A 144,179-nucleotide genomic window follows, 5' to 3' on the forward strand; every position below is an offset into this window, starting at 1 on the left:
AATAGCCCTTCTAAGGTTGAGATCATGGCAAATTTTTACAATATAGACAGTAAAGGAGATACCATTTTTTCTATTTATTATAAAAACAATATTGCCAGATAAACAGGAAATTAAATTTACCCATAATCCCACCACCCTACCCTCTTTACTGGTTACTCTTCATCTTTATCCACAAACATAATTTTTACATAGTTGTAACCTGTATATCCATACAATTTAGGGTAAATTACTATTTAAATCCTAATATACAGGATTATATGTGGACTTCTCTTTAAGGAAACTATAGAGTGTAAAACCTACAATATGTAATATGTACCATAATCCTCAAATTCCTAGGAATTTCAACCTTCCACACCAAATACAACTTCCTTTCTTTCCTTCTCCACTTGAGTAAATGAACTTAGATGAGGCTCTCGTTAGCCTGAGTTCACTATCTCTAAAATAGTACATGTAAAACATTTTTACCTTATTGGATGTTTAGCACTCTCTTTATGTAATCAGTGTGAAATCTTAAAATTATGAATTGATGTAGTTTCTATAATCTGTATAAAAGTTAAAAATTATTACCAAATACCCTTTCTACAAATTAATACTTTTTCCTGTACACAATTTTGTTTTTACATTTTCTGGTATAAACATCCCCATATTAATTTAACCAATTATCTCATTGTTCTTAATTATTTCACTCTAGTTGAGTTTATTTTATAAGGAAGTTAGTTAATACAAACGACAGACTTCTCCAAAGGGAATCTGCATCTAAATACACTACAGATACCAAAGGAGAAGAGCAGGTTCTGAGTTTACAGAAATACCAGTCTGGCTCCACTGTACATTGACTGTGTGATTGAACTTGGGCCAAGCACTTTGTCTCCGTGAAATTGAAGCTAGTCTACTATAAAATGAAGATCATACTTGCATTCTGTCTCTTCGTGGATATTATGGCAAAAAAAATGAGAATATATATAAACATTTGGAAATCCTCATACTGGAGGTACTGGATTTTTAAAATAAAAGTTTCATTTGTTATTAATACTCTTTAGGACAAATGTCACTTATTACTAACCTGTACTACTAAAACATCTCTATCATTCCAGTTAAAAATTATAAATGAGTTCACCTATCCAATATGTTCTAAGAACAGGTATGCTAAACCAGTTTCATTTAGTGACACACTGACATCTAGTGGATATTTATGGTGTGCTTTGGGATACCGTATTTCCAAAAATCCTACCACAGTTCTGATGGGGGTAGAGAGAAGCAAAAGCACCTTTTGGTTTTTATGCAAAGCATTAAGAAAGAGATATAAAAGGATTAAGTAAAGAAGGGTACACTTCTAGCACCATCAGGAAAAGGGTGGCTTCCGTATTTCCTTTCTGTCCTTCCACAGCTTACAAGAAATAAACGCTAAGTGGCCTCAGGAGGAAGTCAATTTAACACCTGCATATTTTATTTAACATGATTATTTAAATTAGGTAAGATTAACAAATATTCACTGGAAGATTGTCACAATCATATCTGCAACAGTACAAATTAAATTGAAAACTGTGTCTCTCCTCCCCCTTTAGTGAATCTGGGAAAAACGTGGGAGTCCAGATGGTTTATTTTATCTACACCAGCCTACTTCCTTGTTTTCTATCGGGCTTCAACCACTGGATGGAACTTCTTTACACCACTGTTTAATAGCTTCATTATTCCAGTGAACAGGAAAGGCTGAAGAGAAGGAACTCTGGAAGTTGGAATAAAGAATTTTTTTTATACTGCTGTGTGCTTAAGCCTCTGGTTCTGGAAGACCTTTCCACCACACCTCTTCTGGAAAAAAAAAAAAAAAAAAAAGAAAAGAAAAGAAAGAAAAGTGAAAACATCTTACTGTTGGTCTGGAGGAAACATGGAACTAAAAGAAATCCTCAAGGACTAGAAAATGTGTGCTTTTTCTCTTGAGAAGAATGTGCATGACTCTGTTCCCGCCACACTCAGACGCTTCTAAATTCTTTAACTCCTTCACTCTTTCAATTATGTCTGGGAATCAGAAGAATCATCTAGAAATGATTAGACCAGATCAGTTCTCAAGTGTAAAGTCCTAGAAGAATCTTAAGGCAGCCACATTGCTTAATTATAACCAAACATCCTTAAATAAATGTGTATCCATTGTTGATGTTAAATTTTAAAAAAGAAGTATACTCACTTATGTCCTTCTCGGCAATAAATAAACTTCAATCTTCAGAGCCCAGAGACAAAAACAAACAAACAAAAACAACAAAAAAAAGATGCAACATAACCTATTAGCACAAGCAAAAACAATGTTCTAATAGTGAAGCTTCATGCTGCACTCAAATGTATAATTATCCATACAATTTAAAATTGTATTATATTTTATGCTTAAAAAAGGTCTTTCCAGATACTTTACACTGCCCATTGTTTTACCACTAAGTAAATTTTCCTCTCAGTACATTTCTGCAGTGTTGTTCGTCATTTTTAGTTCAATTGCATAATTGAGAAAATTCTGGCCCAGAGAATTAAAAAGAAAAAAAAAATTCCTAGCTATAGAGCAAGATAGCAAATAAAGGAGATTTGAAAGCTTAGCTATTCTATTATAGGCTGGTGGTTAAATTAATTAAACTATTTTAGCTCTAGAATTCAATACCTTCCTTAAAGACTCAGAAGTCAGAATTGAAATATCAATTATTACTGGAGTGTTTTACTCACAAAGAAACTACTGTGACCCCTAATTACTCTTAAGTAATTCTAAAATTAAAAGTTGTGATCTCCATATTTCTTTCTTTCAAGAGAAACTGTCAAAATATGTTAGGCTCCAATCCTTGGTAACTAGTTTTCATGTGTGTGTAATATATATTTTATTGGATGATGTATTCTAAATGATACGGAGATGGTGATTTTAAAGATTCCCAGGCAGGACCCTAACTTTGGAACTAAGGCTACTGTCCCTACTGTGCTGAATAAGCAGATTCCTGTGATTTTTCAAAGAAGTCACCAGTTGTTTTGGGGGAGTGTGTGTTTGTGTTCTCCTAAATCAGTCTTCTAGTTCCATTCTCCCAGTATATGCTGCTATGTTGTAGACAGGAAATGAATTTTCTGAACATGCTCCAAGTTGTAGATGCGAAGAAAGAGATGGCTACTAAAAGATCAGTCCAAGGGCATGTTATATGAAATGAATCTAGAGATGTGCTCAGAGTACCTGTGCACAATATATTTAATCTCAGGAAAAGAATTTACAGTAAAATTACAGAATCAATAAAAATTTTTCCACCACTAGAATCCATCACCCTTTGTGATCTTGGTTTCCCTGGAAATGTTAAGAAAATAGAGAGAAGTCTGACTTACAGAATTGGAGGAAACTTTATTGATCTCTTTATCCTTCCAGCATTATGAGAGCAGGCAATACAATATTTTAACCCAAGCTCAAAGGAGTAAACCTTTTCCAAACTTTAAGCTGGATGTTTTCCCCATGTAACAGCACCCTCTCCTAAATCAACCATCCTCCTCCTCTACGACCATGATAACCCACAACTCAGAGTGCAGGATGGGGATGCTTTTGCTGCTTCTCTTCAAACTCCCCACTGGAGTGTTCTTATCTTCTTGTGGGCTTTTGGCATCTTGTGATATTTAACACCTAGTGTTTCCCAAATGATAATCACAGAGTTACATAAATCCTGCTTTAAAAATCCATGAAGAGAAAAAACACATTTCTAGCTAATAATGACTAAGAAGGCTCTAACAAGCTGCAAGTCAAAGGAATACAAAACAATTTCCAATTTTAGTTCACAAAATATAGGACTTTAGAGATACTATTCTCTAAGTAAAGACTTTAGAGATACTATTCATTGTAATCTTCTAGCCAGACCTTAAATAAGACAATGCTGTATTAGCAAGGTGTCTGAGGAGAGGTATTAACCAGGGGCATAAAACGAAATACGAAATGTGACAAACATGAGATTTAAAAGCATTCACTCCTTTAAACTTACTTCAGAAGTTTGAAAAGCCTCCCTTTTGGCTTAACTAACATTAGCCTAATAGTTAACTTTGAACCTGGAAAGTTTTGGGCCCATGTTTAAATGCGGCCAAATACAGTAGACCCTTGAACAATGCAGGAGTTACGGGGACTGATCCCCACACAGTTGAAAATCCACATATAACTTTCGACTCTCCAAAAACCAACTTACTAGTAGCCTACTGTTCACTAGAACCTTACAGGATAACATAAACAGTCCATTAATACATAAATAGACTAGTATCTACATATATTTTATGGATTCATGACATATCTTTTTATTTTTTTCACTATTTCTAGGCTATGCAGTTTGAGTTTTTTCAAATTGTTGCAAATCTACAAAAAATGTTGATACATGCATTGAAAGTATCTACGTGTAAGTAGACCCGTGCAGTCAAACTTGCGTTATTCAAGGGTCAACTGTCCTTAATCTTACTAGAAACGTATCACTATAATGAAAATAAATATAAGTGGCACCATATTCCAAACTGATACACAGTACTTATCCAGGGCTTAGGTACTTGCCTGTAATTTCATGAAGATGCTTGCACATAGTTAATATGTGAGCTAAAACACTTCCATATACAGCAAAAAAAAAAAAAAAAAAAAGCACAAAGTTGCCCACTCATCACTGAATTATTTTGGACTGAACAGAAGGCTCAATTTCTGCACTGCCAAATGCTCTCAGGCACCGAAGCAATGCACCATCTGTCTTGAAGCACCAAGTATATCAATTCACATTTAAAATACTGGTGTGCCTAGCAAAGTATCTTAAGCAATCCATTTTCTGATGCTTGAATGAAACTTAACATGGCTAGCAACAAGGTTACATGCATCAATACTTTCCACTGCTAGTAGTAAAATAAATTATAAAAATGTCAGAGCATTGAAGAGTTGTAGTTCTACAAGCAGAAAGCCTTGAAGAAGAGTCAGTGGATAAAAGAAGTCACTCTCAATGAGTCACTATGGCTGTATCTCTGAAAAAATATTTTTAAGTGACAGAATTGCTGCCATTGACAAGAGTGACTCTGGTATTTCACTACAAAACCAGTGTGGCTGCTGTTGAAATAGATTCCGCTTCATCATGGGAGCACACTAACGTAATGACAGAAAGGTAGGCTTCTAAGGAGTCTGGACTTCATTCAGTAAACAATGGGCAACCACTGAAGTCTTACCAGTCTAGTGTCCTGACAAAGAGCTTACCCCAGGAAGATTAAATGTGACAGTGGTGTGCACGGTACTGGAATGGATGGGAGTCATTTGTATGTACAAGGGTAGCTTTTTACAAAAGTTTCCTGCAGATAAGGGATAACGGAGAGCCTGAACAGACAGTAGGACTGGAAAGAACAGTATCAAGACATGATGTCCTGAAATAAGAAAAGAAGAAAACAACTATCAGCCTGTCTATATGTGAAATATTGTAGAATACTGTTATCATTAATTTAACTTATGAAAAAAGACTCATATCCTATTTCTTTTTCAGATAAAAAGTGCAGTTGGGTTTAAATGTCTAATAACCACAGCAAAGGTACTGTTCTGAAAGAACCCAATCAGAAAAAAGAAATTTTAACTTTTAAGTATTTAACTCTTTTGACTCTCTAACCAAAATTAAACAGCTGAGCTAATTAAAATTTGGGTCTCGGGAGGCTGAGGCAGGAGGATTGCTTGAGTCCAGGAGTTTGAGGTTGCTGTGAGCTAGGCTGACACCACGCACACTAGCCTGGGCAACAGAGTGAGATTCTGTCTCAAAAAAAAAAAAAAAAAATTCGGGTCCCTTTGTCTCAGATGTTTTCAAGGAAAACAAGCAAAGAAAATGCCCCACTTCCTACTTATGGACCTTAGGAAGAAGTCAGGACAGCAGCAGGGAAAGGTAAATACTATAGAAGGTATGAGCCTTGGTCATAAGCTGGAACTGCCCCATCGGTTTTCTGGAAATGAAACCTGGTCTCCAAATTCCTTACCTCCTGAGTAAGGTACAGCCCAAAGGGAGAGAAGGCCTAGAACTCAAGTCTTACCACGGGACCCGGGTGGAAGACAGGGTAATAGAGATTGGTGTTACCATGTCCTTCTCTAACACATCAACAAAAGAGAACTGGAGCAAAGAATACACAATTTTCTAGAATGATTTCTTCCAGCAAACTCAGAGAAGTCATTTCCCACATCATCCACTGAGGTGTTTTCAAAGCTCTCTGTACTTACCTTTCACATCTCTCTTCCTAACCAGACTACGATGAGCTTTTTGGGAAACACAGCAAAAACATCTTTTGCTTCCGGCATTTAAAGCAGTATTAACTTTCAACAAATACCCTAAGTTTTCTAGTCAAATTTGGTGTCAAGGTAGATTCTTCAATGACTTAAGGAAAATCACTTGAAGGAAAGAAAATGTTAAAGCCCTTAAGATTCAAAGCAACGAACAATTGCTAACCAGAGTTGATGTAAAAGAAGAGCCGCTCCAGTATAGGTGAGAATTTTAATTGCTTGTTCATTATTAACATGTAACTAAGAAAGCAAAGGCTCATCCAGATAGACAACTCATTCATTTACACACTCAACAAGACTACTCTGCTGGATACAAAGGGGTCACTCAGACATGTGAATTGCCCCCAACCCTCACCACCACCACTCTCCCTTTCAGCCAATGACATCTGTTCCACGGAGAAACTGAAGCAACTGGAGAGCTTCCCACTACCCTACCCTCCAGTCTAGACCTATGCCCTTGTTGTTCTCTGCAAGTTCCTAGCACAGGCCAAACACTTCACTTGTGCTAGGTCCTATCCCTTCCTGCCTACTGAGGGGAATTCAAGAATGTGGTGAACAATAATGCTTTAAGTGCTGGATGCTGTGTTTCCCAAAAAGCTTCCACTCTAGTCAGGAAGAGAGACAGGTGTCCAAAGTAGTGCAGAGAGCTTTGGAAGCACTGTGACTAGATAGTGTAGAAGAGGAATTTTTCATGGACACTGCCCCTCTTCTCTATATCAGCCATTTCCCCCCTCTATCAACACACGAACATGCTGTAACTTTTCTCGTCTTAAAAAAACCTCCAGCTATTCCCCATTTCTCTAGTTTACTACCAATATAAAATTGTCAGGAGTCTCCAATTTCTCTCTTCCTTGTTACTTTCTCCAATCAAGCTTCAACCTTATTACTCCAACAAAACTGTGCTTGTAAAAGTCACCAATGACTACCACCCTCGAGTTGCTAAATAAAATGAACATCTCAGTCCTTGACTTATCAGTAGTAGCATCTGACAGTTGTGCATTCCCACCTCCTTGAAACGTTTCACTTCCTTTTCAGTTCTCACACTCTCCTGGTTTTCTTTACTTCTTTACTGTTCCTTCCTGGGTTCTCACCTCAGCTTCTTAACGTTGGCACTGCCTAGCCTGCTTTCTTCTCCAGCAGCACTCATTCCCTTGGTGAGCTCAAGGTCTTACAGCTACAAATACCATCTACACACTCCCGAGTCCCAAACGTACACCCCTGGCCCAGAAGTAACTCCTGAATTCCAGATGTGTACGTCCACTGTCCTGACACCTCCATTTGGATGTTTCATAGGCATTTTAAATTTAAACTGTCAAAAACTCTTAATCTTTCCAATTCCGCTCCTCCCCCAAGTTTCACACGTTGAGCAATGGCAACTACAGCCTCCTAATTTGCTCAGGCCCTAAACTTTTAACTCCTTCTCCAAACCACATACTTAATCCATCCACAAATCTTGTTAGCTCTGCCTTCAACCAGAACATGATCTTTTCTTATGACCTGCACTACCACCACCCAGGTTGAAGTCACCAGTATGTCTTTCCTGAATTAGTCTCCTAACTGATCTCCCGGCTCCTAATCCCAACTCAGGTCTTTTCCCTAGCAGTATCAGAGATTCTAATAAAACACAAATCATATCCTGTCACTCTTTGGCTAAAAAACTCTCCAACGGTGTTCCATCTTATTTAGAATACTAGCCAAACTCTTCCAATGGGCTGTAAGATGGTCAGGACCTTGCGTGATCTGTACACCTCGTCTTCCTGACCTGGCCTCCTACGCTCCTCTCAGTCGCTCACCCTGCTCCAGCACTCCCAGGCTCTTGCTGTTTTTTGAATACACTGGGCAAGCTCTGGCCATGGTCTTTCTCACTTGCTATCCCCTCTGCCTGGAACACTCACCCCCTTTCATCCCTCACCATCTTCGGCTCTTGATTCAGCTTTTTGGTGAGGTCTTCCCTGTCTACCTTTTTTATACTGCAGCGTAACCTCCCCTTTCTTTCTCCCTCCCAGCACACACTATTTCTCTTCTCTATTTTAGTTTTCTCCTTAACACTTGCCATGTAACACATATACATACAAACATAAATATATATATATATGTATATATATATATATTTGTCTGTCTCCCTGGATATGAAAGTAAACTCTATAATGGCAGAGATTTTCATGTGCTTTATTCACTGCTAATCCTAAACACCTAAACAATATTCCAGAGTATATGACTAATAACTCACTGACTAAAATGAATTCTCTTCCTTATTTCTAGAGGCTCACGATTAAGGGAGAAGATATACAAACAAAATGTTACATATAAAAAAAAAACTACAGAAGAAAAAATGTGGTCTCACATGCATATAAAATGATCTATACCATTTGGGAGTTGTGTAGCCATGGTGAGAGTTTAGCAGAGGGCTCAACGGCTCCTTAAAAAACTGATAAAGGAATCAGATAAGGGTATGCCAGTGATATCCTTTTTGTGTTCCTCATAAATTACTCTTCTTCACTTTATAGATGAAAACTTGAAATGCTCATGTTAAGAGTGAGGTAAGTATCCCAAGGTCAATCACTAGAGAATTGTTAACTTTCCTTACACACTCGGGCCCCTAATTGTGGGGATTTCTCTTGGTGCCCAACACCTCTCAAGAACTCATTTCTCCACAGGTTTTAGCTTTCTCCCCTCTTAGACTGAAGTGGCCTTGGGAGCAGGCAACATACCCGAGTTTGCTCAACTGACTTAAAAATATTCATGTTATGAGTGAGATAAATGACAAGTTGCTGAAATTATATTTCTGAAATTAGGGAGCTTTTACCCAGTCACCTTTCAATTATATCTACTGGCAAAGAAATAACATGGGGCAATACAGAAAAAATATAACTTTGATTTTTTTATCTTACTCCACTTCCCTGTCTCACAGAACCCAGAAGTGAAAAAAAATGAAGAGACTTGGCTAATATTTCAATAAACAACTTTCACTCAGAGACAGCCCCCTCCATATTACCAGTGTAATAGTTTCCTTTCCTTAGAATATTTTTCTTAAAAGAATTTTTTTCAAAGGCCATCACTTTTCATTTTTTCTATTAGATTTCCTTAAAAGAATACTGTAAGCAGACACATGTGTTTCTTTGTGTCACTTTTCTTTTTACCAATAAAAGAGGGTAAGAGAAATATATCAATTAAGATTGTCATGATAATGAAAAATTATGTAAATTCTGTAGGACAACAAGCATTCTGGTATATTTAAGGACTTTTGTAAGATTAACTCAATCCCCATTTTAAACAAGTAGTCATTAAAAGATTATATGGGCCGGGCGCGGTGGCTCACGCCTGTAATCCTAGCTCTGGGAGGCCGAGGCGGGTGGATCGCTCGAGGTCAGGAGTTCGAGACCAGCCTGAGCAAGAGTGAGACCCCGTCTCTACTAAAAATAGAAAGAAATTATCTGGCCAACTAAAAATATATATACAAAAAAAATTAGCCGGGCATGGTGGCTCATGCCTGTAGTCCCAGCTACTCGGGAGGCTGAGGCAGTAGGATCGCTTAAGCCCAGGAGTCTGAGGTTGCTGTGAGCTAGGCTGATGCCACGGCACTCACTCTAGCCCGGGCAACAAAGTGAGACTCTGTCTCAAAAAAAAAAAAAAATAAAAAAAAAAAAAGATTATATGAGTAACTCATCACTACTTCCCACATTTCAATTTAACAGAAATATATGCAGCACCTGCCCATATACAAAGCACTGAATGAATCAGCCTGATGGGGAACTAAAGATGTGACTGATATACTTCGGATGGTCTCTGAATACCTTATTGAGAAGACTTACACCCATGATGTAACAGTTATTCATTCAGCAAACACATAGCATGTTAGGTACTGGGCTAGATACAGAGATACAGAGATAAGAAGTATAGATATTATCCTCCAAAAGCACATTATCCAGAAATATATGGTGTTAAACTGAATATAATAAAATGCCAACATGCACGCTAGAAGACATGGAGTACTAAGAGCAGTTTGAAAGAGAATATTTTAAAAGCATCAAATAATATTAAGCGTATTTAATATTATAGACATTGGGCAAAACTTATCCAATATTACATATTTTCATTGCTAAATCAGCAAGGACATATGTTTAATTTCTTATTAAATGAAAATGGATACACATTAGTAAAGATGTGTTCTCTCCTGCTATGAAGAGGGGAAAAATTATCTGGACCGAAAAATGAAGACTATTTAAGGATGTTAAAACTTGTTCATCTCTGTGTGTATCATGTTGCCTGAAACAACCTTCCAATTAGCAAGCACTTAAAATTTGTAAAATAAACTCATGACAATCAGCTAAGGAGTTATACAGCATAACTACCTTCCATGTCCCCTTCCCCTCTCTCCACCAAAAGAAAGAAAGAAAGAAAAGGAAAAAGGATGCTTGGTTTAGGGCAAACATTGCTGAAAAAGGCACCTGGTTTGTTGCTGGCATTCAGAAATTATGTGTATGCTGGATTTCCTTTTATTATTTCTCATGTTTGTGCACACGCATCTCAGAGAGACAGAAAGACTGACAACACTAATACATACATGAGAGCAGTACAATGGAAAGGTTTCATCAAAGCAGTTGGGCTTGAGATAAACTTTTAGGGACTGGAGAATATGGGGAAAAAACTGCTTTTAGTGACCTATGTTAGGCAGACTTGCATGATAGGCTTTAGCCTCGTCAGATTTCAACACGGTAATCTACAGATCTGGAAGATTTAAAATGAATTTAGATTTCTCTAAATTCACATCACTGATAATACTTTGATTTGTCAAAAAATTCCTTTTGCTATGCCATAGTTCTGTTTATTTCAGAACATACCCAGGACTAGGCTCCAGAGCTCTGCTGCCTGATCATATTAATGATTCTCTCATGTTTAATTAAATTAATGACACAGACTGTTAAAGGATGTTTACACTGTACTTGTGCCTGAATCTGGGTAATCTATTGCTTAGAATTTCTTTTCTTTTTAAAACTTAGGTTCTCAATATTTGGTCTTACTAAGATACTGGATATTGTCATTTAAAAATCACCTTGGGCTTCCTGTCTCATGAAATAATGGAATCACAAGAAGTTGAAAGCACAGCAGGTGGCAAATTGAAACAAGATACTCCCTTCAGAGAAGTGCTTATGAGTTTAACGGAGCAGGGAGAAAAAGAGGAAAGTGAGGCTAGGTGTGCACATGCCTTAGACAGGATACGTGTAAGTTTACACATGCATATGCCTTACAGGATCACTCTTCATTTCTAATTTAACGAGGTTTATTCTGTCTGACAATGACCCAGGTTTTAACACCACCCACTACTGTTGGCCATGCAGTTATATTCCCGGCAATTTTATAACCTTTGAAAGGACTATCAGTCCACAGAGTAGAAACATCCCATTAAACATTAGAGAGCTACACAGCTAAATCATTAAAGAACTTTGTGAAAAAGATTGACAAACTTGTTAGAAAAAATTTATGTTTCATTTCAAATAATATGCATCTACTAAAATATAATTATAAATTAATTTTCATGACTTGGGTATTTCTTGAAAAAACTGAGATATGAAACAAATGAATTTATTTATTTAATTTACCTAAAATAAGGAACACTAACTGAAATATAAGTAGGTAATGTTATTATAGAATCATTATCTCAGCCTCTTAAAACAATTTATAATAGTTTGAGAAAGATAATGGATGTTTCAGACCATGCCATAATTCTGTCCATTGATATTCTGACAATATAAATGTAGAATAACATGTAAAATGTACTACACTAACATTGGCTATAACTGAAGGTTGTAATGCCACTGGATTGAAACTGACTTAAATTTTATCATACAGTCATTCTTGTATTGTTATAAGAATACACTTGGACAGGTTAGTGGGCTGACTCCAAGTTCTTTAAGTATACATCAGAAAACAGCACCTCAAGGTTCTTATTAGAAAGTACAGCATATACATGAGTCAAATTGCAAATGTCAACTGAATATTATCCTGGTGATTAGTTAAAATTTCCTTGCTTACCAACAAAAAAGGGCAATGTCTAGATAACTAAAACATCTTGTTTTGAAAAATAATCATTTAACACTTGATATATTTATCAATATAAATTTTCTGATGTGGTTATGAAATATATGGTTAAATAAATAAAAAATACCATTTATCTCATTTTCCAAAATAAAAAAAGGGAAATTGAAGTTAAAATTAGTATTCCTAAGCCGGGTGCAGTGGCTCACGCCTGTAATCCTAACACTCTGGGAGGCCAAGGCGGGTGGATTGCTCGAGGTCAGGAGTTCGAGACCAGCCTGAGCAAGAGCGAGACCCCATCTCTACTAAAAATAGAAAGAAATTATCTGGCCAACTAAAATATGTATATATAGAAAAAATTAGCCGGGCATGGTGGCACATGCCTGTAGTCCCAGCTACTCGGGGGGCTGAGGCAGTAGGATCTTTAAGCCCAGGAGTTTGAGGTTGCTGTGAGCTAGGCTGATGCCACGGCACTCACTCTAGCCCGGGCCACAAAGCGAAACTCTGTCTCAAAAAAAAAAAAAAAAATTAGTATTCCTATGACACATGTTTAGGGGAGACTATAAATAAACCTACCTCATATTCATTGGAAACAATAGTCTTATTTTGTAAGGTTCCATTTGAGACTAAAATAGAATATTAAAATAAGGATTTACTAAAATGCAAAACTGTAATAATTTTCAAAAGCTACAGAAATCTATGAATATCCACTTGTATAGGGAACAGTTATAACTTGTATATGTGTATATATGTGTGTGTGTATTCAATACTAACTTGTTATAAACAAAACTCTTTACCTAGTGGATTTGGGGGTGGGGTAGTAGAGTGTGTGTGTGTGCTATACCTCCACGTCGTATTGGCTGTATAATCTGAAGGGAGCTATTTAACCTGTCTATGCACAGTTTCAACTGTCAACTGAAGATCATCAGTGTCTACTCTCCTAAAGCTCTTTAAGGGTCTTAAATGAGATAAGGCACATCAGTGACTGAACAGGGCCTGGCATGTAGTGGCCCTCATTTCATAGGCAGATCTTTTTATTACAACAGCAAGCTACTATTAGTCCATTTGAAAGTGTAGCCTGTTCCCTGAAAGAGAAAGCAGAACAAGAACAACAAAAATTTACAATTACAGTGTTTGTGTGCTAATAGAGAACAAGTAAAACAATCAGGTTCAACTCTTCTGTTTCATATATAAATAAATCTCAAAGAAGTTGTCTTATTCAAGGCCACAAATTACCTGTATGGCCTTAGAGAAGAGCCTTTGGAATGCCTTGGAAGAGCCACAAATATTTTACGTAACAAATTCCTCCTACTTTGCCCCAGGCCAGTATGGGACACAGTCAACAAGCAAGCAAAATAGGTTGGTGGTAGTAATTAGGCTCATAGTAACTGAAGGAAGTCCAATCATAGCATCCCCAAACATCCCAATATCCAGTCTGATGAAAGTTTTACCAGCACCAAAAGTTTATTACTCTAGGATATAGAATGCACAATCTTAGAATTAGAAGAAAAATGACTTTCTATAGCTCACCCACAGTTCATAAAAATCCTTACAGCTTACATAAAAGGTAAGAGACTCATCACATTGACTTGAACTTCATTACACATTATTAGTTACGTTTTCATAGACATAAGCCTGAACTCTTCAAAATAGTTTTATATGGTGGTCCTTTGTAATAAGGATTGGGGTGCAGGGGAGTTTAAGTTAAAAACAGATACGTAAGTGTAATTATATTTTTATTCTGATTTAAGACTACTATGGACAAATACTCAAGTAGGAGCTATTGTCACTATTCTTAGTGACAATATATGCAACTATACATGTTTTACTTTATTATCTTGCAGAAATGTATTTTTATGCTAATAATTCCAGTCTAAATTTTAGGATGATATTCCATTTCCATATTTAGGACTGGAGAAGACACTTGCCCCATATACCAAAACCTTGGCTACATGACCAGGGATAATTATGCTAGTGATAGGAAAAAAATAGCACAATTGTACTGTTTACCAAATCTGAACATTGCAAAGTAATTCTAACCCCCATAAGAAATCTAATAATAATTACAACTAGAAAGAAGGAATTTAACCTACAAAAACCTTATAATTTGGCATTTTTTCAATTGACAAATAATGTCACATCTGCACACTAATAATATACAGTTCTATTCTACCTTCAGGGCAGACAAGAGTTTCTGTGCTCAACTCTGCCACTGGCTATATCAACTGGCCAAGTGTCAAAGTAAGAATGGTAAAGCACACCATGAAAATTCAAGAGCAGGATTAGAAGTAAAAAATACACCATAGATTAGCTACCAGATCAATGTTATTATTTGATAATATTGCCCAATGCCAGACAAGAAATCATCAATTTGGAAATAAAACTGATGGTTCCATAAGACATTATCAGACTCCTGAGAGAGCCAAAATTTTATATTTTTCTTGGCTCAAATATCATATTATCAAAGTAAAGCTTTATGTGTTTTTCAGACCAATGGTTTAAAATCCAATTTTGCATATTTAAGCTCATTGTATTCTGTTATTTCAAGACTTAAAGGAAAAAACTCTACACATTAAATAAGATTTTAAATGTTTTCAATTTAATGATTGGTTTATTTGTACTAGTCCTTAGTAGTCAATCTTCATATCCACATTTTTATTTCATCAACAATCATCTCAGACACACCTTCTAACAAGACTGACTTAAAATAGTACGACAGGAAACTATGCCTTCAGGAGCATGTTTATTGTGTTTGAGATGATACATCAGGTGCTCTCTGAGCTACAAAGGGTAAAAGGAAATCCTCTCATTACAAACTGACAAAGGTAAAAGGTAAAACATTTTTCACAACAGCATGAACCACATACTCAGAAATAGATCTGGGCTTAATACAAATGACATAATTCCTAGTCATCTACGGCTACTTTTATAACTTCATACAGATAATGAATTAGGCTAAAATGCACTATAATATTTGGTAGACTTCAGGACCAGTATCCTTAGTACATCACAAAATACATTTTGATATCCCAAAGAAGCAAGACTTGCAAGTAGGCATTTTAAACATAACTAATCTACAGCTACAAAGTTCTACTCTTGATAGCATTTACCTTTTTGGGGAGTCTCCCAGTCTCCAAAGGATAAAAGCAGAGAGTAGAATCAGTATAACATATACACAGAAGTCCGTATTGTAAAGGCTATAAAGATTTGCAGCACAGTGAGAAGATGCCTTCTGCTCCTTCACACTGCATACAAATTATGTGAATTATGTTGCGTATCTCTTGGTCCACTGTCTGGCTATCCTGTCATGTTCTGCTCTGTTGGTCAAATACTGAGTGGCTATGCTTCCAACCAGAGGATCCGCTAGAAAAGTGGAAAGAACATTAAAGATATTATGTGGTGTCTTACAGGGACAGCTCTAATATTCTATTAAATTGAAACATTTATTTTTCAGCAGCATCTTGAGATTTTTAAAAGAAAAATGTTTAAAGTAACATGATTATCTATATACTTTAATATTCAAAACAGGAAAGCCCCTTTCACTAAGAAAATGAATGAGTTAATAGATCTGATTTTAATAAAAGATGTAAGTCTTTAATATATAAAAACTATTTTGTTGTCTTGGCATTTTATTTAACAATGGAAGTATATTAGCTAGTTACATTTCTGCTTTCTTATGGATATTAAAAAATGGTGATTTTAAAATAAAACTCTAATCGTACAATACAATGGCATTCATAATCACTATTCTTATCTCCACTTGAAAACTTATTTGCCATTTCACTTTAAATAGAATTCCCAACTAGAAACTGAATCTGAGATGTAAACTTTTATTTCAAATTTATTTTTCAAAAAGATGAAATATGTATACATGGTACAATATTTGAATTGTACAAAACAACAGCCAGTAAAAAAGTAACTCTTTTCCTTCCTATCTCCAACTATGCAGAAGTTTCTCTCCCTGGCAAACAATTGTTAACCATTTACAGCATTTCATTCCAGAGATATTATATGCATTGATAAGCACTGAGAATATTATTGCTATGTATATATATTTTTCCAGTACCTTGCTTTTTTACTTAATATATCTTAAAGACCTTTCTCCATGAGTTAATATAGAGTTGTCTCATTCTACTAGTTATATCCTCTATTAATGAGCATTCAGGTTGTTTCCAATCTTTTGCTTTAATAAATGATACAATGAATATCTACCTCTATCTATATGTAGATATATATATGTATATAAAATATATATCAGTTGCAAACATATAACTGCAGAGCCTAAGATAACAGTAATAGCCTTTAGTGTCTTAGCAATTTTTTTTAAAAAGTCAACTTCAAAAGTGACCACATAGTAAGTCAACATATGTGAAACTCTAGGTCTAAACATCACTTTATCAAGTCAGTTACCCATGGTTGAAATTCACATGTGGCAGTTAGTCCTTTTTTTTTAAGTTAAGAATTATACACTAATGACTATCTCTGAGTTTATATAATCATAATCTAGTCCAACTCTCTCTTGCAATTAATCTAAAAAGGAAGAGAGAACAAGAAAGCCCTTCATTACTAAGTGATTGCCTTAAAGTACATACCAATATGGAAGCAGCAAGAAAAGGAGGCCCTAGTGTCAGAGACATTGCTTTACTCTTGTCAGAAGTGGTTTGTACAGCTATACAGTGTAAAAAGTAGAGATTCCATCAATGATTGTGATAAAATAATTATAGAGTGGGATGCCATTAACAAACTAAATGAAGGTACTTGAGAAATTTCTGGCCTGGTCTATCTGAAATGTCCTTGGTAATCTCACAAAATGTTTTATGCTCATCTTTCTGCCAAAAGCATTTACTTCTCAATCCACATTTAATCTAACTGAAAAAATGTATTGGTTTTTGTAGCCTTACTGTATGTGTTAATAAAGACTTGCTTCTGTCTCTAGTTTAGGACTAGGGGAAAAAATATTGAAGATTTGCTTACCAGGGTTGCAGTCTGTCAAAAGGGAACAAATAGACAGCAAAACCTTTGAAATAGTCAAAGCGGGACTCCAGTTGTCTTTAAGGATGTCCAGACAGATGACTCCCTGACTGTTGATGTTGCAGTGATAGATTCTCGTGCGGAAAGTAACCTAAGCACAGTCATATTAAAAACAAACAAACAAAAAAAGAATGTTTTATTACCAACTGAAACACTCATCAGAAAAAATAAAGGGTGACACATCATAGGTGATACTAAATAGCAAACTACACTTAAATGGAGCTGATCTTAAATTAGGTTCAATAACAAAATTAAATGGTTTTATTTGATTCAGTTTAAAGAAATTTTTCTGTTTTTTACCAGGTATAGAAAGAAACAAACTGAGTAGTTGATAAGTTGAATCTAAATAAATGATACGGTATTTCTAAGTATGTATTTGGGTACATATGTGTACACACACACATACACACAGAAAGTTAGGGAGAACAGAAATGTTTTAGTGTTAACGGTAGGAAGAGCGGATGAATTTTTTAAAAAATAAACATTATATTAGCTTCTTTTTTTTTTTTTTTTTTTTTTTTGAGACAGAGTCTCACTCTGTTGCCCGGGCTAGAGAGTGCCATGGCGTCAGCCTAGCTCACAGCAACCTCAAACTCCTGGGCTTAAGCGATCCTACTGCCTCAGCCTCCCGAGTAGCTGGGACTACAGGCATGCGCCACCATGCCCGGCTAATTTTTTGTATATATATTTTTAGTTGGCCAGATAATTTATTTCTATTTTTAGTAGAGACGGGGTCTCACTCTTGTTCAGGCTGGTCTCGAACTCCTGACCTCGAGCGATCCACCCGCCTCGGCCTCCCAGAGTGCTAGGATTACAGGAGTGAGCCACCACGCCCGGCCTATATAAGCTTCTTAGTAGAAAAGACTAGTATCAACTCAGCTAATTTCTTGCCACGTGAGAAAATACTGGACAAGGACTGAGAGGGAGATTGATAAAACCATCTGTACTATCTGCCTTTCTATTTCTTAGCCTATCATTTTCACAGCTGGTTCACTGTCTTGTTGGACTAAAATATTAAAATAAGCAAGGTCTTTAGCTATTAGATAAAGAGATGTGTGAGAAAAAAAAGATAAATCATAGAAACAAATGCTGGCAAGTTTCAAAACAGCCACAAACACTAATTGGGTGGTTAATTCACAATTGGTGTTGCAGAGAAAAAAAGACAATTCTTGATCTCTTGGAAGTAGCAGTATACTGTGAGCTCCAGAGTGGAATCTGGGAAGAAAATATTAAAAGCTCTCAAAAGTGTCTTTCTAAAAAGAACGCATGATTAAGAGAGGGAGGGATGGAGGGAAGAAGGACATTAGTTTGGGAGGAGGAGAGTACAACCCTTTAGAACTCCTCTATATGGTTAGCTGAATTGAGATGGGCTAAAAGTGTAAAATACGTAGCAGATTTCAAAGACTCAAAATTCTCAAAAAGGGAATGCAAAATATCTCATTAATCATACTCTTATATTGATTACACGCTGAGATAATATTTTGGATATATTAAGTTAAATAAAATATATTATTAAAATTAATTTTTTCTACTTTTTTAAACATTAGAAAATTTAAAATTATACATGTCAATTGCATTTTATTTCTATTAGTCCTGCTCTAGAATATAAGAATATATATTTAGATCATTGACAGATGACTACTCAATAGATATGCAATTTACAAATATAATATTTTCAGCTATCAATAACCAGTAAAAGAATAGGATCCAAGAACAGTAGAAGAAATGAAATTTTTATCATTCTTCAAGAAGTTCAACACTTTTTCTGAATTTCAAAAAGATTCAGCACCGTGAAGAAATAAATTATTCCTAACAAGATTGACACCAGAAATCTTATTTTTTCTAATCCTACAATAGACCTTAATGATGTTTAATACTGTATAAGATATTTTAGCAAGAGGAATGAACCAACAAAAATCAAAATATTGCAATTTCAGCAAAAAATAAACATGTTTAATTTACAAATAATCATATTTATCAATAATCAAAATTATTGACAAATCATATACAGAACTATAGTTTAAAATCCTTATGTTAGTCAATTTCCATTTTCCATTAAAAGGTGCTAAGAAAAATGTAAGAGTCTTTTTCTTCAATTAATTTCCCCCCACATACAAAAATAAATTGTACAACATAAATCTTGCTCTTTTCCTAATTTTGTTAACATGTTAAAACCAATTTCCAATGTGAAAAAAACAAGCATGTAGAAAATAAGTCTCACCATTTATATAGTCACTAGGTATTTTGCTAAGGTTTTACTTTTTTTCTATAATATAGAAAATTTAACCAGCACATTGAAGTTAGTGATACACTGGCATTTAATATGTGTCATTCTTAATGTGAATGCAATTTATGGTGTTATCTATGTGAGGATTTTGCGCCTTTGACTGCTTTAGCAAGACTCTATAGACATGGGAGCATTAAAAAAGATAGCAATTTCAAGATCTTAAATTCTAATGGGACCACAAAGTCAAGCACTCTAAACACCAATTGACAGTCAATACCTCCAGGCCATAAGGGACTTTGGTATCTGTGATTTGAGGTAAACACCACTAGGGTGGAACTTGTTAGATAATGTTTTCCTGAGAAATAATCCTATCCTTTTTCCCCATAAAATAAAACCTTTATTTTTATGCATACACACACATACATACACAATGCGCAGGCTACATAAATTTTAAATAGCATAGAGAACTATGTTAAAGAAAAAAATTTTATCATAGTTAAGGGCTACAGACTTGATAACACACTTTTCCTTGGTATGTCAACATCTCTGTAATCAATTCTGCTCATGCTTAATTCTGGTGATTTTTACTGTTGGCTTGACCATTTTAGAAGGAGAAAGAGAAGTCAGGAGAGGAAGCTATTCAAGTAATTGTTATATTTAAGCTTTGCAAAATAACTGGCATTCATAACATGGCACAACTCACCCCCTCTTGTTTGTTATCTATCTAATTCATACTTCCAGTGAACTCAGAGACAACAAAAAGGCAGAAGTCACTTGGCTACCCTCAGTTTCTATTATTACATCATACCCACAGAGGGTACAAAGTGAGTTTACTAGATATTATTAGTTTCTCCCTTCTTTGATACGGTTTTCCAGGTTTTGCTTAACTATGAAGGTATCTGGCACAAAATTCATGTTATTAAACCCTTATTTCTGAAAGCTGTCAAACAGGTACCCTCTTTCTGTTGATTACAAAGTTATCTGCGAAAGACAGGAGTCAATTACTTTCGGTTTTACAATTCTTGGTTACGTAAGAGTATCAATATCAATCCATGAAAAACAATGAAATAAAAATGATTACAACAATATACATTTAAGTTACAAAATAACTGATTTTGGAAAGGGATAAATATTTAAGAATACACTTCCAGGTTCTTACCTTTGGTGGCTTAAATGGATAATCTGATGAAAATGTGATATCCAGAAAAAACACACCACCTTCATATACAGAACCTGGTGGGCCAAGTATAGTTGATCTCCATTCATATATGTTATCTCCTTTAGGCCCAGCACTATTTAAAAGAAATTAAAAATCAATATGTACATTTGTAAGCAATGCATGTTAACATCTTTTTAAAACCAAGGAAGTGTTAAAAGGTAAATTAGCAACCTAGAACAATAAGAAATGAGATAAGCATAAAAGAAATAAGTATTCATGAGTATGTATATAAACCCACCTGGAAATATTTTAAATTTACAGAAAAAAGTACAAGAAAAGCAAGAAAAGTACAAACACCTGTGTAACTTAACCCACAATCTCCTTCTGTTAAGCATTTTGTCCCATTTGTTCCTCCCTCTTTCTCTCCCCCAAATACCCTCCCTATCCCTTGTGTGTGGATGTTTTTTTCTGAGTCATTTGAGAGTGAGTTGCATACATCATAACATTTTCCCCATGAATACTTACGTGTTCATTTCCTAAAAATAATCTCCTATAAACCACATTACAGTTAAAATTTCAGTAAATTTATCAATATAATACTTTAACCTATAATTTGCATTTTAATGTCAACTGACTCAGTAACACCATTTAAAAAATTTAATTATTCTCCAGATGCAGGATCCAGTCTTAGGATCGATCATGTATTGTCCCATGTCTTTAGGCTACTTTAACATGGGTTTTTTCAGCCTTTCTTCAACTTTCATAGCATTAACATTTTTGCAGAATATAGTCTTTAAAAAAAATAGAATGCTCACTTTGAGCTTGTCTGATATTTCCATATGATTAAATTCAAGCAATGTATTCTGAGGATATCACATGCAGAGGCACATGATATCCACCTGTACCTCATTGGTGATGTTAAACTTCATCATCCAGACAAGGTGCTGTTCAGTTTTCCTACTGCTTAATTACTACCTTTTCCCTACAACCAATAAGCAATCTTTAGGAAGACACTTTAAGACCATGCAAATATCCTGCTCCTCATCAAAATTTCTCCCCTAGTTTCAACATCTATTTGCTAATGCTATGGTTTGGTTTGTCCCTGCCAAAACTCAGGTTGAAATTTGATCCCCAATGTGACATTGGTGGGAGTTTTCTGAGTCATGGTGGTGGATCCCTCGTGAATAGATTAATGCCCTCCCTCAGGGGTGAGTGTGTTCTCACTCTCCAGAGAATGGATTAGAAGAGAATGGGTTGCTAAAAGAGTATAGCTTCCTCTATGTGATCTCTTCCCACACAACGGCTCCTTTTCCACTTTCCACTGTTAGTTGAAGCAGCTTGAGATCCTCACCAGATGCAAATGCCCAATCTTGAACTTTCCAGCCAATCAGAATCATGAACCAAATAAATCACTTTTCTTTATAAACTACCCAGTCTCAGGTATTCTGTGACAACAATTAAATCACCATTTTCCAACTCCAGTACTGCCTCCATACTTAACAGTTGCCTCTTGAGTCCTCTTTTCTCTTGTTTTTATGTATGCATATTACATATTACTGGCATGGTATCATGGTTTCCTTTTCTCCCCCGCATGTTTTATAATTCATTATTGGCTTTAATTATTTTGATGCTCAGACTACCCCAGATTTGGCCACTGGGAACCCTTTCAAAATGGCTCCTACATCCTCGTGACATATTGCCATCATTTTTTTAAGCACTTCCTTCCTTTCTGGCATAACAAGATGTCCCAGGCTCCAAGCCTTGGAATCAGCCATTTTTCCTAAGGAGGCTTGTTTCCTTTTAGTGGGAATGTTGTTAAAAAAACAAGATCTGAGTGCGAGGTGCTACTAAGTCCCAGTTATATTTTGGTGCAGTGTGCTCAACACCATTTCTTAATTTATAAAATACAAATATGAAAGACAGTTCAAATAAAATCTAAACTCATAAGGCTACTTTAACATGCCTTAAAGTTTCTTCAAATACACATTACTGCCAGTTGGTGCAAGAGCTGGGATTCCCACACCAAATTCTCAGTTCTTAAATATGCTTTCTTCCCACTTATCATGCTATTTGCCACAGGATAAAGGACACATTTAACTATTATAGCAAGATATTAAATTTAATTTTTCTTGTCTTAGAGTAGAATGAGGAGAGATATAGCTACGGTAGTATGATATACCTAGCCTAAGGCATATGAGAGCTAAAATCCAGCCCTATGTTAGCTGCCTTTGTCCAAAGTAAGGAGCCCCTTTTCATTCTCACAAAGGTACCATCTCCTATCATGACATAGGGTGAGGTGGGAGAGGGGTAGGGAGGAGTTCGGGATAGGAACAGCTTCAGGATTGAGTGCACTCTAATTCCAACAAAACACTTTGCAGGCCAGCAGCTGACATGCCATTGAGGCTTCACAGCTGAGTGGAAAATGGGTGATAAATGCTGACAATCACTAGACACACCATTTCACTAGTTGCTCTCTCTCCCCTACAAGGGCAGCGCTCCAGCAATTCCCCATTTTGTCTTGGATCGTCCTTTTCCCTCTCTGGCAAGTCATGCCAACAAGAATCCAACAATGCCATTTTTCCAATCTTTATTTAAAAACACACCTCTACCCCTCTACCTTCCATCTCAATTATCTCTCCTGTAAAGCAAAACTCCCCGAAAGGATTACCTATAATTGCTGTTTCCAATTTGTCTCCTCTTGCTTTTATTTGAACCCTTCCCCCAAAGGCTTTTCTTTTTCATCACTCCCTTTAAACACCTCTTATCCAAGGTCACCAATGGCCTTATTAACAGACCCAATGATCACTTCTCACTCCTCATCTTATTTAATTGGTCTAGCAACATTTGACACAGTTGATGACTTCCTCTTTGATACACTTTCTTTGTTCTGTTCCTAGAAAAAAATACTTTATTAGTTTTCCCCCTAAATTTCTGGGCCCCTCTTTCTTAATTTCTATTGCTATTCTTTATCTCCCCAACCTCTAAATATTGCCAGTCATCCAGACCTAAGACCTTAGCTCTATAGTCTTTTCTACCTCCATATATTCTTTTGGCTATCTCATGCAATTTTATGGCTTCCAATAGCACCAATGTGCTCTTAACTCCCAAATTTGTATCTCCAGTCTATTATTTTTTGCTCTGCAAAAGACAACATCAAGAGAAGCCACAGCCTAGGAGAAAACGTTTGCAAAAGGTACATTTGACGAAGGACTATTATCCAAGACACACAACTCTTAAAACTCAACTATAAAAAAATGAACAATCTGATTAAAAAATGGGCAAAATAAAAAACACCTCACCAAAGAGGACAAATGGCAAGTAAGCACATGAAAAAATGTTCAACCTCATGTCATTGAAGAATTGCAAATTAAAACAATGACACACCTATCAGAACGTCCAAAATCCAAAACACTAACACCACCAGATGCTGGCCGAGACGTGGAGCAACAGAAATGTCATCCATTGCTGGTGGGAACGCTAAATGGTACAGGGAATGCAAAATGTCCAGACTCATTTTTTTTTAGATGGAGATGTCCACTTTGAAAGACAGTTTGGCAGTTTCACACAAAACTAAACATATCTCTACCATATGGTCCAGTAATCCCTGGTATTTACCCAAAGGAACTGAAAACTTATGTCCACACAAAAACCTACACACAGGTGTGTATAGGAGCTGGATTCATAACTGCCAAAACTTGGAAGCAACCAAGATGTCCTTCAGTAGGTGAATGGATAAATAAACTGGGTACATCCAGACAATGGAATATTATTCAGTGCTAAAAAGAAATGAACTACAAGCCATGAAATGACATGGAGGAAACTTCAATGCATATTACTAAGTGAAAGAAGCCAATATGAAAAGGCTATATACTACTGTTATGATTCCGCTTATATGACATTCTAAAAGAAGCACAAAGAAGCACAACTATGGAAACAATAAAAAGATAAGTGGTTGCCAACGGTGAGAGAAGAAGGGATGAAAAGGTAGAGTACGGAGGATCTTTAAGGCAATGAAACTATTTTGTATGGTCTAATGTGGTACATATATGTCATTATATATTTTTCAAAACCCGTAAAATGTACACCACCAAGAGTGAACCCTGATGTAAATTAGGGACTTTGAGTGATAAAGATGTGTCAATGTAGGTTCATTAATTTTAACAACTGTGGTGTGGGATGATGATAGTGGGGATGGTTGTTAAGGCCAGGGGGTATATGGGAACTCTCTGTACTTGCTGCTAAATTTTGCTACGATCCTAAAACTGCCTTGAAAAATAAATCTTATTAATAAAAACAAAATACAAATAAAGTTCAGAACAAGGATATGTTTGTGTATTAAAACAAGAAGTCATCAATGTTTCTCTAAGTGTTAGTTTACAAAAAGAATTTCTAACTTACAAATGGATGTGTTCCAAAAATTTGTTATAAAACACCACATTTTGATGACAGTAAATAAGGTAGTCTAATGCTGGTCCACAAAAGTTTATTTAAATCATTTCCTCCATTATGTTAAATGAAGTATTATATATTTGAAGTAAAAAAATGCTGAAAAGCAATGTTATATTTTACGTGTCATGATACCTGGCTAAATGCTTAAAAAATACATACGCCAAAGGTGCCCCTGGACTTATCAGTCTGGCCCCCCAAGTTCATGTACTTGGCAGGTATTGACTCTGGTCTCTAATCTTTTCCTACTCTTTCAAATACACCCTTGTAACCAATGAGAAAACAGGGGTAAAAACAGGGAAAGAATGAGAGGCAAAGAAAAAGATTATTCCTGGAGACTTAAGGGGCTGATGTGATTGAAAAATGAAAGACACAGGGAATGGGATTATAAAAGTGATAGATAGTTGTGCTGTGCACAGGGAGGCAAACAAACAGCTCAACCAGCCACAGACAGGAGAGAGGTAAGGACAAAAAGAGAAGCAAGGTAGGAAAGTGACCAGCAAGCATCTCTCAGCAGGCATGAAAATGGAGAAAGGCATTCTCCTGGGACAACAGACGCAGAAGCAGCAGAGCAAAGAAAATAAAGAGAGGAATCTACCCTGGCCCTAACAGTGGGCAGTCTCTTCAGTAACAGTGAAGAGGACCGGGCCATATGATTTGAAACAGAAATCTGGGAGGTAAACAAGAAACGGTAATTTCTGTGTCAGTAGCAGACAGAAAAAAAAAAAAAAAAAAACCCTGGCCAAGGTTGTTGCTGTTAAAATAATGCATGAAAATCAGCTGTTCTCACTGATGACTTTTAACACTGGAGCCATTTCCAGATATTTTTAAAATTCAAAATTTCTGAAAAGCAATTAGTATATATCCTGAGTTAACGAAGATATTTAAAAGTCACATAGACTCAGAAGTGTTTTAATTAATTCTTGACATCACCAAGATCCTAACAATCAGTTATGTTAAAAACCAAATTTCTACAAGTTATTTCAATTTGAGAATTAGTTGCCTTAATGATTATTTTATAGTTTAAGCATTACATTCATTTTTTATAGGATATGACTGTGTCAGCTACCTTTCTTTTCTTCAACCTTAACAGCTAGATAAGATTCAGATTAATAAAATTGCTAATAAAATGAGAGGCATTTAAGCACTATGATTCAGTCAAAATGAAGTAAAATTATACAATTTTTACATTGTGCCAAACTATACGGAAATGCTTCAGTAATTAAGAAATACATCTAGTGTCTGCAGACTCTATACAAAGTCATTTTCTTGTGAAAATTTTTTTTCAAGAGATGAGGTCTTGCTCTGTCACCCAGACTAGAGTGCAGTGGCAAAACTGTAGCTCACTGCAGCTTAGAACTCCTGGGTTCAAGTGATTCTCTAGCCTCAGCCTCCCAAGTAGCTGGGACTACAGGCACGGGCCACCACATTGCTCCCTGTATTACCCAGGCAGGTCTCCAACTCCTGGCTGTTCTCCCACCTCAATCTCTTGAGTCACTGGGATTATAGGAGTGAACCCACCATGCCCAGCTCCTGGAAAATGTATTTTTAACTTGAAAACAGAAATATAAAAATTTTAGATAAAATGCCATTGCCTTAAAAAAGGAGCACTCTAGAAAACACAAATGATAATGTTTATCTCACCTATTCACTAGAAATACATATTTAAAAAGAAGTTTCTACATATAAAAGGTTACTCCATTAGGTTGTATTAAGTATTATAATAGTCATGAGAATTTCCACATATCTTTTATTGCAAAAATAATGCTTCAGAATTGGTACATTTCATTTAAAAATACATAATATTAGAATTTAAAACCAATCACTCTAACTGTTCCCAACATCAATGGATATGGCTTTTCCCACAAAGAGGCTATCAAGTTAGCATCTTGACATAAGTACTGGGGGGAAGGAATTAGAGAGAGGAGCACTTAAATTAGACCAATGTTTAGGAAAGACTGGAATGAGTTAGTTAATAAGTAATTGAGAAAGTTCATTATAAAAACTTTTAGGTCAGTAATGTACATTTTGGGGATTAAGGTGGGACTCAATAAATAGGTTCTCCTGAGTTCTAAGCACAATATTAAAAATACAAAGATAGTCAACCTAGCATTGTTTATAATAGTGAAAAACCGCATAAATGTCCACCATAAGGAAATAAATAAGCAATTAAAATGAATCACCTAGATACTTTTAGTAAGAGATAGATCTCAAAAATAATGCTGAATGAAAAAGTTAAGTTGAAGGATTAAGTATGCAACTGGATACTATTTATGCAAGTTTTTAAAACAAAACAATTATCCCACATATTGTTTATGAATATATACATGCAAAGTCAAAGAAAACATACAGAAATCATGTTCAAAAAATATAGGATAATCACTGCCTCTGGGGAGCAAGGAAGAGGAATGAGACTGGAAAGGAAGTACAAAGACATTTCAATTTCATATAGTTTTATTTCCTTTAAAAATGTGTTCAAGTTAAAATTATTTAAGGATTATTGGATTACTACTCAAGTCCTATTTACTTCTGTACTTTACATTTAAAAAAAAAAAAAGGTCAAAGTTTCAGAATACACCAGAGCTCTGTTTTACTATTAAGATGAATAAATAAAGGAACATTTTATGGTGTACCTGCTCTATGCCAGGGGCTTTATATCTCATCTAACTTGATCCTTAGTAATCTGTGAAGCATATTTATTACAATTTCATAGGTGAGAAAATGCAGGGTCAGAAAGAGTATGTGACTTGCCTATGGTTATACATAGTTAAGATTCTCTTCTAAAATGTCATTGCAAATTTTAAAACAATAAATCCATATAAATATTTTAAATTACCCAGCTCCTGCTGAAAATAAAATGTTAAAAGATTGAGAAATAAAGATATCTGATAATATATTAAAGGTGATTCTGTAATAGCCTCTATTACTACATACTTCAAAAAAATTACATACTAATGCTTACAATTTGGATTATTAACGTTTTTGTTCTATATCTGTTTTGCATATTTAAGTGTCTAATATAGTAGCTGCTCTACAACTTTAGAGGTTATATTTCTAAAGAGTATCTTGTTGAACAAAACAGCAAGTGAAAAAATGAGCTGTAGAGTCTTTTATGTTTATCACCTAAGATGTGGGGATGGGAGGAAAAACATGCAAAATGATATTAAATTCAAGTTTTGAAAAGAGTACACAAGAAAATCCATAAGGTATCACCTTCAAATGAATATGATTCACTTGCATTAAAAATCTATGCTGGTATGTAACTCTTTCTGAAACACCTTCAGTAAGTGTTTACGAAATAATGATCACAGTACTGTCCTATAAAGAAGTGGATTCTTTTCATTAGATTTGTGTTAAGCAGATTCTAACTCTTTTAAAAAAGTTTTTGAACCATCCCATACCAGCTTAACATCTTTTAAATAAATTACTGAAAAATGCTTGTCTAACCTCCTGGCCCTTCTGTAAATTACTGTGATGCTTAAAAGTATGGTTTTTGAGACCTAGCCTACTTTTCATATATTGAGAGTGTGGCACATAGATTTCTTCTTTCTGCCCAGCCCTGACAACCTTACCACATGGTCTACAAAGAAAGAAGCAATATTTATTTTCATGGTCTTTTGTTTAAAGGGATTAGATTGAACACACTCCTAAAACGGCTGTGTGTGGGAAGTATGTACACATAAATAAATTTACAATCTGCAAAAACATCTTCATGAAAGAACTGATGACTATTTCTGACAGTTAGATGTATATAATAAAAAGACTGATGAACTTGAAAAATATTTAAGGCATTTGCCTGAAGAATTCTATCTGCACATATAATGCGATGCTTTCTTGATCCAGTAATTACCACATAGTCTTTCTTCAAAGCTACTACTATAAAGCATGTGCTTTGTCTGTGTTAAGTCCTATTATGACAGGCATCATCCAAATTCAGTCAAGTCTATTGTGTATAATCATGAGAAAGACTTTATAAGAGAATAAGAATTCTACTCCAGATATTTTCCATTGCAAAGTACTGTACACTTGTATAAACAAAGGCGAAAACATTTCTGAAAGTACAATGATACACAAAGTGAAATAATTAAAAACAAACAAAAAACAAACCCAACTTCAGTCAGTTAAAACATACTTTGAACAACTACCATGCACCAGGTACTGGTATTAGAAGGATCAACTGTGAGGATGGTGAAATTAAACATCAACAAGTATACTGTCTTTAGCTAATGTGGTCACAATCTCACATTTAAGTTCCGTGCTTTTTATATTCACATTCACTGTGGAAGTGTAAAACCAGACTTGACTAAAATATTTACAAACTCAAAAAGCTGCTCTGTCCAGGGGATTTTTTTTTTTTTTTTAAGAGACAGGGTCTCCCTCTTTCACTCAGGCTGGAGCGCAGTGGCATGATCATAGCTCACTGCACCTCAAACTCCTGGGTCAAGCGATCCTACCACCGATCCCACCACTGCAGCCTCCTCAGTAGCTGGGACTACAGGCATGAGCCACCAAGCCCGGCTAATTTTTTTTTTTTTTTTAAGTGATCCACCCTCTTCACCTTCCCAAAGTGCTGGGATTATAGGAAGGACCCACCCCACCCAGTCATTATCCAGATCTTTGACTTTTCTCTTACTAATGGAGACCTCAAGAGTACTTTTCTCCTCTAAGTCTTTTCTACTCTCTCAGCCTATAGGAATCCCTGATTCAAACACCCATCACCCATCACCCTTTCTCTTCCTAGTCTCCTCTACTCTCTCAACTGAAGCCTACAGAGCTCAACTGTCACTGGAGCACAGGAAGAGGGGGAAAAGGTAATCTTAGTTATCAATGAGTTTTCATTTTAACAAGGTTATCAATGGTGTTAACAGCTTTGGAATATCCCTACATTAAGTACATCAGATGCCAAATGGACGTATGTGAACTAGGCTGGGAACTTAAACAGTCTTTGTAACATTTTTCTAAGAGAAAACCGTATTTCTGTATCTCTTTCCAAACTTCAGAAATTGTTTTATAAGTGATCAGTTGTTATTCCTGAGTGCTTTGGGAAATGTCATATTTCTCTAGGCTGAAAGCAATTAGGAGTTCATAATTTACTCGGGAGAGCTATAATATAGGCAATTGGGGAAAGGGAGATGGGTGAGAAAATAATACAGAGAAATAATTCCACTAACTAAAAAGGTAGAGCTAGTTATGTTGCCAGCAGTTCCAATTATTTTATCTTCCTATTCCCTGCCCTCAGAATGACCTCTTTCTGGTAAACCTGTGAATTCTGGTACAATCTCTATTACAACTAACCAGGAAATGGTATTGCTTATGTGAACGTACTAATTGACTGAGTAAAAAGTATCTGAAGTTTCACAATATGCAAAATACAATACTTCCTGGAATCAACAAAGAAGGAAATAAATTCATTCATTCATTAAAGATTTATTGAGTGTCTACTATTTTGTGCCGGACATCTGTGCAAGAAACTAAATATACAATGCTCACTGCCTTCAGGGAGATTACAGCCTAGCTGAGGATATACATGTTAATCAAATAAACTCACAAAAAACAAAAAACAGAAAATGTGACAAATGCTACAAAGGAAAGGTATGCCTTATGAGCACCAGGTGAATGTTAGGGAGATGGGGAAGATTCAGAGCAAGCAATGCTTCAGAGAATATTTGAAAGATGCAGTGAGAGTTAACTGGATGAGAAGAAAGGACTGGGAAAGAACACTTCATAGCATATGCAAATGTCCTAAGGCAGGAAGGAACAAGAAGAGTAGCAGGGCCCGGAAATAAGGACAATATGGCAGAAACAAAGAGAACATGAGATAAGTACAACCAGAGATGATCCGATGACGAAAGTAGTAACAAATGTCCATGCAAGACTTTGTCAGGCTATACTAAAGATATCTGTCTTTATCCTAAAAGCAACAAGAAGCCATCAAAAGATTTTAAGCAAAGAAGGCGGTCACACTAATATTTACATTTTGAAAAGCTTCCTCAGGTTGCTGTGTGGAGAATGGCCTGGAAGAGGACCAGAGGGGCTGGTGGGTGGACAACTGCAGTAATCCAATGTGAGAGGTGGTGGCAGGCTGGACTAAGGTGGTACTAGAGATAAAAAGAAGAAGATGGATTTGAGAGATATTTAGGAGGTAAAAAAAAAATCAACCAGACATATTTTTGAAATATGGGAGGAAAGGGGAAAGGGGGTATCAAGAACAGCTTGTAGTCTTTTGTACTACACAACACAGATGATTATAGATGCCATTTACTAAGATATGGATGCTGAAAAAGAAGCTGGTTTGAGACATACTGAGATTAAGAAATCTTTGATATCCAAATGATAGTATGTCAAAGACACAGACAGACAAGACAAGGTAGAGGAGCCTGGGCTGTAGATATAAACTTGTGAGATTTTGGTGAGGAGAGATAATGCCTGGGATGAAAGGACTAAACCTAAGTCACAATAATATATGACAGATCTGTGACAGATAAATAACGGAGGGACAAAAAAGCAAATAGGAACAAAGCAGATAGATTAATTCCATGAAGAGATATGAGAAGAAACTAGGTTCGAAGAGGGTGCTAGAGACTAAGGAAGACTTTGTCTGGTGATGTGGGGATCATATCAGCTCACAGTGAGGAAAACAAAAAAGTAATTTTGAACAATCTCCATGACGTATGTTATTTTTTATTTTTATTTTTTATTTTTTATTTTTTTTGAGACAGAGTCTCACTCTGTTGCCCGGGCTAGAGTGAGTGCCGTGGCATCAGCCTAGCTCACAGCAACCTCAGACTCCTGGGCTTCAGTGATCCTCCTGCCTCAGCCTCCCGAGTAGCTGGGACTACAGGCATGAGCCACCATGCCCGGCTAATTTTTTTGTATATATATTTTTAGTTGGCCAGATAATTTCTTTCTGTTTTTAGTAGAGACGGGGTCTCACTCTTGCTCAGGCTGGTCTCGAACTCCTGACCTCGAGCGATCCACCCGCCTCGGCCTCCCAGAGCTAGGATTACAGGCGTGAGCCACCGCGCCCAGCCTCATGACGTATGTTAAATGGAAAGAAAAAAAAAAGGAAGGTACACAACAGTGGATATATATATACTCCTTTATAGGAAGAAACTACAAGAGCTATTTGCATGTGTACACTGGCAATATGGACTGACTCTTTCTGGAAAAATACATGAGGAAATGCTAATAGTGGTTATCTCTAAGAAGGATCTGGTGCTCTGGAGTGACACAGAAACCTGCTTTTCACTGTGCATTCTTCCTACTCTGAATTTTTTTCTGTATAATTTTCAATTTAAAAAAAATGGTGGCGGGCATCAGGGGGTAGCCAGTGAGTCAAGACTAGAGTTATGGCTGAAGCAGTAAGAGTACTGTGGAGGCACCACAAGAGAAAGTCTAAACCATAAAGAATTTTAAATAGGCAGAGTGAATTTCTATGATATGCTTTCTTATCCTCAATTCTAAAACGGGAGAACTTTGACAACAGAGATTTCCTGATTCTGAAGTAACAGATTAATAAAAGCTTTCAGATATCTTAGCTAGGACTACATGTCCCCGCTTAGGTAACTTCTTTCCCCCCATTCTTTGCACACTAAACCTTAGGGGCTCATTCAAAATTTAAGCCACTTTGCCAATATATTATAAATCTGTATTACAAGGTACCGTATTTGACAGATCATTTCATTTTCATATTCCACCTGCTACTTTAAGATAGACTATTATTGTGTAAAGTACAACTAACAGCTGATAAATGTGCCAAGCTCCAGTCCCCAGTTTATCACGAAGCTTAAAGTAAGCACAGACTCCAAAAGCACCTATTTATTTGTCCATTATTTTTTTCTATATGTTTTGTTTTGGAGTTTGATATAGGAGGGTCAGTATGGAAGTGTATCTTCTACCAGGAATTTTATTTTGTGCTATATTTTTGTTCAAAACTTAATAATGCCTACACAGAATCCTTGACCTGCAAAAGACTTCCAAAATTCAATAAATCTATTTCCTGATTATCATCTGCTTTATGGAAGATCTTTTTCTTCTAGTGGACGTAATTATAAAGCTTCATAATATAGGTAGTACATAAAGATAACAATGAGGTATTCCCAAAACTGAATGTTAATGATTCATTCTTGTAACATTTTCTGAGCAACCACTATGGCTGGGCACTGCTGGATGAAAATACACTGATGAGGAGAACAGACACGGGCCCTGTCCTCTAAAGATCACACAAATACTGACCTAATAACACAAAATTATCAACAAAAAACAATACTAGATAATGTAAAGTCACTTAAATAAGCAGGATATATCCCAAAAGAGTGCAAGAAAAATAGTACTTAAACTGATTCTGTATTTTTTTTTTTTTTGTCCCAACACATGGGCATGGCTATATTCCCATCAGTTAACACTGGTTCACTCAAATAATAAGGGAAGAGGAAGAGAGGGAATCAGTGTAGAGAAAATCTCGTAGGTGATTATTAAGCAATCTTCTTAAGAGATACTAAGTTACTCGTTGGCATTTACTACATCTGAACTCATGGGTCCCAACCTCAGTTGCCAAATGTAATCACCCAGGGGTTTTAAAAATTACTGAATCTCTTGGCCTGGTTGGGTGGCTCACACCTGCACTTTGGGAGGCCAAGGTGAAAGGACTGCTTGAGGCCAGGAGTTCAAGACCACCCTGGGCAACACAGTGAGATCCCCATCTCTACAGAGAAAAAGAAAATTAAGCCAGGCCTGGCAGCACATGCCTGTAGCCCTAGCTACTCAAGAGGTTGATGCAGAAGGATAGCTTGAACCCAGAAGTTCAAGGCTACAGTGAGCTATGACTGAGCCACTGCACTCCAGCGTGAGAGCAAGACCCTGGCTCTCAAAAAATTAAAAAATAAACAAATGAATAAAAGAAAAAAATATTACTGACTTCCAGATCACACTGCCAGAGATTCTGATGTATTAATTAGTCTGGGGTGTGGTCTGAGCTTCTTACACAGGTTTAAAATCTCATCAAGTGCTAAAATACAAAACCATGATTCAAAACAACTGGAGGGAGGGAGGTGGGGAGGTCTGACATGAATAATGAGGGGAAAAAAAAAGAGCAGAGACATAAGAAAGTATTCCAGTATTCAGATATGATATAATTACCTGGGCTTTGTAATTATTACTCCCATTGTGCAGACAGATGTAAGAAGCTATGATAACTTTTGCCAAAACTCATTAACATCTTTGAATTGTAGTTTATTTATCAAGGATATGCTGCCCCATTGGGCTCAGCCAGGGCCATGTCCACCTCCTTGGAAAACTTCTCTATCACCACCTCAAAAAGCTACAATGATATCCTGCATAATATAATAGCTTTTTAAAAGTTGGTCAAATGAGAAAATATCTCAACAATATTCTTACTCATAGTACACAAGTAATTTTGTCTATGCATTTGTCTTCAAAAAGTAGACTATTACGAGTTTTAGATCCTTGCTCTTCCTGCTTTTATGCTTTCTTGCTGTTCCCCTCCTTGTTCTGCTTATAAAAGCAGAAGCAGACTTAAAAGCATAAACACAAGGTCTATTAGAGACAGGTAAAATCTTATTTTAGAATCCTATGTAAACATTTAGTAAGCTCTCTGACTTTAAATTCTAACATTTGGAAAATTCTACATAATGTGAAAATATAATGTAAAATATAAGGTGCTATTTAATTATATATAATTAATTCTAGAACATTAATCAGTATATTACTAGATATTATATGACTGTTATGCTATAAGATACTTTTAAAATAGAACTGAACAGTTTGGGATCTCTAACTTTGGAAAAGTCCAGTAAACTAAATCAGAAACTAGTGGACAATTAATGTTTTTATTAATAACATAGTGGTTAAGATAAAAACCATTCAGGGACGTCAGTAATATGTTATCATCTATAAGCACATATAATATAAAATAGCAAAAGGGTTATTAAGAAGATCAAGAATACATTAATATATGTGACATAAAACATGTCTACTAGCATAACAGTGGAATTAGGTCAGAGATTTTAAAATTACAAATGCAGCTGCTACACAATAAGCTAAAGCTGAATCTGGCTTAGGATAAAGCCTTACAGAAAACACAATGGCCTAACTAATGTAAACCTGCATTCTCTATCACCTCTAGTTTTCTCTATCACCACTAAAGATATTTTTCTACTTCTATCCCTTATAATCTGAGTCTACCCTAAAGTTGTCTTTAGTATCCTACTTCTTGCTATATATAATGCCACACATCATATATCACACACTATATATTTATTGCTTAAAGTTTTCATCCTGTTTCACATAGATTTCTGTATCTTTAATTGTAGCACTGCATATTTCATACTATTGACTTTTCTTCAAGTACTTGCTGAACATTATACACCATAACTTGTCTGTCCAACTGTCACTTCAAACTCAACAAAATTAAAATAATCTTTAAAACAAAATAATCTTTAAAACAAAATCTAGCCCTGCCAAAGACCACAATTGTAGTATTTGATAGCAAAAATGTAGAGGGACCATCACGTTCAACCACTTCTGGGTGGGAAGAGATAGTAATACAACTTTTTAAAGACTCCCAGCCACATGTATCAAGAGCCATTTTGATCAAGTCAACCCACTTCTAAGAAGCTGTCCTCAGAGAATAAAGAAAGAGATGTAGATAAAATCTTTTGTACAAGGAGGCTCAAAGCAAAATAACAATAGTGAAACTCAAAATAAATGTCCAACAAAACAGTAATAGTTAAATCACTTAAGGTTTTTAATCAACTATGACATAGCCACTAAAAAAATCAAGATTTTAAAGATTGTTTAATAACATGGGGAAATGTTCATGACAGATTAAGGGGGGAAAAAGCAGGTCACAAAACTGTATATAGCAGTAATCAAACTGTGTAAACAATTTGTACATGTGTAAACAATATGTATATGTACCATATTTTAAAAAGGATAGGTAGAAATATTAATAGCTGTTATATCTATGGTAATATAGTTGATTTTTATTGTACTTTTTAACTTTTCTGTCTTATCAAATATCCTATAATAATCCAGGTTGAGTATCCCTTATCCTAAATGCTTGGGACCAAGTGTTTTGAATTGTGGATTTTTTTGGATTTTGGAATATGTGCATTTACAGAATATGCACATACCTCAGGGATAGGACCTAAGTCTGAACACAAAATGCATTTGTTTCATATACAATATACACCTTATACACATAGCCTGAAGGTAATGTTATATAATAATTTAGGTAATTTTGTTCATGAAACAAAGTTTGACCCATCAGAAAGTAAAAGTATCACTACCTCAGCCACCCATGCGAACAAGCTGGTTGGTTGTCTGGCGTTACCATCATTCCTGACTCTGAAGTGATATGCTACTGATAAGCAATCATTTTCTTACACTTATCCACACATAAGGACTTAGTAAAAAATAGAACATACCATTAATACCGTGAAAACATAACGTGTTCAGAATAATTTGTGGTGTCATGTTGGCACTCAAAAAGCTTCAGATTTTGGAGCATTTCAGATACTTGGATTAGGGAAGGTCAACCTGTTATATACCTTTATAATAAAAAAAGTTATTTTTAAAAATGGCACTTTCATTTATTGTTCCAGTTGCATAAGTATAAAACTTGAGTTTTAAGCCTCCTTCCTCACCATTCTCAAAGTCCTTCTGAATAATCTTTCTTATAACAAAAGAAGCTAAGTCTGTATTGAAAAGGCTTGAAAATCACGAAAGATCTAAAACCTGGTTGCATTTACCAGATGTGTGACATTGGGCAAATTACCCAATTTTTCTCCATCTGTATGTGATGGCACCTGACTTTGGGGTTACAGTGAAGTTCACAGCTCCTACTATTATGTAATTTTCTTTAGCACTATTTTCAACCCAGATACTTAGCACATCTGACCTGGGATTCAATTATGGATGCTTAGAATTGAAAGGCCTTTAGACATCATTTGGTATGATTCCCTTGTTTTACAAATGAAGAAACTGAGGTCAGGTGCTTGCTCAAAACCACAGAGCTAATCTGTAGAAGAATCTGAATTCTTTTTTTCTTTCTATTTTTAGTAGAGACAGGGTCTCACTGTTGCTCAGGCTGGTTTCAAACTCCTGACCTCAAGCGATCCACCCGCTTTGGCCTCCCAGAGTGCTAGGCTTACAGGCATGAGTCACCGCGCCTGGCCCTGAATTCTAACCTGTTTCTCGACTCCAAGTTCAGTACTGTTACACCAGCATCCTTGGAAAATTCCTCGGGTCTTTGCTTATGCCATTTCTTCCTACTTCCCAGATCACTCCTGCCTCTTTTAATATTCTTTATTTGGAATCAATTAACAGAAAGCCCTCCCTAATGCCAAAAGTGACTTCTCCATCCCACTGAATTTACCTAGTACACACTGCTGTTTGGCTTTCTGGTTAGATCACACTGATGGAGGGACAACTAGAAGAGCAAGCAGAGCAGCTTAAGGTCAAGTCAGAAAACATGAAATATGTAAACAGCCCCTGAAGGCACAGAACGGTAACTAATGTTTCACAATAGCCTTGAGCTGACAAGACTGAGCAATGTTCAGTACATATTCTTTGATTTCACAGGCAAACATTAATTTTCAAACTTCTGGAAAGCTTAGAAAATGACTGAAAATTGATATGGAAGACTAAAGAGAGGTAACAATTTAATACAGCGGAATCCTGGAATGGATCCTGGAATAAAAAGAACATTAGTGAAAAAACTGGTAAAATCTGAATAAAGCCTAGAGTTTAGTAGTAATTTACCAACATTAATATCTTAGTTTTGACAAATGTAGCAGAAGGTTCCACAACTGTTTCCTCATTTACATTTGCTGTCTATTGTCTAATGGGTAGGCACCACAATAATGTTTATAGTCAACAGTGCTAAGGTCTGCCCAGACGACCCTCCACGCTGTGTGATGGTGGGAATGATTTCGAATGAGATCTTCTGGCTCATATTCCACTGCCCCTCCAGACCACACTGCCCCTTGCCAGCAGCTTGGCTGTCATTCAATTCTCCTAGTAAAAGCACTGGCCATAAAATAAATATACTTCGTTTGACAAAACCTTATTTTAATTTCTGGTATTAAGAATCCTTAAGTTGCACAGTGCTCACAGAAAACCCTAACATCCATTTTCACAATTAGTACAGAGCTACACTGATCATCTATATAAAAAGTATTATGTTCTAAGCTTCTATTACTATTCAATGCCCCTAGGAGGAGAGGTAAAAGTCTTTGGTTGAAGTGCTATTTGACATTCTATATGAGGACAAAAATCTGCTTTAAAAAGAAAAAAAAAAAAAAAGGACTGAATCTCCAAAGCACTACTCTTCATTGTACTTCTGTAGAGAAAAGGAAATGTGCTAAAGCATCAGAAGCAAACTCCAACAGCCTACTTATGAAAATTCAAGTCTTCTGCTCTTCTAGGATAAAGAATACAGGGTGTTCCAAAAGTTGCCATACACAGGGAAAATGGGAAATTGTACCTAAATGTACTTTTATTTACAAAATATTCATTACACAATTTTACAAAATTTTTCCTTTGTATGGAGACTTTTGGGACACCCTGTAGTTCATTTACTGCACAGTCTAACTCTTTTGATCAGCCTAACAATATGAAGTAAGCAGAATGACTTTGTAAAAATCCCAGAAACTGTTTCGTTAAATGACATTTTAAACTATGATTATTGTGAACATCATAGCTACTGAAAACCAATTTCCTTTGTCATCAGACTAAACAGGTTTTCCAGTATTTTTAACCTATGATCCACCTGAAATCTCTAATGATTACCCACCTTCATCCTTTATGTTATACCTTACACTAAATAGAAACACATTTTATGCTAACCTTGAAAGTTCAGGTGTTATAGCACTTTTATATATTCCGAAGTAGCTAGCACAATGCTTTCCATATAACAATTACTCAGTAAATGTTTGTTGAATAAACGTCAAGCATGATAAAATGCATTGTGGCACAAAATCGACTCTTTATAAAAATTTTTCCTATCCACTAGTATTTATTGTAAGTACATCATAAGCCAGGCATTGTAGCCTGTAGTAGAGATAAAAGGAATAAATAAGATGCCACCTAACTGAATTTACACATATGAAAATGGCTAAATGCAGTACAGTGTAACATGCAGAATTAGAGACAGTTTAATGTCCCATAGAGGTCCCCAGCCTTTTTTTGGCACCAGGGACCAGATTCATGGAAGGCAATTTTTCCATGGAGCAGGGGTCGGGGGGGTGGGATGTTGTGGGTGGGGGTAATCGTGGTGCAGAGCTCAGGTGATGTGCGGTCTGTTTCCTAATAGGCCATGGACCAGTACCAGGCTGCGCCCCAGGGGTTGGGGACAGCAGCGAGGAAGGAGCAGGAAGCATACATTAACACTGTATATTTAAAATCACCCAATAAAGTTAGTTGTAAATACAGTCAACCTTCCATACCTATGGGTTCCACATCCACAGATTCAACCAACCACAGACAGAAAATATTCAGGGGAGGGGAAAGGCGAAACCCAATAAAAATACCAATAAAATAATACAAAATAATACAAATAAAAACCAGATACAGTGTAACAACTATTTATATAGCATTTACACTGTATTAGGTATTATAAGTAATCTAGAGATGATTTAAAGTGTACAAGAGGATATGCATAGGTTATATGCAAATATGCTATTTTATATGAAGGACTTCAACATTTTGAGGATTTTGGTATCCATGGGGATCCTGGAACTAATCCCTCACATCACCGCCCCCAGGATACTAAGGGACAACCCTGTAATGCTTTTCTCCATGCTCATATTTCATTAAAATTTTACTCAACTCCTTGACATCAGTGCCTTTGTCGGTATTGAGTTATTGAGATGCAACATTTTTTGATTCTGCAATTGACACTGTCATCAGAAATTTTATCACAGCCAAAATTATATATTTGTACAATCTTAAAATAAATGTTTTTTTATTTAACCTAAAAGTATATTCATTATATCCTCAATGTATTCTTTTTAAATGTTTTAATCAGCTTTAAGTATAATTTATTTACAATTAAATTCACCATTTTGAAATGAACAATTTGTAGGTTTTGACAAATGTATATAATCCTGTAACACCACCACAATCACGAATAAAAACATTTCCACCACCCCAAAAAAGTTCTCTCATATTTCTTTGAGGTCAATCTCCTCTCCCTACCCTCTACCCCACACAACCAGGAATCTACTTTCTGTCACCAAAGTTTTGTCTTTCCCAGAATGTCCTATCAGTAGAAGCATAAAGTGTGTACACTTTTGAGACTGGATTCATTCATTTAGCATAATGCTTTTAGACTCATCCATGTTGGGGGGGATGTTATGTATCAATAGTTCATTTTATTATATGGATACAGCATCCCATTGTTTACCTATTCACCCAGTTGATAAACACTGGGTTGTTTTCAGTTTTTCACTACTATGATTGCAACTGCTATAAACATTTTGAGTACATCTTTGTGTGAACATGTTTTCATTCCTCTTGAGTAAATGCCTAACGTGGCATTCCTGGGTGTACTAGTTTCCTAAAACTGTCGTAACAAAGAATCACTAACTGCATTAAATCAACGAAAATGTATTTTCTCAACAGTTCTGAAGGCTGGAAGTATGAAATCAGGACCATACTCTCTTTAAAGCCTCTAGGAGAACTTCTAGAAAAGAATACATTCCATGTCTTTTTCTCAGCATCTGGTGTTGCCAGGAATCCTAGACAGCCCTTGATTTGCAGCTGTGTAACCAATCTCTTCTTTGATCACTGGGTGTCATTCTCCCTATATACCCCTATCTTCACAAGGCCATCTCCCCTCTGTGTCTCTCTCCTCTTTTAAGAACATAAATCATGCTGGATTGAGAACTCCCTACTCCAGTATGACCTCATCTTAAACTAATTACATTGCAATAATCCCACTTCCAAATAAGGTCACATTTTGAGGGACTGGAGGCTAGGACTTAAATATACCTTTTTGGAGAACATAATTCAACCTGTAACACTTAGCCACATGCTAAGTGTATGTTTATAAGAACAAACTGCTATCCAAAGTGGATGTACCATTTTGCCTTCTCAAAAAGCAATGTATGATAGTTTCAACTGCTCCACATTCTCCCTAACACATAGTATGGTCTGTTATTTTTGTTATTCTAACCATCCTAGTCAGTCAGTACATAGCTATAGCTCATTGCGGTTCTAATTTGCATTTCCCTAATGACTAATGATGTTAAGCATCATTGCCATTCATATAGTTCCATTGGTAACATGCTCATTTTGGATTGTTTCTCTCACTATTAAGATGTAAGAGTTCTCTATATGTGCTAGATTTACAAGTCTCTTATCTGATGTAGGTTTTGAAAATACATTCTCCCTTTCCTTGGCTTGCCCTTTCATTTCTCAAGTATCTTCTACTTGAAGAAGTTCAATTTACCAATATTCTTCTTCTATTTCATGCTTTTTGTGTCCTAAGAAATCTTTACTTAATCCAAGGGCATAAAAATTTTCTATGTTTATTTCTGTAAGTTTTATAGCTTTAACTCTTACATTTAGGTCTGTGACCTGTTTTGAGTTAATGTTTGTACAGTCATGTGCCATTTAATGCATAACAATGGAGATATGTTATGAGAAATGTGTCCCTTAGGTGACACTGTGTTAACATCATAGTACAGTGTGCTTATACTAACCTAGATGGTATACCCTATTACTCCTAGACTACAAATCTGTACAGCATGTTACTGTACTGAATAAGCAGGCAACTGTAACACAATGTAAAGTATTTGTATATCTAAACATAGAAAAGTTACAGTAGAAATACCACACAGAAGATAAAAAATAGTACACTTGTATAGGGCACTTACTGCAAATGGAATTTGCAGGACTGGAAGTTGCTCTGGTTGAGTTAGTGTTTGAGTGGTAAGTGAATGTGAAGATCTAGGACATTACTGTAGACTGCTGTAGATGTGATAAGCACTGTATACTTAGGCTACACTAAATTTATCAAAAAGATTTTCTTTGATAATAAACTAGCTTACTGTAACTTTTTTACTTTATAAACTTTTTTAACTTTTTGACTCTTATAATAAGACTTAGCTTAAAACACAAACACACTGTACAGCTGTATGTACAAAATTACCGTTTCTTTATATCCTTATTCTATAAGCTTTTTTCAGTTTTTGAAATTTACTTATTTATTTTACTTTTTAAACTTTTGTTAAAAACTAACACACAAATACACATATTAGTGTAGGCCTACACAGGGGTCAGGATCATCAATATCTCTGTCTTCTATCTCCACATCTTGTCCCACTGGAAGGTCTTCAGGGCTAATAAGACACATGGAGCTGTTATCTCCTATGATAACAATGCCTTCTTTGGAAAACCTGCTGAAGGACCTGCCTGAGGCTGCTTTACAGCTGATTTTTATATATATACATAAATGTAGAGGAGTACACTCTAATAAAAAAAATACACCATAGGAAATACATAACCAGTAACATAGTCATTTATTATCAACTATTCTGTATTATACGTAACTGTATATCCTGCATACTTTTATATGACTGGCAGTGCAATAGTTCTGTTTACACCAGCATCATCACAAACATGTGTGCTACGTCATGATGGCTCCAACATCATTAAGTGATAAAAATTTTTCTGCTCCATTATAATCTTATGGGACCACCACTGTATATGCAGTCTGTTGTTGATCCAAACATTGTTATGCAGTACATGACCACATATGATGTGAGGGGACAAATCAAAGTTCAGTAAGTCCTCACTTAATTTCATCGATAGGTCCTTGGAAACTGAGATTTATATGAAATGACATACAATGAAACCAATTTTACCACAGACTAATTGATATAAACAAGAGTTAAGTTCCTAAAGCATACTTCTGGTCACAAAAACACCAAACTTTACTAAATAAAGAGCAAAACATTCCTAATTATTAAACATTGAAATAAATGTGAGCTATATATACATTTAAGAAAAATTAATAAAAACAAGATAATTGTTTACCCAGTTATTCGGGATCACGGGTGGCCACAGCCTATCCTGGCAGCTCAAGGCGCAAGGTGGGAACCAACCGTGGACAGGATGCCATTCCATTGCAGGGTGCTCTCTCACACACCCACCCACTTAGACTGGGACCATTTAGACAAGATAATTCACCTAAAAGGCACATCTTTGGGATGTGGGAGGAAATCAGAGTATCCAGAGGAAATCCACACAGATACAGGGAGAATGGATAAACTCCACACAACAGCCCCTGCCAGGAATCGATTTCTTTTCCTCATCGACATTTTAACTAAACAATGTTGAATAGAACAGTATTCGATGACTGCTGTATTTTACATATGGATATTCAGTTATTCTACCACTGGCTGTTGAAATCCTTTCCCTACTGAATTATCTTGCCATTTCTGTACCATAACCACTGACCATTATGTGTGGATCTATTTCTGGGCTCTTTATTCTGATCTATATCCACTGATCTGTATGTCCATTCTTATGCCAATACTAGTCTATCTTGATTACTGTATCTTTACATAGTACATCTTGGAATGTGGTAGTTTGAGTCCTCCAACTTTGTTCTTTATTTGCAAAAATTAGAATGTCCAAGATGTTGCCTGTTGCCTGCTGTGATCTAGTGCACCTCCATCCTGTCCATTTCAAGTAGAAATGTGGTATTTCAAAAATACCACTCAAGAAAAGCAGGGTTATATCTCTACTGTTTGAAGAATATACAGTATTGACATCACCTACCACGCTGAAGGCTTACTTAACTATATACCTATAGAGTTCAATATCAAATAAATCTTGAACTCTAAGAAAGCCAGCTAATTGAAGGATGAATAGAATTCATCGGAAGTTTATATTACTTATTATGTGACACTACTGCTGTTCCCATGACAAAAAAACTGGGAACATACAGAGTAAAACTATATATTATTACTCATTACTCATAAGCTTAATACATTATATACATTTATATATTTTATCATGTATAATGTCACATATAAAATATACACAGAAATATATTAATATGTATAATATTACTAATAAGAGTAATACATTATTATTATTACAGTAACATTAGCAATAGTTATTACTATTTAAAAATTCATACTCTTTGGGAATACATTTTTAAAAAGTCAATGAAATGATGGTAATTGTTTCCACAACAATGATAAACACTGTGTTTAAGTTCAAAGAAAAAAAAATAGTTGGAAAGACTACTGCAAACACCAAAAGAATACCTTAGGGAAAGGAATATACACATATAAATAGCCTTGCATCATACAAATCACAGGGTAACAGGTACTTTAGAAATCTTTTATGTGTAGGTTTCACTTTTCACCAATGAAAATATTGTCTCTTATGCAGAATGCATACAAATACTGAAACAAAAGTTATTTTGCTATAATATATATAAATTTGAAGTTATGAATACTAACCACAAAGCACCTAAGTGATCTGAATAGATTACAAAAGATTTGTATACGACGTATATTATGTACCTTTTCCAAAAAGGAAGTCGCCATTTATCTAAATAAAATTACCAAAATACCAATTGTCTTGCCTTACCCCTTTCTCTAACCATTCCTAAGTTACAATAATCAAACTATTACATATTCTTTATATGTTAACTGTAGATTTTGCCTTGACAATAATAAAAGTTGTGTTTAAGTTCAAATTCTAATTTTTTCTAGTACTCAGATCATTTCACCTTTTGTTCTGGAACATACTGAATTTTGAGCTGGGCATAGAATAGTATTGTGACATGCTAGTTCCAGGAAATTTCAGATAGTGTTTGATAATCCTAAAATTACATCAAGCACTTGCCCATAAATCTCAGTGGTTCTGAATCAGCTGGGAATAAGGAGATGCATTTAAAAATTATGTTTTTCAACTTCATTTTCTTTGCATGCCTAAATTACAATAAATTTAAAATTTATTTTTCAGAGATTATAAGTTTTTCTTATTTAGAAAGAAAATATTAATAATCATGTTAAAAAATCTAGTTAACAATAAAGAAATTAGTAGAAATGAGAAAGTCCTGAGATAAAAAGAATATACTCAGAAATACTAAATGACTCTAATGTTTCTTTGAAACTTCATTATCTTATCCACCCTATCTATTGAAGTTCTCTTAAATAGGGGCCATTTGAATAAGTTAGTCAAATGAATTTTCTGTAATCCATGTATATGAAAGGATAATAATACATTTTTATCATCTAGCAGAAACTGACTCTCCAGAGAAATAAATGTCACCAATTAAAAATTAATGTTGAACGTGCTATTTCAAACAATTGCTACCAGGTGAATAAGACAGACCATATTCTATTTTTCTTTTCCTTTCAAATGATGATATTCACTCTAGCTTTTGTAAGATATTATTTCAGCAAAAAAGTTCATTTTGTCAAAGATGTCTCCCACGGAAAACTGGGTATAGAATCTGCTCAAAGGGGTCTGAGAAGCTTCTGCTTCTTCAGAGATTAAAAACCTCAGAAAAGTGATCATTAGCAGTTATTGGTCTCCAAGTTTTGCTAATGGAATAGCCCTGAAGCTGGTTTCCCATTGCAGAAAATAACTCTCAGATGATAAGAACCGGTTACATGGCATTTCCAAAATGGCATTTGTGAGCCTGGCAAACTGTGTTAAACACAAACAATGGCATTTATAACGTCACCAGTCTGGAAACATTTAAATCAGGAAGGGAGCATTAAACTGTTCCACAGTCGCCGTGTTACATGAGAGGGAGTTAAGGTATTTTAACTTAAGACTACTTTAAGTAAGCATAATAAAATTTCAGAATCACTGAGAAAATAGAAATAATATATATCCTCCAAAATGGACGTAGAGGAATAATGAAATTAAAAAAAAAAACAAAACACACCTCCCCCAAAACTAATAAACATGCAAAGAACCCTCAATGAATCAAAAGGGGAAAAGGCAAGGGGGCCAGTGGGCTGGTCAGAAAGAGAAAAGCAGATATTAGCATATTCAGGGCAGGAAAAAAAAAGAGAGAGAATGGCAGAAACAAATCACTATCACAAAGTATACAAAGGGATCAAAACTCTTCAAAGATCATCAGACTAAATAAACAAAACATATACACAAAGAGTAATATGGTATTTTACACTGACAAAAAACAAAAGCTGTAAAAATAAATGCTTCGATATACTGAAACATTTCAAACTTGGTTTATGTAATAAAATAGCCTCAAGGTATACCACTACAGCAAAGAACAGACAAAATGCACACATTTCCACACTTCTTGTTTTATTTTTGATAAACGGACAAAATAAATACAGAATATTTGAACCACACAATGAACCTGACTTAATGGAGACATATAGTACCCTGTACCTAACAATTATTAGACAGGGCATATTTTTCTTAAGCACATTGGAAATATTACAAAACTAACAATATTCTAGGTCAAAAAGCAAGTTTCAAATTTTTAAAAAGTTAGTATCAGAGGGACCACAAAAGCAGTATTTAGAGGTAAATTTACACTTTTAATGCTTACATTAAAGAAGAAAAGCTAAAGTTACGCACCTAATCTAAAAAATTACAAAAAGAACAACAAAATAAAATCAAATAAGTAACAAAGGAGGTAACAAAAGGAAGAGTATATATTAGAGAAACAGAACACAAACACAAAATAGAGAATCAACAGTTATTTTTAATTTTGGGGTGAAGACTAATAAAACACACAAACCTCTGAAAAAACTGAGAGAAGGCACAAACAATAGACATGAAAAATTCCTAGAAAAATATAACTTACCAGAAGAAACAGATTAAGTGAATATTGATTATACAACAAAGAAATGGACTGGTAGTTAATTTCTACTTTTTCCTCATACCATTCCAAATACAAAACCACCAGACTGCGAACTAAAATAAAATTTTAAGGCTCACCCCCACACCGGCTGACTGAATGGACCCCCTCGTGGCCAAAGGAATATCCTAAAACTAAATTACCTGCCAGGAGGAGGGAGGTCAGACATACCTCACCATGCCCCCCTCCCTTCTTGGGGACATCCTTTGTAACCCATTAACAAGCCTAAGTGTATGCAAGACAAACCTACAGGCCATCAATTTACACAACAAATCTAAGTCTGGTGGCTTATCTCTGATAAACAGCAACTATGTTAAAACATTCCAAGCCTTTAGACAAAGCTTCATGTCTTTAACCAATTACAAGCCAAAGAATCTTTAAACCCACCTATAACCTGTAAGTCTGCTTCCCCCCGGCCCCCCACTTCGAGATGGCCCACCTTTTCGGGCCAAACCAATGTATGCCTCCCACGTATTGATTTATGCCTTTACCTGTAACCCCTGTCTCCCTGAAATGTATAAAACCAAACTGTAACCCAGCCACAGCGAGTCCACTTGCTCAAGGCCTCTTGGGTGTGGCTCGGGTCATGGTCCTCAAATTTGGCTCAGAATAAATCTCTTTAAAATTATTTTACAGAGTTTGGGTTTTTTCCGTCAACAAGGCCTAAACAATTTTACAGGAGAATTCTATCAAATTCAAGTAAATGTCATTACAATCTTAAAACTTTTCAGGAAAAAAAACAAAAATATTTCTTTTCTGAAGGCAATATTAAAAAGTACAAAGAAAAAGTTAAAAGCTAAACTCATCTGGTTTGTATCCATTTGTAAAAAAGAAAAAAAAAAGCTAACCTCAGCTAATGAACATAGATATAAAAACTCTTAACAACAAACCACATCCAAGAAAGTTCACATTAAAAAGGATAATATGTCATTATTATCATGATGTTAATTTACATATTAATGAGATATATCATTATATATAAATTGGAAATGCAAAGTTAGTTTGATAGTAGAAAAACATACAAATTCAATTTATCAAATTAACAGATTAAAGCAAAACCATCTGATTACTTCCTTAGTAGATAAAGTATTTATTAAAAATCTAATATCCAATCAAGATTTTACATAAGACCACCAACAACAAAACCAACCAAAATAACTTATTGGAAAACTAGAAAAAGAAAGTGACTGTGTTAACTGATAAAGAGTACTCTTTTCAAACATCTACACCAAACATCAATGCTAAAGATGAAAAGTTTGTACCAGTCTGTTTAAAATCAGGAACAGATAGGAAGCTCATTTCTGACTTGGTGGTCCTGCGCACTGCAGTAAAGTAAGAAATAGAACTAAAAGGAAGTTTTTGTTTTTGTTTTTTTGAGACAGTCTCCCTCTGTTGCCTGGGCTAGAGTGCCGTGGCGTCAGCCTAGCTCACAGCAACCTCAAACTCCTGGGCTTAAGCAATCCTACTGCCTCAGCCTCCCAAGTAGCTGGGACTACAGGCATGCGCCACCATGCCTGGCTAATTTTTTCTACATACATTTTTAGCTGTCCATATAACTTCTTTCTATTTTTAGTAGAGATGGGGTCTCGCTCTTGCTCAGGCTGGTCTCAAACTCCTGAGCTCAAACAATCTGTTCGCCTCGGCCTCCCAGAGTGCTAGGATTACAGGCGTGAGCCACCACGCCTGGCAGTAAGGGAGTTTTTTTTTTTTTTTGGGGGGGGGGGAGGACAAAAAAAAATTACCATCCAGGGATGATAGGACTGTCTACATACAAAACTAAAAAAATGTACAAGCAAATTATTAGAATTAATAACATTTAGACAAGGTTGCTAGATACAAGATAACAAAAAATTTAATTTCTATACAGAACAGAAATAAACTGAAATTTCTAGATAATGCAATTTACAATAGCATCAAAAATATTAAATACCTAGAAATAAATATAACAAAGGGTGTGCAATACTTATATAGAGAAAATTATAAAATACAAATGAAATTAAGTCCTAAATAAATGGGGGTGAGGTAGTATGTTCATGGATAAGAAGAGTCAACATTTTAAAGAATTTTACTTCTCCCTACTTTGATAAACAATAAAATTCCAACTAAAACCACAAGAATACTTTTCCAAAAATTTGATAAGCTAATTCTCATTTTATATGAATGAGTCAAGCAGCTCCTTATGAAAATGTAGGTACTTGTACTACCAGATATTAAGACTCATTAGAATTATAGTAATCAAAACAATATTATATAGTATTTTTGCAGAGATAGACTTTATTGATAGAACAGAAGAGCCTGCATGGCACGGTGTCTCACATCTGTAATCCTAGCACTCCAGGAAGCTGAGACGGGAGGATTGCTTGAGCTCAGAAGTTACAGAACTGCCTGAGCAAGAGCAAGACCCCGTCTCTACTAAAAATAGAAAATTAGCCAGGCATGGTGGTACGTGCTTGCAGTCCCAGCTATTGGGGGAGGTTGAGGCAGGAAGATCACTTGAACCCAGGAATTTGAGGTTGCTGTGAGCTAGGCTGATGCCATGGCCCTCTACCTGGGGTGACAGAACAAGACTCTGTCTCAAAAGAAAAGAAAAAGAAAAAGAAACAAAAAGGAAAAGGAAAAGGAAAAGGAAAAGGAAAAGGAAAAGGAAAAGGAAAAGGAAAAGAGAAAGGAAAAGGAAAAGAAAAAGAAAAAGAAAAAGAAAAAAAAAGATAAAGAAAAAGAGCCTAACACAAATCCAGGCAAAACAGAACCATGAAATGACAGAAGTGGCACTCCAGTCACTAGAGGAACTACTCAATAAATAGTAGTAAAACAAACAGTTATCCATATGGAGGAAAATGTGATTGGATTACTACCTTATACTCAATTCCAAACAAATTTAAAATAAATATGAAGGGCAAGCCTTTAAAAATAAAACTCATAGATATTACTATATCCTGAAGACATTGGGGCAGGGAAAGAGTTCTTAACCATGACACAACAAGTGCTAACCATAAAAGAGACTGACAAATTTAACTATTAAAATTCAGTTTTTCTCACTAAGATACCATAAAGAACCAAGCCATTAACAGAGAGAAGATATTTGCAACACATGTAACAAAAAAACCATCTGTATCCAGAATATGTAAGAGCTCCTAATAAAACAAAATCAAGGGGGCCGAGGGAGATAACAAAAACAGGCATTTCACAGAAATGGGAATAGAAGATAAACATAAAGGAAGTTCACCCTCATTATTAGTCAGGAAAATGCATTTGCACCACAATGAGATACCATTTTTATACCCACAGATTAGCAAAAATCAATAAATTTAAAAATTGTCAGAGTTGACAGGTGTAGAGCAAAGAGAACTAGTGCACTCTGCTGGTGGGACTGTACATCGGTGCATCACCAATTTGGCATTATCTTGCAATGGTTAAATATGCACATACTCTATGGGAGCCACCTATTCCACTCTTAGATCTACAATTAAAGAATGTAGTCACACATACCAGATCACATACTCAATAATCTTCACAGTAAAACTGTTCCTGATGACAAAAAAAAAAAAAAGGAATATCCAATATTCCCTACTACAGAATAAATCCAGACATATTCACATAATAAAACAGTACACAGCAATGAAATTTAATTAACTATGGCTACATCCCAAGACTCAAATAAATCTTTCAAAAAGATTTAAGAGAAAAAAGAAGTTTAATTACATTAATTCACAATTACATTATGGTGTTGTGCACGCGCACGTGTTTGTGTGTCATAATGCTCAAAAATAAATAATATATACTATTTAGGAATACATACAGAAACTTTTTTTACAAGTAATGGAATGACTGAAAAAAAAATTTAGGATAATGATTACATCTGGGTGAGAGAAAGTAGAGTGACTGGATAGACAATATATAGAGATTAATGATATGTTCCAGTATTTAAACTAGGTGAGATGTCAGCGTTTATGCTGTTATGCTTCATAACACATCTACTCTTCTCTATGCATTATGTAGTACATGGATATTGAATAAGAAGAGTATACTTAAATAATGAAAGAATATACTTTTTCTATAGAATCAAATGACTAGAAAGTAGAGTTACAGCAATGTTAAAAAGAGTGAGACACAGCAAATAAAACTTAGCTGGACTGCATGCAGTTTCAATACTTGATTTTGAAAAATGATACTAGAAGAGAATTTGAGTTTTTCTGTCACTATAAAAGACCTTTAAAACATACAATATGTTCAAGTACTACTGCTTCTCATAATTATGTACTTTCAATTTAAAAAAACATAAAATTTTTAAGACTTTCAAATAAAAAGAAAACAAAATTTCTAGCCTCCATAACGCCTGAAAGACAAAATGTTTTAAAAGTCTACCTATAATGAATTATTGTAGTAAGTTAAATCTCAAGAATTAAATATTTTACATCTAGGAATTCCTGGTAAGACCTTTTTATTTAATGGGTCAAATACTTTCTATTTCAAGTTTATTTGGCATTTGGCATTGAGGTTAAGCATGTCTCTTATTTCAAACAAAAGGTAGGGCTGGCCATGATGCAGCTACTGGCATTTTATACAGAAAAGCAAAAAACAGGACATTGTGACTTATAAAACTTTCCCACACTTTCTGTCATAGTCCATCTTTTATTCTAAGATTTAGTTTATGCACGTACGTGCACACAAAAATATATATACGTATTTGTTACAAATTTGGAAGTCGCATAAGTTATAAAATATATGACCCTTTTATTAAAAAGCTGCAGAACATTTTAATAAGTATATATATTACAAATTCTGAGTAAATTTTTTAATAAAAGTACTAAGAACATTCTTAACTACAGTGTAAATTAGGAAGAATAAAGTTAACATATTCTGCACAATTCCCCACACAAATCTTTTTACTAATAAATAGCTTCATGGAGAGGTATTTCTGATTGATTAGTAAAATCCAAATAAAAAAATATAAAATGCAAATAGCTGAGTAACTGGTTATCAACCATATATCTTTATAGTAACTATAGAAATTACACAAAATATCATGTGGTCAGCAGACCCAGTGAGACATGAATTTCAATCACAATCAAACTTATACAAGTTTACTGCCAATATATGTACGATAGATCTAATACTATCATTGCTACATGTTTAATTAAATAAAACCATATTAACTGACACAAAAGATGTATTCAGACAGTCCAGTCAAGATAATGCAATCTACCTGAAGTAATAGTGGAACAAATCTCATATACAAAGGGGCTGGCTAGAGTCAAATATTTAAATTAACGGCATTAATGCAACTTGAGGAACATTAACTAATCCCCATTTAATCCCTATTATGTATAACTTTCTCCCTTTTTTCTTCCTTTTTCCTCAACCTTTGGAAAGCATGTCCCCAGGATTATCAAAAGATGGTTGAAAGATCTAATAACTGGCTGACAGACAATACACAGGACACAAAGAGGTGCCTCAGCTCTGCCTTCACACAAACAAGACAGAGAAACCAGCACAATCAAAACGTTCCATGAGAGACTGCAATTGTTTTCTATGGGAATCAAACTGAAGGGTAACTGAAGATAAATTTTAAAAAAAAAATTCAGATTAAATAAAAAGAAAATTTCAGATTACAAGAAAATGTGACAATATACAGAATATGTAATCTACATTTACTATATTAAAAAACCTGTTTTTCTGCTTCTGTGAGAACATCAAAAGTATTAGCTTCAATCACTATTTTCAAAATTTGATTAGATCTCTGGAAGGGTTTCAGTTTTTTTTTCTCCCAATTCTTCTCGATGTTTTAATTAAAACTATTTAAGTATTCATTATCCCAACACATTTGGTACTACAACAAAAGGCTCCCTGGTTTCTGTCATCATATCAGCTGCTCTGTTGACCCTGTAAATGAAATCAAATTGCTTCCTGGTATTATTCAAAATTTAACATATTTTTTGAGCATTAATAAAATATTTTTATGCATTTTAGATAAAATGTAATTACATGTTTATGTACAAATTTCCATAAATCCATTTCCTGCTCTTCTAAAAATTGTTTCCATATAAAGTTGAACAATCTTAGAGAGTTGTTTTTTTCTTTTTTTAAAGAAAGGCCTGTACAGTGACATCAATTCTGATTGTTACAGAACAATTCTGATTGTTCTGATTCTTACAGAAGACTAGGTTTGAACTCAAATTTTTCTTTTTTTCTCTTGAAAGACTAATAGATCGTCACTAAAATGACTCTTCACTGCTAATAATATGTAGTAGACATGACTGTGGAAGATTAACAACCAATAACATGATTCAAATCCAGAATTAATTTAACATAATGACCCTACTTCTGAGAAAAGTTCAATAACACAAGATGGTGGTCACTTAAATGAAGAAAAAAGTGGCATGTGCTATTTAACAACTATAATTAAAGGCACCTTAGACAACTGTTCTAACAGAATATCCTTAAACAGCATATATATCAGGCAATTATGCCTGTTTTCATAATAAATATCAAAGGAAAATATCAAAGTTATCTTGCCCTAACAAGGCTAAATATATTTTAATACCAACTATCAAGGAAAAAAATAGGTAACATCTTCAATGACAAACTCAACGTACGACACTTGTGAAAATTATATTTATTTGCACATTGGTAAAAAATGAAAGCATTTCTAGAAAGCAAGCCCACTTCACTGTCCTACATGTTATTAAGAGCAGAGTTTCTGGTCTATTTAAGGGAGTGTCTAGGCTGGTGAATATGTTTAGGGATTCAAGATATTGGACAAAGTGGTCTGGTTTGTAGACAAATGCCAACACCCACCTTAAATCCTAACTATACGCCAAAACACTGGTGCCCCTAGAAATGATTTGATATTTTTAACTCCCTGAGAATACTTCCAACTTTAGTCCCATTTCCCACTCCCATATGCCTGACTAAAGTCACAAGCAACAGCTTATTCTGGATTCTAAAAACCTTTATTAACAATTTGCTTTTAATTGATTGCCTGGTCAATGAAATAATGAAAATTATTTTACCACTGGTCTACCTTTATTAAGAGAGCTGATTTGAAGTCATATGATAATAATACATCAGAAAAACCTATTTTTGAAATGACTATCATTGAATTACTACAATTCCAGCAATATTAAGTAAAAAAAAAAAAAATTCTTATTGCATTCTGTGAAAGACTCTGGAGATCACATATTTGTTTTTTAGAGTATTAGGTTTTTCACTTATAAAATGGCTACATCAAATTACCTTTATAAAAACAGATTGCTCAGTAATAGAATCTAGGTAGTGGGTATACAAGTAGTCATTGTACTGTAAATTTTCAGCTTTGCTTTATGTTTAAACATTTTCCTAATAAAATGTTAGAGAAAAACAGATTGCTGTAACACTGACATATCTACAGCACAACATCATTACTTTTTTTTTTTTTTTTAAGAGACGCGGTCTCACTCTGTCACCCAGGCTGGAGTGCAGTAGCCTAATCATAGCTCACTGTAACCTCAAAATTCCAGGCTCAAGCGATCCTTTTGCCTCAGCTTCCTGAGTAAATCTGACTACAGGCACATGCCACCATGCCCAGCTAATTTTTCTTATTTTCTGTAGAGACGGGTCCGCTATATTGCCCAGGTTGGTCTTGAACTCCTGGCCTCAAGCGATCTTCCTGCCTCAGCCTCCCAAAGTGCTGGGATTACAGGTGTAAACCATCATGCCCAGACACATTCATCTTTACAGTATCATCATATATATTAAATGTGAAGTCTAAAAGTAAATTTAGAAAAAATCCAAAGCCTAATTTATAGCTATGTTACAATTCTATTTTATTGGAGCTTTACATAATATGGTTATTGCTTGTGTATTCCATGATGACTAGAACTCTGTTTCCAAAATAAATGACTACATTTTCCTTCCTTTTTGGAAATTTTTCTGGATTATTTTTTGTACAAGGTGCGTAGATGAAAAGATGGTAGGATGGAGTCTTTTTCCTAATCTAGTTTTAACATAATTCACTTTAAGAATTAACCTTACACTATCAATCATTTTCAGAGAACAGTCAAAAGACTAATCTTGGAAGAAGACAGATGACAACATCAATGAATAATAATCCTTTGGTGACTCATTGTTAAAGTCCTTAAAAACATTTGGTTCAAATGAAGGACTGAACATACATGTTTATTTCCTTGCATTCTTGACCTCTTACAATGATAGTAACAAGGGGAAAAAAGTGACTAATCATATCAATAACAAACATAAGTGCTAGGAGAGATTACAAACATAAGAAATATGATAAAATAGTTTTTTCCATTAATTTATCACTCATGACTGTAAGGGACAGGGAGAAATAAAAAGGGTCTACTTAAATTTAGGATAAGTAATAATGATGACAGCTAACATTTCTTGAACATTAACTTAAGTAGTAGACACTATTTTAAGTACGTGCCATGTATCATTCATTTAATTCTCATACCAAAATCATGAGGTAGATACCATTATCTTCATTGTATAAAAGAAACTGAGGCATAAAGGACTTAAGTAATGAACCTAAAGTCACACAGCTAGTAAGTGATGCTATTAAGATAAATCCCATCCTCTCAATCCCTTTGCTATATTAGAGGTTTCTAATTTTTATGCCCAGAAATATCTGGAGGTTGTCAGAGTAGAGTTACTTAAAGAGCATGGCTATCGTTGAGTCAGGCAGGTCTGTAATGGAAGGTAAGGGATGCTTCACACTGGCAAAGTCCTCCGTCTTTTAATGCCACAAAGCAATTAGTGATTCCTTTAAGTAGCAGAATCCTTACCATCAAATGAAAGGGCAAAGCATTAAATTAATTATTATTTGTAACAAATATCATTAATAATGGAGATTTTGTGGCCATTAAGTATTGTTTGAGAAATCAGAAGACAAAGACAGAAGATGTACTTTTAAAGTGAAACATTAAGAAAACAAAATAAAAAGTATCTGAATCTAATTTTAACAATTTAATAACCCATTCATTTTCTCACTATTCAGCGTACAATCAATCCTCATTATATGTGGATCTTACATTTGTGAATTCACCTACTACCTAAAATAGACAGTCCAACAATGTTTCTACTTATGATATTTTGACTTTACAATGGGTTTACTGTGACCTAACTAATTCTCGTAAGTCAAGGAGTCAAAGACTGTCTAATGTACTGCCAGCACTAAATGCATTTCTGACTTATGATATTTTCAACTTATGATGGGTTTATCAGGATGTAGCCCAATTGTAAGTCAAGAAGCATCTGGTATTTGTAAACTAAAAATCAATACTATCAGGGCTTTTGTAGTTATTTGTGGACATGTGCAGAGTGGAGAAAAACTTGAGTCACAGTTGAGGTTGAACAAGGAAGCACTCTGCCTTCCTATTTCAGTTCACATATTGTAAACAGGTGTCCTTTTTACCATCTATTTCATACCATGTTTTTGCATTTTTGTGCTCTTTGCTGGTAATTTCACTATTTGAAATGGTCCCCAAACGTAGTGCTTAAGTACTAGCTAGTTCTAAGCACAAGGCAGCCATGATGTCCCTTACCGAGAAAATACATGTTAGATAAGCTTCATTCAGGCATCAGTTACAGTGCTGCTGACCAGGAGCTAAATGTTGATGAGTTAACAATATATATTAAATAAATAAGTCACCTTTAAACAGAAACATAAAAAAAGTTATATGCTGATCTGTTGACAAAAATGTTGCCAACTAGAGGCTTGAAGGAACCTAACCATTTATTTCATGGTTCAGGATTCACTAATTCAGTGTTCATGGCAACTTTATGAAACATAACCACTGAGAATCAACTGTATTTCTTTTTCCAATCTTCTGATAAATTCTCCTGAAACTGACAGAGGTAGCAATAATATTAATCTTATTTTCAAGACGGTCTTACTGAAAACATTTTCTTAACTATCAAATAACTACTAAACATTCATAGAAAAACGGTGGTCCATGATTCCTAGACTTATGGTATATTTACCAAAACAATTATTAATCAGAGGACATCTAAGTTTAAAGTTCCATTTAAGTTCTGATATTGCAGTTTATGGTATCTTATTACAGCTATATTGCATTTTACAATGTCTAAAATGTTACATAATTATTTTATCTTCACTAAAGTTGTGAGTGAGGCAGGGCAGTTTCTACCTTTAACTGTAAAAAAATTAATCAGAAGGGAAAAACTCATGGTTTCACATATAAGGAAGACTAAGGTCATGGATTCTCAGGACCTACTCCAAACCTCTAGATGAACTTAGAAGTCATTTAAATTTTATAAACCAAAACCCAGGAACATTTTCCAACCTACACACCATCCTGGAAAAGATGAAATAAAAACTAATAGAAATAAAAAACCAATATGTAAGAATATTAAGAAACCAATCCATCAAACACTACTAAATTTCTTTACTTGGCTCCATGACCATGGACACAGGATACAGAAATAGATACAGTACATTGGAAAGAATAATTATAACTAGGGAGTCAGGGAGATTTACAGTTATCTGGATAATTAATTTTTAAAACTTGGATAAGGACAGAAAAATATAATTTAAATGAATACATAATTCCAGAAGGGAAAACAACACTCCACTGGGATTAATATCTTGTTTGCCAATAAGAACATCACAATCCTGACTAAACATGATTTTTAGTTGCAAATACGTTATGCTATGTGCAAGTCCACAAAGACTAGTATATTGCTGTAGCAATTATCTCTTCTATTTCTGTAAACCACCTTTCCTGAAATAATTACTGCTTTTCATGTATGGTAGTCTACAAACTTATTGACAAAGTTTGCAATAACCTGTTTATTAGTTTCAAATGCATATATAAATATTGAAATGTCCAAATAAAATGTTAAAAAACAAGAAAGACAAAATTCACCCATTTTTTTCCTATCCTTTTCTATGCCCTAAATCTAAAAGTCAAATAAAAAATTTAATCCACCCAGGTAGCAACAACCATATCACTAGATTTTATACTCACACCTGGGGAGTCAGATATGCTGAGGTGATTTTTAAAGTCTACTTTCTAAAACTAATATTTTTTTTTCTTACACATTACACATAAAACCCACTGTAACTGCTGACCTTCCTTCTCTTAGCTCTATATATAGAAGAAAATTTTAAGCATTCTCTCTGAATCTACACTACGGCTTTTATTTGATCTTAAATACAAGAAACAAAGGAGAGTTTGATAACATTTGTTCAGCAGATGCAAAGGTGGTAGTGTTGAAAAGATGATTAAGTAAAAAGAAAAAGAACAACAATTTTGGTTTTATTACATTATTATTTAACATCAAAATCTTTTCATCAACTCTTAATAGTTTGAATTTTATCTCCCTAAAAGAAATGAAGTTCTAACCCCCAGTATCTCAAAATGTGGCCATATGTGGAAACAGTCATTACAGATGTAGTTAGTTAAGATGAGGTCATGCTGGAGCAGGGTGATCTCTAATCTGATACGGCTTGTGTTCTTATGAGGAGAAAAGAGAAGAGACACTCAGGGAGAAGACAGACATGTGACCATGGAAGCAAAGACTGGAGTGATGCATCTACAAGTCAAGAAATGCCAACAACTGCCTGCAAACACCACAAGCTAGAAGAGGCAAGGAAAGATTCTCCCCTATAGGTTTCAGAGAGACAGTATGGCCTTGCCCACACCTTACATTGGAGAACGTCCAGCCTCCAGCTCTGTAAGGCAATAAATTTATGTTCAAAGCTACCCAGTTTATGGTGCTTTGTCAGTGGGAGCTCTAGGAAACTAACACATCAACCTTCTCACAAAAACTAACAGTACATAAAAACAGTCAAACTCATAGAAGTAGAAAGTAGAACAGTGGGCTAGGATAAAGGGGAAATAAGGTCATGTCGGCCAAAGGGTCCAAAAGGTTAGTTATACAAGATGAATAAGTTCTACAACAATATGACTATAGTTGACAATACTGTACACTTAAAATTTGCTAAGACAGTAGATCTTAGGTGTTCTCACCACAAAACAAAAAAAAGAAAGAAAAAATAATTTAAAAGAAAATGGTAACTATGTGATGTCAGTGACAGATGTGTTAACTAGCTTGATTGTGGTGATTATTTCACAATGTATATGCATATCAAAATAACAAGTTGTACATCTTAAATACATACAATATTTGTCAATTATATCACTATAGCCTTGCAGTATAGTTTGAAGTCTGGTAATACGATGCCTCCACTGTTGTTCTTTTTGCTTAAGATTGCTTTGCCTATTCAGGCTCTTTTCTGGTTCCAAATGAAGCACACAATTATTTTTTCTAGATCTGTGAAACATGACATTGGTATTTTGATGGAGCTTACATTAACTCTGTGAAGGACTCTGGGTAGTATTAATATTTTAACAATGTTGTTTCTATGGATCCATGAGCATGATATATTTTTCCATTGATTTGTATCACCTGTGATTTCTTTCCTCAGTGTTTTGTAGTTCTCTTTGTAGAAATCTTTCCCCACCTCTTTGGTTAAGTATAGTACTAGGTACTTTATTTTCTTTGTAACTATTGTGAATGGTAGTGAATCTCTGATTTGACACTCACCTTGACTGTTATTGGTGCATAGAAATGTTACTAATTTGTGTACATTGATTTTGTAACATGAGACTTTGCTGAATTTATTTTTCAATTCCAGAAGTCTCTTGGTGGACATTTTGGGGTTTCCTAGATATAAGATAATATTGTCAGGAAAAAGCAATAGTTTGACCTCCTCTTTCTCCATTTGGATATCCTTTATTTCTTTCTCTTGCCTAATTTCTCTGGCTAGTACTTCTAGCTCTTTGCTGAATAGAAGTGGTGACAGTGGCACACTTGTCTTGTTCTAGTTCTTAGTGGAAATGCTTTCAATTTTTCCCCATTAAGTATGATGTTGGCTGTGGGTTTGTCATATATGGTTTTTATAATTTTAAGATATGTTCCTTCTATGCCTAGGTTGTTGAGGGTTTTTTTTTTATTAATCATGAAAGGGTGTTGAATTTTGTCAAATGCTTTTTCCGCATCTATTGGTATGATCATATGGTCTGTTCATTCTTCTGGTTATGTGGTGAATCACATTTATTGATTTATATATGTTGAACCATCCTTGCATCCCTGGGATGAATCCCACTTGGTCACAGTGGATTATTTTTTTAATATGCTATTAAATTCGGTTTGGTAGTATTTTATTGAGGATTTCTGTGTCTATCTTTGTAAGAGATATTGGTCTGTAGTTTTATTTTTTGATTGTGTCATTTCCTGGCTTTGGTATCAAAGTGATGGTGGCTTCATAGCATGAGTTGGGGAGGATTCCCTCCTTCTCCGTATTATGGAATAATTTCTACAGTATGGGTACCAGCTCTTCTTTGTAGGTCTGGTAAAATTCATCTGTGAATCCATCTGGTCCAGGGCTTTTTGTTGTTGCAAGATTTTTATTACTGCTTCAATCTTGCTGCTCATTATCGGTCTGTTCAGGAGTTTTATTTCTTCCTGATTGAGTCTTGGGAGGGTGTGTGTTTCCAGGAATTTGTCCATTTTCTCTACATTTTCAAATTTATGTGCATAGAGATTTTCATAGTATTGACTGATGATACCTGTGTTTCCGTGGTATGAGCTATAATATCTCCTTTTTCATTTATGATGGAGGTTATATGGGTCTTTTCTCTCCCATTCCTGGTTAATCTAGCAAGAGGTCTATCAATTTTGTTTATCTTTTCAAAGAACCAGCTTTTTCTTTCATTGATCCTTTGTATTGTTTTTTTTTTCCATTTCATTTAGTTCTGCTTTGACCTTAGTTATTTCTTTTTTTCTGCTGACACTGGGTTTGGTTTATTCTTCCTTTTCTAGTTCCTTGAGATTTGTTACTATTAGATTATTAATTTGTGATCTTTCTGTCTTTTTGATGTAAGCATTTAAGGCATTGAATTTTCCCCTTAGGACTGCTTTTGCTGAAACAGATAGGTTTTCGTAGCTTGTGTCCCCTTTGCCATTCAGTTAGAGGAATCATAATTTCATCACTGACCCAATAATTGTTCAGCATCAGGTTGTTTAATTTCCATGAGTTTGTGTAGGTTCGAGTATTTCCCTTGGAGTTGATTTCTAGTTTTATTCCACTGTGGTCTGAGAAGATACATGGTATGATTTTTTTTTTTTTTTCTGAATTTGTTAAGACCTGTTTTGTGGCCTAAGATATGATCAATCTTGAGAATATTCCTTGTGCTGATAAGAAGAATGTATATTCAGTAATTTTTGAGTAAAATGTTCTGTAAATGTCTGTCAGGACCATTTGTTCTATAGTCCCGTTTAAATCCAGTGTTTATTTACTTTGTGCTTTGATGATCTGTCCAGTTTTGTCAGTGTGGTATTGAAGTCCCTGGCAATTACAATGCTGCTGTTTGTCTCTTTGCTTAGATTGAGTATAATCTGCTTTAAGAATCTGGGCATTCCTGTATTAAGTACATAAATATTTAGGATTATTGTATCTTCTTGTTGAATTGCTTCCTTTACTGTTATATAATAACCATCTTTGTCCTTCCTTACTATTGTTGATTTGAAGTCAATTTTATCTGATATGAGAATGGCTACACCTGCTTCCTTGGTTGGTTTCCATTTGTAGAGAATATTTTTTCCCCATCCCTTCTCCTTGAGTTTGTATGAGTTCTTGTGGATTAGACGTGTTTCCTGGAGACAGCAGATACTTGGGTTATATTTTTTTCTTCCATTCAGCCAGCCTAAGTCTCTTGAGTGGGGCACTCAGACTGTTCATGTTGATTGATAAAATTGATATATGTGGTGCTATTCTGTTCGTTCTGTTGATTAGTACCTTATTGCTTTGTTTTACCTCTTGTGCTACTGTTTTATATGAGCTCTGAGCTTTAGCTTTTGGGTGGTTTTACACTTGTCAGCTTCTATTGTGCTGATCCATGTATAATGCAGTTCTGAGTATTTCCTGCAGGGCAGATCTGGTCTTGACAAATTCCCTCAATGTTTGATTGTCAGTAAAAGTCTTTATTTCTCCTTCATATAGGAAACTTAGTTTTACAAGCTACAAAATTCTAGGCTGGTATTCCTTCTGTTAAAGGAGACTGAAGGTGGTGCCCCAATCCCTTCTGGCTTTTAAGGTCTCCGTTGAGAAGTCTGCAGTTTGCCTGATGGATTTTCCTTTGTAAGTTACTTGATGTTTTTGCCTCAGGACTTACAGGAGTTTCTCCTTCTTGTTTAATTTGGCCAGTCTGATGACTATCTTGGCGACTGCCGTTTTGCAATGAATCTCCCAGGTGTTCATTAAGCTTCTTATACCTAGTGTCTAAATCTCTAGCAAGACCAGGAAAATTTTCCTCAATTATTCCCTCAAATAGGCTTTGCAGTCCTTGTGGAATTTCCAGTAGTTCTATTTGGTTTTTAAAAATTATATCCATCTCTTTAATATATCAACCATAACCCTATGAATTTCTCGTTCATTCCGTGAAATGTTTTTCTGGTTTGAGTTTGTTTTCCATTTTCTCTTGGATTTTGTTGAGCTTCCTTACAATCCGTATTTGGAATTCTTTATCTGTCATTTCACTATTTTCGTCTTCATTGGTATCCATTGCTAGAGAGCCGGTGATCCCTTTTGGAGGTGATTTTTGCTCTAATTTTTCATACTTCAGAGTTCTTTCCAGGATTCTTTCTCATCAGGAGCAGCTGTCACTTCTTATTTTTAGATTTTCTTTTGTTTAGATGGGGATTTTTATATTCCTCCTCACTTGTAAGGGTGTGTCTGTAGCATATGTTGGATAAAAACTTTTGGCTTTGTCTGTGGGTGCTTTCATGGTGGTCTAGGTTCTGGACGGATGCCTTGGTTATAAGATATCCTTAGTGTGGTGGTTTTCTCAGTTGCTAGTTGTTTGGGGGCTGCAGCAACAGTGAGCTACGTGTGTGGGCAGATTCCGTATCTCTGGCTGATGACAGAGGATGGAGGTCTTTGAAATCCCTCCTCTTTCCCTAGCCCTGTGGTCTTCCTAACAGTGTGAATTGTACTGGCATGCCCAGTTTAATCTCTCAGACAGTAGGTGGTGCTTGTGGGTAAGAACCAACCATACCCTGTATGACTGCATCAGTAAATGTAAAACGCTGTGCAAACTGACCTCCCTTTCAGTAGGTGGCACTTGCTGGAAGGAACAAGCTGCAGTGTTGTTTCTGGGACCTGTGATCAGCTCTAGAGCCTCAGGAGAAGCACTTGAATGCCCCAGGTGGTTGGTGAGGCCCTGAAACTTCTACATGAATCCTTACTCTCCACTACAGCAGAGCCAGGTGGCAGAGTGAGGCGGGATGGGTTGGTTGAGCCTGACCTTAGGGCTCCACAAAAGCTGATATGCTCCAGGCTTCTGGGGAAAGCTGCCAGGGAGGGGCTAAAATGGCCTGAACCAGCCTGAAAGTCTGCTTGTGGAGGTGCAGCCCTCTTATAGATTCACAATCTGGCTGTCATGACTGGGTTTCATTCTTCTCCCCACTCCCCTGCTCTGCAGTCTCCCTCCGATGTATGTCAGCAGGCAAGAGCTCAAACTAGCTGAGCTCCCCCACCATGCCGCTGCAGGCTGGGAGCTTCCCTGTACAGGATCCCACCCTGGGCTGAGAAGGCAGCCTGCCTCTGGGAAGAGAGGTGCTCCTTAACTGTGCTACAGCTAAACCCATGCTGCACTTTCTTTTCACTTCTGCTCTTTTCAGTTCTCCTCATCTCCTAAAATTAGTTCATAAATCTCCCCTCCATGCCCCCAAACAACATGATTGAGTCCTGGGGGTATAGGATCTGACCTGTGGCCTGTCTCCAGTTCCCCAAAGATCTATCCCTGATGGTGCCAGGGAGAAGCATGCTGTTCCAGATTTGCCTATGGGGCACGCAAGCAGGTTTGATGTCCCTCCACTTCGGAGAGCACCATGCTCTGATACAACAGCTGGGCAAGCAGCACTGGGGAGGGCCGGTGAGCAGGGAGCTCACAGTCTGAGCATCCCTCAATCTACTTCAGGTCGTTAAGAGGAAAGCTCTGAACCCCACTCTCTGTGGAAGCCTCAGTGTGGTGGATGCACCAACAGAGCAAGTTCTCCTGAGAGCCCTGGCTCAATCGTCTCTCTCAGCAGCTGCGGGCAGAGTAAGGGAAAGAGAGGAAAAAGGTCTGAATGGAGGAAAGCTAGTACTCTGGTCATCTCTGTCCCTCTCTCTAGAAGGCAGCCCGCCTAGAATGTCCAGACTTTGGGATCATGAAAATCCCCCTGTACCTATCAATCCCCTGTGGCTCCTGCAATCTGGGCTGCAGGTGGGAAATATTTGTGTGGGAACTAGCGAGACGAAAACTGAGAGGCTGAAGCCCCCTGGGGAGGAGAAAGATGCATGATGGGTGGAGAAGCAATATGGGGCCTGCCATCTTGACTCGGGTCTGTGGTGATGGGCAGTCACCCAAGGTGGCTGGCAGCACAGTGCTTAGTACTCAAAAAGCTCCCAGTTCACTGGCAACAGCAACTTTTGGACACTTGAGGGTAGAAAAGCTCTCAAGCAGCTCAAGAGCCTGCTGACTGCCAGAGATGTGAGGGAGAGAAAAACAAACCACTCCATCTACACGTTTTGCTGGACTTCAAGCCTGGGGGGGGGGGGTTGTCTCTGCCAATATCTTGCTCCTTCTTGTTCTGCTCTGCAGCTACTTTTCATGTAATCTCTGGTAGGTTCTGGCACTTTCCCCTCCAAATTACACCAGATCTGTTTGTTTGCTTTTTCCTTTTCATCTAAAACTTTTCCTTCTGTCTGACATGATCTGGCACCTGGTGTCTCTGGTCAGCCATTTTGTCCTGAAATCTTACCACTTGATCTTTTTAAAAAGTAAAACCCTTTGTTTTTGTTCATCTTTATTGCAAAAATACATGACATACTATCGTCTATCCCTGCTTTGTCTCAATAAATACTGTTACTGACAAATGTTCTAGAGTTACTGAAACTGAAAAAATTCAAGTCACCAATTTTGTTCACAAAAAACACACATAAATTATATGATAAAGTTAGCCATTTTGAACAGACCAATATTAAGAACTGAAATGGAAACAGCAATAAAAAGCCTCCCCAAAAAGAAAAGTCCCGGTCCAGATGGTTTCACACACCCTTTTACGATAAGAATGCTTAACAAAATAGGTATAGATAGGGCCTACCTAAAAATGATACAACCCACATATGACAAACCCAAAGCCAACATCACACTGAATGGGGAAAAATTGAAAGCATTTCCACTTAGAACTGGAACCAGACAAGGTTGCCCACTGTCCCCACTGCTATTCAACATAGTGCTGGAAGTCCTTGAGAGAGCAATCAGACAAGAGAGCAGAATCAAGGGTGTCCAAATGGGGACAGAAGAGATCAAACTCTCACTCTTTGCTGATGATATGATATTATATCTAGAAAACCCCAAGGATTCAACCAAGAGACTCCTGGAATTGATAAATGAATACGGTAAAGTCTCAGAATACAAAATCAACACACACAAATCAGAGGCATTCATAAATGCCAATAACAGTCAAACTGAGAACCAAATCAAAGACTCAACACCCTTCACAATAGCAACAAAGAAAATAAAGTATCTAGGAATATATTTAACTAAGGAGGTAAAAGACCTCTACGGGGAGAGCTATGAAACACTGAGGAAAGAGATAGCAGAGAACGTAAACAGGCAGAAAACCATACCATGCTCGTGAATAGGAAGAATCAGCATTGTTACAATGTCTATACTACCCAAAGTGATCTACAGATTCAATGCAATCCCTATTAAATTACCAACATCATTTTTCACAGATAGAGAAAAAATAATTTTATGCTTTGTATGGAAACAGAGAAGACTACATTTAGCAAAAGCAATTTTAGGCAAGAAGAACAAAATGGGAAGTATTAATTTACCAGACTTCAAACTATACTACAAGCCTGGGTTATTAAATCAGCTTGGTACTGGCACAAGAACAGAGACGCAGACCAGTGGAACAAAACTGAGAATCTAGATATAAAACCATCCTCATATAGCCATCTAATCTTTGACAAAGCAGACAAAAACATACCACTGGGGAAAAGATTTCTTATTCAATAAATGGTGCTGGGAAAACTGGATAGCCACATGTAGAAGACTGAAGCAAGACCTACACCTTTCACCTCTCACAAAAATCAAATCATGGTGGATAACAGATTTAAACCTAAGGTGTGAAACTATTAGAATTCTAGAAGAAAATCTGGGAAAAACTCTTATAGACATTGGCCTAGGCAAAGAATTTACACGGAAGACCCCAAGGGCAATCACAGCAACAACAAACATAAATAAATGGGACCTGATTAAATTAAAAAGCTTCTGCACAGCCAAAGAAACTGTCACGAGAGCAAACAGACAACCTACAGAATGGGAAAAAATTTTCACATGCTACACATCCGATAAAGGGCTGATAACTAGAATCTATTTAGAACTCAGGAAAATCAGCAAGAAAAAAATCAAACAATCCTATCAAAAAGTGGGCAAACGGGGCCAGGCGCGGTGGCTCACGCCTGTAATCCTAGCCCTCTGGGAGGCCAAGGCGGGTGGATCGCTCAAGATCAGGAGCTCGAGACCACCCTGAGCGAGACCCTGTCTCTACTAAAAATAGAAATAAATTATCTGGACAACTAAAAGTACATACAGAAAAAATTAGCCGGGCATGGTGGCGCATGCCTGTAGTCCCAGCTACTCGGGAGGCTGAGGCAATAGGATCGCTTAAGCCCAGGAGTTGGAGGTTGCTGTGAGCTAGGCTGACGCCATGGCACTCACTCTAGCCCAGGCAACAAAGTGAGACTCTGTCTCAAAAAAAAAAAAAAAAAGTGGATAAAGGACATGAATAGAAATTTTTCAAAAGAAGACAGAAGTATGGCCAACAAACATATGAAAAAATGCTCAACATCTCTAATCATCAGGGAAATGCAAATCAAAACCACAATGAGATATCACTTATCTCCAGTGAGAATGGCCTTTATCAAAAAGTCCCAAAACAATAAATGTTGGTGTGGATGTAGAGAGACAGGAAGACTCATACACTGCTGGTGGGACTGCAAACTAGTGCAATCTCTGTGGAAAGTAATACGGAGATACCTTAAACAGATACAAATAGACCATTTGATCCAGCAATCCCATTATTAGGCATCTACCCAAAAGAACAAAAGACATTCTATAAAAAAGACATCTGCACTCAAATGTTTATACCAGCCCAATTCACAACTGCAAAGATGTGGAAACAACCCAAGGGCCCATCAATACCTGAGTGGATTAATAAAATGTGGTATATGTATACCATGGAGTACTACTCAGCTATAAGAAACAATGGTGATATAGCACCTCTTGTATTTTCCTTGATAGAGCTGGAACCCATTCTACTAAGTGAAGTATCCCAGGAATGGAACACTAAGCACCACATGTACTCACCATCAAATTGGTTTCACTGATCATCACCTAAGAGCACATTCAGGAATAACATTAACCGGGTGCTGGGCAGATGTGTGTGGAGCGGGGGGATGGGTGCATACATACATGAGTGCAAAGTGTACCGTCTAGGGGATGGACACGCTTGAAGCTCTGATTCGGGGTGGGGGGTCAAGGGCAACATAGGTAACCTAAACTTTTGTACCCCCATAATATGCTGAAATAAAATAAATAAAAAATAAAAAAATAAAATGGTCTAATGCGACTACTATATGTAGACGTGGCTTAATGTATTTGGCCGCAAATGCCATTTCAACTTTTAAATATGCTTTTTCATGTCCTGACGTTTATACTAAATTGACAACATGTATAGAGTTCTGAACTTACTGCTCTCTCTCCTGATCCTTACATAAACATTTAAAAGTGTTGCACCTCCTCCATTTTAAAAGGGAAAAAATGTTAACTTAAACAAACAAGCAAAACCCTCTCTTTACTTCATTGTCCTCTGTAGCTACTGGCTTCAGTCTCTCTCTTCTCCTTGACCAAAAACACCTTAACAGTTGCTTCACCAGCCTTCTCCATTCTTTTTCTTCCCATTCACTTTTCACACCACTACAATTTGTCTTCACCTCTACAGTACAGTAGGGAAATTATAGTTAAGAATTTACTGTATATTTCAAAATAGCTAGAAGACAAGAATTGTAATGTTCCCAACATAAATAAAAATAAATGGATGAGGTGATGGATACCCTAATTACATTGATTTAATCATCACACACTATATTCAGGCCTCAAAATATCACACAAACCCCCAAAATATGTACAACTATTTCATATTAATAAAAAAATGAAATAACAAAACAAGAAACAAGAAACAACTTTGCTGAAGTCACCTCCAAGAGGCCAATCCAATAAACAGTATTCAGTCCTCAACTTACTTGACTTTAACTCACCCATGAAACACTTTCTACCTAAAGTTCCCATAACATATAACCTTCTTGCTTTCTTCTAATCTCTCAGGCCAGTCCTTCTTACCCTTGTTTGATAACGTAGCCTTCTCTAAACAATCATTAAATGCTGATATTCCTCAAAGTTTTTTTCCCCCTCTTTTTATCTTCTCAGTGTCCATTCACATGGGTAAACCTTTTTCATACTTACTGTCATACACACCTAAAATTTTCAAGTAATTGTTTCTAACCCAGACTGCTCCTCTGAGCTAGACCATCAACATTCCATTTCCACTGAATGTCCCTCAAGCAACTCAAACTCACTTTGCTCAGAAATGAATTTAAAATATTCCCCTACTCACCACAACTATAACATCACTGAAAACAAAACCAAAAACCTCTATCCTCACATCCTCTAGGATTTCCTATCCCAGAATATGGTACCACATCCATTTAATTGCTCATGACAGAAACCTGGGAGTAATCCCTAACATCTTCATTTCCTTCACCATCCACATCTTTTCATTCAATAGATGCTGCCCATCCCCTGGCATATCTATTGCATTTATCCATTTCTTTGTATACCCCCTTCCACCACCATCATCTCTTTCCTAGAGATATGTTAACTCATCTCCCAGGATCCCTTCTTGCTCTCCCTTCTGTAGCAAAATGTATTTTTCAAAAATGAACATATAAATACTACTGACCCAAATGATCTTCCGGAAACTTGCCATTTCTCCATTAAGGAGAATGGTCTATTTCTCTTGCCTTTGAATTTGGGTGGGATTTTGTGACATCCTTGATCAATAGAATGTAGCAGAAGTGATGCTGTATGACTTCCAAGCCAAAGTCAGAAAAGACAATGAGGCTTTCATCTGGTGCACCCATACAGGTGTGCTCGCTTACTCCCTCTTCTGGCTCCTGGGTGTGAGCCCTCTCTCTCTCTCTCTCTCTCTCTCTCTCTCTCTCTCTCTCTCTCTCTCTCTCAGAATACTTTCCCTTGAAATCTAGCCATCAGGTTTAGGGAAGCCCAGGCCACATGGAGATGGCATCCCTCCTTCCCTCAGATCACTCTATTCTAGAGCGAGTTAGCTACCATGTTATGAGGACATTTAAGCAGCCTGTGGGTAGGCCCACATTTCAAGAAACTAAGGCCTCCTGATAACAACAGTGAGGAACTGAAACCTCCAGCCAACAGCTATGTGAGTATGCCACCTTGAATAAGATCTTCCAATCTCATCAAGTCTCCAGGTAACCACAGCCTGCTGATACCTTGACTGTAACTTCATGGAAGACCTGAACCAGAACCACCCAGTTACTCTTCTCCTAAATCCCTGACTCACAGAAAGTATGATGATAACATTTGTTATTTTAAGCTACTAAACTGTGGAGTAATTTGTTAAATAGCAATAGATAACACAACTCCTATGGTATACTATCATACCACCTAGTATTTTTCCTTCATTGTACTTAACATATTTGTAATTTAAAGAAATTAACGTAGCTGGGTGCAGTGGCACATGCCTGTAGTCCCAGCTACTTGGGAGGCTGGGGCAGGAGGATCACTTGAGCCCAGGAGTTCAAGGCCAGCCTGGGCAATATAGTGAGACTTCCTCTCAAAAACAAATTAATGTATATGATGTCTTCCTGATTCCCTTTTAGGAAGAAGTACATGGGCATAGACAAAGCTTGACTTGTTCGTTGTTATATTCTAGACACCACATAATGTCTAACACATAGTACGGACTCCATAAATATACTACATGAAAAATATCAATACTTGTCATTCTCTCTAAATTCATGCCTCTAAGTGTGTTAGATAATAAAACTTTAATGTGATGCTATCAAATGACTTCATACTTTATCAAACTCTAAATTTTAATTATAAATAAATATCCACACACATATATATGAAACCACAAATAGGCATGGGGATGTGTGTGTGTGTGTGTGTGTGTGTGTGTGTGTGTGTATTTCAAGCTATTTATATATGTAGAATATACTGCACTCATTTTACTAGTCAGACCTTCCACACTGGCTTCAAGCATAACAAAGAGACTATTTTATGGCCATTACATGTCAAATCTCTTGTGCGCTTATCTAACAATGTGTGGCTGTCAGATAAATTACTTAAAATCAATTACACATACAAATCTGAATCCCTGAGAGAGCACATGTACATGTGAGTGTGTTATGTGTACACCCACTCGCTCACCCATATGTATCACTTGGCCATGTTTGTTTTTTATTTAAAGAAGTACTAAAGTACCTAAAATATATAGCAAACTATCTAGGAAATAATATAAATAATAAGACATAACCAATTCAAATGATAACTGTAACTAACAAATACCTTATCAACTGAATAAGACAAAATGAAATATAACTCACATTATATATGAAAATTTACAGCATATACTAATATATGTAACAGATTTGTTTAATCAAATCAATGTTGCTAATTTAATAAGTATTGCTGCAAGAAAAGGAACAGGCACCCTTTCCATGGGACAAAAATCTGGAGTTAGTGGCCCATCATACTGCTTTCTCTCAAAAGACAACATCTTCCACATAAAAGGATAGTTTAATTCTGAGAATACTGAAGTGACAGGAAAATATGATGTGTTCTATAGAGTCCATTTTGCCTAATAAACCTCACTCTGGCAATTTAAAAACAAGTAAATAAAAATCACTGTTCATGAAGTGAAATTAAATAATTGGAAAAAATGTTACAGTCAATCCTTATCATTTGCTCTTCCTAAAAGCAGTTAAAAAGAGGACACATGGTTCATTCATTTTAAAAGCCAAAATAATAACAATAAATAATGGTATGATCCAATTTTTATAATACTACTTGCCAGAAGATCTCAGCAATTAAATTGTAATAGCTCATACAAGGCTGGTGTTAAGATAAAAGCTGAAGAATGGAAAGACATTATCTAGCAACTAATATTAAAAATAAATGACATTTCTATACCATGGTTCCTTTGCAGCCACTAGGTTATTTTTCTAAAAGAAAATTTTGCTTATTTTTGATTGAGGTACACTAGAAAGAGCACTAGACTTGCTATGGTTTGAAAAGTTTGTCCCCACTCAAAAGTCATGTTGAGATTTGATTGCCATTTTAACAGTATTAAGAGGTGGAACCTCTGAGAGGTAATTAGGCTGCGAGGGCTCTGCTCTCATGAATGAGTAACAATATTGTCTCAGGAGTGGGTTATAAAAGGATGAATTTAGCCCCTTTCACTCTTTTGGGGCATTATTTCTACCTCTCCCCTCCCTCCTTTTCCTTCCCCTTACTCCCTCCCTCATTTCTCCTCCCTCTCCCTCTCTTGGTCTGCACTGCATGCCTCTCTCTTGCCTTACACCATGGAATGAACAGCATCCATGCAAGAAGGTCCTCACCATATCTGGCACCTGGATATTCGATTTCCCAGCCTCCAGAACTTGACCCAATAAATTCTATTCGTTATACATTACCCAGTCTCAGGTTACTCTGTTATAGCAACACAAAATGGACTGAGAGAGAACCGAAGCCTAGAGATCTGAATTTTTGTGCTGGCTCTAATAAAAAACAAAAAAGAAAAGAAAATTAAAAAAATAAGGCAATGACCTTGTGCCCAAGTTATAAAATCTCTCCTTAATCTTACTAAGTGAGGGGTTAAATTGGGTAAGTCTGTAAAGGCCCTGACTGTTGTACGATGTGAAGTTGAAGTTTAGAAGTCTTCAGTAGGAAGTTTTAACTCAAGGCACTCAACTTATATTTTCAGTGGGTTCATTTTTGCAAAGCACACATAAAAGTCCAAGGCAGATTTGAATGATGCCAATGAAGATATCTATGCAAGTGTAAAATGCAAAAACAAAAAGGATATAACAAAAACAACCAGCAGGAGGTAAATATATTCAATACTCTATAATATCATACCTCTTCTTAGCAAAAAAGATTTTTTTTTCCTAAATTGGTTTTTATCAGTCACAGGCTGTTTTAGTTATTCTAAGGTCCCACTCGAAAGCACTGTTTATACAAATATAGAAAAAGGAAAAGTATTGAGGATATTTAGAAAAATTCTACTGATTTCCTTTTATAATAAATTCAACTGTGAAACCCAGTTCATATGTAACTTTTGAATCCATTTTTGGCAGCTACAAAACAATTACCAAAATCTAACTAAAACAGTAACAATCCTAACTAGAATTTTGACATCACAGCAAGAAGAATTTTCAATCTTAAGTATAAAAACCTGCATATAGTTCCTACAGATCAGTTATTTCCCTTACTGAAGAGCATACAAAGGGATTAGGGCAGATAGGCAAAACCTGGAAATATGCAAATATCCCTTTGATTTCTACAGCTAAAAATATAAACCACTACTCTTGTTTTCAAAAGAAAACCTGAAAGAGACCACCTCAAAAAATAATCCCTCAACATAAGATATGACAAACAAGATATAATTATAGTAACATGTTACTAATCCTGTAACCAGCTCTGGCACACCTGAAATTAAGCTTTCTACTGATTTCTCTGAATGAAAGTAAGAACTATAGAGAATAACAATAAAAAATATAGCCTACTACAAATATGTATTTTCCAATTATTACACCAGTATAGTAGGAAAAGTAGTATGTGGCAGACTTTCATTTTACTCTGTTTCTAGTTGGTAAAACATTACTATAATCCAGAATGGGTAAAAACTGGACGTGACTAGAATCTGATTATACTTGCAACCACATATCTTGCTAAAATAGAAACAATATTTACAATATCAAATACAAATACATTTGCAGAGAATCAATGAAGGGTAAAAAATGTATTAAAAAACTGGAAAAGTTAGCTTAGAAAGAAAACTAGGTTATATATTAATGATAAATAAGCATTTATAAAGTAGCTAAGTGCCAATATGCTTTATTAATATCACCTTGCAATTCCAGATATCAACAAATCCTTAAAACAGTACCTTTTACATCTCCTAAAGGAATCAGTCTTAGCGTGTACTTTACAGCACAGCTGTTAGAAGAAATTTTCACAATGAACACTTTAGAAGTTAGAAAAACAAATACTAAAAGGAGGAAAACCATTTTTATTGACTTCAAATAGCTATATACAGTAAAATAAACAAAAGCATTAAGATAATTTAATAATTCAAAGTTTGTTATATAAATAGTGAAAAGGGTCATTTACTTTTCAGTTACTTGTCTTGTAATGTGCCCCATCTCTTAACGTCAAAAATATTACATGCCTAGGAAAAACATCACACTAATATTACATTAACAATTACTAGGGAAGAAAAACAAGCACTAGACCAGACATTCCAAAGACAGCAAATAATAAAAGGTAGAAGAGATGACTAAAAGAAATCACTACTTCCTTTACCTTTTAACTACTTTATATAAATAGTATCTGTTTATTTGTTTTAGAATAACCATCGTTAGCATTGTTATAATATTTAATGCATCAAGATCCAACAATGTTTCATTCAACTAATTGTATATTCCTATGATTTAAATTATAGCCCAGTATGATGAGGAAAAAGTACAGACTGCAAGACTGAATGACTCTGTCAAAGAATGCAAGGGAGAAACATGGTCATAACATGAAATTATTTCAAGTTACCTCTCAAGAAATTAAACCATCACAACTCAGTAACTGTTTAACATTTGCTTATAGGAAGCAGAACTGACTTAAGCATACCCACTCCTCTTTGATGTGCTTTAAACATGCCAAATGACATTCCCTTTTCCCAACCCAAAGCCACTAAGAATTCCTCCTTCCATCCTCTCACCACTAGAGACTCTACCACAGCCAGGCCTGATCCTTCCTTCTGCTGGAACCTGGAGCTGCCTCCAGCACTGCTCTCAGTGGTTTGCAACTGGAAACCTTCCCTTACACTATCAGGGCTGCAGTACATAATCCAGCTGGACCTCTGCTAGAACTAGGAATGCCTTTCCCCTCGTAGTCAGCTTCTACACATACAAACAAAATGTCTATGACCACTTTAAAAACAACTTAAGAGACTAGTACAGTCTAACAATTAAGAGCATGACCTCTGGAGCCAGACTGTCTTATTTCAAATCTTGGTTCCATCTTTTACCAACTGTGTGATCCTAGGAAAGTACTTCATCTCTCTGTACCTCAATTTTCTTATCTCAACGTAAGGATAACACCTGTAAGTCTACTTTGAGACTGAGAATACTGCCTGGAACATAACTGTCACTCAATAAATATTAGCAGAATTATTTGCAAAGCTTCCAGCCAAACCTTATGTAAAAGAAACAAAACACTATATGCAAAATAACCACTTGACTGGCATACCAATCATATTTGTCTATATTACAGAGCCCCCCTAATGTTACAACTGCTTATTTTATCAGCAAGGCCAAAGTTTAAACAGATTAAATCTCAGCACTTCTCAAGTCCTACTTTAAAAAGCCAGACTGAATGAATAGATGATTCAGAATACGAAATATTCTATCTGTTGGTTTTAGTTTCAGTGGATGTGTGGGGAACAAGGAAAAATGGAATTTCCCCTTCCTCTAGAAGCCTTGATAAAGGTTCAAGACTCTATTCACTAAGTTACCCACTAGCCATATGTGTCTACTTAAATTTAAAATATTTAAAATTGAATTCTAAATTCAGTTCCTCATTCACACTAGCCGTATCTGAAGTGCTGAATTCCCACATGTGGCAGACAGCAAACACTTTTACTATTGTAGGACGTTCTCTTGGACAGCACCGGTGTATAGAATCCTGCAGCACTTTCTGCTCTGCTGGTCTCCATTCACGTCTTGCCTGGTAGAAAGTGGTGGCAGAAAGAATATGTCAATGCAGTGCTCCTCCAGGGGTGGTAAAACTGGAGACCAAAGTTCATCCACTGGAAGGTCAAATGGACTGATTAATTCCAGCTCAAATTTGCAACGCATCAGAGAACAATGTTCTATAGATATTTGCCCAGGTATTTCCAAGCATAAAGAAAGAAACGGGATAACCAATTTTACTTAGTTCACAGTTTTACTTAGATCCACTTCCTCTCCTTTCCCCCAGTCCAGTCTATTCCCTTTATAAAACAATAAAAGTACTAACGAGGAAGTCTGAACTAAGTAGTTCTGTGGGAAACAAACTGGCCATGTGTCTCCCGTGCCATACCACCTACTGGCGGATGAGGGAAAAGGATGATGATGCAAGCAATTCCGATCAGGCTCAAAAACTTTGAAAATCTGAAGGATCACTTCATTTCTTTTTCTCATCTAATTCAAAGGGGTGGTGGGCATTAGGACCTGACTTATCCAAATTACAATTCCACAGTTATAAAATCACTAATAAAATCACCACAGCCTACTGGAAAAGATCAGGATTATAACCCTCTTGCCAAATCTGGGTCAAGGAGTTGGAAAAACTTTGAAGTTTTTCCAGGGGGATAAAAGAGACTGGAGACTACCTGGCTCAAAATATTTCCTGCTCAGAGATGCCTCACTGTTTGATCACTGTTTCCTAACATTTCCAACACAGTATCTTGCTAGAAAGATTATTAGATATTACAAATTCTGCATTGCTTTTAAAGTAATTTTATTCTGAAATTTTGAAAACAATGAAATAATTTCAGTAGTATCTTATCTTAAAGATTAGTCTTTCAAAAATCATTATTCTCTGAAGTATTAAAGGACCCCAAAAGATTTCTAACATTTATTATTTGCAAAACACAAATGTTTTGGGGTTAGGTTGTCTTACGGTAAAAAGATCCAGAAAGAGTTGCCAAATTTAGCAAATAAAAACACAGGCAAATCTCTGAATTATCTCTTACAACTGTGTATGAATCTCTAATTATCTTGAAATAAAAAAGTTTAATTAAAGAAAAACAGAACACCTAGTTAAATTTCAATTTCAGTTAAATAAGAAATATTTAGTATGCACCTCTAATATTTAACATGCATATAAGTATGCCCCATGTATATCTGTGACACACTTATATAAATTATTCACTGTTTATTTAAAATTCAATTAGTCTGAATAGAATCTGGAAAGGCAAAGGGTAGAAGTCAACAAAATCTGAAATCATAAACAATATGGATAGAATAAATGTACACCTTCACAATAAGTGAAGTCATGCCTATGTGAGCTAACTCTATGCCTTTCAATCTAATGTCAGTGGCAAAAGAATCTTGATGGAGGAATTTGTTCCACACTAGTTATGCTCAATTTTAGCTCTCACTTTTTGTTAATTTTATCTTGCTCACACAAATCCCAAATCCACAGACTTTTGCTTCCTCACTCCCTCTAATTCTGTCTTGCTATTAGAGTAAGAGACTCTGGAAATGCCTCCCAATGCTGCTCCTGTGGAAGGACTACGCTTGGACCTCCTCCATTCCAGCTATGCCAATCTCCTAGCCCGCAGCACATCCACTGATTCTTAGATCAGTAGCTCTTGGCTTAGCTGTAACTATATATGGGAGCCAAAATCGTGGCTACAGGCACTTCTAAGAAATTGCCAGTAGCAGTTGAAGACTTCCAGCTGAGGTTTAACCAATAAGTACACTTGTTTTGGTAAAGTCATTTGAAAAAACTAATTAATCTAACCCTTTATAAACATCTTGCCACCTCATAACTCACACAAATGTAATTCTATATTCATGTAATGCTTAAGACACAGATATCCAAAAGATTAAAACTACAAAAGTAGATCTGTTAAATCTGTGGTCCCCAAGCCCTGGGCCATCAACCCGTACTGGTCCAGTCCATGGCCTATTATGGACCAGGCCACAGAGCCTCACCACCACCCTCCCCCTAAGTAATTATCTTCCATGAAACCAGCTGCTGGTACCAAAAAGGTTGGGGACTGCTGTGTTAAATAGTGAAAAATATATACATAACCATAACAAATTCTTCAATACATCTGATAATAGGAAGCTATAAACCAGGGGAATCAAACCCAAATGTCTCTAAGGTACCATAATGTAATGTAATTTACATTACATACGGTAATGTAAATTAGTTCAGTGAGCCAGTATAATAGGGAGAGAAGAGGACCATGGTAAAATAGAGAATGCCTGCCACTTCAAAGGAGATACATTGATTTTGCTACTCAGCTTCATTAACTTAACTGCAGCAACCTATTTCACATTTGCATCACTTCTCAGAGCTCATATGCTTCCAGTGGAGTTAACAGCACCCCTATTTCAAGGATAGAGCAGTGGCCTAGGCAGGAACCATGTGTACATAACCTTTTACCTCCATAACCTTCACTCCACTGTGACTGGTTTAATGACTAGCCCAACTAGAGTAAATGAAATGCAATTAGACTTCCGATGGAAAAACTGTGGTCAGGACTCACACAGTTTCACACTGCATCTCAATCTGAAGAACGTAGCTGGGTGGTACTACCAGTCATCTTATGACTGCAAGGAGAAAGTCTTTCTAATAATTGGGTCAACTAAAAGGAAGGAGAGCTAGCAGACAGAAAGGTAAGTCAGATGCTGATAGCATGCCAAAGGGTAAATCTACCCTGAACTTTTCAGTTATGCAAGCTAACAAATTCACATTTTGATTAAGCCAATTTGGTTTGAGAATTCTGCCACTGTAACCAAATGAGTTCTGATACAGACATTTAAAGTTAATTTTTAAAAATATTGCACACAGACACACAGTGCTGAGTTTGTCTTATAGGCAGCCAGTATGCAACTATATGCAAATATAAAGTCTTGATTTTACTTAAAATCCTTTCAAAATGTTTTCTTTGAAAGACAGTTTGCCTAAGATTTAACATACCAACAAACACTAGCCTTCAAAACTACATTTGGCAAAAGGCCATGAAGCAACAATGGTCTTGGCTGTTTTATACTATATAATATATATACTACTTTTTTCATAATATAGCAGACTATGATGCCTTAGCGTCTTTAAAAAGAAACAAGCCCTAAGCACATGCAAACACATGCACAAACTGACAAGTATTCCTGACATTAAACATATTAAGCCTCAAGTCAAAAGTTATTTAACACAATTGTTTCTTAAGCTACAGCTAACTATGTAATTTTTTGTGTGTACAAATGAGAGATTTAAAATATTACCATTATATTACCAAGTTTTACAACTAAAACTATTATACACACTGGTTTCAATTCTAATTTTAAAAATTATGAGTTCTTGAAAGTTGTCCTAAGTCAATTTCAAACTCTGTATAGTACAAAGGAAAATGAAGGGAAAAGCCAAGTACTGTGCTAAACTCATTAATTTCATTGTATTAGATTTTACCTAACTCTCCACCTCAACCTCACATACACATTCCCATGCATACACTTTTACACCTGATGCCATCAGAACATCTCAGGGAGTACGAGGAGGAGCATTATCTTTGGACAGATCTGAGTCTGAATCTCGCTTCCATCATTTATTTGCATGACTTTTGTTATATAATTTCTGAAGGACTTATTCTTCTCATTTCTAAAAAGAGGATAATAATACCTTCTTGGGAGAATGGAGAAATATGATGATACATGTAAATTACCCAGAACAGTACATACCACACTCAACAAGTAATGCACTTGAAATTATATTCAAATGGGCGTGCATAGCTTAAACTAAGTGATGCTTGTCATAATTCATCGTGTAAGAAAAAAGCAGATAGCAATAAAAATGTCTATAACTAGAAGACTTGGAAAATACAGTCTGGTTCTATTGGCCACTATGTGCAAATAAATAAATTTTGTTTTATGAAGTTTTTTAATACTCAAATTTATTGTGTGAAAACAGCAAACTGACTTATGACATTATAGTGCATAAAATCATAATCCAAAAATCCCGAAACTAACCATATCATATTTAATGTCCAGTAAAGTCCATTATAATTAGATCAATTTTACATCTTGATACAGTATCATCCCTCCTGGAAGTAAGTTCTTAGAAAGATATAAATAATTTGACTTAAAGTTATTTACAAAGTACTTCTAAACATGTCTGGAGAGTATTACATTTGCTCATCAGAGGTAGTATGAAACATGAGAATTGCTAATGGCAAGATTATCTGTAACATGATAAAACAGTCACAAATACGTTATTAGTTCATGTTTGTTTGAAAGATGTTAATATAAAAAATTAAATTCATAACAAATGACGTTTCAGCTTAGAACAACAATGAAAATATATTTAAGTCTAATATAAGCTCTTTACTAAATAAACTCCTCCATCTAGGAATACTAATTAAGCCAAATAAATATACTTCTTGTCATAAAAGTGATGTTTAGGATATATTCTCCATTCTCAAAAGGAACACAGAGACTCTCTTAAAACAAAAAGTGTGCATATACTACATAAGATACCAGTAACAAAGACTCGTGGCAAGAGAAAAGGGTTTTAGAACAAAATCCTTTGGAAAGTACAACCTGTATTTTTGCAATGGGTGTTGAGTTTTCTTTCAGATCTTTCACATCTAATTACCTCTAGCCAAGAAAGGGCTGTTAATCTTCCTTTTACAAATTGGGGTGTGCCCCAGTTCTTGAAATCTATGCACTATAAAAAGAGGGAAGAGGGAAGAAAAGATAATCCATGATAGGTGGAAGAACACAGGGTAAACATTGTAAATCTATGTTGCCCAATACAATAGCCATTGTGAAGCTTGAAAATAGATGAATAGCTATCTGTGGCTATTTTAAGCCTTTAAAAAGTGGCTAGTCTAAGCTCTGTTTTAAGTATAAATATACAGATTTCAAAGATACAGTACCAAAAAAAGTAAAATATTTAATTAATAATTTTTATATTACTTACATGTTAAAATTAGTGATTTTGGATATTTGAGTTAAAAATATTGAAATTAATTTCACTTATTTTAATTTTTAACATGGCTACTAGAAAACTGCAAATTACATATGTGGCTTGCATCATATTTTTATTGGAAAGCACTATTTGAAATCATGGCATCCAAATCTCTGAATTTAGAGATTTTTCTTCATTTGTAATTATTTGTTTGTTTTTTTTTTTTTTAAAAAAAAGGTTTTGTGAACTGATATGTATCTGCCAGTTTAAACATTCTGTATTTCATGTTGTCTTTCCATACATTTTCATACAACTCTTCAGATGCCTTACTAATAGCAGTAAGTAATATAAAACAAACATATTAATAAATAATATGTATTAAGCTTGAAAAGACATATTGTCAATCATGTACTAGTGCTTTTATCACATAGCCAACAAGTGGTATTTAATAGATTTAAACAGAAATCCATTAAAACAAATCCATTCCAACAGCTGACAGGTAAACCAACCATAAAGTCAACCTAATGCCTAGAATTTTATTTGCCAGCAAATGGTAGGTGTGAAAGGCCTTATATATTTCTAGCTAATGCAAATTGGGTTCCTATGATGCTATACTGTCTACTGCTTGTGATATTCAAGCCCCTGAATCTCCACATACAACAGCTGGAAAAGTGCAACTTCTCTGTAAACTTCCATCTTAAAATACAAAAATATAGTCAAACACATATTTTTTTAGTCTCCAAATATTTAATAGTGAGGATAGCCTTCTCTTATTAGAGTATTAAAAAATAATAAAATTTTAGAATCCCCTCATCCATATTTGAAAACAGTATATTAACAAAAAGGTGAATTTCATCCAGATGGTTCCTCCCCTCTTTCCTGCAAACATCCATTTGTTAGTTACCCAAGTCTCTTTAACCACCACAACCCAAGTTACCTTCTAAATCCCAACTCCTCTTTCAACACCCTAAAAGATTTCCTATAGCCTTTCATGTTAGGATTTTTACCTCCAGTTTTAAGAGGCTTCATTAGGCCACTTCAGGCTTCTAATCTCCCCTATTTTTTTCTGTACTTTTCTGCCTACTCCTTCCCTAGTGTCTGAGCAAATCTACTCTCTATCAACCCATCCCTTCTCCAAATTGTCTCTTTGGTTCTTGTTCTTCCAACTGGAGATTCAGTGATTTATGTGAACCCTGTACATTCGCAGTGAGAGGGTGGAAAGGACTTGCAGGACCCAAGGCAAAACATAATTGTATGTTTCTTTTCCCCAGCCATTTAAGAAGCTCTTAAAATTCTACTTTTAAAATGCAAGCTCTCAACCTTCTGGAGGCTATGCTGGTATTTTTCCCACCTATCTTTCCTGAATAAGTGACATATTTTACCTTGTTTCATTTCCTCACACTAATTTACATTAAATGTAATAATTCATGCTTATAAAACTGAAAGGAACTCTGTGGTCTCTAAAACCAAAAATTCTTAAGTATTTTTCTGAAAAGTTGGTTCACAGCTTTCAATAGGTTTTGAAACAGTCCAAGGAATGTAATCTCTCCAAAGTTGTTTGTAATTTTTACCTCTTTAATAGCTTGCATGAATTCATATTCTTCATCCAATTATAGTGAATCTTGATATTTTTGTTACTGATATGAGTTAACTCTTTATAGGTAATATATATTCTTTGTAATGATAGTGCAGATATTTTTCTTGTGTGTTTAATGTTTTGTTCCTTTTCAAAGCACAGGGTTCTTACTTTACATAATAGAATTTAAATCATTTCCTTTGTGATTTTGCTTATGAATTCAAAAACTTATTCTCTTAAGTCTAACCATGGCCACCACACAGCACAACTTCAGAGGATGTCTTTCAAACTGTACTTCTCTGTGCTGTGCCGAATACAGAGTACAGTATGAATGGTGTCCCCTGGAGCTGTATGTGAATGTTCTAGAGCCAACCAATAATACATAGACCCATTTTCCAAAATTTTCCGATAGGTTGACCTTTTATAATATATAAGATTTTAATCCATTTGGAGCTTATATTGTAAAACTTGTGATTAATAATTTTTTAAATCATTTATTTATCCCATTTGAATTAATAAATCATCTTAACCCCATGTTTTGGAAAGCCACTTGAAACAGATATTTTTGAAGACTGTTGTTTAATATACTGAGTCTCAATCTGAACATCTAGTGAATAAAATTTTAAAACAATATATATCCATCTACTATGTGCTAGAAACTGGGTTAAATGCTGAGAACAAAATGCAAAAGGCAGCTGCCAAACACAAATGTCTTAATATTACCAGAGAAACAAAACAATTATCATACTGCACGATTTTTTTTTTTTTTTTTTTTTGAGACAGAGTCTCGCTCTGTTGCCCAGGCTAGAGTGAGTGCCGTGGCATCAGCCTAGCTCACAGCAACCTCAAACTCCTGGGCTCAAGCGACCCTACTGCCTCAGCCTCGAGAGTAGCTGGGACTACAGGCATGCGCCACCATGCCCGGCTAATTTTTTCTATATATATTTAGTTGTCCATATAATTTCTTTCTATTTTTTTAGTAGAGACGGGGTCTCACTCTTGCTCAGGCTGGTCTCGAACTCCTGAGCTCAAACGATCCACCCGCCTCGACCTCCCAAGTGCTAGGATTACAAGCGTGAGCCACCGCGCCCGGCCCTGCACAATATTTTTTATTCTGTCCCACGGATCGTTGCTATTTGTGGGCCAGAATCATTTTTTAAAATGTATCTTTGCATTACAATTGGTTCTAATACCCCTGTCATAAATATGCCTGCTTATTTTTCCATATAACAAATGCTATTTACATATAACATACACCAGGTATGTAATATCTGATACACTCAAGAACACATGAAATAGGATTATCAACCACATTTATGAGAGTTAGAGGAGATAAACAACTTGCTCAAGCTTTCACAGTTACTCAGTTGTGAAGTGGGGACTTGTCCTCCTATTTGCCTAACTCCAAAGCCTTTTATCTGCGTCATGCGGATTTTCTGGATGTACAATAAGCACAGTTTTTCTTTTTTTGAGGGGGTAGGGTTTTCAATCTGTCTCTGCCTTCCCAATATTTATTACTTTTCTTTTTCAAACTTTGTGTTATATTCAGTCACCACGTAACTATAATGGGCCATCCTGGCTTTTTCTCCCAAAAATTTAAGAGAACTGTTCACAAAAATATTTTCAATAAATAGAATATTGGTTTTTTATTAAAGGGAAGCAAATTTTGTTATTTTAAGAAAGAATTCTCTCTTATTTCTAATTTAAATTGTGAGTCAGTTAAAATATGTCTAATGGTATCAGCTCAACATCACTAGTCATTCGGGCAACGCAAATCAAAACCACAATGAGATGCCACTTCACACCCACCAGGATGGCTATGAAAAAAAAAAAAAAAAAAAAAAAAAACAGAAAATAAATATGGCAAGGACACGGAGAAATTGAAACCCTGGTACACTCACTATTGGGTAAGTAAAACGGTGCAGCTTTTGTAAAAAGTAGTTCCGGAGTTCCTCAAAAAGTAAGACAAAGAAATTACTATATGACACAGCAATTCCACTCCCAGGAATATACCCCAAAGAGCTGAAAACAGGTATTCAAACAAATGCTTTCACACAAATGTTCATAACAGCACTATTCACAGGAGCAAAAGGTAGAAGCAATCTAAATGTTCACAACTGATGAACGAATAAAATATTCCAAATGCTTTTTTCTATATTGTGGTATTTCTTGAAATGTTCGATTTTTCTTCTTTAGTCTATTGTTGTGGTTACGTCACAGTACTAGCAACTGCCATTCTTTGCAGTCTTCTAACAAACTTCCTTTGTGGAGGGGTACAACTCCTATAATTAATTCTACTTTTTAAATAATTTTAATATTCTTGTTCACTGAGATTAGATAATTGTCAGTTAGTTGTACTGGTTTTATGCTTATGGATTTGGTTCACATTTGCCTCAAAACATGGTTAAGGTAGTTTTCTATCTTTTCTTATGCTATAGAACAGAAGATATCATAGGAAATATCTACCAATTAGACATTTAAAACATGTTTTCTGCAATTCTACAGAAAAAAGTATTCAATGAAAATATAAAGTATAAATTGAAAAAAATTGTTTTACAAATAATCAAATGATAGATAATTCATATCTTCAAATGAGTCATCCTGTTATTTGAAAGGACTGCTGTTAAAGATTTTTTTTTTTACTCCTTTTTGAATGAAAACACATACTAGTGAGATTTAGGGATATCACTGCTGCTTTACACTCACTCCATCTTCCCCCAATGTTGTATCTTATTAAGTTCTGATTTACTCTATTTTCAGCTATTTGCACTAAAATTTCATGCTGTCATAAAGTCTCTCTCTCTTTTTTTTTTTTTTTTTTTTACAAAAGAGGATCTCACTCTGTCCCGCAGGCTGGAGCACAGTGGTGTTGCAATCATGGCTCACTGCAAGCCTGAACTCTTGGGCTCAACTGATTCCCTGCCTCAGCCTACTAAGTAGCTAGGACTGACTACAGGCATACGCCACCACGCCTGGCTAAGTTTTCTTAATATAGAGATGAGGTCTCATGTTGCCCAGACTGGTCTCTAACTCCTGGCCTGAAGGGATCCTCCTGCTTTATTTAGCCTTTCAAAGTGCTGGGATTACAGGTGCGAGCCACCACACCCGGCCTCTCATAAAGTGTACAAAACTACACATGTGTACACGTAGCCCTAAAGTTCTAGTACAGACTCCTTCCCCACACACTATTACCAACAGTTTTTTGCATTATGACACAGGCAAAGTATAGGGGTCCTCAGGTTAAGAAATGGCTAGCCATTAAAATCAAGTAGGCAACACGATCTTAAAATCAAGTAGGCAACACGATCTTAACTGTTTCTCTCTAGCTTCATAGAGGATAATGGTACTTATCTTCCCTTGCCCCTTCCCCACTCTCCCTATCCCAACTAAGACTATTTCTCAAAGAATGGTTAGAGAGCCACTACTATTTGAATCCGTAGGCAAGCTTCCTAAAAATACATCTTCTCAGGCCACTTCTGGCCCACTAAATCAAAATCTCTACTTTGGGTAACTGCTGATTATAAGACTCTCAAATCACAAAGTCCAACCAGAATACCTCCCATTTATAGCGACAGGGTAAGGGCAACCCTATAATTTATCATACAAACAGGGGTATTTCTGAAAGTGAAAGGAAATGCTATTAATTTTTACACCAAGACAACAGATGCAAATCAAGGTGTATGCTCAAAGCAAGGTTGCTGTGATGCTCCACACTTTGAGAATCTGGCTAGTTTCAGAACTACTTTTAACTAAGTTAATTAAAACTATTCTCATATTTAGCGCAAGAGCAGTATATTAAGAACTGAAAATATAAAGAAACATAAGATCTGTACTCAGCCCTAGTGCCCACTTCAGTAGGGAAGAAAGGGCACATGACAAGAGGCAGTAAGTACCAGTGAATTAAATAACACGTGAGTCTCTCAAAAGAGAGATGTGCAGGACGGATTCACGAAGATGTAGGGTTTGAAATAGGCCTTAAAGGATCACTACCATTTGGAGGATCAAAGCCATCCTAGGCAATGAAAGAAGGTAAACAAAGATGCAGGACCTAGAAAACTCAAGTTTTACCCAGGTGGTGGGAAACACCACTTTTGCTAGAGTATAGGGCTTCTATACATAATGGAAAATAAAATAAAGCTAAAATAAAAATAAAGTTAGGAGACAGATGCAAAAAATTTTGATGGAAACCACTGAGATTCTGAAGGCATTCCATAATCAAAAAGCAGCTGAAATACAATGTGGCATGAGTGCCTAGGGGAGATGAGAAGGGATAAAAGATGTAAGAGTGAAAAGAGAATAGATATTACACATAAAAGTAAATACTAAATGCTAAAGAAGAGTAATTAGAAGAAAGAGACATTTCAGATACATCAGAAAAATTGAAACTAAAGAGAAGGTGGGCACATAAAACAAAAAAGAATTAAGAATAAGTCATATGAAAAAAATACTGACACAGCTAAGATTATCAAATGATTTTTCTGAAATAAACTGGAAGAAGAAAAGCCAGATTATAAAAAGATGAAAGAAAACAAGACAGAAAAGTGGAGAATATATATCTATATATATGGCTCAATAAAATAAAAATAAATGGGAAGCTGGATTGTAGATAATAAGACAGGAAAAGATGATAGAATTAAACAGATTTTTAAAAAATCTCTTAGAAAGAGGTTGATAATTGAGAAAAGATTAAAAGTAAGGGAAAAGAAAACGTGTAGTTTGAAGCAATGAGCTAAGAGAAAAATCCTGTTAAGAACACAGGTTTTCCTGTAAATAAAATTCATTAATAATGAAAAGACCAAAGGGATACACAAAGTCACACATTTACAAGAGTGCATGCATATATACACATTAAACTCAGGCACAAAGTTCAAATTTACTATGAGATTTCAGAGCTGAAGGAGGTATTATAAAAAGTAAAATGCTGGAGGAAGAAAATATTTTTTGCATAATAGACAATTTCATATGCAGTAAAAAAAAAATCACAAAAATTTGGTCATAATAGATTTTACATAAGAAATATGACTATTACAAACTATTATGCGTTACTCAAAACAATGCTATACAAAATTAGTTTATTACAGCCTTATGATTTGCTATCACTGCAGTGTGCAATCTAGACCAGCAATTTACAAGTGCAAGTGATAATCCTTTCTCTGCCAGGATATTTGGAAATGGCGGGAGAAGGTGGTTCTTGGTGGCCACAACACAGGGAGAAGCCCTATTGGCATTTACTCAGGAGAGTCCAAGGATGTTCAGTATTTTCTAAGGCAAAGCACAATCGAGCCCAAAATGTCTAAGGTGTTCCTGTCAAGAAACACTAAGCACAGGAAGGAGGTTGCTTCTTATATATACAGACAGGAGGGTTAACTTTTAAATTCAATTATTGTGATAAATTAATTTGATTCTGATAAAGGTCTGCCTTCTACCTTAATCTACCGCCTCAGTTTAATTCAAAACTTAAAACAGACATAGTTCTAATAAAGATATTTCAGTATTCTAATGCTAAAACTTAATTATCTCTAACCATTGACAAAGAAGTGGCCAGAAGAATGTCATATGTTTAAAATAATAGCTTTAATAAGTATTCAGTTTTCAAAATAATACCTAGAGCAATGGTTGAATGCATGCATTTGCACTCTTTTGCCACCAAATAGGTCCATGCAATTTTTATACATCTAAGGTTTCCTAAGGCAAAGCAATTTAAGTTGAGGTATATTTAAAATTAAGAAGTTATACAAGGATAATAATGGAAATATAATGAAGTACTGCAATGGAAACACAACAAATATGAGTTAACGATGATTCTGTAAAGGATACTAGGAAACAAATTCGTTATTTTGAAAAAGAAGAAAAAACTGGTAAACAAGGGAAAAAAAATTAAGCATTTATCCTGCCTTTACAATGTAACTGACATGACTATGTGAGGCTGCTAACGTCACAAAAAAACAACCAGATTTTAGGTGTCTCTTGGTAGAAAAGCACACCACCAGCAATTTTGATAAAAAAAAAAAAAATTCAGCCTGAATTTGATCAAGGCTCCTGACCTAACTCCCAAATTTACAAGAAATACTGGGGACAAAGAAAGATATTAAACTATGTCATAGGAATCCAGTAAGCAAAATACAGACTCTAAGAATTCAGCCCAGTTTCTTCAATAAATAAAGTGCAAAAATGAAAAAAAAAAAACAAGAACTTGATAGATTGGAAAATATAAAAGATGTATCAACCAATCACAATGTATCTACAGCTGACCCTTAAACAATACATGGGCTGGGAAGGAGACCTCCACACAGCTGAAAATTCGAGTGTAACTTCTGACTAGCCAAAAACTTAACTACTAATGGCCTACTTTTAACTGGAAGCCTAACCAGTAACAAAAAGTCAATTAAAAATATTTTGTATGTTATATGTATTATATACCATACTCTTACAATAAGTTAAGAAAATAAGAAAAATACATTTACAGAACTATACTGTATTTGATACTGTAAGTTTATGTCATGTTTATAAAATGAATCGTTTGTCTGAAATACCAGGCAACTGCAGCTGCAGATCTCAATCTACAGTAACACATCAAGCAATTCAACTTTTTCTTGTAATGTCATGACTTTTCTCTGCTTCTCAGGAGCAATTTCAGCATCACTAGTGGCACTTCATATGGGTCCCATGGTGTTACTCAAGGTTTACGGTATTGCACTAAACATGATGAAAAATACAGAAGATACGTGAGAGATTACTTTTTATAGCAATACAAAATTTACTGGAGAGACGAACTGCTCACGCAGAGATGATTAGTGTCACACATGTTTTAAGTAGATACTCGCAATACCTGAGCAACAGCAACAGGAGGTAGGTATGAAATTACTACAGTAGTACTTACTGTATGCCCTACAGTTAATTTTAGGCAGTTATGATTTAATACTGAATCTTTGTTTACATTTCTCTTCAGTGCAAATGACGCCATGTACAGTTTGTAAATGTGTACAAGTTTTGATAAATTTTAACTTTATAACAGATTTGTATTTTATGGTAGTAAATAATAAAATAGACTAGTATGTACATAATTTTATGCATTCATGACATACTTAACTTTTTCCTATTTTTTTCAATACTTCTACGCTATATGGTTAAACTGTCAGTTTTTTGAAATTTTTGAAAATCTCCTAAAATTTTTCCAACACATTTGTTGGAAAAAATTCACGAGTAAGCAGACCCACACAGTTCAAACTCATGTTGTGCAAGGGTCAATCACACTTTATTTAGATTCTTATTCAAATAAGTTTGGAGAAGGGGAGGACAATAGTCATGAGACAATTGTAAATTTGAATAATGGCTGACTACGGAAATACTATAAAATTTTTAGGTTTATTAATGACATTGTGGTTAAGTTAAAAAAAGTTAAAAAAAGTCTTTATCTTTTGAAAATGTATACTGAAATATCTGCATCTTTAAAAACACAGATTAAGATGTCTGGTATTTGTTTTAATATAATAGGGGAGAGTAAAATGGATGGGGGTATAAATGAAACAAGATCTGCCATGAATTGATAACTACTGAAACTGGATGAAGGCTACATGGACCTTCATCATACTAATCTGTTTACTTCTATATATGTATCAAGTTCTCCACAATAAAAATGGAAAAAAAAAAAAGAAATCTCAGTAGGAGGGAAAAGTGATCATTTGCAACATGCTTATTTGAGGGCTTAAAAAAGAACAAAATGAGTATTTAGCAAAATCCTCTAATGGAAATGGAGAAATTAAGCATCTGGGAGGATAAAACAAAAATGTCTTCTAAAATTTAAAAAAAATCACTGGTATACTAGTTTGCACGTCCCACCAACTATGGAAAGTAGTATGGAGATACCTCAAAGAACTAAAAATAGACCTACCATTTGATCCAGCAATCCCACTACTAACTATTTACCCAAAGGAAAAAAAGACATTTTATAAAAAAGACACTTGCACTTGAATGTTTATAGCAGCACAATTCACAATCCCAAAGATGTGGAAATAACCCAAGTGCCCATCAACACATGAGTGGATTAATAAAATGTGGTACATGTATACCATGGAATACTACTCAGTCATAAAAAAAATAGTGATCTAGTATCTTTTGTACCAACCCGGATGGCACTGGAGACCATTCTTCTAAGTGAAGTATCACAAGAATGGAAAAACAAACACCACATGTGCTCAATACTAAATTGGAACTAATCGATCAACACTTACGGAGGAGGGGATGGGTGAATTCACACCTAACAGGTACACTTACAACTTTGACTCAAACTGTACAAAAGCAAATTATGTACTCAAAACATGTATACTTCTATAATATTCTGAAATTTTTTTTAAAAAGCACTGGTGTAAATGTAAAATAAAGGAAAATTAAAGGCACACTAGTTAAACTGCCACTGAATTCCATATGGATCTCTAAGTTGTGTTCAAAGCTTTCAAATGTCAGGTTTTTCCTTATAGTAATACCTGATAAATTTAGTACAATCATATATATCACAAATCCTATAAATAACACCAATACCCCTAGAAACAAGTGTAAAGCAAGAATAAATCATAAAGCCAATGCCTCATGGCACCCTCTATATTTTGTAGTTGTTACTGTTTAAATTGAGAAGACTACAGAAAGCAATAGGAAGCCATAAAAAATATGTAGCCACAATCTTCTGAGATTGATTCTCCTGGGGACTCTGAATAAATGGATTCTTGACCTACTAAAATTTAATGTGAAAAAATGATCCATTTGTAAAGGACCTATAAAATTGTAAATGGCAAAACTAACTACAAGTAACCACCCTCAGAAAGGGAATGAACAGTGTTTATAAAAAGTGAGACACATAGATACAAAGCGAAGATCATCATGATGATTTATAAGTAAAGAAAAATAAAATAAAAAGGTAACAAAATTCACGTTTCCCTAGGCCTTTCATTCAGACCAAAGGATGTGGAGCTATACTCCCCAAAGCAATTTTGGACTACAGATGTCTTTATTTCTCCCCAGACAAGCTGGAAGTTAAACAGAATGACAAAGTATATTTGCTCTGGGACAATGAAGCAGCAAAGAAACTTTGGAATGGCATAACTGGTCCATATCCCTCCAAAAGAAGGCAGACTAAACCTTGGACAATGAATAAGCACTGCAATACTGCAATTCCTTTCAAAGCATTCTTTGTTGCAAATAACCGTCAAATTAAAACAATTATTATATACACCAAAGACCAAAGAGAAAGCACGGGGAATTTAAAAAATTTAATGACCCTAGAAATCTGGCACTTTGATATTACTCTATCACTTCCCACTGACCATCAAATCCAAAATAGGTATAATAAACAAGCTCATGCTATTTACCTATACACCCCTATAAAATCAATGAAATATCAACAAAGATAACCTAAAAGCTCTACAATTTAACTTTAACACTGCATTCAGACAGGATGCAAGGCACAGATTTGATTCATAAAACTCGTTAGTTTCATCAAAACCATATAAACATGGCAGGTCACCCTGAGAACATTAGGTCTGTTTTGCTAAGCAGACCAGCTCCTTTTCCAAAGAGACTTATTAGAAAAAAGCAAATCCCCACACTAATATCTGGGAGTAATATTTGTATAAATTCACAAGTGTAGAAAAAAACAGTTTAAATAAAACCATGAAACTATATATTAATAAAACAATACTAGACCCTGTGACTAGTTTAGGAACTAATATAAAGCCAAATTTCTACAAAAAGTCAGATCTAGTAGCAGTATTAAAAGATAACACATACACATGTTGCTGACTGATATCAGCTTCTAAAAATCCCTTAAAATCCTATGTGACTGGAATTTTCCCCATAAAGCACAGAAATTCTTATCTGCAGAGACATTTTTTTCCAACTTTAAAGCAATTCATAAACATGACTGCTTCACAATATGCCAGAGAAAAAAGTAGAGGTAGATTTAAAAGTTATTCCTTTGCCCACAAGACAGCCATACACAAAGAACTATAAGGCAGAAAAACAAAGATTGACCTTTTCCATTATGATCACATTCAATCCCTGACCTTCTTCCTCACAAGGAAAGAGAGTAAGACATGAGAGAGCTGGCCACTTGGGGAATGCTCCCCGAAAAGAAAATGCTTCGGAATGATAATTAAAAAAAGAAAAATGTAAGAAGGGCCTGGCACCCCCAAGACAAGGAAGGAAACTCTCTTCTTTCCCAAACTCATCATCTGGATCCTACTTGCTTATGAGAACAGTTCTGGATCCTATGAGAGATAAGCAAATGCATGAGATATACTTAACACTAAGCATGCAACTATAGACTTATAATCAGCTGACTGCTTTTACCAGATTTCTCAAACAGCACTGTACAAAAAATGCTTTTCTGTCAAAAGTAAATCTAGATTTTTGCCCTGGATCTATTATGTATACATGTTACATATGTGACACTTGGCAAGATTCTCAACAACTCTCATCTTCAGTTTTGAAATCTAAATACTTACTTCATAGGGTTGTTTTGAGAATTAACCAAAATACTGTATTAACAGGTTACTATACTGTGAAACCCAGTACAGCACCAGGCTGGTATTCAATTACTTTCTCTTTACTCTTTTGAAGTGAGAGTGAAACTCACCTATTCGTGGAAGACCATGAGTGTGTGAGAATCTATCTATCCATGTATCTCCTCTGTGGCTGAGAAACTGGTATCTCACTGAATACCCATATACTTCCCCACATTTTTCAGTCACCTTGCAATTAGTCAAGACCCTGTGACTAGTTCAGGCCTTTATTTCCAGACCAAAGCACTTAAAAGTTGCTACATGACCCTCCAAGTTTCTTGCCTGGACACATGTTCTAATGGCAGACCTCCAAGACACAAGCACAGATTCAAGTCAACACACCAAAGAGCTACCCAGGAGAGTCCCTGGACCTACAGTGACTGCATATGAATGAGAAATAAACCTTAACATGTTAAGCTACTAAGACTTCTAGGTTTGTTTGTAATCACAACACAGCTAGCAAAATTTAATGTGTCCTTTTATAGCCTAATTGCACTTAAATGCTGCAAGACAAACTATATACACAAAAATGGCAAGTTTCATGCTTAAGTATTAAGGGGTATCTTCCTTTCTGTGTAATTTGGTATATTCAAAATGAACAGAATGATTGAAAGACAATATTTGAAAGCAAAGTGGAAAACTAGTCCAATATACACAGAACTTAAAAAAACCCTGATATATAATTTACAGTTTCACGTTAAGAGGAAAGAACGCTAAAATCAAGAGTCTAAAATTTTTTTCTATGTAAGCATACAAGTGATAAAACAAAAAAAAACAATGATCCAAAAATAACAACTGAGAAGCTAAAATCAACTAATAGGAAACAGGTAAAAAGGAAAGCAAACCAATACTATAAAAACACCCTTTCACTATAAGTAGCAGCTGCAGTCATTGTCATGTAATAGAAGTAGTACAGTAGTGGCCCCTTATCCACAGTTCTGCTGTGGTTTTAGTTGCCTGCAGTCAACAGCTGTCTGAAAACATTAAATGGAAAATTTCAGAAGTAAACAATTCAAAGTTTTAAACTGTGCCCTGTTCTGAGTAGAACAGAATGGTGAAAACTCACACCCTGTTCCACCCTGCCCAAGACTTGAATCATCTCTTCGTCCAGCTTATCCAAACTGTATATGCTACCTGCCCTTAGTCACTTAGTTGTCATCTAGGCAGCGCTTATGTTCAAGTAACCTTTATTTTACTTAACAATGGCTCCAAAGCCCAAGAACAGTGATGCTGGCGATTTGGGCACGCCAAAGGGAAGCCAAATATGTGACAAAGGGAAGTTAACATCTCACTGTACCTAATTTATAAATTAAACTTCATCATAGGCATGCACATATAGGAAAAAACAGTTTATGCAGAGCTCTGTACTATTCACAGTTTCAAGCCTCCGCTGGGGGGGTCTTGAGAAATATATCCCACAGATAAGGAGTGAACTACTGTATATAGCACCATAATTGCTTATCCGCAATTCTGGAATCCCAAAAGTGCTAAAAATCAAAGAGTTTTTGGTAAGATTGGTGCAAAATAATTTGGTAGCAACACCAAATCTGAACTGACCTGAACCTATCCATAGTTTCTACTTATCCTACTTAGTATGAATATTCATACGTTTCTGTCGTAGAAATAGTAATGTGTTGATTATGGAGTGCTGCGGGGGTATTTCATAAAATACAACAAATACATCATATTACCTTTTTAAAAATTTAAAAATTTCAGCATTCTGAAAGATCTGAAATAAAGGACTGTGGACTTGTGACAACAGAAGCAACCTCTGTATTATCTTAATGATGAAAATAAAACTCAAATGAAGAGCATGGCTTTCTAACCTGTGTGTAATTCAATGTAAAACTGAATTCTGATGATTTTCCAATGGTATTTCTCTGTGATGTTAATTCAATATTCCTAGTAGAACATAATAGATAGAACCAGCCTAAAGCTACATCATACAGGGGTATAATTAACTGGTAGAAGACCTAAAAAAATAAAAATACTGCTGTAAGCATTTCTGGCCTCAAAAGACCATAATTTAGCAGGTACTCAAGGTAGTCACTCCGTGGTTTCACATAAAAAATAATATGCACATATGCAGGTGATGTAAGATTATATGTAAACTATAGCATGGAAGTAGCAGGAAGTGGGGATACAAGCTCTGAGAAAGTTGTAGGTCAATGTATCAAGCAGGCATCACTGGTAAGAGAGGAAAAACATCAAAGGCAAACTATCCGAAAAGTCAAAAAGCAAAGTACAGGAACAAATTACCTGAGGCACAATTTCTCAATCTCATTACTACTGCCTGTTTGGCCCAGATAATCCTTTATTGTGGGGAGCTGTCCTATGCACTACAAAGTATTTAGCAGCATCCCTGACTTCTACCCTCTAAATGTCAGTGGTAGCCCCTTTCTCCCCCAGTTATGAAAAGTAAAAATGTCACCAGCCGTTGCCAGTAGTCCTCTATCCTCATGGGGGTAAAAACTGCCCCAGTTGAGAACCAATGACCCAGAGGCAAAAGAAAGATTAAAAGTTTAAGGATGTTTCAGCTTCTAGATTCTAATAAAATGTCCAAATATATTAATACTTACCTGTCAAAAGCAGTACAGGAAGAAAAAATTACTTTCTATTTCTCTAGATCGACAAGTGGTTTTATTATATGCTTTTATCTCATATTTGTAGGGAATGAAAGATCAAATTCTCCTTTTTCAATCTGAAAGCCCTTGCACTTTAAGCAAGACTTGTTGATTTTCCTGATAACTAAACATATCCATCTGTTGTTACAGCAACTCATTCAAGGATGAAATAAAGTACCAATTAGTTACCTAAAAAAGGAACACAATTTGCAGCATGTAACTGCAAAGTAACCACATAACTTTCTCAAAAGCAGTTTTTACCCACCTTCTAATTACATTATCTACATTGAATTTAATAGAACTGTAATAAAAATGTGATCTTTTTGAAGGGAAGAATATTGTTTTCAATCAGTTATTCCTTTGGAAAATGTTTTTAGTCACACAACAGTATTTAGTCCTGCTGCTGCTGCACTAGTATATATGGAGGAAATTAGGTTTACTGTGATTATCAATTTCCTTTTACAAGCAAATAAAAATGGTTGCTAAATAACCTTTGAATAATCATATTAATTTTCACAATTATGAAAAAAAGTAGAGTATATGAAATAATTTAATAAATTTTCTCCAATCCAAAGTCATTGTTTTGCTTGGAATTTCTATGTCAATTTAAGAGACTTCATATGCAAAGCTTCATATGCAAAGCATCAAGTGAAGTAAGAGATACAAAAATTATTAAGAAAATCTGTCTCTTCAAGGAACATTAACTCTTGCAGAAGGTAGACAAAGAAGTAAATAATTATAATATAGCATTAACAAAGTATTGTATTACAGCTGTGTTGAAGCAACTATTGGCTTACTGAAATATAGAACATCAACTCACTTTGATCATAAACCATTTAAAATTATCAGTGATGCCTGAGTCCCCAGAAAAATCCTCATGATTTTTAAGGTCTCTGCTGATTGCCAAAATTAAATTAATACTAAAACTAATAATAAAACTATCCATCTGTAGATGACCACTCTACAGTGGAATGAAAAATACCTACAATCAGGGTAGTTCTGTATTTTACCTATCTTATAAAGCAAGCTTCCAATTAAGATTTAATTTTTATAAAAAGGAGTTCCAGGATTTTTTTTTGGAAGAATTGAAATTAAAAGGACTAGATAATTAATGAGACACAATTCTGTTCTATATAATAGGGTACCTTCACATAGCATACACTAATATAAGTAAAACAATAAAAATAATCAAATGTATAAGTAAAAAATAAAAAGCAACCTATCTATATCTATGGGAGGATTTAAAATCAAGTACTATAAAAGCAGTCCACATGCTATGTAGATATGTTATTTCAATTATTACCTGCCTTCATACACCAATTAGAAAAAGCTTTCAAAATCTCACCTTAGATCACAAACAAGGAAGGAATGCTATGTTTAGGTAACTGGGAAATTGTATCAATCCAGAATCTGAATTTTACAAATACTGATACAGTCCTATTCTCAACAAAACCACAAATTCTTATAATGGGACAGTTAAAAGGGGGAAAACAGAATCATCACTGCTTACTAAAAATTGTTTATTATATTTTACTGGACAATCATAGCATTCTCTATTGAATTAACTATCAATGACTTTACGCATATCCCTTTAAAAGGAATACAGTATTTGTTCACCTATGCCCAATGTTTTTAGGCTAATTTTCTTTTCTACTCAAGTTCCAGAGAACTGCTTTTACTAACATTAAAACACAAACTGCTTGATACATACTCATTTAGGTGGTGAACTGATTAAGAAGAAATTATTTCTACAGTAAGATGTAGACGCACTGGAGAAAGTGCCAGCAAGAGTGAGGACACGCTGCTACCCTGTCTCTCCCACTTTTATCTTGCTGTGGCCACTTTACTGACCCAATTTATACTGCTACAAAACTTTAATTATATTAATTCATTTACTCCTCACAACAACCCTCTAAAGAGAAGTATCATTTTCATCCCCATTTGACAGCTGAGAAAAACTGCAGCACAAAAATATTTCATAACTTATCTAAAGTAACACAGCCAGTAAGTGGTAGAGCATAGATCTGAACTCAAGAGCATCTTTGCTACTGTACTAGCACTTTTCAAACCTTAATATATATACAGTTCATCTAAGAATCTTATTAAATTCAGATTCTGACTTAGTACTTCTGTTTTAGGAGGCAGGAGTCTGCATTTCTAACAATCTCACCTGTGATGCACATGCTGCAAGTTTGCAGATCACCTGTTAAGTAGCAAAGTTCTAGTCTACCCTAGAAAATGATGGAAAGTAGTAGCAACCCTCAGAGGGTAGAGTTCATCCTCAAACAATTAGGATAATGAGCAAGTTCTGGTTTAGAACTTAATTACTTCTTTTCTGATTTTTTTTTAAAGAAGTTGTCAAAGTCTGCAAGGATTATAGTACCTGATTTCAGGTTTTGCCAGTCAACATACTGTTAATACTATTATCTTCATACTTGTAATACCTACCCCCAATAAGGCCTTTTCCACATCCAAAAACTATTTACAAGTATCCCTGAATATCTACTTCAGAATAGATTTAATCTGAACATATTAAAAAATATTTTAAAAATGTATATTTGTACTTTTTCACATATAAAAAGAAATTGGAGGTCAAATTAGAAACCCAGTACCTTTCTAAACTTTTGCTGTTTGCACATGTGGTGTCTCTGAGAGGTCAAGGACACCTTTTGGGAAACCAATGGAACATAAATGTTTTAATAAAACATCACTGAACAATTCCAGTCAATAATTTTCTTTAAAAACAGATTGGGAAACGTCCATAAATCAATTTCCCTTCACTCTCATGGGTCTATCAATTATTTATACCCTAATCCAAAAGACAGTATGTAAATAGTATAAATTGAAACCAATAAATATTATATCCTATGCTTAAGACACTTTGGCCATGACCCTCCAATACCCTAAAACCTGAAATACCATCAAATCACTGGAAATAACATCTGTATCAAGCTATCAGGAGATAACATCAGTATCAAACTATACGATCAGGAAAAGAAATATGAATACTGTCAAAATATATTAAAACATGTTTAAAGCCATTGACTTAATAATTAAATCTATCCTAAGATCACCTGGGTAGAACTCGTAAAAGTGTAATAACTAAGGAATTAAATCATAGAAAGGGAGTTAAGAAAAATCTCCCTAGTCTAAGTAATTCCGGTTTTGCTGAGTTTTCTTGCATTTCATTCAACTTTTTCCTGAATGTACACAGATATACTTTACATTTCTTCCCTGAGGAAGAATTAAATCTGTCACATACTGTGACAAGCTTGTAAAAATCATATTCAAAATCATAATGGAATTCTGATTAAATAACTACACATGAAAGTCAAATGTATTAGGTTTCACAGATCTCAGGCAATAGGAATTCACATATTCTAGAATTTATGAATATAGAATTTCATTTTTAATTACAGCGTAAATTAATAAATTTAAACCATACAATCACCATAAAGCTAAAATTCTCATTTATGCACCTGTGAATTAAAAGAACATAACACCACAATCTATTGCTGATCTGACATGAGGTGAAAAATACAATACAAACTGAAGCTTTTTATCTGCAAAATCCTAAAATGCCTCCACTAAAAACTCAGTATCCCAAATTCCCACTCAAGGACAAGAACCAGTCCTTCTTCCACCCAAAAGAATCTGAAGAAATACAAGTATCTGGATATTTTACACATAAGGCATATGAAAGAAGACTGTCCTCAAATAAGAAGCAGCAACTTCTCCCAGTCCCCTAAGATTTACATTTTGTTTGCTTTCTTTTTAATCACTTACACAGTCACAATTAAATTCCTATATTAAAAGAATTTGAGAACTATGTCATTTGCAATAGTTGACAGTTATCACAGGTTATAACAAGGGAAAGCAGAGATGAGATGTGGTATTGTTCACAAGCAAGCCCAGAGTTTTGATTATTTTACTATTCTAATCATTAAATGTAAAGCATCTTTTCAAAGACTTAAATGAAGTCTGGCATACAAAGAGAAAAATGTAAGACAAGAGAAACTTTCTATCTCACAGGAAGATCCTATTCCCTCTAACATAATCCTCAGTGACCTTGAGGAAACATTCTGGGCTAAACACGTAAAGCAGATTTCTTCAGCAACTGCAAGGCTAGGCTATGACTCTGAGGTCACTCAACACATGTCTATTGGGCTCTCTAGATTTATGCACATACACTAGTTTGTGCCATTTGCAGAAAATCAACAGAAACCTTTAAAAATGTTTGACCTTACATGCAATTTAAAAACATTTAACAGTTTTGAATTGACAGGTCTTTACATCTTTCATAATGGGAAATATCAGAATACACTCTGCAAGTTAAATGATTCTTCCAGAGAACAAATTTAACTTGACCTCCCTAAATGGCTACAGATTTGACACACCATTTAGAAGGCTGGAAGGAAATACTTTGATTTACTTGTTCCCTAAAGCAGTGCTGTTCAGTAGAAATATGTCACATATGTAATTTTAAATTTTCTAATAAGCACATTAAAATGGCAAAAAAGTGAAATTAATTTTAATAACATTTTTATAGCCAAACATATCCAAATACTGTCATTTCAACATGTAATAAATATACAAAATAAAATCAATGAAGTATTTTACATTCTTTTTTTGTACTAAATTTTCGAAATCCAATGTGTATTTCACATTACAGCACATGTCATTTTGGACTAGCCACAATTGAAGTGGTCAACAGCCACATGTGGCCAGTGCCTACATTATTGGACAGCACAGCTCTTAAGTAATACTTCAAGATCTGACACACCAGTATCTTCTTAAAATTAGTTTACATTCATGTTTCGTGTTTGAACTGAAATGAAATGGTTGTGATTACAAGTATAAGCAAAACCGTTAATTCACTGGATAAATCAGGATCAGATCACCTTATCAGAGGATCCAGTTAACGCACACAATAAGAAGCAATTGGATTATACCCTATTACATCTCAAGTAGACTTCAGAGAGAGGGTCTGATCACAAATGAACACAACTTTTAGCAAAAATATAGGTTAGACACTAAAACATTGTTCTATCAAACTATAGAACAGCCTTATTTCTAACAGCTACTCTCATTCTCGAGGACATCTCTCTATGCAAATTATAATATTGTTTCTAAGTTCGTCAGATTTTGTACAAAAACCAGAACACTATAGATGAAATGAAAAAAATTACTGGGGAAAAAATGATCAACCAGCAACTTTTAATGTATCTTATACCAACCAACAATATCATTCTGCCCGAGTTCCACTAAAATGAATCCTTCCCACAATTCTAATTTATTTACTGCTTTTCACATATTTCAACTACCAAAATTACTGAGAAATTTCCCAAGCAATTAGGACATTTGCTTAAAATGTAAATAATTCCGACAATGCATTCTCTAGAAAACTGAAACCATTAGCGTAGCACATAAAATCTGTCCTTAAAGCAAGTTACTGAATAAATCAAACAGAAACAACTATACTCTTGTTTACTGCATGTACATTTTGTAACACCACATTCAGCAATTTCTAAATTTGGGAGGCCAGTTCAGACAGCACATAAGCAGTAACTTTTAAGCTTAACAAAATTTTAGAAGTTTCTGCAATATACTTCTGAATAAACACGCTCTACCAGAAATACAACAGAACAGAAATCAACCGTATTCCTACTAATCTCAGTAAGAAGCACGAAAGTAGTATATTCATAAATCCACAATGTATGATATATGCTAAAAAGTATTTTTTCCTCCCAATTTTATTTAATTCACCTTAGACAATGTTTGTCTAATGCAGTTGCAAAGCTGTAAAGAAGCAAATGTAGCCTCTTCTGCTGCACACATATCCAGGAGCAATACATAAATCTCTTGATATTTTTTCACAATTTGAAATCAAAACAACAAAATTTATTTCTTACCTGCAGTTAGGAGGAGGATCAAGAGTTATTTCAGCTAGCTCCTTCTGAATTCTATTAGTGAAATGAGAACAGACAAAAAGGATTTGAGGTAGTCTACAGAATAACCGGGGAATTACACTGCCCTCTACCACCATGCAGTTAAATGCAAGGCTGGCTTTGCCTTCAGTAATGCTAACATGGCTGCTTCCTCTTTGTTCTCAGAGGCATAACCCAAATCCCTTAACAGAAACTTTGCAGCTTTTTTTCTCACTTGCTACTGTAAATAAGTAAGTCATTTACACCTGATTTAAGAAATAGTCCTTCACTAGTACTCAGTAAAGGATATAAAATCTATTTTAAAACACTTTTTAGCAAAGAAATTCTCTTTTCAAGCTTATATGCAAATGAGACAAAAAGGGAGGAGGGAAAGCACTAGAATGTTTGACAATGACTTCAAGTCACTTTTACTGAGGTAAAAATTAACAGGCCATCACAAGAGCACATTAATAGTTTTGACAATATTTTACCCGTCCAAAAAAACTTTAAAATTTACAAATATCTTTACTAGTAAAAAAAACTTCCAAAGACTATTTGGCATTGTCATTTAACCGTTTCTGATTTTCTGTGATCTTAGACACAGCATTTAAATTTAATAAATTTTGAGAGAAAGGATAAAATATAGCCCTGAATTAAGGGGGGGGGGAGTGGAAGCAGTTCTTTGATTTTATTCAAATTTAAGATGCTTTCAAAACTTAAGATATGTTTAACATGTTCCTCAACAAGATTACAAAAAATGAAGGATATTAAATTATTTCAAAGACTGCTGCTATTCAATAAAATATTGTCATTATTAATACTTGATTACTGATATGATAAAGGTAAAAATCCATAAAAAAGTAAGAGTATTTCTGAATCACCACAGAATGCAATATTTTATCAGTTTCTATATTTTCCTTTTCCTTTAGTTGTAATATGAATAATCTAATGCTGTAGATACATTTTATGAATAATTACTAGAGTTTGTGGAGACTCCACTGATGAAGTCCCATTGACAGAATCTTTTTTCACCATCACAGAAAATACAAATCAACAGGAACCAAGTGATCTTTCACTTATATTCAACAAAATGTTTCTCCTGTTGTTGAGTATTAACGTGTCAAGCACATCCACAAGTTTTAGAGTGAAGAGGCACAAGAACAATTAAAGTTTCCAATCACCAAGCGACACCAAAAATTGTAAATGGCTACTTGTCAGTGTTTTTTGCCCTTACAAGAACACAGAGGGACAATCATAACTTTACTACAAAAAGTTATACCTGTGATGCATGATTTAAAGTTGTGTTTGTAAAACTGGAAGCAGACTTGGAGCACAACTTTAAATCTGCTTTCAAATATAGCTAAGGCCTGGAATTTACAAATTTTCTAGCAAACGTGATCATTTCTGATCATTAAGTTTCATGAACAGAGGCACTGCTAATCTCTAGAAGTGTCAACTTCATTAAATAAAAGTATGACCCATAAAAGGAAACATCCCCAACGTACCATCTAATTTGGGTTCACCAAATTTTCCTTGCCAACTCCTTAAACAATTTGTCAGAATGCTAGTCTAATCTCTACCCAAGAACGCTCTTATGAAGTTACCAAAGTTCAGGATAAGTTTGCTTAAAAGTATAATTCTAGTGAGGTTGCTTATATACTACCTAAAGAATGACAACTCATTCACGTATGACTAAAATTGATCACGAAGTAAATATTTCTTAACTATTGCTACTGATGTAAAACCAACAAAATCATCCAACCAGTTGGAAGACAACCTGACAATGTGCTCAATCATTCTTTTACACATTACCTTTTAGCACTAGTGGACAACTTAGCAGTGGTTTTGCTAGAGAGTTTGGTGTTTTTCTTCTGTTGGGTGGCAGAAGGTTTTCTTTCTTCTTGTTCTTCAGGCTCTGGAGCGGCTGGGTCTCGCTGGTCCGCATCTGAACTGCCACTGCTGGTGCTGGGGCTCTCATCATCGGACCTTTGCCTCTCACTTGACATCTTGCTGAAGTTATCTCTTGGAAAACTTTTAAAGAGAATGGGAGTGAAAGGAGAAAATGTTAACTCTAAGAAATAAAACAACAGCATTTTCTTCTCTTAGTATGCACCTAAAATCGTATTTTAATAAAAAAGGTTAGAAAATATTCACACATTGTACAACAAGGTTATAGGGGAGGTGATGTGTTTCACAACGCCAGCGTTCAGGGATTTACCGAACCCAAGTTAGAAAACCCACTCACATTTTTTTCCATCTCTTGGACAATCTATCAATTGTCTACTTTCTCAAAAGGCATGAAACAGATTTGCCAAGGAACTTAGGCAACGAGCATTAATAACATATGACACATTGTAAATAACAGATCTCGCTGAAAAATGCTAAAAAGTCACTAATAACGTCTAAATATTTACACACTGACATTGGTCAAAGCTACCAAATTCCCTTTAGAGAGGAAAACACACCCTGTTAATCGCCCATATGCTTATTTAAGGTGGCGATTTCTCCTCTGTGCACGTAAAGGCTTTAAACACAACACTCAGAAATTTAAAAATCAACTAACAAGCTGCTCTAATTGTTGCCTCGGCCAGCAGAGAAGATTCATCCGGCCAAGACCGAGCTGCCACCCTGGGAAAAGCAGAATCCAAACTGCACCTTCTGCAAAGCTCCCAATGCCACCAAGGTTCCTCGCTCAATTTTTACATCACGGACCGACATTTTGTCCAAAATAACGAAAAAAAAAAAAAAGCCAGAAGAAAAACAAACAAACAAAGCCCCAAGAAGTACAACAAATTTCCGCGCCCGCGGAGGCGAGCCGCGGCCGGTGGCCACGCAGCGCCGCGGCCCTTTGTGGGGAGGGCCGCGCGGGGGCCGCGGGCAGCGCTCGCCGCGCCGGGCGCCAAGTGATGCGAGCGGCCCGGCCGGCCCCGCCGCGGCTCGCGGACCCCGGCGGCGCGGGCGCCCGGCGCGAACAAAGCTGCCGCCCCCGCCCCCGCCCCCACCGCCGCCGCCGCCGCCGCCCCGGCCGCCCCCCACGCGGCCCCCCGGCCTCGCCGCCTTACCTCGGCCGCCCGCCCGGCCCGCTCGCGCGCCGCTACGGTGTGGGGGAGGGAGAGAGAAAAAAACCCTTCCTTAAGGAAATGGAGGCAGCTGGGGGGGGGAAGGGGGGGGAGGGTAAAAAAGAAGCCGAGGAGGCTCTGGCCGGGGAGTGTGGAACATTGAAAGTCGGAGGGGGCTGTGTAGTGCCGGGCTCCGGCCGGAGGGTGGCGCCGCCCGGCGCCTTCGGAAAAAGAGGGGGGGTGGGAGCTCGGCTGGGCGAGGGCGCGAGCTCCCAGCGAGGCGGAGGGGACGCGGGAGACCCCCGCGCGCTGTGGCCTCCCGCCGCCGCCGCCCGGCTCGACTCCTCCCGGCCGCGCAGTCAGCAAGTTCCGAGGCGAGCGCGGGGGGAGGGGCGGGCGCGGCGGCGGCGCGCGTGCTCGCTGCTTGCCTGGCGGAGGGGCGCGCGCCGCCGGCGGCCGGCGGGCGCGAGCTGTTCCTGCGCGCTCCCGCGCGCGCGCGCGCTCTCCGCGCCTCCCTTCACCCGGGGGGGGCGCACGCGTCCGCCCGCGCGCGGCCAGGACAAAGAGCGCGGCAGGGACCCGGCGGGCTGGCCCCTACCGCCCTTGGCCGCGGAGCCCGTGCCAGAGAAGGCGGGGGCGCGGGCGCCGTCTCGCGGGGCCGCCGTGCCGCGGGGTGGCTTCCGGCCTGGGCCAGCTCTGGGGCGAGGCTGCCCATTGGGCTTCCCACCTACCCAGCACTGGCTGCATCCCTTCAGCTGCTCAGGGGCCGCGGGGAACCCCGGCGCCCCAGGACCCAGGCAGGGGTCCTGGGCGCTGGGTTGGGAGTCCGCCTCTGCCCTGGAACCAGTGGGTGTTGTTGAGGAGGCCAGCACGGAGGCAGAGGAAAGCTGCCTCTTGCCCTCGAGGGAGCTAGAGGAAGGGGCATTGAGGGCGATAAAGAAAATTTGGAGACTAGGGGACCAGTCTGTTTCTCTTTGGCTCACAGCCTGCAACTGTCGCTGCCAAAGGGGACTATTTCTTGGATGGTTTGAAAGCTTAAAAATCCAAAACAATTTTTTAAATGTCCCGCTCAAGATTTTAAAAAGTGGGGGCGAGGAGTTGAGTGGGGGAGGGCGAGGGCTAAAACTTGACACTTTCCTGTGGTACTGTTTTCTGCCTTGCACGGGGGATGCCAGTTCTGGAAAGAGAAGCCCTAAATGATGTTGGGTAAGAATGTCCACCCAGAAAAGCCTCAGAGAGGAACAGTGAAGGTTAGTTTTGTTTGTTCTACCAGTCTTTTTGCAGAGTCTCCAGGTGGACTCTGCAGTTTTTGCCTGGGGCACAAAGTAGCCAAAGTACAAAAACTTCCTGTTTGCAGCCCAGACCTTCTTCAGCTGCTGAGAACTTGTTCCAGTGATGGAGGCTCGAAGGAATTTGTGAATTCCTCTCCCACAAGTGTCCAGGGGCAGGGGTGCTGGGAGAATGTGGAGTTCACAGAGGGAGGGAGAATGGCAGAATTATAACAGATGAACCAGAGTTAAAGAACAGAAGAAAAGACTGAATGAGCCAACATACTTTTCCTGCAAGTAGAAAAGTTTTGGTAAAGGGTTGCTCACAACTCTAAAGAGTAAGTTATATACATGTAATTTTCCAAAAACACACTCATTCAGTGAACTTTATGTAGGGCTTTATGCTGCTGGGTGCTAGTCACACAAACATTCAATTACTGTGTGACTAAAGCCAGGTCTCCCTACTCTGTGCTAGGAGCTCCCAGTGCAGAAAGGGAACAGTTGATTAAAGTTCACCAGGTTCATAAGGACGAAGGATATTCCATTCAGAATGAATAGAATGTCTCTCCTGTCTCAACAAAGAGGATGGTCTGTGTGCGGAGGAGCATTTTGATTTGGCTGGATCAAAGGGTGCTTGTGGGAAGAACTTGTTACTGAAAATACAAGCACAGGGTTTCCCCAGCTTTCACAATGTGATGCTATATAGCAAAAGCCAGCCAATTTGGAGTTTGAGCTTTGTTTAGAATGGGGAGCTGTAAATGGAAAGCTATATATTCAGAGTAGGTTCTTTTAGGAAATTTAATAGCACAGGAATAGCCTGAAGGCCTAAATGCCAATTGCTGATGGGATTTGGGTGGGGCCGGGAGGTTGGGAGATAAAGATATTTAGTTGTGTTTTGGTAGCATCTTCTATGGAAGAAAGTGTATTGGGCTGAAAAGCAAGGGCCCTAGATTCTAATCCTTATTCTACCAAGTTTATATGCCTTGAGACAAGTTATTTATTTCAACTTAATTTTTCTCCTATCTAAAAGGAGATTGTATCAAAGGTTCTAAGTCCTCTCCTGCTCAGAAATTTTGTGCTTCTTTGGTGAATTTGAAGTCATGGAGTTTCACTCAACAGAATATTTAGGAACTACTGAATGCTTTGGAAGATGGGTTGTTCGTGCTCTTACTGAGTTCAATGTGTAGTGGGGCAGCCAGAAATGTAAGGCTACAGAATGAGAAGTGCCATATTAAAGGTGTAAACAATGAAAATAAAGCATTCTTAATTGTCAATTAGTAATTAGTAATGAAATTATTAATTCAGCCTGGAGTTGTGGCATATGGGGTATAGGTCAAAAGAAGAAACACTGGGCTGGGCCTGGAGGGATTAATAGGGCCAATGATAACATAGATAATATAGATAATACTCTTGGCAATACTTGGAACTTAACAGGTGTTCAATAAATAATATCTACCATATTGTTAAAGTCACCATAAAGAGAACAAATGTCTCCAGAAGGTTAGGGAGAGTAGTGGCCAGCCCCCACGATGTTGGGTGCCCAGCTGCCTTCATTCAGCTTACTAAATGGGTTGTTCAGATGATTCTTTTCAGCTCACAGCTCCCCTCCAAGGTAATATGACCCCATCACCCTGACCAGAAGCAACTTGTAAGTTATGAATTGCTTCAAATGTGAAGATCTTCTTCACAGGACACCCTGTTTTATTACTATTTTCTCTCTTTTTTGAGGGCTATGTCTATTCTTGAAATTAGAGATCATATTTTGTAGACACTCTGAGGACATACAAATTTGTAATCTGTATATGCAGTTATCCTATAAAATATATAATAAAAAATTTTTCCATAACGATGCTCAAGATAGTACCACAAAGCATACCCTAGTTCCCTCAAGATTGTTCTCTCAGTCTCTTTTCTTTCCTCCTGGTGGTACAGGGTCCTGCCAGCTTCTCACCTACAACCCTGAAAAGGATAGAGGTAAAAGAAAGAAACTGAATCCAATTGCAACAGATATTAATATTACCACAATTACCTCTTTTCTCCTTTTCTACCAAATGTGACCAAAAGAGACCTATCCTAATAGTAAGGGCAGACAGGGAGGCCTCAGAATCCATTACACCTCCCTAGTTTGAGAGATGGTTTTCCTGAGCCTTTCAATGGGTCTCAGTGTTATCTATATACATAAGTATATGTGTATCTAACCAACATTATACAGGATATATCACTGAGTTGCCTAAGAAGTTTCTGAATTGAGTGATCATGTAAGCCAGGGTGAGGCTGCAGATCTTAACTCACCCACCATGGCCGGCAGCATAACTCCTACATAACAGATGTAGAATAAATACTTACTAATTTGTTTTGTTGATTTTAGGGTGCTTTGTTTCCTCCCACACAATAACGCTTCTCAATATCGCTTCATTTTACCCACTTCTTTTTTTTCTGTGTCTGGTGCTTTCAATTTACATATATCCTTCGATCCTCTTGCTATACAATTTTCTCTTTCTACCCATACAAACTGGATCAATTTAACAGGAAAGTATTTCTTGGCCCAGCCTTAGTTTACAAAGCCATTCTTGCCAATATTAGTCCCGGTGTCTCTGGACCTCCCAAGGTCCAAGGCACTACTCGGCGTCTAGGTATGTCTTCATTGTGTCATATGTGGCAAACCTGCCGTGTGCCGGACCAGGAGCTGGCCCCTGGATATGGAAAGGTGCATAAGCCTTGGTTTCACTTTAAGGATTTCAGATTAACTCACTAATCATTTCCTGCTTTTCTCCTTTGAGATGACTCTAAGGAAGGGTACATACCCAAAAAGGCTCATGTGTTTATAAAGGGCTCCTACACATGAAACAAAAATGTGAGTACCTTACAAGGGCGAAAGGAATGAAGAGAAAAATGTTTAAAGAAATAGTTATTTAACATTATAAAAAAAAATTTAGCCTTACTAGTTATCCAAAAAGGAATATTAAAATTAGATACCTATCAAAATGACAAAAACAATTTTTAGTGATTATAATCATTGCTGTCAAATCGGTTAAAAAAACTTTTCCGTTTGTCCATTTCCAGTGGCAGTGAAAGTTGGTACAACTCTTTTGAAAAGCAATTTGGAAATTTTATCAAGAGCTTTAAATGTGGTTATACTCTTTGACCAAATTTCTCCATTTCAAGTAATATATCTTAAGGGAACATTCTAAATGTGGGAAAAAGTAACATTGAAAAATTGGAAATATCCAACTATAGAAAAATGATTTACACAAACTAATTCACCCATACTATGAAATTTGCAGTCATTAAAATAAAACTTGTGAGCAGCAGGCAAAAATACAAAAGCAGATTATGATAAAATGCTAACGAGGATAGGATTTTGTCTATTTTATTCCCTGAAATCAGAGTCTGACTCGATGCCTTGCAAGGTATCTAGCACAAAGTAAAGGCTCAATTAATATTTGTCAAATGAATACGCACCATAATTTTACAATTAGCAAGACAAAATGAAAGAAAAGTACTTCAAAATGTTGATTATACTTAGATTTTAGAGTGACTGTGAATAACCTCTTTTCCTTTTTAAAAAATTCACTATTTTTCTAATTTTCTTTAATGCGCAGGTACTACTTTTATAATGAGGGGAGAAAAATGTGAATAAACGCAGAGATGTAGATTTGGTAAAAATAAATGCTGTTTTCTTTTAAGGTTTTTTAATTAAGTTCTTATATAAATTTTAAAAAATGATGAAAGTTCTAGCAGACTGTTTTAGAATTTGTCAAAATTTTAAAGTTGATGTAAGAAAAAATAGGGAAGAGCAATTTTAAAATCCTGAAAAAGCCATGTGAGGAACGCGACATTAAAGAAAACAGTAAGCTCTGGTTCAGGACAGATAGGTCACTGAAAAAGAAGTAACCAAGAATTAGATATAGCAAATGAGATTTTACCTGAAACACAGAAGAAAATAATTATGCAATTAATGACTGATGTAACAAATTAGCAATTTGGAAAAAGATCACTTAGAACCATGCCTTATATCACACATCAACAAAATTACAGATGAACTCAAGAGTTTTTAAAAGGTCACTCCTTGAAAAATTAGAATAATTTGAGTACTTAATATATAGAGAGGAGTTATGATATACTATGCTAACAAGCAACAGAAAAAAAAGTCACAAGAGAAAATATATATTTTACCAGGTACAAAAATTGAATCCTTAATATGCTTTCCTATACATACACACGCACCAAGTTGAAACAACAGACTAGATAAAATGGTTTGTACTATGAAAAGGGACTAGTATATATCACATATAATAATGTATAGGCTTATAAAAATATCAAAACATCACATATAGTTAAACATGTTAGAGATTCAAGGTTATTAAACTGTATGTAAAAGAGTATTGATCTTTATCTTTAAAAAATCTAAGACAGAGATATTAAAATGAGGTACTACATTCTTGCCCACAAAATTTGCAAATCTAAAAACTGTGTAATGCCAAATACCTGTGAGAGTATTATGAGAAGGGCACTTTCCCATATTGCTAGTGGCTTTGTAAATTGATATAACCTTTTTTGGGAATCAATTTGGCAATGTGTTTCAAGAATCATAAAAATGTTCATATCCTTTAACCTAGTAATTCTACTTCTGGGAATCTATCCTAAGGAAATAATCCAAAATATTTTTCAAATACTATATGACTGATAATGTTTATCACAGTGTAATTTATACTATATAAAAATGAAAACCACTCAAACTGTCCAACATAAGGGCTGTGCTTTAGTAAATTATGGTTCATTCACTCAATGGAATATGATACATGAATATAAAATGGTGAGTATTATAACTAACATTTTTACTATTAATTTGTCCTTGTTGGTAAATCCCTTTCTGTGAGATCAGCTCATGTCCTGCTTAGTAAATAAAACTAACAAAAGATATCACCCACCATATTGTTTAATTAATATTTTTACTTAACATTGTCACTTAAATTTTCCTGAGATGCTTTACAATATCTCACGTGTAAAATCAGGTTAAGTGTATGCTTTCTGCTTCAGAAAACAAAATTGTATGCACAATGATTGAAAAATGTATAAAAGAGATTTGGATGAAATATGCAAACAATCATTTTGGATTAAGAAGCCTGATTACTTGTGATTCTGGCTACCTCTTCTGTATTGCACAAATGGTTACCTAATTGGAAAAGCCCCAATAAGGAACAATATACTTTCATTTGGGGCTGCAAGTAAAGTAGTTTAATTTGACATGATAAACAACTTTATGTTCCAGTTGAATATCTCCATAACTAAAAAAGAAAAACAAAATATTTTTTAAATGGGGATGTTTCTATGTCAAGAGTAATTCTTTCGTTTTTTTTTTTTTTTTTTTTTTGAGGGCCATCTAGAGGCTCATCATAATTTATAAAAGATCTCAAAGGTATGCCTAGTAAAATGTCAAAATGCATGTTTTTAACTTCTCTGGATTGTAATATCCCAGAATAACTCAGCTAAAGTAAACATCACAAAGTGATGTGAGTGGGTTAAAAATGGTGATAAATAATTTTCAATAATATATGCTCTGTGTGTGGTAGAGATAAGGAGCCTATCCAATTTAGGCTCATAAAGTAGTGGACACTTAGTACTTGTAATCCAAGAAAAGGATGTTGAAGTACTAGACTTCTTCACACAAGGAAACTGAGGATCAGAGGCACTAAATGATATCACTAAAGTCTTAAAGATAGCTCTTGACAGAGCTGTAGATAGAACTTTGGAATTCTATGCCCATTCCACTATACTGTCATATCCAACAGGGCAGATAGCCCAGTTTCCCAAGGCACCACCTATTGTCCAGATTGTCAAAAGGATGTAATCAGAAAGTTCTTGTGTCAGTGTAACAGTCTTTTCTCATCTTGTTCATAAGCATGAGAGAGACTTTCTCTGATAAGATAGCATAAAGTTGATAATCCTGTTATAATTATTCATAACATTCTATGTATTCTATATAACACCACAGTTTATAAGTAAATATTTATTGGTGTGATTATTTCTGTAATATATTCCCACTACTAGAATGAGGGCAGGTCGTATCCTATATCTATTTTTTGTGCCTAGGACAATGCTTTTAGTAAATAATTCCTGAATTATGACCAAGTCACCTTAATTCACTCTCAAAGCCAATTGAAGGAAATATCATAGAATAACAACAAGAAGAAAAATGATCTTTTCACACTGCTTAATATGTTTATGGAACCGATTTTCATGAAAGGTAGCATAAGCATACCAGAATCCAAAGGTATTTCAAAAAATTAAAGGACAGTAAGTTCATACATTTGAATAAATTATGGATGTTTAGTATATGACCCTGACTTCAGAGATAAATGTCAAGGGAACAGTGACCACATTTTCTCACTAAACTAATAGAACCATGGTCAGAGAATGAATATTGGGCTCTAGACTTATGTTCTTTTGTAAAAATATAGTAGGGCAGCAAACATTTTCCAACCTGTTTAATAAAATATCTGCATAGGAAAGATCAAGTTATATGTTCTATAAAGCTAAATTCTGGCAATTAAGATTTAAGTCAAACAACTTCAATCAATGTCAGACTCATTGGCAGAGGAATTTAAAAGGACTGATGGAAAATAAAACTGTTACATATTTGGTCAAACTTTCTCTACCCCTTAATCAAAACATTGTGGTCATTGACCCAGAAACCTGGTATCTTGCATTCTACTTCTGGTTATAATGTTTCAGCCTTCTAGATGCCAGTTTCTTCATCAGTACAATGAAAGAGTCTGAAAGTCCTTTACAATTCTGGAATCCCTGTGATTTAGGCCCTTGTTTAAATAAGTGATGTTGAACACACTGAATTAACTAACGTGGTTTGTAGCCTTTTTTTTTTTTTTTAACACTAATAGTGCTTAAAGGCAAGACTTACGCTAGTAATGATTTAAGGCCATATGTATCCACATGAGTTGATTAACTGTTAAAATTCAATTTGGCTTTCAAAAATTTGAATGTCTTTCTTATGTAAAGGATACCATAACCAGCCACCTTCCATTCCCCCGTTATATTGGCTATATGAACATATGAATGTTCAAACCAGCTGTCAATTTGAATGGGAAAAAATATATCAGCAATTCTAGTTATTTGGAGTTTTGTAAAGAAAATAATTAGTGTCATTTTTCATTTTCAACAAGATTGCTTTATCAAGTAAGATTTCTATTTCCCAGTCAGATTAATTCTATTTTTTTTCTTGTCTTTAGAAAAAATTCTTTAGAAAAGAAGTTGTCACTTACCTTGTGTGCATTTCTGCTATACACACAAAAAGCACAACAAAACTGAACTTAGGAAATACAGTTATTTGCATATCTGAGACTTTATTCATTTAAAAACTGTAGCAAATGTCTTTCAAAGGACAAATCACAATGCAAGAAGGTATGTGGCTAACAAGATATACAGGCTATACAGGCCTTATAATCTAGGAAAATGATTTGAGAGGGAGGGCCTCTAGGTCTAAGGACAGGAGCTTCCTGCCTAAAAACAATGGCAGTATTTCTTTTGCCTATTTTTTATGTAATAAGCAGCCCTTTAGAATTGTGCTATTATTGCCCCCAAAGACATTAAAGGGGAGGACAGAAGATGTGAAAGGCTTATTTATATGCTTGTTCAACAAATGTTGAGTACCTATCCAACAACTGAAAAACCTGTATTTTTGAATGTAGGTAACACATCCTTCCACACACATACACATGTGCACACACACAGAGCAACCTCTGAAGAATTAGGCATTAGTTAAGTGGAAGAAAACAAACTTTATCTTAGGAGAATTATATGGTTAAAAAGCAGCAGTTGAATTTTGTTTCACACTGTGGTAGGTTATTTACTTTTTTTAAGGAGAATAGAATTCAGAATTTAGCCTTTCACCTGAGACACTTCAGATGTTGGGCTCTCCTACCCACTCCCTGCCATCATCATTGTGTCTGCAGTGCCTAGCACTCTGTTGGAGCTCAATAAATATTTGTTGGATAAATATAGCAAACACTTCTATAGCATTTACCAAATTTTATTTATTTATTTATTTTTATTTCAAAATATTATGGGGAAACAAATGTTTTTGGTTACATGGATTGCTTTTGTAATGCTTAAGTCAGGGCTGTAAGTGTGCCCATCACCCAGAGAGTGTTCATTATAACCCTTAGGTAGGTTTTTGCTCATCTCTTTCTCTTCTTTCATCTCTGCTTGATTTCCACTGAGTTTTACTTCCCTCTATGCATGTGTGTGCTTATTGGTTAGTTCCAATTTAATAGCGAGTACATGTGGTATTTGCTTTTTCATTCTTTAAATACTTCACTTAGAATAATGGTCCCCAGTTCCATCCAAATTGTTGCAAAAGGCATTAATTCATTCTTTCTTTATGGCTGAATAGTACTGCATGGTATACATATACCACATTTTGTTTATCTATTCCAAACTTCAAACTATACTACAAGGCTATAGTAACCAAAACAGCATGGTATTGGCACAAAAATAGAGACATAGACCAATGGAACGGAATAGAGAACCCAGATATAAAACCATGCACATACAGCGAACTAATCTTTGACAAAGCAGACAACAATATATACTGGGGAAAAGAAGCCCTATTCAATAAATGGTGCTGGGAAAATTGGATAGCCACATGAAGATTGAAACAGAATCCTTCTCTCTCACCACTCATAAAGTTAATTCAACATGGATTAAAGACTTAAATGTGAGGCATGCAACCATAAGAATTCTAAAAGAAAATGTTGGAAAAACTCTTCTAGATATCAGCCTAGGAAAAGAATTTATGAAAAAGACCCCAATGGCAATCATAGCAACAACAAAAATAAATTAATAGGACTTGATTAAATGAAAAAGCTTCTGTACACCTAAGGAAATAATCAACAGAGCAAATAAACAACCTACAGAATGGGAGAAAATATTCACAAGCTATACATCCAATAAAAGGCTAATAACCAGAATCTACAAAAACGCAGGCAAAACAGCAAGGAAAAAACAACCCCATTAAAAAGTGGGCAAAAGACATGAACAGAAGCTTTTCAAAAGAAATAGACAAATGGCCCACAAACACATGAAAAAATGCTCAACGACACTAATCATCAGGGAAATGCAAATTAAAACCACAATCACCTTACCCCAGTCAGAATGGCTTTTATTAAAATGTCCAGAAACAATAGATGCTGGCATGGATGCAAAGAAAGAAACGCTTATACACTGTTAGTAGGACTACAAATTAGTACAACTTCTACAGAAAATAGTGTGGCGATCGCTCAAAGAACTAAAGGTAGACCTAGCATTTGATCCAGCAATCCCACTGTTGGGTATCTACGTAAAGGAAAAGAAGTCATTTTATCAAAAAGATACGTGCACTCAAATGTTTATTGCAGCACAATTTACAATTGCCAAAATGTGGAATCAAGCCAAGTGCCCATCAATTCATGAGTGGATTAATGGGCATAATTAAGACAGCCATACTGTCTTTTATGCTTTCTTTTGTATACATCGACTCATTTAATACTCTCAATAACCCCAATGAGGCAGGTTCTGTTATCATATATTAATGTTACAGATGAGGAAACTGAGGCACAGAGAGATGAAGCAACGTGCTAAGGTCACATGACTAGTAAACATTGGATACTGACCCCAGCACCCATGTTCTTGGTGGCTCTGCTACCTCTGAAGAAGTGAGAAGATGGGAAGGAGGTGGAACTAATAGCATCATTGGTCCAATAGTTGGCATAAAAGGATTGAGACCTCTGGGACAGGCTGGAGATGCTGACAGCCAGTGAAAAGTGGGGAAGTGTTGTGGTTTTAGGTGTACCCAGGGGGGTGGACAGTCTTTGGATAGTGGGATTGAGAGTGACTGTCCAGTAAGGAAGAAACATGTAACGAAGCTGCAGTTAAAATCAGAAACAATTTGTGATCCTTCTGAGCAATTTTTCTTTTACCAATCTCCTGGTAGTTCATTCTCTTTCTTTATGCCATTCTCTTCCTTTGTCTCCTTTCTCTACTATCCCTTTTAGCCTGTTATAATGTTGACCTAAATTTTAAATTATTGTATTTATTAAATCAAATGTATATATCATCCCACTCTCTCTCTCCACTTCCATTAAAAGAAAGTAACTAAAGTTGTTATATTTCCAAATTGTTCCTTATTGATGTGGAACATGCAGGTCAGTGACTCTTAACAGAAGGAAAGTGCCCCCCACGTGGACTAACCCTTAAAAAGTAAAAGATTATGAAAAATAAAGCTTGGTATTCTGTCATGTCAATATTAGAAAAGATGACCAAATCTTAAATACAAAACATTTCCTATTGAAATTTAACATTTTCTTTTAAATTTTAAAATTATCTCCAAGTTTAGATTTAGGAACATTTTCACATTGATTAGACTCTTTATAATGAGAACAAGAAGTTCATGTGTACCTAATGTAGACCGAGGGACAATTTATAGAATGCTGAAATTTCTGAGTTTCTATAAAGAACACTAAAATATTGATAAGTTATATTTGTGAATTTAACTGAGTGAGTATGTAAAAATAATAGTGAGTCATTTAAAGGAATTGACTGGGGGAAATTCCTGGCATTACCAGGCAATCTGTGTCTCCTGTAGTACCAAGTGTTTGCATTAATGACTTGATCTAAGTATACTTACTCTAATCAGCAAAACAGAGTACAAATATCTACATATCTCTCTATATAAATATGTATGTATCCACATACATATACATATGTGTGTGTGTGTACAGATAGTCAGTTTGCTATAAGAATAAGCACTTGTTTGTTAAAGTTACTATAGATGAGGATCATTGCAGCATTTACAACTACATAACTTGATAAACCCATGTAACTTCGGTGCTACAAATATGAAATAAGTAAAAACCAGTATCAGGACTGCCATCAGGAGCATATGCACAGGCTCTATATTGCCTGAGCTAAGTAGCTACAGTGTGTTTTGGTGTGGTATGTGTGATATAAAATCCAAACAAAAAGGGATTCCATTTTAAAGAGATTGATTTGGGGTAAGAGAAGGTGATATGATATTCATGTCTGTATAGCTTCTTAAAACTGATTTACTACAGTGGCTTGTGGAAGTAACAGATGTTTATTTGAATGAATATTCATTTGCTGACATTGAGTCCCAGTAGATGACACTTTCCTCATAAGAGGTCATATTTTCCTCTTATGGAGTGTTTGCTATTGCGGTTGCCAATTGTCTATTTAAAAGACATAACATTAAGGAGCTATGTAAAGTAGAGGATTGATGTATAATGATGTAGAATCTGAACCAGAGGTAAATGTACTAATTAGAAACAGCAATAATGCCAGATATAAACATCATAGTGACTTACCTTAACTTTCTTGACAGCGTCATGATAGCTTCTCATCAACCAATGATGCATTTTCTTTTAAATTACCTTATTATTACACCACTTGAGCTGTAAAAACATTTACTTAAGGAAGAACATTACCAAGCAGTGAGGTGACTTTAAATCACCATAGAAACCAAATAAAGAACTTCATTGCAAAGAAGCTTTAAAAATTATAAAATTCTGTATGAATAGAAATTATTCCTATTTGGGGGCCTACTTGCATCTCTACCATTTGCTATACAAAATCTTGCTTTCTTCTATGTATGATTTTTGAGAAAACAGTGATATCAGAAGTACAGATAGCCTGTTACAATTGTTTGTTTCATAAGTTCATGCACTGGGGCCAGTTTATCATACCTAAAGTTACTTTGGCTCTGTAAGAGATTATTTTGGCAGAAGTTTTATTAGTGTGTCAAATTGTCTTTTATGAAACTTGGCCAGGGTTACTGCCCAAGATGGCAAATTATAAATTTTAAACCTTATTACTACACACTCCCACTCCCCCTCCCCCAAGACAGTAGTACTATTGGATTTTATGGTGCTATGGTCCAAACACAAATTTGTTATAGAATTCCTAAAACAAATAAGATAATTTTAGGAACAGAGTTATAATGAGATAATGATCGGGTTATATTTTTTTGGTCCATGAAATGCCTAGAGTATTTGGCAACATAACTATGGTGTTACGAGAACAGATATAACATGTACATAGAAATCTGTAGCTAATTCAAAAGTATCACTGTTAAGCTATTTGAGTCAGCTTTCTTTCTCAAACTGACAGATGTGTTTTTTATTATCTAACTCTTTATATCAGTGGTTCTCAACTTTGGCTGCACATTAGAATCATCTGGGGATGATTGAGGAGCTTTTAAAAATCCTGTTGCACAGGCCATCCTCCAGATCAATTAAATCTTAAGCTCTGGGGTGAGACCCAGGCATTAGTATTTTTTTAAAAGCTCCCCCAGGTGATTCCAATGTATGGTCAGGGTTGCTTTAAACAACTTAGTGGTAGGGATGATAGGAATCAGTGAGATGGGAAAACAGTAAGAAAATAATGTCCTTTGCTAAATTAAAGAGTGAACATTAGTGATTGTTCAAATTGCTGTATACCAATGATATGTGGAAAGAGATTATTATGTTCTTTTTTCTAATTCATTTGACAATCATAACTTCAATTCCATCTATTATATGAGAGAGTAATTTTCCATATTAGAGAAATGTGTATCTATTTATTAAGACTGAAGTACACTAGTGAATAAGGGGGCCCTATGTTCTAATCTGTAAGTATTTTTAATCTGTGGGGTTCTTTTCCCAAAAAAGTGATCTTGGAAACAAAATATATATGTATAATGCACACATTATTTTGTAGCCTGATGCAGAATGAATAATTTTCAGATGGTAATTGGAGGTGGCAGATGTCCTTGGGAAGATGATTTTAGCCATTTTCAGTTTAGGGAAAAAAGATAAATCTGTACTCTGTGCTATTACTCCTCAAATTATGTTCATTTTCATAAAGTATGCTTTCCAGAGGTATCTTAGAATTATCCAGTATGAAAAATGAATTATAGTACAGACAGAAAAATTCCCCCTAACTTTAATGTAATTTCAGTAAATTGGAAGCAGTGATTTATTTGCTTAGATATAATCAGTGTAGACTATAGAAGACAGTACAGTCCAGGGATTATTAATAGAGTCAAACAAACTGGGGCTCAAAGCCTAGCTCTGCCCCTCCTAGCATGCATTCTGGAGCAAATCACTTACCTAGTCCAGGGAGAAAATTTTTTATCTATGAAAGGGCTCTATTTATATCTTTTGCATAAAGTTGTTAGTTGTGATTGACTCAATAGGGGAAATGTTGACAGAGCCCTTACCGTAGTGGCTGGAACATAGTAAACCCTGCATGAATGGTAGCTAGTTTTAATTATTCAAGCAGGTTTTTTGAAAGCCTGTTTTTTTGCCCCCTGTGGGAATATATATTTATTTTTTGTAACTGCCCACAGTAAACCTTTGCCATTCGTTAGGGCTTTACATATTCTTACATTTAGGAATAGAATGGCCAGGAGAGTGTAAGTTTCTGCACAGGTGTACTCACAGCTGTGTGAATGGAGTGCATAACCTACAAGGCTCATTCACTTACCGAGGAACCCTGTCCTGTGCACCAGTCAGGAAACATGTGCAATGTGTCTCAGCAAAGCTGAAATCACCTCCCATCACAGACCATCTCAGTTACTACTGCAGAGTGGGAATCAAGAACCATCATATTCTAAGGGTCTCCCTAATGTATAATGTCATTGATTCTAACACGGACATTTTAACATCTCTTAAACAAGATATACCTTTCAATCGATGATGTCTTAAATCATGCTCAGCCGAGCAGCATTTGTGATATAGTTGTCATTGCCTGTGACTGCATGAACTTGGCCATAGCTCTTCATACTGATGTGATGTATGATAAAGTAAGTTTAGAAAAATTCTGTCAGTAAACATAAAATTACAATTCCAAGTCGTAAAAAACATTATCATAGTTTAATTGGTGGTTATTTTTCCTCCGTAAAGGCACATAAAATAATAATACATCTTAGAAACAAATCTTGAATTTGATATAATAGTTTGTGCCATCATTAAATTCACAACAGTTTTTCTTAGAGGTTCATGAAATAATGATGTATTTTAGAATCAAATTTTCAACTTCTGAAATATGGTAAAAACACATATTAATTTTTACGGTTAGTCATATTTACCAAACTATTGAATATGATTGTTAAAGAATTCAGAATTATTAATATATTTAAGTGTATTTATATGTTAAGCTAACAGCCATTTAAGGTGTTAGACAGCATGTTTACATGTGCTAAATACTAGGTGCTAAACATTAGGTTTAGAAAGATGGTTAGAGCTAATAGTTATTGAGCACTCACTATATGTCAAGCACTATTCTCAGCTCTTTACATGTTCTGAGACTTGATCCTCATGCAGCCCTACAAAGTAACTAACATTATAACTATCATCATTTTATAGATTAGGAACATAAGGCATAAGGAGCTTAAGAAATTGTCAAAAAACACACAGGTAGTGTGAAGCCAGAATGCAGACCCAGGTAGTCTGATTCCAGAGCCCCTGATCTCACTTACACGCTATGGTGACAAATGATTGTCCCTGCCCTCAAGTAGCTAACAGTCTAGTGAGAAGAAATACAGATAAGTAAACAGTTAAGATATATTAAGGCAATTGTTGTAATAAAGTTAGATACAGAGTACAATGAATGCATAAGGATCACCTAAGATAGTTTTTCATAACATATTTGTGTGTAATTATGCAATCAATGCCTGTCTCATTACAGCCCAACCGGATTCATTGCCCACTGCTCAAGAGGAAGCCAATGCACTGAGACAGCAGGGGTTACAGCAGAGAAAGAGTTTAATATTGCAGGCACCAGGCAAGGAGATGGGAGAAATTTCTCAAATCATCTCCCCAAGAATTTGGGAGAAAGGGTTTTTAATAATAGTTTAGTGGGCAAAGGACCAAGGAATTAGGTCTGCTAATTGGTGGGGGATGAATTCATAGGGCTAATAAACAGAGATTATCTTCTCAGTTGGAAGATTTCCTGGGTAGGAGGGTCTCAAGGTTGTTGGATCTATTTCCACACCTATCCATGGATCCAGCTGGCATCAGTGGGCCCCCCAGAATGCAGAGTCTGAAAAATACTTCAAAGACCAGTCTTAGGCTTTATAATAGCGATGTTATCTATGAAAACACAAGTCCTTGGGCCTTACAATGGCAATGTTATCTATAGAAGTAGTGGGGGAGTCACAATTCTTGCACCTGTCAGGAAGGATAGTGCCATTAAGTTGTAACCAGTTATAGCAGTAAGGAAGTTAGGGAACAATGACTGGTTAACTTTTGGCTATATCTATACTTTAAAAATCAGACTTTGATTACTATTTATACCTTATGGCTCTACAATATTTTAATATAGATGGTTTTTGTCTTGCTAACTAGTCTATGAGCTCATCAAAAAGCAGGGACCGTGTCTTTTGGCTCATTGTGGTATCATCAGTGCCTAGGAGAGTACGTAGCACTTAGTTGTTGCTTTTGTTTTTGCCCCAGGAGCTAAGAAAGGCTAAAGAGGTAATGTTTGAATAGACCCTCAATGATTATGCTGTATGGTTTTTGCAAAGCAGTTCGATAATATGCTTCAAAATCTTTACAAGTTACATTTATATTGTCTCAGCAATTCCAACACTCATAATTCATCCTAAGGAAATAAAAAAAATTAAAGGACATCAGCACTTCTGTCTCAGTTGCTATTTAGACTAGGTTTGTTAATGTGCACAGAATAATGTCCCCTCTTCCACCAATAGATGTCCATGTCTTGACGTCTGGAACCTATTAATATGTTAGTTTACATGGCAAAAGGAAATCAAGGTTGCAGTTGGAATTAAAGTAGATAATCAGTTGATCTTAAAATAGGGAGATTATCCTGTACTATCCATGTGGGCCTAATGTAAACATAAGGATTATTATTATTATTTTTTTTTTAGACAGAGTTTCACTCTGTTGCCCGGGCTAGAGTGAGTGCTGTGGTGTCAGCCTAGCTCACAGCAACCTTAAACTCCTGGGCTCAAGCGATCCTACTGCCTCAGCCTCCCCAGTAGCTGGGACTACAGGCATGCGCCACCATGCCCGGCTAATTTTTTCTATATATATATATTTTAGTTGGCCAGATAATTTCTTTCTATTTTTAGTAGAGACGGGGTAGCTGAGGCTGGTCTCGAACTCCTGACCTCGAGCAATCCACCCGCCTTGGCCTCTCAGAGTGCTAGGATTACAGACGTGAGCCACTGCGCCCGGCCCATAAGGATTATTAAAAGTAGAAAAACGAGGCAAAAGAATAGAGTCAGATAAAGAGATATGGTATGTGAAGGACTCAATTGTTGTTGCTAGCTTTGAAGATGGAGGATGGGGTTATAAGCCAAAGAATGTAGGAGGAGTCTAGAAGCCGAAAAAAGCAAGGAGACAGTTTCTACCCTAGAGCCTCTGGAAGAAAACCTTCCCCTTCCAGTGAGACCCATATCAGGACTTCTGACCCACAGAAGCATAAGACAATACATCGTGGCTGTAAGTTTGAGTTAATTTGCTACATCAGCAGCAAGTACCTAATGCAGTTACTAAAGTAGAAAAATGTTTATGATTGGTTGTCTTAGGCAAATCATTATAAAAATTGTGAATTTAATAGACCAGTAAAAGTCCCCCAAAATGCTGGAGCCAACTGCTAACTTTTAATTTTACTGCTTACTGCTTAAAATTATAACATAATAGCAACATACTTTATAACATAGTTTTACAAAGGAATAATATAAATATTATAGATAAGAGCAAATAATGAAATACATTTAATTTTGAGAAAGCTCATTACATTGTCTTCATTTTTCTCACTTCATCCAGGGACCAACTAAAAACATCCATACCAGCACCATTCTATGGTCAAGCATTTGAAAACCCCCACTTTAGCTGCATTTTGTTGATTTTAGTGTATGGATGTTAGAGTTGCCTAAAAAGAGGGAGATTGCCATAATGCCACCAAAATCCTCAGATTATAAATTTCTAGTGCAGAATTCTCAGGGGCTTGGATAATTTTATCCAATAATAATTTTATCATTTCTTTGCTGCAAAGTTTTTGATTTGCCCCATCTTTTCTTGCTGTGTATCCAAAAGTATGTTATATAAGTTTCCTATGCCTATTATAGCAAATTGCCACAAACTTGGTATCTTAAAACAGGAAATATTTCTTTTCTTACAGTTCTTAAGTCTGAAATCAGTTTCACTGGGCTGATACCAAGGTGTTGGTAGAGCTATGATCTTTCCAGTGGCTTCGGGGGAGAATCTGTTTTCCTTGTCTTTCCCAGCTTCTAGAGCTGTGGTCCTTGCATTTCTTGGCTCATGGCCCTTTTTTCCTTCTTCAAAGCCAGCAACATAGCATCTTTAAATCTCTCTCTCTCTCTCTGCTGAGATGGTCACATGGCCTTCTCTCTTCTGCGTCAAATCTCTCTCTCCCTCTCTTTTATAAGGATACTCATGGTAACACTTAGGGCCCACCCATATCGAGGATAACCATCTCAAAATCCTTAATTTAATTGTGTCTCCAAGCTTTCTTCTGCCATATAAGTAACATTTATAGTTTCCAAGGATTAGGACCTAGATATCTTTGGGGCCCATCATTCAGCCTAGCACTTATGCTTAGTTTATATATATATTCCATAGCTGTTATATTTATTTTAAATTTAAATAGGGAAATTTTCTTTGTAAGAATCTTGAGTTACCCATTAAAGTTGTTATATATCCTAGGATGTCTAGATCCTGAAAGGCCATGCCTATGACTACCAAAAAAAAGGGTCATAAAACAAGCCATTTTGATTAATATAAATATAATAACCTATTTCTTGTATATAGTGTCTTTTACAGAAAGTCCCCTGTTAGGTAGAAAAGTAAGAGCTACTTGACAGTACTCCACATTAATTTTGGAACATTCTCTGAAAATCCTGGTGCAAAAATGACACTCAGATTGCTGGGGCAGAACAGCCTACTGAGAATCTCTTGATCAATGTTCAGGTACCCCCCTTTTCAGCAGCTTATTCCTGAGACCAGCTGTTGCTGAAGGATATAAAAATGTAATGTAAGAGAGCTTTCAGGGCCTCTTCTTTCCTTCTACTGAATTGCTATCAGACAACTGGAGGGTAAGTTGTACTGTGTGGGGAAAAAAAAGCAAGTTGGCAAACCCAGTCCTGCAGCAGACTCCAGCTGAAGTCATTGCTGCAGAGGGTCAGTAAACAGTATCTGAGTGACTCTGACCTACCAATGCCTAACTCACTGCTGAGGAAGAGCTTGGGTGTAGGGAGGATTTGTCTCTGCAAGTATCAGTTCCTGCTAAATAAGACAAACATCTACTTGTATGCCTAGAAAAGGAGAGATGTGCTAAATCAGTGGTTGCAGATTTAGTTCAGGCATTATGGAATTCATAGGTACCTCAAGGAGGGTTACCAGGGTAGAAGAAATAAACAGTGCAGACCCAGCTCTGGGCCATCCACCCCAGATCGATCCAAAGCAATCTCACTTTAATCTGTTTTACTTACTGACATTCTCTGTGAGTTTTTGTTTTTAAGAATGATTCAACTCCTTTTTTTTTTTTTAAAGTAAAAAGCAATTCTAAAGAAACATAAATTATTTTAGCTCTTGGTTTTATAAACACATACACTCATGCATGCAGCGAAGGCATACTGGGAATATGTTGGTTAGGGATACAGGCTTTGGAATCAATAGACCTAGATTAAAATTCTAGCTCTCAACTTTGAGTTGTGTAATACTGAGCCTGTTTATTTCAACTCTTAGTTACAGATTGATTCCTGCATGTCTACGATAGGGATGATAATAACTACCTGACTTCCTGTAGAGGTTTTGTGAGAACAAAAAGAGATCTTACTGGTAAAAATTTGGTCCATTTAAATTCAGGAACAGGACAAGGTTACATACCATCACAGCTTGTGTTCAGTATTGAGCTGAAGATTATAGCAGCACAAGAAAAAGGAACATAAAGTGTAAGGATAAGAAAGAGAGAAATAACATTGTCATTATTCACAGATAATTATCAACATCAAAATGCCAAGAAACTCTACAGAGGAGTATGATAACTTAGTGATTGAGAGCACAGACTCTGGAGCCAGGTAGCTTAGTTTGAAATATTGACTCTGCCACTTACTACGTGTTTGATGTTGGGCAAGTTTCTTAAACTCCCCATGCCTTAGTTTTCATGCATTTATTAATAAAATGAGAATGACAATAGTACATACATCATCATCATTAGGTAGTTATGGGTATTGAGGTTATTTATGTAAATACTGGTATGTAAGCATCATATAAGGGTTTACCCTCATTATTAGTGTTTCAGCTAAGTTATTATTAAGAAAAGTCAACACCAAAAGGAGTTGTGCTCCTGTATGTGAGCAAGAAATAATTTTTAAAAAATTATTTTAAAAGAATCAACTTAAAATGGCAATGAATATTACTCACAAATAAATTTAACAAAATATGCACACAATCTTATTGGAAAATGTTAAACATTTATAGAAGTAACAAACGAGATCTAAATAAGTAAATTGGATTACCATGTTTATGGATATATAGATTCAATAGTGTGAAAATGTCAATTCGCTCCAAATTATCCTGTAAATTCTTTGTGGTTCCAGTTAAAATCCTGACTTTATTCCTGGTGTGTAACTTGACAAGCCAACTCCAAAATACGTATAAAAACAAAAGGGCAGGAGGTAGGCAAGATAATTTTGAAGATGAACGATTTGACAGGATGTTGCTTTCCCAAATATCAAGGTAACAGCTGCATTAAGGCAATGTGGTATCAGTGTAGGGATAGACAAATAGACTGATTGGACATAAACAGAGCAAAGCATGAACAAGCTGATCAGATCAGTGGAGAAAAGACAGAATTCAATAACAGATTCATATCTCACTCAGTAAATAGGTGTAGGGCCCTAAGGACAATAGCCAAACAAACTCCCATATTGCATAGCAGCAGTTCTCAACTTTGGTATTTCATATGGGAAAAAAAAAGTACTTTCTCTTCCCTTATGCACAAAATTAAGCTCTAAGTGGATTAAAGACCTAACTGTGAAAAAGCAAAACTTTAAAATTTGTTGAAAAATATTTGTAAACTCAGTTAAAATGAAAAACTTCTTTTATCAAATGATACCACAAAAATTGAATGGGTAACCCACAACCAGATAGAAGACATTTGCAACACTTATAAAAAATGATTAGTATCAATACTATCTAGATCTAGAACTCACTGAAACCAACAAGAAAATGACAAGCAACTCAATAGAAAAATGGTCAAAAGTGATGAGCGAGTAATTCACAAAGGAGAAGACACAATTGGCTAATAAATAAATGAAAAAAGTCTTAAATATCACTAATAATTATGTCCCATGTTACATAGCTACAAAATGGACTAGTAGCTCTGAAGCTTGTGCTTGTATACCTAACAAAACATTGTATAAAAACACTCAACACACCATGAGAAAACAGTCTTAGAGGTATGATCTTGCCTATTTTGCGTTTCACAGGGTAATTCAGAAGGGAGAATGAGATAATAGATGTGAAAACATTTTAGACTTAAAAATGCTATGTAAGTTATTTATTACAATCTACATCATAACAGAAATGAAATTAATTCTTGGCTCCAGTCTTAAGGGAGTAGGTTTTGTATAAATTCAGGAATTCCTAGACTCATGGGTAGCAGGAAGTTCCAGAGAAAGTGACCCTTAAAGGAAAACACCAGACAAGTCTGGTTCTAGTCAGATATCTAACCCTGGCTGCTGTTCATGGGACTACCTATTTTATTTAATTTTATGTATTTGCTTATGTATTTATTTTTCTTATGGCCTGGACAATAAATAGTTCAGGGACTACCTATTTTAAAATGAACTGGTCTTCAAAGAGCTAGCTAAGTTAACACCCAGAAATAATAGTAGCAATAGACCAGATTTAAAAACATTTTACTCCTGTATGAAACTCCTATTTGATACTTCCATTTAGTTTTCTTGTGTAGCTTCAATTTTTTCCAATTAACTGTTTTTTAAATTTTAAAAGTACTACATACTCGGGATTAAAATGTTTAAATAGAATAAAGGGGTAAAAATAAACATAAATTATTCTCTTCCAACTCTTTAACTCACCCACATTGAGTCCAAATAATTAAGAAAATTTAATAACATGTTCATATTAAGTAATAATCTGCATATTTATTTGAAATGGGAAAAGATCACATTTGTTAGCAATAGCAAGCAGGTAAGGTCCCAGAAGCAAATGGGTATCTTGAAAAATCCTAAAATTTTGAGCTTTCATGGCAGAGGGTATATCTTCAGTTGTCTTACCTTATTATCTTGGTGTCTTCACATTTTTTTTAAATCCCATGTTTGTACTTCTAACACAGAAAGGAAAGAAATCCGTCTTTTGTGGTCATAGGAGAAACAGCAACATTAGTCAGAAAATATTAGAACACTGATAATTTTGTAACCCTAACTCTCCCAGTTTTTCATAAAGCTCTCTCAGAATGAGCGTTTACTGGTCATATTACTACTATTGCCACCACTACTGATACTCACAGAAATAAGAATGACATTTGGAGAAGCTGCCATTTTTTAGTCGAGCATCTACAATGTGTCACAGGCTTTGTCTGAATTTTCTTTTTTTTTTTTTTCTTACTATACATATAAAGGCTTATCTGTATTTCACAGAGAAACAAAGTGAGATGAAAGATTTTAAGTAATTAACCTGTGGTCATAGTAAGTGCCAAAGCCTACGTTTGAAACCAGGCAGCTATCACGGCATTCAGTATTTTTTAAACATTAAGCTTAACTGTCCCTCAGTCTTACCCACTTACCAAGTGGAACTTCTGAAAGCACATTATACCCCGTTGGTAACAACTTTTGTGGTTTAATGAAAATTATTTGAAATTATTTTTAAACCCCGTACTGATGTAAAAAAGTAACAGATTGTCACAATAAAGTTAATTAGCGTAGATGCTTTGAAAATCTACCTCAGAAAGTGTTCTGCTTGGAATAATTGACAATTTGATGACCCTACACACTTCCAGGGTTTTAATTAATGTCAAAGTGCTGATGAACCCCAAATCTTGAACTTCAATGCCAGCTTCTCCTCCAAGTTCCACTCTGTCTGTATAACTGTACCAGAACTTTTCTGAGGGAAAGCCCCATACTTATCTAAAAAAAAAGTCTAAAATGAAAATCAATTCCCCTAACAATACTACTGCTTATAAATCCCCCTACTGTATTGTAGCACTCTGGTTTTTCCCTTTATTTTTTTTTTTACTGCAATTTGTGACTCACTATTTATTTGCTCATGCATTTTTCTTCATTACTAAAATGTTAGCACCAAGAGGGCAGGGATCAAGTTTATTATGTTCACCCAGAATTAAAAGTTTTAAACTCTAATTTTACCCTGTGCTTTCACACACATCTTTCTTCTGCTTGAAATACTTTACTCATCCTTTCTTTTATTTGACTAAATCCTATTTATCCGTCAACATCAGGCATGACTTCCCAAAGGAAGCTTTCTCTCATCCTCCCAAAGCTCTTCCTCTGTGCTAACTATACCTAGGGCCAACTGCTATTTCTGTCAATTATTGCCCTCTATTGTAATTGTTATTCTACCCCATTAGACTTCAAGTTTCTGGAAGGCAGAATTAGCAATACAGGCAGTCTCTGGGTTATGGATGAGATATTCCTGAGAATGTCTTTAGGTTGCATTTATATGGAACTCACATCCCTGGTATAACAGCACATATACAGTAATAATAATAACAACAACAAAACTATAATGGCTCATTAGTGCTAATAATATTATAGTATAAGTGTAATAATAGTAATACTCCATACTATAATAATTTACAGAAACTATCAAGCTCTTTCTTTTAATTCAAACAAACAGAACATAAAAACAAACTCATACAAAGAGTATAGCTAGGAGATAGGAGAAATTTCAAAAAAGAATATTAAAGGTTAACACTCACCTAATGTTACTCTAGGCTAGTAGGCATATTATGCTTATTTTGATCTTCTCTCCAAATCAATAATAACCTTTCCATTTCAATAGTTAATCCACTACACTGCTTAGTAATAATTGATGCTTTCATTGGAGCACTGCCTTTCATATGTTGCATTATTCTCACTTTATCTTTTATAATTGTTCTGATAGTGAAGCAAAGCCTAATGCTTTTCCAGTGAATCATGGCATCTGGCCTTTCTCCGAATGCTTAATTATTTCTACTTTCATTTCCGTTATAATCACCTTTCTCTTCACTGCAGGCTCACCTGGACTTGTAAGTGGACTTTAGCTTTGGAGGATGATCATGAGGGTAAACACGAACTCACAAAATCAAATTAAAAAAGTTAAGATGAAAGTGATGCTGTGTGTAAGCAATCATATGAACAATGAGACTAGCTGCTAAAGATACTGCACCAATGAACCCCTTACACCAGGCATGTTTCTTTACATGTGTGGAAGAAACTAGTTCCTGAACTATTATGAATTTAATTATTTAATTATAAATTATCCTTATGGGGAGCCTTGGGAGTCTGTTTGCAAGTGTGGGACACTGTAAGTTGGGTCATCCATGACCCAGGGACTGCCTGTATTCTCTTTGGTATCCCCACTGCCTAGTATAACGCCTGGTCATAATAGGGGCTCAACAGATGCTTTCTAAATGTATTAATGAGAAATTGAATGAGTGAAGGAGTGAATGAATCATATAATATATTCCAAACATATGGAAGTTCTTGACGTTTTAAAATGTATGCACCTAAGCATAGTGGCACTGCTATTTTACCTAGTAAATACTAAATTACTAAAGTTTTCACTTTTTCTCATTTATTTTATTTATATTATCAAGACTCTCACAGGATCTTTGAAATAAATTCATACACGTCACACAGAAGACAATGAGACACTGTAGTCCACTAAGGTTGATTATGGAAATCACCACTGAAAATAAGACTTGATAATGTATTTCTTCACAGAAGGCCAAGCTTAACGTAGTTAATAGCCCCCCTCCTGACCCCCAAAGTATGACTGCGCAAGTTTCAAGTTGGGAAGAAAACTCATGTACTACATAGACCCAATGTTGTAATAGTTATTTATTACTGGGTAACAAATTACCCCAAAACTTAGTGGCTGGAAATAGCAAATATTTATTGTTTCTATGGGTCAGGAAACTGGGAATGACTTAGCTGGATGATTCTGGCTCAAGGTCACTCAAAAGTTTGCAGTCCTGCTATCAGCCAGGGCTGTAGTGGAATCTGAAGAAGTATCCGTTCTTGAGCTCAGACCTAGATTGTTGGTGAGCCTCAGAAGACCCATGTCCAAGACCATTCATGTGTACCTTTTCACAGGACTGCTTGCAATATGGTAGCTGGCTCTCCCAAGACCAATTCAAGAGATAGCAAGATTCAAGAAAGAACAAGAGAAAGTGAGTGAGAGTACCCAAGACACAAGCTGCAGTCTTTTTATAACCTAATATCAAGGGGGATATAACATTACTTCTGTCATATTGTATTTGGTAGAAGTGAGCCCCTAAGCCTCACATATACTCAAGAGGAAGTGATATGCAGGATGTGAATATCAGAAGCTGAGGATCATGGGAGACCATCTTACAGGCTGCCTACCAAAAACATATTCTCTGTATTTCAGATATAAAAAGTGCAAAATAGCAGGATATTATAGGTAAAATTGCACAGAAATTTAGGCAATTAAAACAAATAACAAAGAGGAAAGCCCTTAAAATAATGTTTAAACTCAATGTTTTAAATGAATTCATATTATGTAGAGGTGGTTTTTGAAACAACAGTTTGTAAGCACAATCCATCTAATAGTTATTAAAATTGTTATAGTTTATGCATAGTTTGGAATTATTGTCAGGTTAATTCCTTAGTTCTCAACATAATTCAGATTCCTCACCATCAAAATATAACAAATGAAAATAATCATTTGCTATAGATATTTGTCTACTCTATTACCACTAACATCATTTGATTTTTCTTCTTTAATAAACGGGAAACAGTATTCTTTTAGTTATTGAATTAACCACACTCTACTTACATACTAACATATGTCTCTAGGTGGTTCAGTGGGATTCCTTAAAATAAACCAACAGTTAACTTAATATTGCCATGGAAATTTAACCTTCTACTTCTGTTGTGTTTTAATGAATACATATTAATTTAATTAGGAAGACAAGATTTTTGTGCATTATAGCTTGAAAAACCAGCAAAAATTAGATTACTATCCATGTCTGAATCATGGCAGAAATTTCCAATCTTGTTTAAAAGCAATTTTGCGTTATTATTATAGCTCCATTTTCTTCATTTATATTTAATAGCAGAACAAGACCTATAGTAAGAAAGGCACATATCGTTATTTCTTGTATCCTTTCTTAGATTATGGGTTTCTAAACTGGATGCCCTTTAATATATATGCATTTCAGGCCTAAATTTTCTCATCCTTTCTTAAGGAGGTCTATTTTTAGCTCTCCAAAGCTCTGAGACCATTGGGAATAGGGTTGTGATGGGCCAAGAAGAATGTTGAAGATGAAGGATCTGTTCTAGGTCTCTCTCCTAGCTTCTAGTAGCTCCTTGGCCTGTGGCAACATGGCTCCAGTCTTCATATGGCATTCTCTCTGTGTGTGTGTATGTCCAAATTTTCCCATTTTACAAGGGTACCAGTCATATTGGATTAGCTGTCCACCCTAATCCAGTATGACCTCATCTTAACTAATTATATCTACAACAACTCTATTTCCATATGTGGTCACATGTGGTGGGGGGAAGATTTTAACATATGAATTTTGGGGGACACAATTCAACTTGTACCAAAGCCCAAGGAGTCTACTTGAGTCCATAGACAGTGGTGAGACACTAAGTGATGTTTTTTGTTGTGTTGTTGTTTTTTGTTTGTTTTGTTTTATTTTAGTCAGGAAACTAATGTTTTTCAACAGGTCTTATTAGAAGATATGTCTAATTGTAGTGGTAATAATGATTGAAGGGGCTATAACCTGGAGACAGAGGCTGTTATTTACTCTCTGTCTGCTTTGTCAGACTATAAATTCCATGAATGGGGGACAGCATGTGTCCGATCATTGCCATAGTCTAATGCCTTGTGCAGAGTAGGTTTTCAATACATATTTGTTGTAAAAAAGAGGTAATAAAAACCTGTGCTAGGGTGGGAGCTATAGGAATGGAAAAGGAAGGACAGAGGACAGGTTCAGGAAATGTTATGATTTGTTGACTGGATATGATGTGCAAGAAAAGAGAAATCAAAGATGGCACCACAGTTTCCAATGGGAGGGAAAGATAGTCCACTGATAGAAACAAGGAAGCCAGAAGAGCTAGGTTTGGAGCCCAATTTTTGGCACTTTTAATGTGAGATGGATGATAAGACATTTAAGTTAGAAACATCTGCCAGTTAGTTAAAGAAAGGAAGGTAGACAGAATTTTGGTTGACGTGAGAGTCCCATGTTGGTTCTAAGAAACTCTGAACAATTGCTGTTGAGGGAGAGGGTGTTATACTTTACTTGGCCTGCGTTTTTAATACTATATATTCATAATCATTTTTCATCTGTGTGTAAGTATTTTTAAAAAATTTTAAAACATTCACATTTAAAGCAGATCATTTAGACAATTAAAAATATAAAGATCTGGTAAGCCAGGTACACATAAGTAGTAATTAGCTTGCCTACAATGAAAATATGTAAACTGGCATAACACCTCTGGATGACCATTTGAAAATATGACATGAAACACTTTAAAATAACAATATACTTCATACTAGATCATTTCTATGTCTTGGAATTTATTCAAAGGAATTAATCAGATATGTGTAAAAGGTTTGCCTAGAAGAATACAATCTCTTTATGCAGATATGAAAGCTGCATGGTTGAATTTCCTTTTAGTAATTTTTCTATGTTGGGTCTTATTGTATGAATAATTTTTAAAAAATTCAGATCATACTGTATATACCATTCCAAACACTGCTGTTATCATTCTATCTTTTATTTATTTATTTACCTATCTATTTATTTATTTATTTTATCTATGTTGTCTACAACACCTTATCTTTTACTTTATGTCCCAATAACCTAATAATTAAGTTCTTCCTATTTTTAAAATTTTATAATTATGCTGTGATAAACATCTCTCTACATAAACCTAACTTTATCCAAAAGTGTTGACCAGATGTGAGCACAAAGTTGAATTGCTATACCTTTTTAAGACTCTTGATGTGTTACCAAATGATCTTCCAAAAAGTTGAACCAATTTATACTCTCATTAGCAGGATATGACATTTTATAGTGTCACCAAATTCTGGCCAAATTTAAAGCTATCTCTGATTAGATGTTGATGAATGGGGTCCAAACATTGTCAAACAGGAATTTGTCTGGGCCTTGAGAAAGGAAGAAGGAAAGGAGGCCACCATCACACACCTATCATTAGTGACATAAACTTTATGGATTTAAACCCACATAATAAGTATTTGGGTTTATTTACACGGAGTTAATTAATTGAGTTGCATATACGTATAGCCTAAATATAGAATCAATGTCTATCCTAGAAAGATCTTGTTAGCTTTGACTTTTTTTCCTTCAGAAAACTCTTTAGTTTTTGATTGAGGCATTATAGCACTCCTTGTGCTATATTGAGATATCAGCATCTCAACTGTAGGTATTGATCTTTACCTGATTCCTCTCTACTCTCCACTGCACTGAAAGAAGAGGATTCAGCATTACCAACAGTTGCTAAAAGGAAACTATTCTGAGAACAATTTTATTCCAGAATCAGGATTCAGATAAAATAAGACAATACTCAAACATTATACGCAAGGGTTATTCTCCAATGAACTCTTAACATATTATTTCATCATAGACATTTTTAAACTGGGAGTATAACTTAACGTATTGCATTTACTACATTAGAACCTATGAAAAGCCTCTCTGTAGACAGATGAGGATCCCATTTTTTAGAATCAAGGTATATAATGTTGGGAAATTTGAAGAAAACCTCTCTACCGCTCTTGTAAAAATTATGTTCTGAATAGGAGAAAAAAACTAAGTCAAACAAAAATAGAGAAAGACAGAAGGGAATTTGAAGACAGCCTTAGAAAAGAAACAGAATCAGGAAGATCAAAAAGTAACTACCTCAAAGTGGCAGGTAACTCTGAAAATAAAATTTAAGTTGAAAATTTCCTTATATTTGATTGCCTCATCTAAGTTATAAAATTTTTGAATTATGCCCTTTCTCTCTCCTCAAATGCTACTAAAATTATTCTTATGTTCTTGAACAGCTTTTATGTGATCCTCAATGAGGAGTAGATTTTTTCGCATGAATGGAAAAATTTGGCTTAGAAATTTGATTAGTTATACATGTTTGGAAATGGCTCATAAGTAATACATCAGTTTCCACTTAGACATGAGGTTGTGATTATACACATTTTTACAGATGTGAAATTTAAATATGAAATTTACTGAATGACATATGTTAAAACCCGTAGTAGAGTAGACTGTCCTTTACCATTTTAAGACTTTTTCATAAATGTTAAGAATTCATTGGTAGAGGTGATTCTAATTTTTGATGGAGTTTTAGATGACTGTGGTATAGTGTTCATCATTTAGGCCTGCTATAACAAAGTATCACAGACTGGGTGGCTTATAAACTACAGAAATTTATTTCTCACAGTTCTGGAGGCTGAAAGTCCAGGATGCCAGCATGGTCAGGCTCTGGTGAAGTCCTCTTCTGGGTTGCAGACTACCATCTTCTCCTTATATCCTCACATGGTGGAAAGAAGGCAAGCTAGCTCTCTGGCCTCTTCTTATAAAGGCACTAATCCCATTCATAAGAGCTCCACCTTCATGACCTAATTACCTCCAAAGGCTCTACCACATTGGGATTAGGTTTCAACATATGCATTCTAGGGGGACACAAACATTCCATCCATATTAAGTAGACACTGATTTATTTTTCCAAACCAATATTTATTTTTCCATTCATCATTACTAATAAATTATCATTTTGTTCAAAACAACAAAGTACATCATTAAAAATGCTGACCTCCTGATGCTACCTGGCATCTAGGGTAAGTAATGTAACACAACTCTGCCAAAGAGGCAAGTGGAGGTCTGCTGTGGACATGTCAAATGGTTTAGCTCTACTAAGACTCCTTCCATCTTATTCTTTCCTGAAACTTAGGTGTGAAGTGTGGGGGCAAGGAACCAACTACGACCATGAGGCTATAAGCATGAGGATAGCTAGGGTGGTGGAAGACAAAGATGGAAGAAGCATGGGTCTCTGATGACATTACTGTGCAGCTGCCCAAGCCCTGGACTGCTCACATCTAGTCTTTCTTTTTTTTATGCATTATAAAAACCTTCTGTTTAAGTCATGATGGTGGGTTTCCTATTATTTGTAGCTATACACATTCCTAACTCATACAGTAACCCATTCTCTTATAAATTCTCTGTCCTTTGACTGCTTTGGCGAACAGTGCTAAGTATTTATAAGAGAGTGTGCTTTATGTAAAATAGTGAAATACTTCCATGCAATTTGTAAATAGCCACTTCCCCAGGCCTTCCAAATCCCAGATCCTTACTCCTGTGCTCTTCGTTACTCCTCCAAGGCCCACTGGGGACTTCCCACAATCCAGCAAGGGATGAGTCAATGTCAGGCTCGGCAAGAGATCTCCAAAATCTTGCTCCAGCTGGGCCTGCAGCCTTCCAGATAGGTCTTGCCATGCCTGAAGGTTGTTTAATATTTTGAATGACATTTCAGATAAAACAACAGTTATTCATAAGGACAGCATCAATGATATTTTACATACTTTAAACTGTAATAACATATACTTTATATTTAATGCCCATTTACTTCCTTTTATTGTAGAAAACTTTAAGAATTTTCCTCTCCTTGAATTTTAACCAGATACCCATGAATTCATTTTTTTCTTTATGGCACATAATCTAAAAAACAAGGGTCTTTTTGTTCAGTTATGGATCCATCAATGCTTTTCTGGTTCCCTGTGTCCAAGATTGTTTAATACTATGCTCCAGTAACCTACATCTTAGTCAAGCCTCCTCACTTCCTCTGATTTACCTTCTCACTGTCTTAACCAAGGTACAGAGAAAAACTTGGATACTTGACCTGGAAAAAGCCTTGAGTCATCTGTATTTAATATACTCATCATTGTAAAGCAGGTATTTATTACTCTCTTTCCAAATTCTAAGTTTTATAAGGCCTCAGCTCTTTCTATGAAATCTTCAAGCCAAAGAACATGTATTTGGCTTCCTTCCTTTGTCCTTCCAGATGTTACAAGAAGGCCGTCCTAAGGCCTGCATTTGCTTTTCTTCCTGCTCTTCTTTTTAAATTTTGCATGCCTTTTTGGAAAAGAAAAAAGTCTTATTTTTACTTCTCTACCTCTGTTTCATGTCTGATCTCTATTTTCGACTCCCCAATCTTACTTTTTCTAATTAGATCAATGGAAAGAACTCACCACTATCTTATATTAGAACTGAAATTCTCATGATCATTGAATGCATATATATATATGTAGGAATTTTATGGTTAGACAGAGTTAGAAAGAGTTTACTAAATTCAGTGAACTTTTCTGTTAGATAAAATTTTTAAAAATTATTATAAATTGTACTATATGTGTTAAACAATAGAGTTTTTAAAAAGGATAAAATCACAACTCTCATACAAATATAAAATGAACACATGCAAAGATTTTATGTAACTCATTAATTAATGAGGGAACCAGTAGATATTTTAGTTCAATAGACAACTTACTGTCTGTGAGGAATACTGAAATGAATATAGAAATGGATGGAAAATTGACCCAAAAAAAATCATTGTCTATGGGGAAATAATCAATTGCATTCAACCAGATACAATGTACATTTCTATGGACAGGAATTATTACTATCAGTTTTCTACAAGTTAATTAAAAAAGTTGTAAAATAGCCCAAAGACAAATGAGATGATCACTAGATGTATGAACTAGCCAGGACACATTGTAGCTTCAAAGTCTTTCATAATTTTTTCTTACCTATGTGACCAGGTGAAGTATGACAAAAGGTAGTGCTCTTTCTTGAGTTCCACAGTGGTAACTAGCTTAATGGCTTTTCCCAGGAGGAAAGATAAAAATGAGAATGGGGGAGAGTTGAGAGGAAGGACAGTTTTAAAGAACAAGACTAGGAAATTGAGTAAGAGTGAGGCAAATTGTCCTTTTCCACCCCTTTTGGGCTGGTGTTAAGAGCTTTGGCCCTAGGACCACAACACATGGTTCAAATCCATTTCTGCCACTTACCACATATGTCGCCTATTGGATAAATTACTTAGTCTTTTGAAGGCTCAGTTTCTTTATCTATATAATGGAATTATTAGTAGTACCTAATTGATAAATTTATTGAGATGAGATGACCTAAGTAAAATGCTTAGCATAATAATTGGTTTGGCAAAGTGCCAAAAAATGTTAGTTGTCATTGTTAATATGTTTGTCAATATTATAATTGTCTTTTAAACGAAATTGATATGTTCAAGCTAAACCAGCTCAGAAGTTTATGATAACATCAAATTGATTTTTTATATTGTTTTATTGTGGCATAATTGACATATAATAGAACTGGATGTATTTAAAGTGTACCACTTGGTAAGTTTTGATGTAAATGCACTGTGAAACCGTCACCATAATGAAGATACCCATCACTCCCCAAAGTTCCCTCAGGACTCTTCATAATCTCTCTTTCCCACCCTTTTCTGTTTCCTATACCCATCCCAGACAACTGCTTATCTACTTTGTCTCTATAGTTTTTATTTTCTAGAATGTTTAATAATGTAATCATATGGTATGTATTATTTTTGTTTAGTTTCTTTCACTCAGCATAATTATTTTGAGATTCATTCATGCTGTGGTATGTATTAATAGTTCATTCATTTTTAATGCTAGGTAGAATTTCATTGTATGTATATACCACAGATTTTTTTTTTTACCCATTCAACTGTTGATGGACATTTGGATTGTGTCCCAAATTTGGCTGTTACAAATAAAGCTGTCATAAACATCATGCACAACCGTTCATTTAGATGAATGCATTACCTTCATTTGTGTAAATACCTAAGGATGGAATGGCTGAATCAAGCATATACCATCATACTTAGCATATACTATCATAGTGCCTAGTATGTTCTAAGCACTTGATACTTATTAAGTTAAAAGGACAGCCAACAAAATCAACAATCCAGATATAAATTCACCCCAGATGAAATCAATTTTATGGGACAATATGACAATGACTTTAAAATAAGTTTGTTCTTTCAAAGAAAGAAATGAAAGAATGATATTCATTACAAAGAACAGGATGGCATGAAACAAAATGTGCATGAAATATATGAATATGAAAAAGAATCAGAAATATTGGAAATGAAAAACTATACTTGCAATTCAAAATATAGAAGATGAATGAACTCTAGCCAGATATGGTAAATTGCAAAGAATGACCATATGTTCTTTGTAGTTCCTTTTATCACAAGGTGGAGACTACTTCTCTACTTCTTAAATCTGGGCTAGGCAATGTGACTTGTTTTAGCCAATGGATTACTAGCAAAGACGATGACATGGACACTGCAAAAGCACGTGAGCATTGGGTCTTATAACTTCTTGCTGCTAGAAACACTGAAACTATTGTGCAAAAGAGCCTGAGTTGGCCTCCTGAATGGTGAGATCACACAGAGTCAGAGATTCAGCCATCTCAGCCATCTCAACAGCTCAGGGAAGCACAGATCCTAGCTGACCACCAGGTGAATGTAGTTGCATGAGCAAGTCGAGGCAAGACTAGCCAACCCATAAAATCATAAGAAACAAGTTGCTCTTATTTCAAACCACTAAATTCTGAAGGGTTTATTAGGCAACAATAGACAACTGAGACACTGGCATAGTTTAAAAGAGAGAATTAGTGAATGAGAAGATAGTCTGAAGAATTCACCCAAAACATAGCTGAGACAAAAGAGACTAAAATATGAAAAGGCAATTAAGACATATGTAAGATAGATTTGGAGATTCTAATGTATTTCTAACAGAAGTTCCAGAAGAAGAGAAGGGAGGGAATATGGAGAAGTAATACTTGAAGCAATGATCATTTGGAATTTTCCCAAGCTGAAGAAAGTCATGAATAGTTTTAGCTTAAAAACTATTAAGGGACATTTCATGAGTTGAATAATGTAATCTATGCATAAACTAAACTTTACTGATCTTATAAACTATTTGCATATTGATATAAAAATGTGAATTCTGCTCAAATTAAACTGAAAGAAGATAGTTTCTCTTTTTGAAATCCAAGTTTTTGAAAATTTGACAAATGACCAGGGTGGTGGTGGAGAAGGTCTCCCTGTGGCAAGGGTCAGCATCTTGAACATGCTTTGTTTTTGTCTGTCAATCTTCCCTTTCTTTTAGGAGTTAACTTTCCCACATACCACATAGTTTTGATGGTCTCTACAGCACAAATCCTCAATCTCCACTCCAGCATTTCAGGGAGGACCTACGAACCAAGATACTCCAAACGATTTTTTGTCTCTCAGGAATTTTAAACTCCAGATAAATTCATTATAAAATGCCATACATTCTTGCCTTGCACATCTACAGCATATATTTCTTTCATTTTTAGTACTTGGGGAAGAAAGAAGACGTACACATGTATGCTCGGTCCACTATTTTGATCTAATCTTTCTTACATACTCTTATTTTGCTTAAGTTAACCAGTTTTCAGAACAACGGCAGATAGTCACCATGATATCTATTAGATCTCCAGAACTTAGTGGTCTTATTAGTGAAAGTTTGCACCCTTTGACCAAAATCCCCCCATTTCCCCAACTCCCCCCTCCCTGCAATCATTCTATTCTCTGTTTCTATGAGTTCAATTTCTTTAGATTCCACACATAAGTGATATGCAATATTTGTCTTTCTGGATCTGGCTTATTTCACTTAGCATGATGTCCAAATAGTAAGATTTCCTTCTTTTTAAAGGCTGAATAATATAGTATACCTGAAATTTGCTAAAAGTGTTCTTACCACACACACACACACACACACACACACACACACACGCAAATGGTTAGGATGATGTGAGATGATGGATATGTTACTTAGTTTGATTGGGGTAATCATTTCACAATGTACACACACATCAAAACATCATATACACCTTAAATATAATAACTTTTTTTTTAAACACCATTCTGCAATTTATTTCTAGTTGTGGATATGTTTACATATACTTTTGTACCATGTCTTTTTAATGCTCAGTAAAATATGTAAATATAGCAATAACATTCATTGGGTGTTGGGCAGGTGGGAGGAGGAGGAGGGTATGGGTATATTCACACCTAATGGGTGCGGTGCGCACCGTCTGGGGGAAGGACACGCTTGAAGCTCTGACTTGGGTGGGGCAAAGGCAATATATGTAACCTGAGCATTTGCACACTTGTAATATGCTGAAATTAAAAAAATAAATAAATTAAAAAATATGTATATAACTTTTGTTTGTTAACTATACCTCACTAAAGCTATGAGGAAAAACTGGCAGTAGACAAAAAGCAAATTCAGTATCAGGAAAAAAGTTGCTAGAGATAGTCTTACTAATAGCATTGAAGAATGACAAATTAGAGTCTGATAGTATGGAAGAAAACCAAAAAATTAAAAAAGGAGATGCTGCTTGTCAAAACAGCATCAGTGGGATGGTCATGTAGGGTTATATATATGATTCCGCAGACTGTTGAGGGCATCAATATAAGTTGGGTGTAAAGTGATAATTGCGTAAATCTTTAAGGCTTTTTAGCTGAGCATATTATATTGATAATTGAGTGGCTCATCGTGGCATTTTAAAATCTTATTTTTGTCATCTGTACCTAATACAGCAGGAAAGTGACAAATGTACCTATACATTTATAAAAAGATTTCTATCAAAACAATTTTTGTTGGTTAAAGGAATAAACATTAATGTGTCAAATTTATTCCATAAGGACCTGAGATTTTATTCCATTAGCTAAATTCTGATGGTTTAGATATTTATCAATATTTTTATGTTTGTTTCTCTTTGTCATGCTCATTTTTTTCGTAAAAAACACTCTGGAGTCCCATGCTGATAAAAATAAAATGTTTTTCTTTCCTTAATATAATATATAATGTTTTAAATTTTATCTAAGTGAAATTTTTCTTTTCTTTATAATTCAGAGTAGTCCTGTTTTTCAAAAGGGAACTGTTTGTCCCGGTAGATTGTTTTTATTTAGTACATTGATGACTGACTGTTCTGAATCACAAAAAGATCAGCACCTAATTATTTTTGCTACTAGAAAATTGTGAATAAAACTTTCCCAAAATATACTGTTTCAGACATTTTTAGAGTTACCTTAAAAAGTGTGCTGTGTAAGGACTACTTTATCACATTAAAAAATAAAAGTATAAATAAAAGCTTAAAGACCACAAATTATTATCTATCCAGACTGGCTAATTTAATTGTCATTTGGAACTGTCTTTCTTTTAAGATGGGAATGAATCCTCTGAATAAAACTCTGATGATTGTCATCAAATCTCTGAATGCCTCCAGTTACAAGGGGCTCATAACTTTACAAACCATCCCATTTTAACTTTATCCAGCTCAAATTAAAATACTATGTTGCTTATATTGAAGTAAATATGCCTCCCTGTAATCTATACCCATTCAGTGAAAAATAGGTCTTTTTGTGTTTCTATAGATGAGTCCTTAACCTATTTGAAGACAATGGTATGATTCCCCTTATATCTGTCTGTATTTGTCTAAAATAGATTTCCCTAATTTCTTACCCAGCCATCTTTAAAAAAAAAAGGAAAAGAAAACTAAGCTTTCTTCCTTCCTTCTTCCATTCATCCTTCCCTCCTTTCTTTCCATACTTTTTTCCTAATTCAGTACAAAAGCCACCAAGTGGAACCAATTAAGGTAGGGGTGTATGTGGTGGGGAAAGGACTGCTGATTTAGCACAGGTGTGAGAGTCTGAGTACGTTGAAGACACTTAGGGTTGGCTGGAGATGCAGGTTCAAATGATGTCCTAAGGTCTTCCTCCATACCTTGGCTTCCAGGCAGTGGCAACATGGCCACTCTAACACTGGGCTAAAATTCAAACAAATGTCTGGGCCTGACTCTCAATCCCATTCCTGAATCAATATTTTTAACTGGGAATACTAGTATTGGTTGAGGTTAGGTCATATGCCAACGTTTTTGTTGAGTTTGGGTTTGAGTTAATTTCAGCTAACCAGTGGACAGAAGATAAGAGAGTGATAATTGGAAAGTCTGAGTCTTGTTATTCAGAGAAGGAAAAATAGATCCTGGGTAAGCTAAAACAATGGATGTCCACTCTGGAATAACTTAATATTTTTAGTAATGATATCGTATCTAGACTTTTTTATACATATGTATTTCTTACAATGGGATCATGGTGTGAAAACTATTTTGTGACTTGTTTTTGTTTTATTTAAAACCAATTATAAAAATCTTTCTTTGTCAATAAATATCCTTTCAGAAAATAATTCCGATGGATACAAAATACTAATTTTATTTAACAGCTCCCTACTTTTGAACATGTAAGGTAAGATTATTCAAAGAATATGCCTATTTTCAAGATTTGCAACCATTTGTCACTACCATTCTTCGTTTGGCATTTGATAGACACTCAACAATATTTGTTGATGATTTCTTGCCTACCTACTGCAGTTTGCCAATGCCTCTCTATTAATGTCAGAAAGGAGCATAATACTTCCAATACATATGCAGATATTGGCACCAATACCTCCTTGTTCTGAAAAGTATTTATTTCTACCACTTAAGATTGTATTAAGATTGTATTAATTTGTATATTTTGCAATACTGGCATTCATACCTTGTATTGTCCCCTCTCATGTTTTACCAGGGTTGACCTGTATAATAAATAGATAACAATAGAAATTATGGCATATCACTTCTGAGATTCAGTTACAGAAGACTCTATGGTTTCTGCCTTGGTTGGTCTCTCCCTCTCTCTCTCTCTGTCCGTCAGATCACTCACTCTGCAAGTAGCTAGATGCCACACTGTGAGAACTGTCAGGCACCTATAGAGAAGCTCACATGGGGAGCAATGGAGGTTACCACTTTAAGACCAGCGAGGTACTGAAGCCTGCAAAAATCCCATATGAGTGAGCTTGAAGTGGTCTCTCCTGCACCTAAGTCTTCAGATGTCTGCAGCTTCAGCTCACAAATTAATTGAAACTTCATGGGAGATTCTGGACTAGAACCACCCCATCATCTAGTTAAGCTGCTCCAGGTTTCCTAATCCACAGAAACTGTGAGTTTATAAATGTTCATTTTTTTTAGCTGCTAAGTTTTAGGAATAATTTGCCACACAGCAATAGAAAACTAATATTTCCTGTATCTGTCTGTACTAGAGATAGAATTTTTAATAAAAAACCTTTCCACAAAGAAAACTCCTAGCTCAAATGGCTTCACTGGTGAGTTCTATCAAACATTTAATTAAGAAATGATATCAGACTTACACAAAATCTTTTAGAAAATAGAGGAGTAAAAGATAATTCTCAATTTATTTTATGAGGCCAGCATAATGCTATTATAAAAACCAGATAAAATTATTACACGAAAAAAATTATAAAGCAATTATCTCTCATAACCATAGATGCAAGAAACCTTAAAATATTAGCTTATCAAATTAAGTAATATATTAAAACCATAATATCTCATGGAATTTAGTACATAAATGCAAGATTATTTTAACATTCAAAAATCAATGTAATTCAGGTTATATTGTAAGAGATTAAAGTAGGAAAAAACTCCACAATCATTGTAAGAAATGAAGAATCAGTATTTGACAAAATTTAGCACATATTCATAATGAAAATTCACAGCAAACTAGAAATAGATGAAATCATCATCCATATGATGGAATGCACTTATGAAAAGCCTACTGTTCAGTGTTTAAATATTAAAACTTTCTACTTCTATCCAACATAGTGGTAGATAGAAGTTCTAGCCAATGCAGAGAGGGGAAAAAAGACTCGAGATTGTAAAGAACATAAAAAACTATTTTCATATTATATGATTTTGTACAGAAAAATCCAAAAGACTCTCCAAAAACCTACTAAAAATAAGTAAATTTAATATGCTGAGAATCCAAAGTCAGTGTACAGAAATCAATTGTTTTTCTCTACAATTGTGATGAACTATTGAAAAAGGAAACTAAAATTCATACTCATTTGCAGTAGCATCCCAAAACATAAAATTCTTGTAAACAAATTTAACAGAAGATGTGAGGAACCTCTTCATTGAAAGCTATAAAACACTGCTGAGGGTAACTAAGGCAGACCAAAATGAAAAAAGATTACTATATTTTTGGATGGACAGACTCAATATTTTTTAAAGTGTAAACTCGTCCCAAAATGATCACTATATTCAATAAATTCTTAATAAAAATAGCTATAAGATTTTTTGAAAAATTGACAAGATAATTCTACAATTCATATGGAAAATGTCAAAAAACTAGAATAACTAAAATGATCTTAAAAGTTGGAGGGTTTACAATACTTAATTTCAAGACATGTATAAATAAAGGGACAGTGATCAAAACAGTGTGGTATTGGTCAAAATACACACAAATAGATCAATGGCACAGAATAAAAAGCCCCAAATACACCATATGTATGGTCAAATGATCTGGTACAAAGTACCAAAGCAATTGTATAGTGAAGAAATTTTTCAACCAATGGTATAGGACTATTTGGATATCCACATGAGATAAAAATGAACAGGACTATCCTTACCTACCCTGTATCATACACAACAATTAAAGAGGGCTTATGGGCTTATACATAAAAACTAAACCAATAAAGCTTCTAGAAGAATTCATTGTAAAATAGCTTTACAATTTTGAGTAAACTGAAAATTAGT

The 144,179-nt window shown here is 35.5% G+C and overlaps 1 protein-coding gene across 5 annotated transcripts; it reads right to left on the bottom strand.

Annotated features, from left to right (window-relative positions):
• Positions 1–1,329: 1,329 nt before the first annotated feature.
• Positions 1,330–104,027, bottom strand: UBE2E3 (ubiquitin conjugating enzyme E2 E3). Of its 5 annotated transcripts, none has more exons than XR_006736981.1 (8): positions 103,933–104,022; positions 102,683–102,901; positions 100,856–100,906; positions 20,719–20,851; positions 17,276–17,423; positions 15,412–15,664; positions 2,183–2,215; positions 1,330–1,806 (listed from the first exon to the last, which is right to left on the bottom strand). XR_006736981.1 is itself a non-coding variant. In XM_045560145.1 (6 exons), exons 2-6 carry the CDS (start codon positions 102,874–102,876, stop codon positions 15,567–15,569), a joined length of 624 nt encoding a protein of 207 aa, XP_045416101.1. In that variant the 5' UTR covers positions 102,877–102,901; positions 103,933–104,027; the 3' UTR covers positions 15,028–15,566. The 5 variants fall into 5 exon arrangements, 3 of the variants coding, with proteins under 3 accessions (XP_045416101.1, XP_045416102.1, XP_045416103.1); XR_006736980.1 differs by having other exon boundaries at positions 1,330–1,809; XM_045560145.1 differs by lacking the exons at positions 1,330–1,806; positions 2,183–2,215 and having other exon boundaries at positions 15,028–15,664; positions 103,933–104,027.
• Between the last annotated feature and the right edge of the window lie 40,152 nt (positions 104,028–144,179).

This window comes from Lemur catta, chromosome 8, assembly GCF_020740605.2.
Source record: "Lemur catta isolate mLemCat1 chromosome 8, mLemCat1.pri, whole genome shotgun sequence".
Taxonomy (NCBI): Eukaryota; Metazoa; Chordata; class Mammalia; order Primates; family Lemuridae; genus Lemur; species Lemur catta.

Coding starts and splice junctions, on each gene's coding strand:
- UBE2E3 (XM_045560145.1), bottom strand. CDS start 102,876: ATGTCAAGTGAGAGGCAAAGGTCCGATGATGAGAGCCCCAGCACCAGC. Junction 20,852..100,855: donor GATCCTCCTCCTAACTGCAG/GTAAGAAATAAA, acceptor TCTTTTAAATAG/TGCTGGGCCTAAAGGAGATA. Junction 17,424..20,718: donor ATCCATTTAAGCCACCAAAG/GTAAGAACCTGG, acceptor GACTGTGCTTAG/GTTACTTTCCGCACGAGAAT.